We start from the raw sequence: 144,179 nt of genomic DNA, 5'->3' as shown, positions 1-144,179 counted from the left end.
TCAACTTTAAAGGTGTTAAATGCGGTTTTATTTGTTATTTTTTGGGGGGGTGGGGGTGGTACTGGGCTCCCCGTAGTTGCAGAGTATTTGTATTTTAAACAATTGTCGTAAATACCACTCACGGCCTGCACTCTCCCCCCTGGACCCTGAAAAGGTAATATTACAGGATTTTATACTAATAGTAGGCTATAAATTACCGTAAAACCATATGGATTCTCCAGGTCGGGGAAGATCGAAGTTGCAAAGCTGGCTTCCATAGACGGGTGGTGTATGGTTGCGGAAGGGTATGGAAGGTGCGCCATCCTCCCTAGTTAGTTTACCATCAAAATTACTTTGGAGCTGTTATATTTAGGCATAGGATGCCTTTAAAACAGTGTTGAGGCTGTGAGTTCCTCAGAGGAACCTGGTGTATGGAGAGCAGCCACACTTTGCCACATCAAAGTCGTTTTAGGCAAGTCCTTCCACTCGGCAGCCGTATTGCAACGCTTTTTGGGCACTCATCGGGCATCGTTTCGGCAGAAATGCACATGCGCAAGGCTTCACGACACCAATCTTGCTCTAGCGGCAAGATCACAACACATGATTGGCACGTCTTCACAACACCACATAATTGGCTCAATGTATTTACAACACACCACATGATTGGCTCAATGTATGCACATGTCAACGTTTTGCCGCAGAATGCGTAGACAACTGCCATATTGGCGTTACAAACTAACCCCATGCATTTGTATGGAGGATTTTTTGAGCGCTGTGTCTCCTCATTAGAAAGTCTCTGGCCACATGTCCTCCAACTTCCACCCGCGCTGGCAGGAGCTGCTGGAGAGCTGGAAGTCCCAGGCCCATGCCTGGACTCTGAGCCCAAACAAGCCAAAGATTAGATTTGTAGCTGCACTGCACCATTAGCAGCCGGAGCCTTTAATCCTTCCGGCAGATATTTGTTTGTCAATAGCGCCCCCTCTGGTCACCACACATCCATTTCAGTTCAAGGTTGTCGAGCACGTCCTTTCGCTGTAATCTCAGTCATACACTATGTGGAGAATTTATTGCCGTCATAACGGACTGGGGGTGGGTGCAGGGGCGCTGTGAACAAACAGTCTGACGGTCTGCTTGCCCGTGTGTTTGTGTCCTGCTGAGACTCGTGGGCATACAACTGCAGGAAATTAAACCGCCGCGCCGTCATCAACACCAGGGCCCGATGAGTAACATCAGCCGGGCCCGGAGACCAACCAAACCTTACATGGAAGAAACAAATAGCTGAGGGAGTCGTCGTCGATGTTTGGCTGAAAATGAACGATGGCAAAAGTACATTTTATCTGTTTATGATAATTACTGATTTGTTTACATAACTTATAGCTTTAGTGACGTTGTGTGTGTGTGTGTGTACATGACACATGTAGGCCTATGGCAAAATATATTCTCTCTGATGCAATATGAAAGTACTCCACTAGAGGGTGATCTTCTACCATGTCATGCAGAGCCAGCGCTGTACTCATTTGTGACCGTGTGTTGTGTATGAATACCTGCATGTGTTTGTGTGCATCTATTTTCACCTCAGCCTACTGTAAATATCAACACTAAATTCATTTCCTCTACCGCTCTGAAGCAGAAGGCAGTAATAAAGGGCAGGCGAGTCATACGAGGAGTCTTTATTAGTAAAAATGACTTGGAGTCGTCTCACAACACGCAAGAGCCCGAGCTTCATTACTGCACTCCAGGTGCTCGTACACTAGCAGTACTTCACATGGATGTCATGCATTGGTGAAAGGTGATCAGTAATCTATGAGTCTGGGGCGCCAAGAAACGCGTCTACATGGTCTTAAAGCTTCACTGCGGCCAAAAATAAATCACGCCTTAATGTCTGATAAACATATCTATCTATCTATCTGGATATATCAATATATATATGTATATATTATATGAATAAATATTGCATAGAATAAAAGCCATGCTGTACAATACACATTGATAAAAAGCAATCAGTCACATTTAGGACAGAAGTCATGGAATTATAAAATTAAGTTCTGCAGGTGCTCCACCATTTTTCTTAACACTTAAGTGCACCAAATCAGGAACATTCAAATACTATTGTTTACCTTCAGTGATCGAGTACATAAATACATACATACGATACAGTCATAAGTATAAAACAACTAGTGAGGGACATTGCAAAGCCCTTTTTAAATTAAGCCCCTAACTTAAATTAACTGAGAAAAAGTTGAATGTCTCCTTATAGAAATGGTATGCAGTGCAATGGTAAACTGTACAAAAACTGTTATACCCAAACATGGTCATGTCATATTATCCCTTACAATGCATTAAAGTTGAAGGGTCACATACAAAGTAAATATCATCATCTACATGAAACCAGCCTGACAGACACTACCCTACCCAAAGAAAACCTTGTCTGTAACAAACAGTAAGTCACTATCTCGCATGCATTACTCTTATTTAGAGAAATGGAAAACAATTGTATATAAGAAAACATATCAAATAAAAAGCAACACAATCATGCAGCAAAGGAAAAAGGGAAATCAGTGGTGTCCACCCCTCGCCTCCCTGTCCACCTCCTCTCTCCCGGGGTCATAAGGCATGCCTGTCGTCTTCCTTTTAGTGGTTGCCATCCTAACCTCCACCTCAGATATGCTTTACAATGAATAAGAACGCAGTCATGGGTTACGTTCAAAGGTCATGAAATGAATGTGTTCGTCTGCAAATAAAAAAACAGCAATATGTCAGTTGTCTTTTACTTTCAGTAAATCAGTTACTCTTTGAACTAGTATCAGTCACATGTCAGTTATCTGCCCATTCCTATAAACACTCCTTTCAACTTCTGCCACCTCTTGCGCAGTATTACATGTACTGTATAAGTTTAGCCACTGAATGGCCCTCATTTACAAAACGAACGTAATACACATAAAACAGGTGTAGGACAGGTGTACACTAATTTCTACGCAAAGCATGGCATTTATCAATTTAAACGTGAGCGGTGGCAACGCTCGAATTTCACATCAAGTCTCAACTTGTGTACATGTTTTTGAGACGGCAAAGTACGGTGCAGCAGTAAATCGGCGGAGAATTGGAAAGTTGCAACGTTGAATTCATGGAATTTCTTGGACCTAAGACTTTTCCTGCATATTTGTAGCCTACTTTCCGTAATGTAGCCTGCTATGTTGACAGATTTGATGTCTTAGGATATGTGGAGAAAATTATTTTCGCTTTGGAAACAATGTCATAAATTATTTATTTGAAGGGACAAATGGCAAGTGTCGTATGGCGAAAATATAGTCGGTTACACTTAAATCACGTTTCCCGGCTTACTTCATGACACTTTTCTGGCTGTCAAAATGAACAAGGTTCCGCTGGACTTGCAATGTCACTGTGATTAACTCAAGATCAGAAATGTTTCTCTTTGGGTGTATCATGCACCTCCATGTCGTAAATTCTAGGGGTGAGGTTGCTCTAGGGCAGTGTTTCCCAAACTTTTTTTCTGGGGACCCACTTTTTAAAAATGACAGACCATCGCGACCCATTTCACTTCAAATCTACCCTACCACCAATATTGTTTTAGGTCACAGGTTCTCCAACTTTTCTATGCCTTCCCCAACTATACATTGCTATAGGATCTAGATAGATAGATCCTGCTTTGAACACGGTTGTGTTGCATTTTGAGCACCATCAGCGTGAAAAATTGGAAATGACTACTGAAAAGATACGCGGTCGTCATTCGTCAGCATAGTAAGCTGTTCCTGTATTTCTAAAAAAAAATGTTGTAGGCTACGTTGCGTTGCAGACAAATGGGTCCAATAACACTGTGGACGTCAATTCCGATGTAAACAGCAAATAACTCAAGTCGTTATATTGCATTGTTGTATTATATTATATTGTATAGTCGTTATATCAGAACAAGAGGCTTTTGCGCAATAGCCGGAAGAATGCGCCTTTACTTTGGAGTTAGCGAGGTAGAAAACAAGAGGAATAGTGTTTAAAATGTCTATTTAAATTGTAGCCTAATGCACTGTTGTGCATTTTAAATCAGAAATAAAAATATGAGGAGGTCGATATGAGGAGGTTGCTATTAACTTTAAAGATTGCATCTACAATCGAAACTATCTACATGCAAATTGAATGGCCTTATGTCCGGTCTATGGATGTCTGCTTTAGTTGACAGCACGGTCACTAGATTTTAATCGGTAAAGTTGAGGAGCTGGTATCTGTTAATGTTCGTGCAAATAGGCGGATTCATGTCCCTTGTAGTTTGTAACTGCGAGGTACATGGCAGGCGCCCCACAGAACGGTTTCAATTTGAGAGGTAGATATCCATGCTCTAGCACCCCCTCTGCGATGCGTTCGTCCCCTAGTTTCATGCGCCAGTTTCATGAGCTTTTATGACAAAACTGTGACTGTGGTAGTTAACAAACTACATCCTAATAGAAAACTGTTAGCTTTCCTGGTATCAAATGACAAATGGTCAGTTAGGCCTATAACACAACATAAATTGTGCTGGCGACCCAAATAAAATCTCCTGCGACCCGACCCAGACTTTGGGAAACACTGCTCTAGGGTGCTTGTTTTCAGCTGCCACATTTACCAACAAACGTTCATTCTTACGCTGAAATTGGAGTAATAAATATGTTTCAGGAATCACGTGTGTCCCCCATGCGTAAGATAATTTCTGCGCTCAGATCTGCGCAGGGTTCTACGCTCAGTTGATAAATGAGGGCCAGTATGTTGCAGTTTCCAGTGTATGACAATTTGAACAATAAACATTTCTTTTTAGGCTCAGAGGAGGCTTTCAATAAGTGTCAAGTTTGTGTTTGTTTTGGTTCTGTGTATATTTGTTTGTGTTTTGGTGAGGGGAAGTGAGGAGGGGAACCTGCGTTTGTGTGTGTGTGCCGTGTGTTTGTGCTGTGTGTGTCTGTGTCTGTTCTGTTAGTTTGTGCACTGTGTGTGTGTGTGTGTGTGTGTGTGTGTGTGAGAGTGTGTGAGAGAAAGAGGAGAAGAGTCGGTGGGGGACCTGGGTGGTGGCTGCGGTCGTCTTAGTTGGTGTTTCTCTGGCGCAGGTTCTTGTCTTTGTGATTATTAGTGGAGTTGGTTTTCCTGCAAAAGACAAAGGGACAACGCAAGAACCAATCAGAGAGGAGGAAGGAGGAGCCCACTACCATAGAACAGACTGGACTAGAATAGAATACAATACAACAGAGTAGAATATAGTAGACTAGACTAGATTAGAACAAAACAGACAGGAATAGACTACACTACAATAGAGTAGACTAGAAAACAATACAATACAACAGAGAAGAAAAGACTACAATAGAGTAGACAAGACTAGACTAGACTCGATAGATCCTTTATTGATCCCCAAGGGGAAATTCAAGAGATTATAATTCAACTAGATTTGAATAGACAGGAATAGACTATACTATAATAGAGTAGAATAGACCAGACTAGATTAAAATAGAATAGACAGGAATAGACAGGAATAGACTAGACTAGAAGAGAGTGGAGTAAACTAGATTAAAATAGTATAGACAAGAATAGACTACACTACAATAGAACAGATTAGAGTAGACTAGACTAGAATAGATTAGACTAGAATATCTTAGACTAGAACAGAGTGGAGTAGACTAGACTAAAATAGAATAGGGAATAGACAGGAATAGACTACACTACAATACAGTAGACTAGAACAGTGTAGAGTTGAGTAGACTAGACTATAAGTATAAGTATATTCTTTTTTGATCCCGTGAGGGAAATTTGGTATCTGCATTTATCCCAATCCGTGAATTAGTGAAACACACTCCGCACACAGTGAACACAGTGAGGTGAAGCACACACTAATCCCGGCGCAGTGAGCTGCCTGCTACAACAGCGGCGCTCGGGGAGCAGTGAGGGGTTAGGTGCCTGGCTCAAGGGCACTTCAGCCGTTCCTACTGGTCGGGGTTCGAACTGGCAACCCTCCGGTTACAAGTCCGAAGGGCCAACCAGTAGGCCAAGGCTGCTAGAATAGACTACAATCAAATAGACTAAACTAGAAAAGACTAGAACAGAGTAGAGTCGAATAAGTGAAAAAAAATTATTATTATTGTTCCGATAACGGAATTTCGGCCAATTATTAGTCTTACTTTCCCAACTATAAGGCCCGTCTGTCTACACTGAGCTACTTGAGCTTGGTTGGCTACTGCTTCCTCAAAATAATGTCAGCAGTGTGGATGTATTTGATTATTCTAACAAGATCTGTGGATCTGCGTTTAATCTGTGTAGCCCAAAATCCTTTCGTGAATGGTCCTCATTGAATATAAGCAGTGCTTATGGAGTGCAGCCTACCTAGAGCGAATTGCCTTCTTGTGCTGATGTGTCTGCACTTTACCGTGATAGTTGGTGAGAAATAAAAACAAACTCTTTGAAGGGACAGTAGATAAATCTAACTTGTATTTTACTATTATGTTTGAATTTTATGTTTGTATTTTAGTATTATGTTTGCATTTCGTTCACTTGGGTTTGGTAATGTTACCGAGAAATACAGTATGTTAACCATTCCTGCTTTAGTTTGTAGTCATAGTGGCGGTCTTAACTTGTATGATGCCCTGGGCAACCACCCCCTTCAACTATTTCACAATCCAGAAAAATAACATAGCCTATGTGAATGAAACGTCTTTTTTGGAGGCAATTTGTAGTGTGACTGACTAAGGCACTAAATCTAGCAGTGCCTACTAATTGTGTTAGTTGTGCGTTATTCCCCACTTCACCGCTCCAGAGAGACGTGGTCCAAAGCTGAATCCCCGGACGCCCCTCCTCCTTACCCTTCTCAACTTCTGTCTGTGAGACCTTCTCAGCAGCAAGCACAAGCAACTGTAAAGTATATAGGGTGCCCACCCCCCACAGTGACATGTGATTGACTTGAGGTGCAAATGAGCGACAGAAAGCTGATTAGCGCAAATGAAAGCTAAAAAATACTCCGATTTTTTATTTATTTGTTTAATTATTTATTTGTTTAATTATTTTTTTGCGAGTGCTCATGCTGCCCTCGGCAAGATGCCGCCCTGGGCAGCTGCCCATACTGGCCATATGAAAAATTGCCCCGTGCAGTTTATATAGGTGATAAGACCTTGTGCGCGCAACAGACACATGATAGTCAGAGGAGTTGCAGCTTTATTCAATGATCAGCAAGTTTCCCTCATCACAAACTCTGATTTGATCGCCAGCTTTTCCGCTTATCTCGCTGGCCGCTGGCGCAGACACTCACTCACTGACTGACGTCATGTTCACCTTGGTTGCCACCCATAGGCTACTGCTACTTTGATGACTATTTTTGCTGCTGTTCCATTGAGAACAGGCTTGTGTGTCATTGGTGGTATGTAATGACTGCAATTAAATGCTGCTTGTTAAATTCTGTCCCTTTCACTTTTCAATTTATTTTCTTTCCAAGAGTAATATTATCGGTTATCGTATTGGTATCGGCCACAACAAACCGATAAATATTGTTAATCGTTATCGGCCCCAAAATTCCATATCGGTGCATGCCATAGGTTTTAATGTTTCATTTTCTTTTTTTTTTTAGTATATTTTTTGGGCTTTTTTATGCCTTTAATTAGATAGGATAGTGGAGATTGACAGGAAGTGAGTGGGAGAGAGAGTCGGGGTGGGATCCGGAAAGGACCACGGGGTGGTAATCGAACTCGGGTCGCCGGCGTACGGTGCAGGTGCCCCAGCCAGTCACGCCACTGCTGGGGCCATTAATGTTTAATTTTCAACATAAATTCTCATTTAGGGAGACAATAAAGAAACGATGGAGAAACAGCTGTATGGTGCATATATTAAAATAGGCATACATTTACAAAACAGAATATAAAATATATCTACAAAACAATATATATATATACTGTATATGGAGAGTTCAGATGCAAATCCCTCTAAATAACACCTCAGTCAAAAATGAGATAACGATGGTGAGTGAATGCTCTACACCAGGGATTCCCAAACTGTGGAACACGCGAGCTGCCACTAGGGGGTACGCGAGATGAAAAGGGCAATGTCGGAAAGGTGTTAAAAATGATTAATTAATTAATAATGTAATTCATTCATTTGTAAACTCTATAGTAGGCTATGTTTTCATTAATAAAATAAGCTACCCACAATGCACGTGATTTCCTGCAGGCAGCCAGAATATCTGGCGCGTTAGTTTTGTGGTAGAAGGCTACGCAAACATGGATAACTGGCTAAAAACATGTCCAAAAGACCTAATTAAAGCGATCGAAGAGGAGAAGCGAGAGAAACAGAGCAGGAGACAGTAGCGTCAACGATGGGATGGGGGGCAGAATGATGAAAGTGGAGGTGGAGCACAGGGGGATAAAAGAAAGGACGAGACAGAAAAGACTGCGGGAAGAAAACGAAAGTATGATGAGGCATATAGGCCTAGGCTTCACGTGGATTGGGAGACTGCCACAGTGGTTTGCAGTGAGGTGCTATCTAACCAGTCTAATGTTGTTCTCCACACTGTTTTTTTAGCGTGAAAGCTCATAGACCAGTTGCACATTTTGATTTTGTTATCATGTAGGGCTAGCCTGACGAGCCAGACCCACATTAAAATGTAGGGTCTGGGAACTCACCTTTCGCAGTGCTCAGTCTGAGGGGCGGGATAATCAGTTGTCTTTCAAATTCCCTCTGCACGCAATAGGACAGCGGCAGCGCTATGAGTCCCATGCGTTTCCCACCAGCAGAGCTAGTTGGCTAGTTCAAACGTTTGCCAACTTAATAAAAGCTTAACTCGTGTCACACTGTTCACCAACAGCAACATCCATCTTATTTGTTTTCAAGTAGCAGGGAATTCAAGCCAAACCGTTGCAACTCTGCCATCAATCATTATGTTAAGCCCACCTAACGACTCTATACACGATTTCATTGGCCTGATTGAGTTTCGATTTCTGGAGCTCACAAGCCAACGGAGAGTTGCTAGACTAGCCCTGGCAGCAAATGTAATTTTATCGGAGGCTGATAAAAAATGCTAATTTAAAAGAAAAGTGGTTCGAGGGTTTTGCATCTGAACTCTTCTATATTTAAGAGCCGTATCAGCTGCTGTGCTCTTCAGACAGACTACAGCTAGGAGCTAATGGATGCAACAGTTTGGTCACAGGACACAGTAGCACAAGCACAGCATGGCACCCAGAACAGTACTGGCAAGCAACACCAGGCAGCCTGACAGACAGACAGGCAGGCAGACAGACAGGCATACAGAGAGACAGACATGCAGGCAGACAGACAGAGACAGACAGACAGACAGAGAGACAGACAAACAGACAGACAGGCAGTGGCTGAACATCAGAAACAGACTTACATTGGCCCCGCTGGTTCATCATCTTCAGCGACAACGGGAGGAAAAACATGGACAAAATGTCAGTTAGTGTTTTAGAATAGATTACCACACACACACACACACACACACACACACACACACACACACACACATGGATAGGGCCATTCCTCTGTTAACGGAACATTATGAACATGGAGACTTAATGAGGCCATGCAGAGTCTGAGTCTGGAGGCAGTGTCAGAATACACGCACGCACACACACACGCACGCACACATGGACGCACGCACGCACACGTCAGAACAAACGGTCAGCCTGCAACAGACGCTGGTCACTGCAGCACGCAAGGGGGGAGGGGGTTGGTGGGGGCCAGAGACGGCCATGACATCACGCAGTCGCCTCCATCATGGCAGAGAATCAATCGCCATGACAACCAGCCAAACACACAATCAACACACAGATCCGGACAAAAACAAAACACACACATGTCGGGGGCGTGGCGTTGCACAGGGACTCTTAATGCTGGATCCTGAGGCGCTGCATAGCATAGCAAGTCTCATGCTGGATCCAGGGTTTACACACTTCCTGTCTGAACACACTAGGGGAATGTTGACGGATGCCAGGCGATTTACTGGGAGGATGACTCATACTGGCAAGCAAATGAACAAATAAACAAACAAACAAACAAATAAAGGCCGTAATGGCAGGACATCCGCTTTGGCTCATTTTGAATGACACCCATATCCAGAAGTAAACACAAGTCAAAGGTTCTGAAAGAGCATGGGTGTCATTTTGAAGCACAGGTGGACACAGGTGGACACACACACCTGTAGGGAGAAGGACACACACACCTGGAGTCTGGCAGCACAGTACATTACAGGCCATTTTCCCATTCTGTTGCAAACACTGAACAACCAGTGAGTGACGGGGGGAGGTTTGTGGACTGAATAGGGTTACGCATATAAAGCAGTACACCAGCCAGTGTTGCAGCATGGACCTGGACCATAGAGCCTGTCTGTCTGACCATCGAATTCAGTCTCAGTGTGAGGCACTAGGTGTGTGTGTGTGTGTGTGTGTGTGTGTGTGTGTGTGTGTGTGTGAGTGTTTGTGAGTGTTTGTGTGTGTGAGGTGAGACTGACGGATGCGTGTGAGGGGAGTGTGATCCTAACGTCCAGACTGACAGGCAGTGTGAGGCGCTAGACGTGTGTGTGTGTGTGTGTTTATGTTTGTTTATGTTTGTTTGTGTGTGTTTGTTTGTGTGTGTGTGTGTGTGTGAGGTGAGACTAATGTATGTGTGTGAGGAGAGAATGACCCTAATGTCCAGGGTGAGAGGCAGTTTGAGGCGCTAGACGTGTGAGTGTGTGTGTGTGTGTATGTGTGTGGTGAAACTGACGGATGCGTGTGAGGGGAGTTTGACCCTAACGTCCAGGGTGAGAGGCAGTTTGAGGCGCTAGACGTCAGCTCCTTGTCCAGCCAACAGAAAATGCCCGTGTAATGCCAGGTGATGGGACATGTTGAGGAGGGACACCTTGCTGGGGGCAAACGTGGGGGGGGGGGGGGGGGGGGGCATGCATTGCTCACGGGACATGTTCAGGAGGGAAACCTTGCTGGGGGCAAACGCGGGGGCATGCAGTGCTCACTTACCACAAGCGCAGGATGTTTGGGAGAGAGGGGGAGAAACAGTTGAATAGAGTTCATTAAAGCTTCCCTTCCCATTGGCCTAGCACTCCACAGGAGTACTCAAACAACTCCACTCAGATAACTCTACTCAAACAACTCTACTCAGATAAGTTGCATGTGTACTGAACATTACTGAACATAATTCTCCAAAGCAGATACCTTACTTATCAGATTACAGTTACACAAGCACTCAGTGGCTCTCAGTTGTTCTGTTCAATTTTACCAAGCGTACAAGTCAATAAATCTTCACGTGTTTCTAAACATATGAATGTGAACCAATGTTTCCTGATGTTCAGTGTGTTACTACTGTATCACTGAGGTGTAGAAGAGACTGAGAGAAGGGGATGGGGTTGCATGATGCACCCGTACTAGCAAGGTATCGCCTTACCCTGAAATTAAAAAAGTTATGATATCCCATTTTATTTAATAAAAGACATATTTCCTTTCATTTAAAAGTTTCATGTTCTGTCGTCTAGGCCTATTTTATGACTTCTATTACTGATGTTTAAGGTTTTTGCATGTTTAAGGTTATTAATTTCAGTATTGATACTTAGGGCATGATCTCTTATTATTAGAGTCATCAATCTGATAATGTGACAACACTAGAGGGAAAGAGAGAGAGTGAGAGAAAGAGAGAGAGAGAGAAAGAGAGAGTGATAGTGATAAAAAGAGAGAAAGAGAGGACAGAGAGAGAGAAAAAGAAAGCGACAGAGAGAGTGATGAGAGATAAAGAAAGAGAAAGAGAAAAAAAAGCGACAGAGAAAAGAGAGAGAGAGAGGAAGGGAGGGAGAGATAGAAGAGAGAAAGAGAGAGATTGAGAGAGAAAGAGAAAAAGAGAGAGAGAGGGAGAGAGAAAGAGAAAAAGAGAGAATGGTTTCTCATGGGGTCCATTCCCGCTGCCCTGGGATCATATAAGCCCTCTGAACATAAATAATGGAAGCAGCTCTTCCTTCCTGTGTGCAGAACAAAACAGGCACACCCCCCATAAATATCACCTCAGGACTGTTAATCCTGACAACATGTGTATGTGTGTGAGAGAGAGAAAGAGAGAGAGACTGTTTAGGCCTACATTATATTCATTTTGGATTCGCTTGTACTGGCATATCAACTTCCTGTTTACATTAAAACATTGGCTAATATGGCTTTTTTCTATAGTCATTGTCTTCAGGACCTCGTCTCACAGTAATGTAGACCGACTTTGTGAAAATGTTGTGTGCCACTCCCTCCAGCAAACGGGAAAAAGGGATTAAAATGTTCTTAACCTTAATCAAGCAACTGATGTTACTGAACTAGTTTTAACTTTAGCTATGTTGTTCAACTAGCAAACGCCTACTATATCAAAACTGACAGGCCAGTAATCTGTCATTTTCCGTCATAGCCTACTGTGTACAGCGTAAACAGGAAGTTGATTGCCCAGTAGGAAGCGAATCCAAAATGGAGTCAGTCGTGCATAGAGCCTATTTAGTCTGATTACTGACTAGAGTCAGGTGACAAGAGGCCTTAGCCTCTAAAATGTAAATCAAATGTAAATCAGGTTTCTCGGCCAAGTTTTCTTGCAAGGAATTTGGTCTCTGCATTTATCCCATCCGTGAATTAGTGAACACACAGAGCACACAGTGAACACACAGTGAGATGAAGCACACACTAACCCGGAGCAGTGAGCTGCCTTGCTACAGCGGCACTCAGGGAGCAGTGAGGGGTTAGGTGCCTTGCTCAAGGCGCTTCAGCCGTTCCTACTGGTCGGGGATCAAACCGGCAACCCTCCGGTCACAAGCCCGAAGCCCTAACCAGTAGGCCACGGCTGCCCCATCCGCCCTGAGGGCATCTATGAGACTGTGGGCAGGTGAGTATGAATGTGTTGTGTATGTGTGTGTGTGTGAGTATGTAAAGGTAAACACTCCGTTCTCATTCTGAGAGGAACACTGTCATTTCTGCTGAAACATACTTGTTTGTTATTTAGACACACTCGTTGTGACACATTTTAAACATACTCGTGAATCGTTTGAGATTAAAACATACATGTCTGACTTTAAAGTAAATGTTCTTTATGCAAATGTTCCTTGTTCCTCCCACACACTGGTGTTCTGCTGTGTGATTCTGTTATTAATACACTGTTGTGTGATTTTTTTTAACACACAAGTGTGTGATTTTAAGCCTCTCTACTCTCTAGACCTTCTCACCACTAAGGTCCAAGCACACAAATGCTACATGCTACCGTTCTGACCAGCAGGGCGTCACTCGGAACATTAGCAACATGTTAAAACTACTCTCAACCCCTGAGATCATTAGCAACATGTTAAAACTACTCTCAACATCATTGGATCCTTAGCAACATGTTAAAACTACTCTCAACTCCATTGGATCATTAGCAACATGTTAAAACTACTCTCAACCCCCCTGCTCTGCTGCTAGCCCTAGAGAGAGGACACCATTGGAACAACCTCCTCCAGCTGGAGACAGTCTTCCCTTGGTTAAGCGTTAAGTCTTCAAACCTGATGTTCCCATAACACTACCGAGGCCCTAGAACATCATGGCAGCTAGGAAATATTCTGCTCCATACACCAACAACACTCCTCCTCCTCCTCCTCCTCCTCCTCCTGCTTGTGAGCCTGGGGATGGAGGCTTACCGTCTTGCACGTCGTCGGGCTTCTTGCGCTTCTCGTAGATGACAATGATGAGCACGAGCACGATGATCTCGGCCAGCACTCCCAGCAGTGGCCACAGGGGGGCTAGGTAGCTGCGCACGCGTAGCACTGACGTCATGGTGGTGGTGCCGATGGAGTTGGTGGCGTTACACTGGTACTCGCCAGGGTCCAAGCTGATGTCCAGATTCAGGATGCTCAACTCTGTGTAGTTGTCCTTATTGCTGATGAAGAATCGGCCAGAGGAGTTATCAATGTCCTGCAGCGGGGGAGGAAGAGGAGGAAGAGGAGGGGGAGGAGTAAGAGGAAGAAGAATAAGACAGAGAAAGAGGAGAAAGAGGAGGGAGAGAGAGAGAGAGAGAGAGAGCAAAGAGAGTGAGAGAGCAGAGAGAGAGAGCAGAGATAGGAAAGAGAGAGAGAGAGATGAGGAGAGAAAGAGAGAGAGAGAGAGAGAGCAAAGAGAGTGAGAGAGCAGAGAGAGAGAGCAGAGAGAGAGAGCAGAGATAGGAGAGAGAGAGAGAGAGAGCAAAGAGAGTGAGAGAGCAGAGAGAGAGAGCAGAGATAGGAAAGAGAGAGAGAGGGATGAGGAGAGAAAGAGAACGAGAGAGAGAGAGGAAAGAGAGTGAGCAGAGAGAGAGAGCAGAGATAGGAGAGAGAGAGAGAGAGGAAAGAGGTACAATGGGAGATTAGAATAATCAAAGAAGTGTGTGTCAGAGTGGGAGGAGCTGAAGATGTGTGTGAATCACATATTATGTACCACAACAGAGCAGCTATTTCCATACACTGTGTATTATTCAGGAGAGGACACACACACACACACACATGCAATAGCTATTTCTGTGCAGTGTGTATTATTCAGAAAGAATGAAAGGTTAGTATGTATTAGCAAACAATTCCCTTATTTAACCTGACAGAAACATACACATACACATACACATACACAGACACATACACAGACACACACACACACCCGTACCATTGGCAGGTCGTTGTCCAGCTTGCGCCAGGTCCATATGGGGTGAGGGTAGCCCACCGACTTGCAGTACAGTACAGCCTTCTGGCCCTCGTTCTTATTCTCACTGCGCTTGTGGCCGGTGATGTCCGGAGCAGCTGAGGGACACACACACACACACACATCAGTACACATATCAGTGCACACCTCTAACACAAACACACACACATCAACACACACATCAACACAAAACACACCAGCACACACCTCTAACACAAACACACACACACACATCAGCACATACCTCTAACACACACACATCAAACACACATCTAACACACCTCTAACACACACACACACACACACATCTAACACACACACACCAACACACACACATCAGCACACACCTCTAACACACACACACATCTAACACACACTTACATCAGGGGTGCGTTCAAATTCGCAAACATAGTTGAAAGTTTGCAAACACTCGCAAACAGTCTGAGAAGGTAGCTCTCCGCGAACATAGTGGGGCTTGACGTGAGCTGGACTAAGTGTTACCGTGACAATGGCATGTTTACACCAAATCGTTTACTGTTACAATGGCATGATTACATCGAGTCTTTTTTAAACTCGGTCAACACACACACACATCAACACACACCTCTAACATACACATCAACACACACCTCTAACACATCTAACACACACACATACACACATCAACACATCTAACACAAACACACATCAACACACACCTCTAACACATCTAACACACACACACACATCAACACACACCTCTAACACATCTAACACACACACACACACACACATCAACACACACCTCTAACACATCTAACACACACACACATCAATACACACCTCTAACACATTTAACACACACACACACACATCAACACACACCTCTAACACACATACACACACACATCATCAACACACACCTCTAACACATCCAACACACACACATAATCAACACACACCTTTAACACACACACACACATTAATACACACCACTAACACATCTAACACACACACATCTAACACACACACACACATCAACACACACCTTTAACACATCTAACACATACATACACATCAACACACACCTCTAACACACACACACACACACACATCAACACACACCTCTAACACATCTAACACACACACATCAATACACACCTCTAACACATCTAACACACACACACACACACATCAACACACACCTCTAACACATCTAACACACACACACACACAATACACACCTCTAACACATCTAACACACACACACACACATCAACACACACCTCTAACACACACACACCTCTAACACACATACACACATACATCATCAAAACATACCTCTAACACATCCAACACACACACATTATCAACACACACCTTTAACACACACACACACACATTAATACACACCACTAACACATCTAACACACACACATCAACTACTACATCAACTACATCAACACACCCCATAACCACACGCTGAACACACACTCATACATACGGTACAATAATATACATTTTACTCACAAAACGAGAGATAAATAGCTAATCGCAATACAAATAAATAATACAGATAAATGGCTAATCATAATACAAATAAATAATACAGATAAATAGCTACAGTAATCACAATACAAATATAAGCGTAAAAAAGGAATAAAATCAAAATCAGGTTTTGAATTCAGATATCCTTAGTGATCAATCAACAACACCAAGATACTTCAAATTATTTTTCTTAATTACAGTGTAAATTCAGCAGGCACACACTCTCCCATGCCAGGAGAGGCATGTTACACATGTGTGGCGTGTGTTTCCACTTGCTACTTTTGATTACATCAAAATAAAAAATTCATGGCTATTTTCATGGCTATTTTCAGATGGCATAGCCTAAGGGAGCAGAGAATCTGGAGCTTGTGAGCAACGAGGAATAATTTAGACCACCTCTGAGACCAATACTCTGAAACTGAGACATGAGCACGAGATTGCTTAGAGACCAGCTCCAAGATGGCCTCTAAAACTGAGATGACTGCCTGCTTTATGGTCCTCTCTTATACAGCTGAGATTTGTGAGTAACTACCATACTTTAGAAAAGTGTTGAGTTGGTGAATAACTTTACAGTACTGGTGTTTTAGTGCTGAGATTTAGTAACTTGTAGAGTAACTTTAAGGTGTTACTGTTAATGTGTTGAGTTGGTGAGTAGCTCTATGGTGTTTTTTTTTTATTGTGTTGAGTTGGTGAGTAACTATGGTGTTTCTGTTAATGTGTTGAGTCGTTAAGTAACTCTATGGTGTCTCTGTTAATATATTGAGGTGGTATCAGTAGCTATGAGGCTAATGAGACAGATGGAGCTCCACATGGCGACGAGACCATGAGAGCCACCAGTTCCCCCCATTATCCTATAATCATTCACAAAAGCAAACGATATCAACAGCCTGTCAGGCTGCCATATCTACACACATTAGAGTGATGGTTTAAAAACACAGGGAATCCCAACCCTGGCCACTGCACCTGCCTCAGCTCCATACAGGCACTGTGTTTCTGAGAACACAATGCATACAAGGATCAAGGGATAGAGGGGGACGTAGAAAAAGAGAAGGAGGGAGAGCAAAACAGAGGGAGGAGAGGAAATATAAACAGAGACAGAGAGAGAGAAGGGGGGCGGAGAGGGAGAAAAAAGAGAGGGAAGGAGAGAGATACAGAGAGAGAGGGAGAGAGAGAGAGAGAGACCTGCAGCTCTAGAGGAGCAGATGGAGCTCAGTCTGAAGAGGAGGGATTATGACTTCTGCACTGAATCTGCCCCCAGCTCTCTCTCTCTCTCTCTATCTCTCTCTCTCTCTCTCTCTCTCTCTCAGACACACACACACACACGCGTTCGCACATGTACACACAAACTCACACATGCACTCACACCATGCAGGCACACCACATGCATGCAAGCACACATAGACACAATAAAACACACACACACACACACACACACCTACACAGTGAAAGGGAAAGGATGAGAACACACACACACTAGTGCAGATGGAGTGAGAAGGGCTCTGGCTAGTTCATCCCCTTTGGAGCTGCAGGTTTGCTAAAGGAAATTCCAGCAGGCTAACTGGGGCCAAAGCTAACAAGCAAATGGGACCACAGCTGACTGCCTAATGGGGCCCACAGCTAACAAGCAAATGGGGCCACAGCTAACCAGCTAAAGGGGGCCACAGCTAATGGACTAAACAGGGGCCACAGCTAACAAGGTGAACGGGTGGCACAGGCTTAACAGGGCCACAGCTAACAAGCTGAACACAGCAACAGCTAACAGGCTAAATGGGGGCCACATAGCTAACAAGTTAAACGGGGGCTACAGCTAACAGACTAAAATGGGGGCCACATAGCTAACAAGTTAAACGGGGGCTACAGCTAACAGACTAAATGGGGGCCACATAGCTAACAAGTTAAACGAGGGCTACAGTTAACAGACTAAATGGGGGCCACATAGCTAACAAGTTAAACAGGGGCTACAGCTAACAGACTAAATGGGGGCCACATAGCTAACAAGTTAAACGGGGGCTACAGCTAACAGACTAAATGGGGGCCATATAGCTAACAAGTTAAACAGGGGGTTACAACTAACAGGCTGAATGGAGCAGCACAAGGGGACACCCCAACACTGGATTAATATGAATGTGGAGGAATTGCAAGCACTAAAACATGCCAAAACACCAACTACACAAATACAGAAACCAAAATATTTTTTACTAATGAAAACCACTGGCCAGAGAGATGTAGGAAATAAGACATGGCTGTGGAGTGCGCTACTACACAAAACAGAAGCTGACTGTGTACACTCAGGTGCTCTGTGTGAACGCAAACTGAACTGAAACTGAAATGCCAGAACTGAAATCAGTGGCCAGCAGGTAAACCGCATGACAGCAGTAAATGCATTTAACAATGCTGTCTCTGTAGTTTCCCTCTCAGCTAATGCAGCAGAGTGGACTTATCATGCATCTTATCTAAGCATGAGATGCGAGGACATTATTTCAGCTTGTAGGATTTAATCAAGACCAGAAAGGTAGCACAACATCTAAAAAATGCAAATGTGTGTAATTGCAGTGGTGGCAATGTCCTTAGGAGGGGGCATCCGTGGCCTACTGGTTAGGGATTTGGACTTGTGACCGAAGGGTGGCAGTAAAGTGATGCAGTGAACACATTTAAAACAAAATACATACATTTCACTGCAACTAAGAGGTCAAATGACAAGACAAAAACAAAAAATACCAACACCAACAAGCAATACCAATAAAATGTCCTTTCCTAGTCAGACTCTAAGTGAGTCACATTAAAAGTCAATCAGACTGCTCACCAGAGATTTCACAGGAACAGTCAGAGTGGTGGATGTTTTCTCCCTTGCTCAAACGTTCTAACGCATAATATGAATAATCTGAATAAAATTAACAATGAAGTGTGAAGTGAAGTGTGAATTTAACACACCTTGTGTAACTTTGGAACACTCAAGTGATTGAACTTGTCAATCACTACCCAGTGGGAGGGGTGTGTTTAGACAGAGACTTTCTAATGAGGAGACTCAAAAGAATCCTCCATAGAAATGTATATAGGGTTAGTTCGTAACACCAATATTGCAGTTGTCTAAACATATCCCGCCCCCTCCTGTAATGTAAGTAAGTAACCAACCACATTTTTGTTTTTTTAGACTTATTTTAGCGATTTGGGGTGAGATATTCAGTATTCAATTCAGATCTAAAATAGAGCTTTGCCTGATGTACTTTTTGGGCCCTATTTTAATGGTCTGAAACGGAAGTGTCTTCGCGCAAAACGCAAGTGACTTTGTGGGCGGATCTTGGGCGATGATGCTATTTTACCGGCGGGATATTGACTGTTGCGCCCGACGCAAATCTAAAATGGGGTGGTCTGAAGTAGCTACATTAATCATGGGTGTGGTTTGGGCGTAACGTGCAATAAACCAATCAGAGCGTCATCTCACATTCCCTTTAACAACAGGCACGCTTGTTCCATAGCTGATTGCTATTATGGTGGCGTATTTGCCAGGCGCAGCCAGGAGCGTTCACAGCGCCATAATCACTGTTCAGTTGGGAACAGTTAGCTATTGATTTTTCATCTTGACAAAATGTAATACAGAATTGTCACAAAGACATACTTTCCGATGTTTTGGGATCATTCTCACTGAATCACGAGGTTATGAATGCATGGTGATATATTTGCAATGTACAATGTAATCTAACATTACCTCTCTATAGACAATGCATATCTGTCAGTTAATCTCTTCTCTCCCGTGCCGCCGCTGGGGCATTTGGGTTAAATGGCATCGGCATGCAGTTCAACATCACGTCTCCTTAAGTCCTCTAACATTTCCTAATTTATGTCATCAACATATCAGTGATTCGTGAAAATGTGTACGCTAGATTTATGCCTATTTTTTCACATGGACACCACACTGATTTCCCTCGAGTGGTAATATTTTTCTTTGAAATTATGTATGGTTTACAGAAATGGGAACTACATTGTATAGATGAGAGGAGCTAAGTGTGCGTTGCGCAGCACAGGCGGCCAAGCAAGGGCTTCGTTTAAGTTGACCTAACTTTCAACTCTGCACAGTATCCCATTAACTGCGTGACAGTAGACTATTTACAATATTTTCTGTAAAGCAGAGTTTGTAAACACATTATCATCAACTTAATTCACGCACAACATTTATTTGAGCAGGAGAGAGAATAACAATGAATGGATGCAGCAACTACAGAAATTGTACAGAAATTGTAACCATACTTGCTGCTTTCTTGTACTATCTGTTGCTGGTTAACAGCACATGAAAAGCTGATTTAAGCTAATTCACTAACTCAAGACTTCAAGGCCATCATGGATATAAAACGTTTTTTGAAAATAACGAAAGGATGGAGGGAACATAGCAAAGCTTGGAGTTATTTCAGATGGGCTACAACAAGGTAGGCAAAATTATGGTGCTTAAAACCTTACACAACAGTAAACTGGAACAAAACTAAAAGTAACTTTAGCCTTTATAGGGCTGTAGCCTATAAAGTTGTCCAGATTAATAGGTCGTAATTAGGCGTTGTTGTAAAGATATTGCATGTAGATGTTGTACTTTATAGGCTACTAAATATTTAGGTCACCAATGCACGAACAAAACCGGGAAATGGACAAATATTATCAAGGCTTTGAATGTTTCCGTCTGTGCACGGGGGTGTCTGTAGATTGGTGTGCAACGCATTCATTCATGCAGGCATGTGGTCATGCATGCGCCCTTAAAATAGCATCTGCATTTTCGCCACAGACTTTAGACCAGGGAGTTCCTGGTCTGTGGCGGAATTGTTTTCTGAAACTGCAAAATATCAACAGTGAACGTTTGCGCCGGAACACGCCCCGTCTTTTCGCTGAACCGCCCCCGTGGGCGCAATCGAATCCCCTAATTTACAGGCATGTACCTGTGGAGGGAAAATTCCAATATGCGCTGACTGCAAAATAGGAAAGACAAACGCGCGAGTATACAAAGTCAATTGCGCCGGGACGGAAAATAGAGCCCTTTATGTCAATATGAACCTCCCTTATGTTTGCCTTCCCATTCATTTGAATAAAAAATAGCTGCCTGAAATAACTGCTCGAAGCGTGTGAGCCACCGAGTAGGGGGACTTCCCTATAAGGACTTTGGTCTAGCTTACAATCTTCAAATTAAATCACATTAAAATACCTGCAAAACAAAAACACAGGGTCCTGAGTTCAGACTGTGCTGCTGGAGCGTCCTGCACAGAGTCCTGAGTTCAGACTGTGCTGCTGGAGCGTCCTGCACAGAGCCCTGAGTTCAGACTGTGCTGCTGCAGCGTCCTGCTGCTGCAGGATTATAGCCTTCCAGTGGCTGTGCACACAGAGACATCCTTCCAGAACCCCCATGCAGTGTGGATCAGGACGGGGGTGATGGGGACTGGACAGGACAGGCAGACGGCTGTAAGAGGAAGCCTGAGTATAAATAACTAATGACGGATTTATGCAGAAAGTGAAGAGGGATTGTGATTTTTCGTAAGCCTCCCATACGGCTGATGTTCCGTAACCTTGGCTAAAACAGCTGTTACCTTTCCTGGACAAAGGGCTCGGAGTGCAGAGACACCACTTCCTATAGTGTCCCCACCACTGATGAGTCAAAAAATGCAGGGGAGATTTGACACTTCCACAGTGGTTCAAGTCCATAAGGCCTCCCTGTGCACAAGCCTTTAGTGATACAGGTGCAGGTGAGGCAGGTAAGTATAATCCAAAAAAACCAAAATCACTGCACACTGATCACTATTAAGGTCGTTTTTATTTATTCATTCATTCATTATTTTTCTTCCATTTATTGGTTATTGATTACAGCCATCTTGAATATCAGGAAGATGGCAGGAAGACGGCTGACTCTGCTCCCACTTACCGAAAATGCGCTCATAAAGGGTTATGTTACTAGCCTGGCCACACCCACCTAGATCTCTTTACAGGGAGATACTAGTCTGGAACAGTTCACTAGCGTTTCCATTGGTCAGATTACCTGTCCAATCAGCAACGAGAGGGGATGATGCTATAGTTTCGAAATTGAAAGTGGCTGTGGTAAATGGTAGTACCAACGCCTGCAAACATAAAAAATTGCAGTCGGAAGAATGTGTACATTTATTTACAGCAAAGGTAGGCTCACATACATTGTTTCCTGACTGCCGATTCTGTTTGTGGACAGTTTTAAAAAAAATAATTTTAGGCAAAGTAGGAAGTAACGTCAAAAATCCCTGATCAATGTGATTGGTTAGGATGGACCAATGATTTCAAAGTTAACGATATGTCTATGCCCGTCACTGTGTCAGTGTTGGACACGTTTTGCAATTGTGAGTGACTAGACTCTATTCACTTTGTGAATGAGTTTGGTTTACCAGGCTATTACGTTACCCCGTGGCCACTAAGTTCCTCCAAAGAACGCCGTATGACACTGCCGCCCTTACACACACTGCAGACTATTTTGATTTGTAGTCCCCCAATGGTGGAAAGACCTACCAAGTGCTACCAGAGAAGGGGCGTCCTCTTGAAGACCCAACTCTTCCGAGAGTACCTCCTCTGTCAACACTTCTTACAACCCAAAACAAACCTAACATGCACTTCCCATGCGGATTTCTTCTCTTCTCTTCTCTACCTCCTTCTTCTACCACTTTCTCCTTTGACAACTTCTGGCTTCTCATCTTCTGGTAATAGTATTGACCTTTTCTAGAGGGGCACTCAGGGAGAGCAGACCTCTATCAGGGACAGATGCTGTATCTCGCAGTAGTAGTGAAGAAAACTCCGTCCATTACGATGCTAGGGTTGGAGACACTTCATGTCCATACAATATAATGAAAACACTAAGCAACCTACTATCTTCAGCTTCCATGAGTCGTTTGAAAAGCAGAAGATGCTACACTTCCGCAAATACACACATACACACACACACAACCACACACACACACACACACACACACAATAAGACACTTCCCCCAGCTCAGCCTACCAGTGTGAACGGTCTATTTTTCTGCCTTGGGGATTTCACATACTCATTCCACACGAATAGTTTCTTTTTGTATTATTTCTTAATTATTTGTTTATCACCGGCCAAGGGGAAATTCTGTATCTTGCAGTGAATCTAAATTCTTCATGGTAGCCTATGAAATGTAATGGGTTCATCCAGTTGTGTAACCTGGTTTGCTGTAGTGGTTATATAGTGATATTGCTTAGATAGCCTGTAGTGCTCAGGGTGATGGGTGGAAGCGCATTGGACAAGAGTGTTTTCCATATCCAGCATTCAAATGACATCTTGTTTGTGAAAAATATCTCACATCAAAATTCTATCACAAATGTATGTTGATACATATCTTTGGCTATTTTAAGTGGTTATACGGAAATGTTTTTTTGTTTTTTTTTAAGTGGGTATACTGCACAGACCTGCTTATCACATAGATGATCCAAAATATATTTGTTCACTTTTGTTGCTCATTACTCATTTCTAATCTTGACCTTCAGTATTGATCTCTGCAGTACAAAAACCAGTCCAAATAAAGAGAAAAACATGAATAAATTGGTGTGTCCACATTTTTGACTGGTCATAATTGACCACAGAGTGCAGTACTGACCACAAAGTGCAGTACCGACTACAGAGAGCAAAACCGACTACAGAGTGCAGTACTGACTACAGAGAGAAGAGCTGACTACAGAGTGCAGTACCGACTACAGAGTGCAGTACTGACTACAGAGAGCAGAGCTGACTACAGAGTGCAGTACCGACTATAGACTGCAGTACTGACTACAGAGAGCAGAACTGACTACAAAGTGCAGTACCGACTATAGAGTGCAGAGCTGACTACAGAGTGCAGTACCGACTACAGAGTGCAGTACCGACTACAGAGAGCAGAACAGACTACAGAGTGCAGTACCGAATACAGAGTGCAGTACTGACTCAGAGCGCTCTTACCTTTGATCTCGATGGTGGCGTTTGCCGGGGGCGCCGAAGTGAAGGTGAACACACACATGTACTCCCCTGCGTCTTCAGCTCTGGGCTTTTTCAGGCTGCACACAAACACACACTCAGCATCCTACAAAACCGCACATCAGTATCATACACACACACACACACTCACACACACACACACACACACCACACACACACACACACACACATACACAAACACACACACACACAAAGTACACAAACAAACACACACACACATGCATACACACACTCTTCTCCATACACTCTTCTCCACACTCTTCAGTCTCTCCTTCACAACATCCTCTTTAACATTACAAATAACCACCCCCTCCAACTTAAATTTTCACTATATTTTCACATCGTCACAGTCATGTATAATAAAGACATCATTCATTGCTGTAAGACATAGTTTGTGACGGGTAGTTCTTTCGTTCTTTTTAGGTGTGTGTCGCTGCTGCTCCTGGTTAAGGCCACCTTCCTGACCAATCTCAATTAATCCATATGGGCCCGGGGTTTCAGGGAGTCTAGCTACTTCATCCTTGCCCAGGTTTAAGGGTTTAGGCTTGTCTGCCTGTCTGAGTAGCCTGTAGGATTCAGGGGGCCTATCCAGTCTACTTCAGTTAGACCTTGCATCACCTGGTTTAAGTGTCTAACTAGGCTGTTTGAGTTAGTGTGTAAGGTTTTATTTAAGTGTGTCTAGGCAGTCTACTTCAGTTAGCTTTTAACAGTCCCTAGTTCACGCATCTGTGGTTTATGGCCTTGTGGAGACTGATCAGATTAGCGTCAAACTGCAGGATTAGCAACACACTGGAGCCATGTGACTAGCAGATCCAGGTCCCGCCAACTGGAACTGAAACCCTACTGCATTATGGGAATGGATGCCCCAGTGCACCATGGGAAATGAAGGCCCCTAATTTTAATAACTAGTGAGATACAAAAAGACAGACATTTAGACCGTTAGTCATCTAGAATTAGCTAATAACAAATCTAATTTGAACACACACTAATAATACAGGCATAACAGAAAAGTTATATACTGGTAACCACCGAAGATAAAATTTGTGTTCTGCTTTTGAGGGCCCTTGTGATGGATGACATGCGATGAACTGTTGCACTGAGATGGGCATATTTAAAGGACTACTGTAGTTCCTGCACCCCGTGTGTGTGTGTGTGTCATACGTGAACTTTGGTGAGAAATTTGAGTGTATATGATATTCTTGAACTCAGTGTTTTTGATAAGAGATGTGGGTGTATGTCGTAGCTCAACTCAGCATTTTGATGAGATGCGTGTATGTGTCTGTGTGTGTGTACGTGTCATACTTGAACTCAGCGTTTTTGTAAGAGATGTGTGTGTGTGTGTGTGTGTCTGTGTGTCGTACTTGAACTCGGTGAGTTTGGTTTCCTGATGTGTGTCCTCTAGTTCCTCGCCATTCTTCATCCAGTAGCTGTCGCGGTGTGTGCTGTGTGTGGACGTCAGGTTGCACTGCAGGGTGATGGGCGGGCTGTGCGCCTCCTTCTGCAGGGTCAGGTGATCAGACGCCTCGATGGTGGGCTCTGGAAACAGAGAGGCTCGTATCAGACAGACAGATCTCCTCGTCCTCAGGCAGGGCCGCAGCCAGGAGCGAGGACTTCTTGGACAACTTCCTGTTTGTGTTTATGTTTATTTATGTTTACTCAGCAGGCATTTCCTCTCAGCTTCTTGGAGGTGATGTGGTCCTCCAAATGGTGACACAGCATTTATTTTATATTTTTAGCACCAACCAGTAGCCACGTAAAAAGGTCTCCTAAAATCAGACACACAAAAACGTACATTTCTACTGACCTGGGTCATCCCCACTATTCCATATGGCCCACAGGTTTTTAGCCTGGACAGCAAAATAATCTACAGGGCTGATCCTACTGTAGTGTAGTGTAGTGTTGTAGTGTAGTGTAGTGCTGTAGTGTAGTGTAGTGTAGTGCTGTAGTGTAGTGTAGTAATGTAGTGTAGTGTTGTAGTGTAGTGCTGTAGTGTAGTGTAGTGTAGTGTAGTGCTGTAGTGTAGTGTAGTGTAGTGTAGTGTAATGTAGTGTAGTGCTGTAGTGTAGTGTAGTGTTGTAGTGTAGTGCTGTAGTGTAATGTAGTGCTGTAGTGTAGTGTAATGCTGTAGTGTAGTGTTGTAGTGTAGTGTAGTGCTGTATTGTAGTGTAGTGCTGTAGTGTAGTGTAGTGTTGTAGTGTAGTGTTGTACTGTAGTGTAGTGCTGTAGTGTAGTGTAGTGCTGTAGTGTAGTGTAGTGCTGTAGTGTAGTGTAGTGCTGTAGTGTAGTGTAGTGCTGTAGTGTAGTGTAGTGTTGTAGTGTACTGTAGTGCTGTAGTGTAGTGTAGTGCTGTAGTGTAGTGTAGTGTAGTGTAGTGCTGTAATGTAGTGTAGTGTAGTGTAGTGTAGTGTAGTGTAGTGTAGTGTAGTGCGTAGCACTACAGGGCTGATCCGGCTGAGAGCACTGTGAGCTGGAGTTTTATTACACGCTGGTGGTGTCCTTAGCTGCCTGCACCAGAGAGCCGACGCAGGACGTCGCTAGCTCTCAAGGCTACCAATTAAGCATACAGCCATACAAGGTCACTGGAGCTGGTACCATTCAATCTAATCTAGGACTGTCAGTCAGTCTCACAGGAGCTAACATAGATAGGGTTGGGTATGACACAGGAGCTAACATAGATAGGGTTGGGTATGACACAGGAGCTAACATACAGAGGGTTGGGTACGACACGGCTGACGTCTGGTGTAGGAAAAAGAAGGAAATAGCACTGTAGGGAACATGGAGACTAATGTGTGTATTGTGGAGAGGCAGGGAAAGACATGCAGTTTGAAGAGTTCCCAGTAAATCAGCATAGTCTTATCTATCTTAATATGGAATTGTGAAAGGGAAGTGTGCAGTGTAGTGTGCGTCTGTGTTTACAGATACGTGTTTATGCTTGTGGATGTTTCTAGAACTCTGTGAGTCTAAGTCTTGTGTGGGTATTTTTGGTTTTGCGTGGTGTCTGTGAGTGTGTGCGAGTGCTGCTGGTTGTATGTGTTTGTGTGTTTTAGATTGGGGAGTTCATCAGTGTCCATTGCTGTAGGCCAAGCAACACTACAGCTCAGAGAGGCTGACATTTCCTCACTCCTCCTCCTCACTCACTGACAGCAGCAGCCACGCATTCAGCCAGCTGGGTGGGGAGGGGTCATTAATTTGGTCTCTACCTCTGGGTAGAGCAGGAGACACATTCATGATGGAGGAGTGGGGGATGGGGAGCAGGTTCATTAAGGGGTACACAAGAAGGCATGCAGCTCGCAGACTTACACCATACAACCTTCCATTACAACTATGAACAAAAGTAGCCATTGGTGTGTGAGTGAGAGTGAGAGTGAGTGTGTGTGTGTGTGTGTGTGTGTGTGTGAATGCGTGTGTGTGTATGGGTGGTGTCATTGAACAGAATATTGGGGGTTCTACACCTACTACAAGTACTAAGTACAGCTGTAAACAGGATGCTGCGGACGATCGCCACTAGGGGGAGCTTCACCACGGAGACTCACTCTGCAGTACTGTAAAGAAAGGCTAACAGGGTGGAGGTTTAGGTAGTCTAGCTGCTGTTGTATCTGCAGGATACTAGGCGGATACTATAGGCGGATACTATACTCCACCTCTAGGCGATATGAGAGGGGGTGGGGTTTATCTGCAGGAAGGGGTGGAGCCTAATGGCTGCTCTCTCAGCTGGGTAGTATGGGGAGCGTCACCCCCAGACTCACTCTGCAGAACCGTGACGGTGGCCTGGGCTCGGATCCAGGTGGTGGACGGGTTCTGTCGCAGGTCGTTGCGGCGCGGGTCGTTACTGGCGCGACACTCGTACGTCCCCGAGTCGTCAAGGCTGACGTACGTGACGGCGAGTACGCTAACGGCGTTGGTGGCGTACGCCGTGTTGATGGATACACGGCGCTTGCGTGCACCATCCCAGAGCTGGCGGAATGAGTCTGCCCGGTTCACCTCGGCGTACCACCACTGGATCTCCGGGGTGGGGCTGCCCACTACGTCACAGTACAGCTCAAACGTGTCCCCCGTCAGCTTAGTCTCCGACAGGGGCGACTTCACAAACCCCGCTGCACCCATCGGGGGTGGAGGGGGAGGCAGGAGGTCAGCATGCAGGGGCAAGAGAGCGGGGCAAGAAGGGCCGAAAAAAGGGTTGAAGGAAAAGAAAACAATGAAGGAACAAAAGATTAACATAAAATAGACAAAATGAATAAGGACAAAACAAGGACGAAAGAACACAAGCAACAAAATAAATAAACAGAAGACACACATTGAAAGTAAACAGGCTCATGCAAGGCATTCATAAAAAAATAAATGTGACATAATGGTCCAGCTGAACAAAAATATAGATCAGTGTTTCCCATACATTGACTTATTTGTGGCGGCCCACCACAATATCAACACTGACCACCACACAATGATTTTCCAGGTTGTACTACATTGTGCTTAAATCTGGTTAGCATCATAACTACGTTGCGCTAATTTGTTAAAAAACTGTTGCATTCAAGTTAATTCTGCAAACCTACCACCACAAATAGAATTAAATTCTGTGGGAAACACTGTAGATAATTGATGAATAAAGAAAAGCTTGAAAGTCCTCAAACTGACCCATACAATAACCTTGACCAGTAAAACGGACCTGTAATTCACATTAACAGCATATTTATTCAGTTCCCATGCATACAGTACATGCATACAAGTCCATACCCTCAAAGATACAGCATGTTTTAAAACCTCCCTAAAAGGGTTTATTAATTTATTTCATGGATAAGACTCAGTATGAACAAGAGCAGGCAAGCGACTGAAAACCCTCACCGTGTTCAAGAAAGCGAAACATCCTGATACCGACCCAGGTCACCCTGTAGGAAGACCCAGATATGGTGACCCTTTACATTGTTTGAACAATTCAAGTAAATTGGACCAGTATTTGTTTGTTATGTGAGCAGACACACTCAGATGGACAGACAGACGGACCCTCAGCACCCTACTGGGATCAGGACACCATCCATAAAGACTGGACTGTAGCACATCCGAGTCACTGCACAAGAATCCCCAGGTTGCATTCATCCCCTCCTGCATGGCTTGAGTGTGATGTGTGATCTGTTGAGCTGTAATCTGTGTGAGAGTGAGAAGGTGGAACCTTATGACACGGTTCAAGTGTGGTGGAGTAGTGGGTAAAGCATTGAGTGGCATCTGCAGCTGACAGGAAGTGAGATGAGAAGGGGCGACCACCTGTCACTTCCTCTCTGAGCAACTCATCAATCAACACCATCTGAATATGTACTGGGATGTCTATGTGAGTTGGCCAAGCCACATTTCTCTCACACTCTCTCTCTCACACACACACACACACAGTCTCACTCACACACCAACACACACACACACACAGTCTCACTCACACACCAACACACATACACACTCAGAATCTCAAACACTCTCTCACACACTCAAACATGCACTATCTCTCTCTCACACACTCAGACTCTCACAGCATTTCTTATGAACAGCAGTCTGCATGTTCCCAAGGTCACTGGATGGAGAGGAAATTTCTCCATAGCAACCATTTCAGCTGTGAACTATCATCTGCTGAGAGAGGGGATGATTCCACCAGTGTGTCTGGTCATCAGCAAGTGCTTAGGTGGACAGAAAATTAGACGATCTGTCACAGAGGAGGAACGCTGCTAGCACTAGATCTCTGTCCTAGACCCACAGACATAGGAGGAACAGTGCTAATGCTAGATCTCTGGACCCTGGACCCACAGACAGAGGAGGAACAATGCTAATGCTAAATCTCTGTCCTGGACCCACAGAAGAGGAACAATGCTAATGCTAAATCTCTGTCCTGGACCCACAGAGGAGGAACAGTGCTAATGCTAGATCTCTGTCCTGGACCCACAGAGGAGGAACAGTGCTAATGCTAGATCTCTGTCCTGGACCCACAGAGGAGGAACAGTGCTAATGCTAGGTGGAACCTCACCCCCACCCCGTCACATAGGAGGAAGAGTGCTGGAGCAGTAGCTCTGTCCCCTGGCATGTGTGGGCACATAGTGAGAGACGCATTCCGTTTCCATAGCAGCACACTGAGGCAACCAAGCAGGTGCTTAAACACAGTGCTGTAAGTGAAAAAAAAATCAACTGAGCATTCTCACCCCACACAGATCTGCCTCCCACATACACACACACACACACACACACACTATCTCCATGATTCAGACACAAGCCTAGCAGTTCAGCACAGTGTATAATGTGCTTAATAATGTTTTGGGAGAGATACAAACTATCAGTGTAAGAACTCTCTAACCCTAAAGGCAATCAGCATGCTTCTCTTTAAAAAAAACACATTGGTAGTTGTCCATAAGAGAGTTGGGTGACACACTGCCATGCAAATGAGTCCTCAAGTGCGCTGCAGATGATTGATCTCGACTAGAAGCCGCAGATCGATGAAATACAACCCAAACAAAGGAACACAATGCTGTCCAATCACTATTAACAACACTCTCTCAAAATGCTAGTATTCTAATAAGCACGCTAACTGGGTAAGCAATTTATTAACAGTCACAATTAACTCTGATTTTAACATAGGCCTAACAAATACAGTAGATCAACAGCAACTAACAGATAACAGCTTTGATATTCTCACACCTTTCCTCTTTACTCGACAATACTGTTCCTCAAAGACCATCTCCTGGTTAGTATGGTGGAGCAAAAGTGGACCACGGCACGTTTAACATTTCATGAGAAACTAGAGCTTTGCCGATTGAGTGTCACTGGAAACAATACACTCTTCGGCGTGTGTGTGTGTGTATATTTTTCCTTTCTCCCTGCCATCCTGTGTCTCACTACCTCTCCCTTCATCTCTCTGAAACTCTTGAGAATGTAGAAACAGTGAGGGGGTGCAAAGCCAAGCCAGCGGGATTCAGATCGGGCACCCCCATCAGACCGATGTCCCTGCGGACCGGCAGCTGCTATGAGTGCTGATAAATGAGGCCAAATGGCACCACATCTTACAACCAGCCTGTAGACTAGACTGGCACCACATCTTACAACCAGCCTGTAGACTAGACTGGCACATCTTACATACAGCATGTAGATTAGACGGGCACCACATCTTACATACAGCATGTAGACTAGACTGGCACATCACACACACACACACACACACACACACACACACACACACACACACACACACACACACACACACACACACACACACACACACACACACACACACACACACACACACACACACACACACACACACACACACACACACACACACACACACACGTCCTCAGTTAGCCCCACCCAGACAAAGCTCCTTCAATCAGCCCCAGCATCTGCACATCAAACAGGCTGCTTTTAAAAAGCCTCACTCTGGCTGTGCTGTGTGTGGCCACAGGGCCAGTTATGGAGAAATAGCCCTGTCTAGTTGCCAAATAAACCATCTAAGCAGCAGTAGGAATGGTTCTTCCTTAACTGATTCAAGATCAATGTTAATGTGGGTGGGAGCAAATAGACACAATTTACTTGTTTTATTGGTGAAAAGACTCATCTTCTGTAGACATACATTTTTAAAATGACAAGCCACAACTTTATCATTTAAAGCAAATTAATTTGCAAACACCTTGGCTATGGGACGGCACTTTGAGAACCACAGCTGAATTACACATATATCACCATCAACACCTTTCTGAGTAATGTATCCTATAGGCAAAGCAGACCCAATATTCTGTGAGAGAGAGGGGAGAGCAGACATCCTCGCCTACTGTCCTCAGCAGTTTTTCCTCTCTACAGTAAGAGCAAAATGGAGCTGCCGGGAAGAGGTCGGGGAGGCAGATGCATGGTTGTCACACTGCCCACAGCTGACCCTGAGGACAGACGTGCAGACACCGTCGCTGTCCAGTGAACAGCGCCGTCCCACCTCCAATCGCACTCTCCTCGGGTTTAAGGCATTCCGCAACACATAACACAGCCGCGACAACGTTCTGTAATTTAGACTGAGTGAATTCATTACAAGTCTTCTGAGCGCTCAATGTCATAAAGCACTGCGGCGCTCCCCCAGTTAAGACTTTAACGGGTTCACTCACACAGAAGGACATTAACGGCAAGCAGCCCGCTGCTGCATCGGCGCTATTAATAGAAACATGCAGCAGAGAGCACTGGTGCTATTTACGGCTCTGCAGAGACTGGTATTCAGTCCAGCATCTCGATCTAGACACTATCATAATGTTTCTTAAAAGAGCTGAGAACAGATAGGATACCCCACTGTTCAGTCAGGAAATATAAATAAATAAATGGCACCACACGTAAAACAAAAAGGTGGGAAACAAGTGCATTACTGAGTCATCGGCTTTCGAGAGATAATTGTGATCTGGCAATTCAGGATATAGTCGTATAGGTTATGCAAGAACTAGTAGCTCATGTCTCAGACTAGCCTACTATAGTAACCTTCACCTGCAGAACCTAGTCAAGTCTGCCCTTGTCAACCGATGAGCGAGTCCCACATCCAACAGCACTCGGCTGTCTCATCAATCACTCTGTAACAGACCTTCCCTCGAGTGATAAACGCTTGCCTATCCATTCTGCGTGCTTCGACGACAGCAAATAATACAGTATTAGGCAATTGTACACTACACAAATTCACTGTAATATTAGGCTAGCTACGTAACGTTGCACATGGGACTGATATTTAAAGTCGACATGATTCCGCCGTCCATATGAACCTATTCGACCACGTTACCCTGTTACCCTGTTATATTAGGCATATCAGATTCCTATTATTATTATGAAATCGGCAGTTTGCTGAACTAGGCTAACGTTACGCCGACGTACTGAACGAGGGCGTCCCGTCAGTCATTTCCACCCGTCATACCAACCTGAAGGAATCCGTTTAGCTATGCCTATAGAACCTCAAACACGAAGGGAAAACGAGATTTGAATGAATGAGTATTTCATGTAGCAAAAAATAGCATAATTTTCTTACCGTTCTGAGCTGACACCAAATGAAGCATCAGGGCTCCGAAAATAATCGCCACCGGCTTTCCTTGACAGGACACCATTCTAGCGATCGGTGGCGAGCAGGTACCTGGTGATATGGGATGTTGTTTGAGAGATCAGTGGTTTATATGACAGCACAATGTAGCCACCGATACACGAAAAAATATTACAGCGCAGCTCGAAACTACGAATAGAATTAAGCACAAATTCCCTGTTAAGTGAAAGCGAAGCAGCAGATGCCACCTGGACAAATTATGAACTGTTGCCCGGTGTATCGCAGCGAAGGACTTACTTGAAGGAGCTACCTCTTTGCATTGCTCAGAAATTCCCGCGAGATTACATCCTTAACCAAGTGAAGGTCTGCGAGACTTGAGCTGCCCTCTCCTTCGTGATGGACGCACCAATCAATTAGCCTAAGGTAAAGTAAATTCGATCAGAAGGCACACACTTTTTAATTCTTATATGTAAAAGCATCCTAATTTGCGTATATAATCTCCAAGTAGGCCCAAGTAAGCGTGCATTTGAGTATCCAATATGCAAAGTGAAGTCTACGCTTTGTAAACCACAGGGGCTAGGCCTAGCCTATATCACACCGGCCTATCCTTAATTTTTGGCCGATCACAATTTAACAGGGTAATGCTTGAAACAAGAAAGGATGACAGCAAACTGGTAGTGTCATTCTTGGAAAATATGTCCTCCTGACACCGACGCATGTGTTAGAGGGACTTAGAGATCAAGCAGCTGCTGCAAGGCACCTGGCTAAGCCCTCACCATCTATGGCTCAGAGTTCCTTCCCATAATCCAATTTGACCCACTGCTCTGATCACCAGTCAGCATGACCAAACGTCAGTCTACGCAAAACTTTTACAGACAAAACAAACAGTGTTCTTGTTCTACATGTATGTTGCTCTTACAAAGACACTGAGCAGGCCAAAAAGAACAATCTTGACCAGACTATGATGAATCTTAATGGCTAAACATGAGAAAACTATGAAGGACTCATTCTAAAAATGTTTTCATTAGAACACATTTAAATGTGTAAATGCTATTAAACTGGATAAATATAACTGGACCACCAAAATTCTTTTTTGTTGGAGCACAGCACCTTGTTCACAGGGAGGGCATACAAGGCCAGGATGCTGGAGACATACCTGCGGCACAATTCTGCCACCTGCTGTCCAGACTGGTAAACTGCAGAATTGCCTAATGAGCACCCATGAACACAATTTTGCCGTGGCTTAGTTTTTCTCAATTGCTATAACACAATGTCTGAAACCTTGCTCCATTGTCTTAAAACATTAAACACAAAACCTCATCTTCAAGCACTATTTACAAAACCTCTGACTCCTCTTGCAAAATCAAAGTTTCGCCTCAAAACAGTTTTACCTGTGCTCAAAATCAAACACTGCTCTCAAATCATAAACAAAGCGATCAAAATGATATACAATATCATGCAGTCAGTAAACAATACACCAAAAATAGAAAACACATTGTTTAAAACATAGTTCTCAGGGAGAAGTATACATTTTTAATCTCAAAACATTTTTTTTGTTTTTTCCCTCATTCCGAAAACATCATAGTCATAGTAGTTCAAAACTGATCAGAAATTACTACTTTGCTGCTCTGCAATTCTTTTGTTCTTCCTCCTCCTTGTTCCCCACCTCATACGCACTCGTCCTCGTCCTCATTCTCACCTTCAACAACCTGTTTGCTCTCTGAACTGGCCTATATTGGGTCACATCATTTGAAACAAGTGAAATCAATTTTGAGTGGTTGTGTTTAATCAATGACATGTCTGTGCTCTATGTGTATTTTGTTGCCACTTGTGTTTACCAGTATGGATGACATGTGCATTAGAGTGCAGAATGTGTTTTGAGAATGAGAAATGTTTTTAGAGTTTTGCTGAAAAGTGTAAGTGAGATCTGCAAATTGTGTTGTTTTACCATGTGAAATGGTTTAAGGTATTGACAACACACTGAACAATTAGCTAAATGAGTCCAGACAACTGAGAACTTTGTTCAGCCAATGGGTTTTAGTGTTTTAGCAATTGAGAAAAACTGTAATCTCGAAACAAATTTCATATTTTTTTGTCATTGTCCTTTGATGAACGAAAACATGTTCTAGTAGCTCAAAATTGATCAGAAATTACTACTTCACTTCGCTTGCAATCTTTTTTGTTCTTTCTCCTGTACCTTCATTTTTATAGTAGGCCTAGGCCTACTGTACCCTGCATCTCACAGACTTGTCCTTGTTTCTGTGATACTGTAATTATTGTTCTTTGTTGGAACCTGCAACCAGTCAAAATCTATTGATCAATTTTGAGTGGTTGTGTTTAATCAATGACATGTAGGCTATGCTCTGTTTAAGCAATAAGCCCCGAGAGGCCGTAAGTTACACTGATTCTACAACAGCTAAGGGGCGTTGTTAGGCACGAAACCCCCCTTAGCTGTTGTAGAATCAGTGTAACCTACGGACTCGAGTGGCTTATTGCTTTTCTAAAACTGTTACTATAAATACCTGGCAACGTTTCATAAAGTAAAGGCACAGCAACTAGAAATATAACGAGTTATTCCTAAATAATCAAAACGAAGTTATCTCAGGTGTAGGATTTTGTCATATTAGATATCACATGTCAGATGGTGCCTATCTTACAGGTGGAGCTCCGCCTCTACAAGCATTTTGGATCTCAAATGTGCTTTAATAGTGTTGTGCGTGTATGCCTATATGGACGTGCATACCATAAAACATCTGATGACAATCGGTTTATTTGATGATGTTACAGGCTACCAAAAATGACCGCAGTGTAGATTACGATATCGCACATAAATGCGGAAGTAATTGTTTTTTAATATAGGCGGTCTTGCGTCTCCACGTTTGACGATTGCCCAACATCATCCCAACACCGAGAACGCGGAGATCTGAACTGAAAGCCTAGTTTGACAAATATATCACGTAACCTTGAGTATACCCCTGAGTCAAGGCTTTGTGTAGCCTGCATTATGTCTAAATAGCCTAGATATGTCTAACGTGCTTCGTAGTATTTACTCGAACGTTCCACCAGAGAATAGGCGTGTTCGTCTTGATGCAGATCTGACTTGATGTGATGCAAGCTGGGTTGAACACAATGGAGACGAAGGCGGGCTCTGGTTGGGTCTGGTTCCACCGAGACTGAGGGGTACACTTACCACTTCCGGGAGTTCTCACAACGCGATTTCTCAGTGCAATGGCGCCTCACTGCTGTGTTCCCCAATGCACTTCATCACACAGGAAAAAATCTTACAGAGGTCAAACGTTTCACCGTTTCCCCAAAGATCAGGGACTACGTCGACAATGGATAATAAACATCAGAAGGGACCCTGGTCGTAACTTTAACGTAAGTTTTATTATATGTCTGGTGCTGTGAGGCTGAGCCGTCTCCATAACTAGCTTGAGCAGAGAGCCAGGTTGTTGAAATATATACAGCTTAGTCCAAAGTTAGTAGTATGTTATCTACCACCACAGATTCACTAGTATCAGCATATTCTGAGTGACCTTGTTTGTATTTCTTGTTAGACCTTGTTTGTAGCTTCTAGTCACAAGTTAACCTAGGGAATACATCACATCCGTTTTCTAGGAGGAGGATGTATAGGAGTCACATTAAGTCTGTCTGATCAATAAAATTATACATGTAAAAATGTTTATATGATTACATTTTATTTGCTGATGCAGATAAACACATACACAAAAGTGTGCTCGGAGCATTTCCTCCCAGACTGCCTTGTGAAAAGCAGGACTGGCATCACCAAGTTGAAACCAGGAGCTGTGCCAACAGTGTTTGCATGGAGTTCTGTCAGACCAGAGGGGAGGAGTGTTGTTAGAACTGCAAGGTAGTATTTAGATGAATTAAGTTACTAGTTTGTAATGCATTTATTAACTGTGTAGTGACAGTATTTCTCTGTTGATAATTTCCAGTAATGTTTCCACGGATCTCGATGATCGACATGGTGTGAATGTGTTGAGGTACGTAAAAGGTGTAATTGGTTACATGAATTGAGCATGAGTATCCTTGTAAAAGGCCTAATGTGTACACCAATATGTTTCTCTTATACTTCCAGTGAAGAGACACCCCCTCCGCACCCAGACCATGAATATGCTGCACTGCCTCCCTCACTTCAAGATCAACTTGAGGAAGCCCGCAAGACCATCGGTGATCAAGAACTTTTAATTTTAGAGCTTCAACAAAAACAGTTTTTGATTTCAAATTTTCAAGGTGACGATAAACAGATTTCATTTTATACAGGGTTCCCAGATTATGAAACATTTAAAGCTGTGTTTATGGCCCTGCAACCTACTGCAGAAAATATGGTGGGTTGGAGTCAGGCTCAGCGACTTAAACATACAAGTGGGGAGGTACTTCGTCAAGGCTTTAGCGCCTCTAAATTGTCCACTATGGACCAGTTTTTTCTTTTTCTTTGTAGGTTGAGGCAGGGATTTCCTGAGCAGGATCTTGCAACCCGTTTCCATGTGTCACAGTCAACAGTAAGCAGGACCTGTGTGACCTGGGTCAATTTTTTGTATTTTATGTTGGGATCACTTCCAATGTGGCCTTCAAGGAAAACTGTGGATGAACTTATGCCAGATTGTTTTAAATGCACGTTCCCGGCTACTAGAGTTATATTAGATTGCACAGAAATTCATGTACAGAAACTTAGCTCCAAGGTCCTTAACTCAGCGATTCATTCACACTACAAAGGTAACACCACATTTAAGGGCCTAATAGGCATTGCCCCCTCAGGTGAAGTGACTTTTGTCAGTGAATTATATACAGGTTCAATATCTGACAAAGAAATTACCAAAAAATCAGGTATCCTTTCTGTTCTCGAAGAAGGAGATATGGTAATGGCCGATAAAGGCTTTCTCATCAAGGACCTTCTCTCTGAAAGACAGGTCTCCCTTGTAATCCCTCCTTTTTTAGGCCCAAGTGGACACTTCACTGCAGACGAAGTTCGAAAGACTCAAGCGATAGCAAGACTGCGAATTCATGTAGAGCGCGCTATTAGGCGGATTAAAGAGTACCATATTTTTGATAAAGTCTTACCCATGACACTGGTGGGCTCTGTTAACCAACTGTGGGCCGTCTGTGCCCTTTTAACTAATTTTCAAGGTCCTCTCTTTTAAAATTGTAACGTTAATGTAAATATCTACCAATGTTATGTAAATTGAAATCTTAATATCCACAAATGTATTCAAACCTTGAATAAAAAGGGTTAATCTTTACGAATCTGTACAAAACCTTAACCATCATTATTGTGGTAAAGTCATGGTAAAACTCTTGCCAGAACAAAAACCAGCCAGAAGATAACAGGAATGAGGGAGGGCAGTGGAGTTGGATGAGGTTTGTTAAATTTTAAACCGATTAAGGAAGTTTTGTTTTGTAATTGTTCAATAAAACCACTTGTTATGGATTTTTTTATGGACTTGGAGTAATTTTTACTCAAAACGAATGGCTGGGATAGATTCAGCACCCCTAAAAACCCCTAGTTAGACATCTCAAAATCTAATATTGGTAAAAAAATGTTTTTTATTATTTTCGCCCAGTTCCTCTGGGCACCCCAAACTTGATGGGCTCTCCAGGTGTTTCCCCGAGGACTTGGCCATGGATAAATTGGGAGGTGTTACTAGACACCTATAGGAACACATAGTAAAAATAGCTATTGGTAAGAATTTTTTTTGCAGATTGGGGGGGGGGGGGGCTAACTTTCCCTAACTAATTGAGAATGAGTTTTGCTGAAAAGTGTAAGTGAGATCTACACATTGTGTTTTACCATGTGAAATGGTTTAAGGCAGTGGTCCCCAAACTTTTCCTTCCGAGGGCCAGCTCACTATGCCTGGCTCTAAGAGAGGGCCAGAGACTCGGAGTATATCAGTAACCATAAATAGCTTAGTGCTGTGAACAACAACAGTCTACCTTAGTTGAATATTTCATTACATTTAATCATATGCTACTGCAATTTAATGCCATTGTTAGCTGTGTTTATATTGCCATCATGCCATGTAAAATGTAGCTCAAATGAAATGACACGAATAAAAAGACTTTAGCATTCCCAAAAGTATTAGTAGGGAGTCCCAAAAGTATATTTTATTTACAATGTGTGAACTCTGAACTCTGTGTCTTGGCATACACAGCTCAAGTTGTGAACAAGCAATATCCTTCAAATAATTTAAAGTTCTCAAACTATGACAGTCTTATGTTTTAAGTGCTGGCAAAAACATCTGAAATGACCACCATTCTAACTTTCACTACCCTGATGAGAACTTTGTGAATTGTGAATTTGGATGAACATTTTAACGAGTGAATAAAAAATAGAAATAATTATCCCAGGAAGTCCCAGAAATATGACTTTAATAGAAGTTAGTTAGTTATTATTAACAATTAAAATACTTTGAGCACTGATGCAGTCAGCATAGGCCTCTTACATTGTTTGCAGGTAGGCCTACATTTCATTCCGTTTTCGATGGTAAACGTGAAACAGTGCCAAAACAACCACCAGAAGAAGAATTGACGACTGAAGAATTAGCTAAATGAGTTCAGGCAATTGAGAACTTTGTTCAGCCAATGGATTTTATAGTCTGAGTGAATTATGGTTGAAGATGGCAGTAAATAGAGCGAAAGCATATTTGGTATCATTTGAACCGTCATTTTATGTAGATTAAGAATTTCAGGTGCCTCCAACACCAATCCTTACCGTGGGGGAAATAGAGGGCCTTCTTTTGGACCACAATACAATGGATATTGGGTCAAAATTAGAATATCACAATATTAGACAATATCTCCCAAGCCAATTAGAGCAGCGGTCCCCAACCACCATACCGGGCCGCGGGACATTCCTAACCATGCATGCAAACTAAATAAACTCAATTTAATTCGCAATAATGTCACATTCGCAATAATACCCACTGACGATGGTGAGCCAGATACCTCAAAGAAAAAGAAGGGGTCATTCAATACGAAATATGACGAGTCATATTTAAAATATGGTTTCGCAGAGACAGGTGACTCGCATGCACCAAGTCCTTTATGTGTGGTATTTGGCGATAAGTTGTCAAACGAAGCAATGAAACCATCAAAGCTAATAAGACATCTAGAGTCCAAGCATCCTACACTTAAAGACAAACCCCTTGAGTTCTTTGAGCGTAAGAACCGCGAGCAAGAAGGACAAAAAACTAGTGCGTAAAGCAACCACATCAGTGAACGTGGCTGCGCTAAAAGCCTCATAGTGGCTAGTCGGATTGCTAAATCTAAGAAGCCCATTACTATTGGGGAAGAGTTAATTCTGCCTGCTGGTAAAGGCATGTGCAATGAACTCCTTGGGGAGGCTGTCAGAGGATATTGAGGCACAGTTGTTAGAGAGAGTGAATGGGTCACCGTGGTACGCTATCCAAGTTGGTTGGTTGCAGGTCACTGGCCAGAGTGTTTGAGTTGCGAGAGCCGCTGCAGAGATTTCTTACAGAAAAAAAGTCACCGTTAGCTGCATATTTTAGTGATGAGGGCTGGGTGTCAAAACTCGCTTACCTGTGTGACATATTCGGGTTGCTTAAAGGAATTATCCGGAGCGGCGAAATGACATGCCCTGGTCACTTCCAGGCTAACGAGTTTTGACTAAAAACGGTAAAATCGAACTTTCTCAAAACACATCTGAATGACATGATTTTGATGTCAACTCAACGTATGTACTCCCAATCATCCGTAAATTGATCTAAAGTGCATTTTACTCCGGATAATTCCTTTAATGACCTCAACCTGTCACTGCAGGGGAGAATGACGACTGTCTTTAAACTGGCAGATAAAGTCGCTGCATTTAAAGCCAAGCTTGATTTGTGGGTACGACGAGTGGATCGGGGTGTATTTGATATGTTCCAAATAGTAGTGGGGGTTTTGGGAGAGACTGAGGCAGGGCCCTTTCTCTCGCAGCTGGTGCGCGATCACCTTGTTGCGCTTTCAAATGAGTTTGAGCGTTACTTCCCATCCTCCAAAGATCCACGGCAAACCAATGAGTGGGTCCGCAACCCATTTGTCAATATCCCGAATAGTCCTAACTTGTCAGCGCAGGAGGAAGAGCAGTTGATCGAAATTGCACATGACTGAGTGTGTAGGCTATGAGGAAACCTCTCTGGCGGGTTTTTGGATGAAAACCAAAGCAGAATATCCCGAGATAGCCGTAAAAGCGATGAAAACGTTGCTACCATTTCCCACCACGTATCTATGCGAGGCCAGGTTTTCGGCAATGACTGCAACTAAGACCAAATTGCGCAATCGACTGGACATTTCAAACACACTGAGGGTGTCACTCAGGGTTTCCGTTGTCCGGTAATTACCGGACATTGGCCGGAAAAAAAATGAAATGTCCGACAAAATTAAATCTCTCCGGTCAAATTGTTCGATTGAAATTGGCTAATTGCCTAATCCCGTCCCCTAACGCAATCTGAATTTGAGAATAAGCCTTAATATGTAGGCCTAAGCCTATATTATACGTCCTCTGGCAATGTTTTTTAAATGAACAGGCTCTACCGTTTGAAAGTTATTAAACAACACGCATAACCTATGCGGCATTTCAAATAGGAAGCGCACGCTTAAAACACCCATGTTAAACAACGAACAAATGAGAGGCGGTTCAAACATGGCCAGGCCCAGGCAGACTAGCCTTAAACGTTTTTTCAGAGGCCAGACGCGATGGATGATGATAAATTGGTAACGTCTGAAGCCTCAGATGTCCAGTCAACTCCACCACCACCAGATAAAAAGCAGAAGTGTCGGAATCAGTGACATTGGAAGTGGAGTTGCGGGGGGTGCGGCCGCTCCAAGACACTGTCATTCTCTGTGTACATTGGACATGCAAAGTGTTCTTTACCCAAAGCATACAGTAGGTTTATGCGTTTTCTGTCTATGATCTGCAGGGTTAGGGCCACCTCGACGAGGCGATTACTGGTCCGCGGATAATTTCTGGCACAATTAAACGGTATCATTGAACCGCGGCCGAAAGAAAAAGAAACTAAACATTTCCCAGAATAGGAAACATTTCTTAATTTATTGTTATCAAATAAAGAGGCATAGCATTAGGGGGTAGTGGTCGGAGCGCTCATTCTTGTGCACATCTGTGCAAGTTAAACAGTCACCACTGAGATAACGTGGGTAGCAGCAACAAACAACGTAGCCTTTTTAAAACAACGAACGAAGCAGACTCTTGCTGTCCATGAAAAGATACTGGCTAGATCTTGTTAGGCATGTTTAAGTTAGGCTAATTAACATGTTGCATTCTATACCGATTATGTAATTCTTTAAGCTACATAGCCTGTCTCCAGTTTTCCTCAGTTTGACTAATTAAGAAGGGATAATAGGATATTTGACCGGCATATCATCAAAATGTCCGGAAAACGAAACCTCTGCCGGTCACTTTTTTCTAGCAGGGAAACAAGCACAGGTCTCCCACTGATTATATTCGTAATGCACGTTTAGTTCCCATGTTTTGTTACCATATTTTGTTAAGCATGTTCTCACATGATAGATGTAGCTTCAAGTTGTTCAATTTTCATAGTTGATATTGTTCAATTTTCACTTCTTCAAGTTCACGTTTTTCACATTTTTAAGAGTTTGTTACCTTCACTGTTCATACATAACTGGAGCTAGTTCTTTTCAAGTAATGCATGCACAACACGGAACATGGAACCCCCGAACCCCCCCCCCCCCGCCCCCCCAACGGTCCGTGAAAAAAAAATGGAAATCAAACCGGTCCATGGTACATAAAAGGTTGGGGACCCCTGAATTAGAGGATCTTTATCAAACTTGGTATACTCATTATACATTAAGGGCTTGATGAACTGATGAAGTCAAAGGTCAAGGTCACATGAGGTCATACTTGAAATATAGTTTTGCTGTGATATCTCCCAACCATGCAGATTGAAGGATCTTCATGAAACCAATACAGTTAATACATCCTACATGCACTGACTAGGTACTAAAGGTCATGGGGTCAAAGGTAAAGTTAAAATTTTTCCAAAGTTATATCAGTCTATAGCAGGCAAAACAAATGACATACAGTATTACGTCATACCCCGCCCAGTAGGAACGGCTGAAGTGCCCTTGAGCAAGGCACCTAACCCCTCACTGCTCCCCGAGCGCCGCTGTAGCAGGCAGCTCACTGCGTCGGGATTGGTGTGTGCTTCACCTCACTGTGTGTTCACTGTGTGCTGAGTGTGTTTCACTAATTCACGGATTGGGATAAATGCAGAGACCAAATTTCCCTCACGGGATCAAAAGAGTATATATACTTATACTCAGGGTAGGAATTTCACGACGGCCATGGCCGTCGTAGCCCCTTGCATTGGCCGTGAGGCCCCTTTGAAAATCAGAGGTTTACAGGCCACGGTGGCCTTGGTGCCCCCTTCTTTCAATATTCTGCTTTGCGTCCTACTAATAGCGATTTTTATTTAGCCTGTGGCCTGTCAAAATAATCTTAGCATTCACAGCGCAAATTAATTTAGTCTTTTACGCAGTGGAGACAGTGACAGCGCAAGAAAGAAAGCGCGTCCAAATTCACCCATTCTCAGTTGAACTATTCGCGAAGTAGCCTATTCATCACACAGACATCACAAGTATCACATGAAAGAGCTTTTTATCAGCTTTTAAACAATGTTAGCCGACAATTGCTGTGTTGAACGGTTCGCGAGAAAAGTAAATAATATAATTCAATTTAATCATACATTCTACTGAAGGTTTTGCATCTCATGATCTCCCTACCCATTCATCTCGGTGGAATACTTTACGAACCCTTCTTTTAACACATGACAAACCATATATCAGAATAAACAGGAGACCTTACCGAACATAAAGGTGTAAAGCAGTCCCCTGTACAGTTAGCCGTTCCAGAGTAATCCAGTTTTGAATTTGCAGTAAAGTTCGACATACATGGATGTCTCCAAATTTGGGCTTTAAGTTTTACAATGTGTTTAGATTGTTCCACATCATTTCATAACGGGCCAAATACAAAATAAATGTTACAAACATCGCCTAGATATTGGTAAATCAGAGGACCGCTGACTAAGAGTTTGTGAAAGTAGCCTTAATGATCACAAAATGCTAAGCATGCATCTAGGCTATTTGAGTTTCTTAAAGCTGAGCTGTGCTTAAATTATTTCATAACAGGCCAAATATAAAATAAATGTTATATATAGCCTAGATATCTGTAAATATTAGATGATCAGATGATTTACAGTTCTATGTAATATGTCATGTTTCATGTTTTTGTAATGTTTCATACAGTGATGCAGGTCTACTGCAGTGAATAGGCTAAATACAACTTTGATCATTTTTATAGCCTACTACTGTATAGTTAACTTTGGCCTTGGTGCCCTGACTTGTGGCCTTTGTGCCCCTCACCAAATATGCCCAACTGAAGGCCAAGTGGCCTTGCCCCCAGAATGGTGAAATTCCAAGCCTGCTTATACTTACTTATACTTATTTGTGTCATTAGTGATTACACAACGTTTGCATTACAATAGGTTTAGTTTTTTACTCCAAGGCCCTCTTTTAAACCAGGGGAAATGAAAACAATTGTATTAGTTCATGAGCTTGAGTCCCATTTTGGGGCGATCGGTACCAACTAAAGGCACCAAACTTTATTGTTATTTTCTGATAGCTATATGTGTCTATAACACAAAAATGCATTATGAACATCTGGGACTCTAGCATAGCTGAAGCTTAGTAGAGCACTCAATATACAAGCCATACACCCGGTTTACCTATACCCAAAGATATATGGGCACCAAAGTCCTGAGGAAGGTGAGAAATGTCAAATCCCATGTTAGTTCGCATCTTGAGGATATATGCTTTCAGAAAATATATAGTTTAGGTGGTTGAATCAGTTTTCCCTAAATGGCACGGCCCAAAAGGTATTTGCCTTACACCCGATTTACCTACTGTATACCCAATGTATTATGCATGGGAAGCAAAGTCATGAGAAGGGTGGGAAATGTCAAAACCCACGTTAGTGCACATTCTGGGGGTATATGCTTTCAGACAATATGGCTTTTGTAACAAACGGAAGTTCGGGAGGAGCATGACGGAATTTGCCACGCCTCCTTCAATCAGACAGGTTACTTATTCGCAGTCTGCCTCTATCTGCCGAAGTTGCAGCATCGGCGTCACTCCGCTTGCAAGGAGAGCTACTCCGCGGACCATATCTTTGATTAGAGCAGGGTTGGATGTAGGATCGATTGCCCTCGTTTCGCAAGGAAAGCAGGCCTACGTCGCCTCCTCCAACAATCAGTTTATCTTTCCTCTCCTACTATAGCCGATCAACCGAGCACCAGCGCCGCAGCGCGGAGCTCCGTTCCTCCGGCGTCTCCCCCTCTGTTCATGCAACATGTTTTTCAACTCCGCAAGTTATGGCAGCCCGCGTGCAGCCCACTACCTTGTCTTCCGCTACTGCGGCCTCTTTCTCTATTCCTAAACAGCTTTCCCCTGCTCACTCAACTCGCAAGTTATGGCAGCCCGCGTGCAGCCCTCTACCTTGTCTTCCGCTACTGTGGCCTCTTTCTCTATTCCTGAACAGCTTTCCCCCTGCTCACCCAACTCGCAAGTTATGGCAGCCCGCGTGCAGCCCTCTACCTTGTCTTCCGCTACTGTGGCCTCTTTCTCTATTCCTAAACAGCTTTCCCCCTGCTCACCCAACTCGCAAGTTATGGCAGCCCGCGTGCAGCCCTCTACCTTGCCTTCCGCTACTACGGCCTCTTTCTCTTTCCAGCTAATCAACCCTCCCCACTTTTCTCTTTGCCTACCTAGGGTGCTGCGCAACCTCCTCCCCCTTCCCCCGTAGCGACCGCGTCGCTACTTTTTTCCCTTTCCCCATCATCTCCCGCCGGCGCGAACCGCGTTCGAGTCCGCGTTTTTCCCCAGCCAGGGACTGCGTCCCTGGTTCTCCCTTACCCCTCTTTCCCTGGATTGGTGCCACCACCCTATAGGCTACCGTATCGGCATCTCATCTGAGACCATGTCTACATTAAATAGTAATACAATTTAATCTACGTGGTCATCACAAAATGTATTTAAGGAAGCATCGCTTTAACTCAATGCCGGCGTTGGCCGTAGGCAGCTGATACACAGGAGCTGTTGCTCTGTCGCTTATTGCCAAGAGGGCAAGGAAGGAATTTTTCTCCTTTAAATGTCGGAGTTTTTTCGCCTTCCTCTGTGTTCATTGAGTCAGCATATTAAAGCCCTTCCCTATCTGACCAAGGGAGCACCTGCACCTGCGTGTAGCTCTGCCCTGTTCCTCGGAATCCTCTCTAATAACGTGTTGCTGCTCATTACTTCTCTTGCCGTTATAGCTACCGCAGTTAGCTACAGCAGCCTATTTTAATTGCTTAGGCCTTACTAGCCTACTAAACATCGGGGTGCATTAGATGTTGAACTTCACAACCGCGCGTGTTTGGGCTGTCATTTTCAACATCTACTCTCTCCTGCAGCCCATTTGGCTAATTAGTTTTCCATCGCATGGAAAGATCCCCCTCCAGACTACGGACGCTCCGTTAGTCGCTTTCAAACGCAGCTCAACGCTGTTCTAACGCAAATCGGAATCCCAGCAGGCCGTTACATATTTTATGGTGCAGCCACCAACGCGGCAAATAACGGCCTGTCCGATCAAGCGCTCAAAACTCTCGCCCGTGGTCCTCCGACGCCCATCACTCTTATATCAGATCAAGTCTCTCTGATCTGAGGGAATTAGCGCACCTCGCGCTCTCGTGTCGAATTTGTTCGCGTGGTCCTGGCTATAGGGTCCCTCATCTTTAACGCATTTTTTGGGGTGTATGGCGGAATCCTGCACGACTCCTGCCTGCGCAGTTGACTCCTGCACGATCCCGCAAATCACTTCAGGACCCTGGCCAGAGACTTCGCCAAACATGCTTTTCTATTATGCTATTATATCTGTTTGCAAATTACGGAATGTGAACTAGTGAAATGGCGTTTGTAACAAACGGAAGTTCGGGAGGAGCATGACGGAATTTGCCACGCCTCCTTTAATCAGACAGGTTACTTATTCGCAGTCTGCCTATATCTGCCGAAGTTGCAGCATCGGCGTCACTCCGCTTGCAACCCACCACCTCCCCTTACGCCTCCCGTCTTCCATAGTTCAAGAATAAGGGGGTGTATGGCGGAATCCTGCACGACTCCTGCTTGCGCAGTTGACTCCTGCACGATCCTGCAAATCACTTCAGGACCCTGGCCAGAGACTTCGCCAAACATGCTTTTCTATTATGCTATTATATCTGTTTGCAAATTACGGAATGTGAACTAGTGAAATATGGTTTAGGTGGTTTAATTAGTTTTCCCTTCATGGTACAGCCCAAAATATATCGTCATACACTTGATTTACTAATACCCAATGTGTTATGCATGGGCAGCAAATTAAAAAGGAGGGTGGGACAAGTCAAAACCCATGTTAGATCTAATCCTGAGGTTATATGCTTTCAGAATATATGGTTTGGGTGGTTGAACCAGTTTTCCCTTAATGGCACAGGGGAGGGTGAGATAGGTTTTTACATATGTTAGATCACCTCCTGAGGGTATATGTTTTCTGAAAATATATGATTTAGGTGGTTGAATTAGTTTTCCCTAAATCAGGGGTGGGCAACTAATTTCCCCAAGGGGCCACATGACAAACTGGGACTGTTGAGGAGGGCCGGACTCAAAATACCGAACTCAAGTCTGAACTCAATTCTGTTCAATTCTATTCTGTTCTTGTATAACATTAAGTAAATCATATGGTTTTGTTTACTAGTCGTAAGAACAGATGAAAATGTGAGGGAGACAAAGGAAAAACAGCAATATTTAATCTATGTCCAGTATTTAATCCTCATTCTCGAAAATGATTTTTTGACATTGACATTTTTTCAGTTTTCAAAGACTGATATAAAAAAGTACTACAATATCTATATAATTAGGCTAGGTCATGAAAATGTGAAGGAGTCAGTACCTACAACCGATAGGCCTGTGCCACCATTTCATCAACACTCAGCAATATTTCATCATTAAATCATTACCATCATTAAATTAACTCTATGCAAAATTAGACTACGAAAATGTGGAGCAGACAGTAGTAGGCTGTCATTAGTTAATCAACATGCACAAAGAAAACTATTTTAAAAATGTAGGCTATGTTTTTGCTTTAACTTTATGCACATAACTGTGATTGGTGAACTCGCTCTGTGTGTTGAGCCGGCTGCTTCAAGCAACCTGTGGTAGCAGCATCATACTAGTTCGCTAACATAAGCTTTGCAAATAATTACGGGGTTATCCGATTGTAAACTGTCTATCTGCCAGTAACGTTTTGAAATGAACACTTCGTATCGCCAACGAGCAGCAGTAGGAGTTCGTTCTAACAATCTTTGCGGTGGTGAGCGACGCAGACATAAGAGACACAAAACTTTGAAAGGTTTACGCCGACGTAAAGGCAACTGCATTGTGTCGACGCAGAAGCATAAATTCTATTCACCAGCACATAAGTGAGGGTGTTTACGTCGTATGCATCCACGCACAAATGGATGGGCGTACAAATAGCAGTCGCTTTCAAAATAAAAACAACGATATTGATTTGCATGCATTATCTCTATAGGCTCTTGACTATTGTTCTTTCAAAGACCTTACGCGGGCCGGTCAGGGAAAGCCCACGGGCCGGATGTGGCCCGCGGGCCGTATGTTGCCCATGTATGCCCTAAATGGTACAGCCCAAAAAGGTATCAGCCATATACTCTATTTACCAATACCAAATGTATTATGCATGGGCAGTAGGGTGCATCATCCGCCTCACTTTTTGAAAAAAATTTGAAAATCAATCAGTCCCTAAAATAATTTTGTTCCATTAGCCAAATCAAACATCCATGAGAAATTTTATTGAATTCTATTGATGTTTAAGTGGCCCACCGAGTCTCTGAAGTTTCCAACTAAAGACGTCCCTAGGCTGAAAATATCATTTTTTCTTAAATAACAGCAAAAAAATGGGTTTAGCCCTATAATGTCAATGGAAGTTGAATATAAATATGGACTCTCTATCTGTATTACTTCTTGAGATATGGCAGTAGTGTGTATGTTGGCGGAAGCAGCCAGACCAACGGATACCTTGTCCTAGCTGAATTACTGAAGCTAAGCAGGTGTGCGCCTGGTTTGTACTTGGATGGGAGACCTCCTTGGAAAAACTAGGTTGCTGCTGGAAGTGGTGTTGGTGGGTGGTCAGCAGGTGGTACACTCTTCCCTCTGGCCATAAAGATCAATCCCAATGCCCCAGTGCAGTGACGGGGACACTGTACTGTAGGAGATGCCGTCCTTCGGATGAGACGTTAAACCGAGGTCCTGACTCACTGTGGTCATTAAAGATCCCATGGCACTTATCGCAAAGAGTAGGGGATTCCCTGATGTCCTGTCTACATTTCCAACCTGATCTGCCCCCCTAATCATCCCCCACTGTAATTGGCTCATTCACTCCTGTTGCCAGTGTTCTGACGCTGTCGTACATCACCCAGGTGGGTGCTACACATTGGTGGTGGTTAGTGAGGTCCCCCTTTCCATGTGAAGCGCTTTGAGTGTTGAGAAAAGCGCTATATAAATGTAACGTGTTGTTGTTGTTGGAAGATGCTATAAAAATTGCCTTTGCCAGGCATTTTCAATAAACAGCATGGAAGTAAACTTATCAATAAAAGCTTGCTGTCATGGGTTTTCCCAGTACCAAGGTTGGAAGGTTGGAAAACAATATACATGATGTGGCCCACCAAGTCGATGTAAAATATGTATCATATTTGGAAGTTGCCATTTATACTATAATCCTATCAGTCATTAATCACTTCACATTCACACGATATTTGCTGATTCCCACTTTGTTCTGTTTTCTGATGAACCATCCGAAAGATACCACATGAAGCACCTGAGAACTTGACGACAGTTTGGAAGACGGGATCCAGTGATAATCGAGTCATCCTGAACAAGGCCACTGCCCAAACCAAATATCCAAGACGATTGTCTTGTAGACAGAGTACATTTTGAAGACTGTGGATTGGCATTAGGCTACTAATACACTCTTCACTAAAAGCCATGTTGCAAGAAAGTTCATGTACTGTAATCCTGTGTGATACAACTACTACTCTACACTAAACAAAATATTCCCACGCATGTAGCCTATATCTGATTTGCAATTATGGGATTTTTATAACACTATAGCAACAACAGTTAAAATAAAAGATTAATAACAAGTGCTACAATACACATTAAGGTGTTTTTCATCAAAAAACATATTATTCAAAATATAAAAAAAAAAACGCTTTTCTGAGAAAAATCATGTATGACAACATAAAGAAACCCAATGTTTATCCAGTGAGCTGTGTGCTTTATGCCCTTAATACAGTTATTATTCAAATAACTACTGGATAACAAATTGATAATAGTGAAATAATGTGAAATATTTCCCCCTAGTCCCCCATATTGCCAGGTGATTTCCTGAATTTGGCAACAATTTCGACCATTCATAAAGGTTAATGGTGGGCCACCTAAATATTATCCAATTTACTTCAAAATTTACCAGGAATGTTTTTTTGCTCATTGGAACATAATAAGCATAGGGACAGATTAATTTGCATTTGTCAAGGCGGATGATGCACCCTAATGGGCAGCATACTAATGAGGAGGGTGAGACATGTCTCATGTCATGGTAGATCATATCCTGAGGGCATACGCTTTCAGAAGTGTTCCCTTCATGGTACAGACCAAAATATATTAGGTGTACACTTTTTTCACCTAAATTCATAAAATCCCATTCTGGCTGTAGAAATGTATCTCTGTGAGTTTGGAAAGTCCATTACGCATTGTTGTCATGTGTCAGGTGTGTATTGACAAACAAATTAAAACAGGTTTGGCTTGGTGCCCTCTCGTGGTACCGACTTCTCCACTGGTTCATGGACTATTAGCCTGATGAGCCAGACCCATATCAAGATGTTGGGTCTGGGAACCATTGGCAGTGCTCAATCCAGGGATGGATTACTGCACGGGCCTACCAGGCCCAGGGGCTCAAGGGGTCAGGGGGCCCTGAAGCCCAAGCCTATGCATGGAATCATTGCCTCAATATCAACAAATCAGGATGTAGGCTATGAATCTGATTGAATTTAGTATTGGCCATCCCCAAAAGGCACCAGAATACAGGAAATCACATCAGACAAATTAAAAATGTTCTGGGGGAGGACCCTCAAACTCCCCCTCCCACATATGTGACAATTAGTGGGGGGCCCTTAATACATCTGGGCCCAGGGGCCCGAAAGTCCATAATTCGTCCATGGCTCAATCCGACGGGTGGGATAAACGGTTGTATTTTAAATTCTCTCTGCACGCAATAGGATATTCGTAATCTATATAAAAAAACTGCCAAATATGCTTTCGCTTTATTTACTTCCACCTTTGACCCTTTTTCAGGCTAATTCGGTTAGACTATTAGTGTTTTAACAACTGAGAAAAACTGTAACATGTACCTTTGCTTTCTACACAACCCCTCAGCTGTGATGTCATGTCTTCAGACCCTGGGCTGAAGCGTTTTGTTAACGATGCTCCATAAATCAATGGTATAGAACTGAATTGAATTCAGATCAAATAAGACCACTAATGCAACAACTCTTCAGATAAGCCTGACAACTTTCAGCAACATTTACAAACTGATGTCACTACAACTATCTTTTCTTACTATTCTGACTTTGACATAGAAATGGAAAGATTTCAAACCTTTCTTCGAGCGTTCTGCTCACAAAAAATAGCTAAAAGTTTTAGGATCAGATCCCCAACAATCCTCAACCAGAATGTATCAAGTAACCTTTGAATTATTATGAAGATATAAATGGCTAAGGATTTTGCAGCTCTGAGGACAGATGGCATTTAAGTGTGCGTTGTAACTTGCATACTTAACATTGAGGCTGACTATGTTCTCTTTAGTTGTGCGTTGTAACTTGCATACCTAACACTGAGGCTGACCATGTTCTTCTTAGGTGTGTGTTGTAACTATATTTTCCCTCATGAGAGGTTGTTGCCTTTCCCTCCATTTTAGTCCCATACCTCTCACCTGACTCTAGAGGGCACTTTGCTCCGCCCCACCATTCAGCGGATCAAAGCATCGCCGCAGACCCGCCCCTGTGAAACGTGAACCAATGAAACACGTGGCCACTCAGCTGCAGACCCGCCCTTGTGAAACATGAACCAATGAAACACGTGGCCATGTAGCCATGTCAGCACAGTGGCTCAAAGCAAACCATCGCCTGAGGGAGCATCGTCCACGCCTGGCTGGTCACAGAGGGGAGAGGCTCCGGCCCCCGGGTGAGTCCACACTCGCACTCACTCAGGCTCTCTCACGTCCGAGCATGGAGAAGAAGCAGCGCTGTCCGCTCAGCCTACGCTCCGGCATGGGTGGCGGCTCGCTAGCGTCCAACGTGGCCTTCGGTTTCGTGCTGGTGGGCATGGAGAAGCTGGTGGAACTGGAGTTCGAGTGCCCGTGCGACCCTGAGTGGAATCGCCTCTTCTCCTCAGCCTTCTTCGTGATCCCGGCCGTGCTGGCGTTCGTGGTCATGCTGCTGCTGCATGCTCAGCGGCGCCCCCCGGAGGGACGCTACGGCAGGACGCTTGCCATCTCCAGCCTGGTGCCCTCGGCCGTGTGGCTCGTCCTGCTCTTTCTGGACGGACAGTACTTCGCCTGCGCCAAGACCAACTGGAAAGGCCGCTTCGTCCTGGTGAACAAGGATGCCCCCCAGAAGTGGTGTGAACCTGATGGAGACGCAACGCCCTCCACCTCCGTTCCCGAGCTGCTGATGCGCTCCCAGCAACTGTTTGTTCTCTCTCAGGTGCGGAATGTTCTCTCTCAGGTGTGTCGTCTTTTCAGGTGCACTGTTCTTTCTTAGGTGCAGTATGTTCTCTCAGGTGCGGTTTTGTTCTCTCTCAGGTGTGATGTGTTCTCTCTCAAGTGGAGTGCTCTCATGCCTTCACTAATCTCAGGTTAACCCGAATATGAAATATTATGAGATATACTTTTGTGGGTGGTGTATATTGTTATATTATTATATATTGTTATACTGTATTGTTTTCTGGTTGGTAAATATTTTTTAGCAATGTCAGTGAAATTTGTGAACTTTGAACTTTTCCACGAGCACTTCCCTTTGCCCTGGGCTGTTAGTTCACAGCTGTACATCCTCTTCAGGTAATCGGCATCGCCCTCCTCAGTCTCCTGTGTGTAGGGCTCATCGTGCACCTGGTCAGGGAGAGATGCCACATCAACGAGCCGCTACAGGGAGCCAACAGTCTGGAGATGACTCACAGATGAACGCTTCCTGGAGATGATGAACAACGCTGAACAATGCTTCCTGGGGTTGACACACAGATGAACAATGCTTCATGGAGATGACACACAGATGAACAATAATGAACAACAATGATGAACAACGATGAACACTGCTTCCTGGAAATGACATAGATAAACAACGCTTCCTGGATATGAAACAGATGATTAACACTTCCTGGAGATGACACCTAGATGAACAACACTTCCTCCAAATGACACATAGATGAACATTGTCTTGTGGAGATGATGTAGATCAGGCATGCACAAAGTCCAGCCCTGGTACAGGTACACTGGATTTAATGTAAAGCTGGTCCGTCATAGCTAACGCCATTTTGAAAGTAACTTCACTAGTTTGCATAGTGCACTGGTTAAGTATACTCTTACACTATGCTTACACTACATAAAGGTACACTATGCAAGATTTTCACCTTAACGAAGCCAATTTGATGGTAAACGAACACGTAATAGGCGAATCGGTCACCTAGCATAGCTATACAGCATAGACATAGCGAGTCGAAAAAACCTGAAAAAACCAGCCATGCAACTTCAAGAACAGCGGCTTGATTAATCTCGCGAGAATCGTGAAACATTACTTTGTTAGTAGATACTGTATAGGTCTTTGGAGCTCTTTGCATTTTCATTGTGTTCAGGGGGGAAAAGTCATGACAAGTTTGCTATTTACAACAGCAGAGTAAAATATAAATATATTGCGACTCTAGAGGGAGCTCTACAATCGCCAAAAATACCTAAACCTGCATAGTGTACCTTTAGGATGAAAGAGAATGCAAAATGAAGGGCCTAGTCCTCAGGTACATCTACGAGACCTAATCTGGAACCCATCCAAAATAGTTTGGCCACTCCTGACATAGATGAACAATGCTTCCTGCAGATGGCCTAGATGATCTTTCTGGTTGCCAATATGCACATTTAAACATGGACTGCACATATGTAGCAAATGCATGTTGTACAAGACCCGACAGACTAGCACAGCACTGCATTTTATTATTCATCACACAACATGTGAGATTTCTGCTTAAAGACATAATAATAATAATACATTTTATTTAAAGCGCCTTTCGGGCTGTATTTTGGGTCACCAGCGCATGTCGTAATACTCGTTATTCACCCGCGGAAAGTTGAATTCGGTATTTTGCACGTTTATTTTTTAAGCATTGCGCCCAGGGGTGTGGCAATTAACAACCTAGGGAGGGGACTCGCGCATTGTCTAAAAATCGCTATCATACACCACCTAAACCTGGTCAGAAGTCAATGGCGAGTTGTTCATATGCTATTTTAAGAGCGCATGTCAACAGTCATATTGGCAGGTGCACGCACCATCCTTCTATCATTCATGAACGCACACCAGCGCACGTCCATGCAAAGCATTAAATTGCACGATTACAATGGGAAACATAATTAGAATAAAGATATTACGAAATACTGTACATCTCATGATGAGTAGTTATTCACCATCATTTGCAAATTGGTAATGACGGTTAAAAGTGATTAGGGGAGACACGTATGGAGCACAGCTGAAGACGCACTGTCACGAGATATAAGCAACTCCTCTGCAGGATAAATGTTGTTTTATTCAGTCATTTGAGAAACATTAGGGTAAGTGTTGCTTTTTCCAGCCTATGTTTTCGATGGTAACCCATTGTCAGTCAATAGTGAAAGTAACTGCATATAACTGTCTTGTCGTTGACTGACTCCTTGGTGAAGTTAGTTTCACTTTGCCAATGAGTTCAAATAATAGACGAGTGCAAATACGTGAAGGCTATGCTAGGTTTTAGTAAAGCATGGTTTAAGAATGACTATTCCATACGGTCTCGCAAGCAGCCTCATTCAAATGCGCCGTTGAATGCCAAAATACCGATGCATTTATTTGACATATCGCGCGTTGCGCCGTTAAAGGGAATGACAGATGTCATTCTCATTGGTTTAAAATGATGTTACGCCCCAAACACACCCATATGACTCATTAAAAGACCTAGGAACACCTTGTTACGCCATGCGCTCCACTTTTGAGAACGAAACCCCTCCCAATGTGAACTGGACATCCTACTAAATTTGAATAGACTTTTGACGAGTGACGATGCACTTTAGAATGTCATGATAGGGCCCTTCAAGTCACCCAAGGACACTGTACAATAAGAGAAAAGGATATAGACATAAGAGTAGCATAAAAACATCAAACAGAGACAGTATATAAGAAACACATACAAATACTGACTGACCACACTTAAATACTGACATGATAGTCTGATGTTTCAACATAAAGTGATATCCAACACTGAAATGATATTGTGGGTTTATGTCACTTTTAAGATAATATTTGAAAGAAACTGATATTTTATAGAAACAGCAAACTGCTTAGCAACAGTCGGTTTCATATATTTCATGAATTATAATGTAATACAGTATTACTGTGTTTTACATAGGAATGTAATAAAATATTACTGTCTTTTGCATAGTGTCAAGTGGTAGAAATTATAATGTAATAAGGTATTACTGTGTTTTACATAGTGTCAAGTGGTAGAAATTATAATGTAATAAGGTATTACTGTGTTTTAGTGTCAAGTGGTAGAAATGCTCCCTGCCATGTTTCTCTTTGTGAGACTGAGCTGCATTCTTGGCGTCCCAGAGAGTCCAGTCCACAGTTCTGCTGCAGTGGGCTCAATCACTCCCAGCTGCGCGGAGGCAAGGCCTGAGGGAGTGGGACGTGCTGAACCTGGGCTGTGCGCACGCCGCTGCTCTAGCAGCACCTCCAAACACATGGAAAACTCAATGCAGCCGCTGGACTTTTACAATAAATCTCTAAGCTTGCTTTTTATATGCATATTTTTACATCTCTGTACAATCACTACATTTTCCAGAAGCATGATGCATCATATAATCTATAATATATGCTAACTTTATGCATCACAGTAATCACATAGGATAATATATGGTAATTTCTTAATTATCAGTGGAAGAGTTAAACACACATGGACACAGGTTTTTCTGTTTATTTACAAGATCTTAAAAGATAAAGTCAACCCGCTTCAAGTAGTAAGCTGCTGTCCATCATGACTTTATGCATCATATAATCACATTATATATGCTAACATGGCTAGTTAGCTGCTGTCTTCAGTAGCTGCATATCAGCGTGGGCTGTAGTCTTCATGCTATATTCAGGCCGTATTCTCCTGTGCTGTATAGGCTAATATGGTGCAGCTTCACCACCACAGCTACACCCACAGTTCGGGAGGTGGTGTATGCAAGGGCACGATCCAGGGGGTGGTGTATGCAAGGACATGCTTGTTGCAAGTATCTGGCTTGTTCGTTTTAAACCAAAAAGCACAGGTGTTCTGACAGTAAACACCCCGTTGTCCATGGGAATGTGCTGATCAACACATCATGTGCCAACATCTACGGGGATGGAGCTATGTGGCTCAGGATGGAGCTATATGGGTGGAGCTATGTGGCCCAGTATGGAGCTATATGGGTGGAGCTATGTGGCTCAGGATGGAGATATATGGGTGGAGCTATGTGGCCCAGAATGGCGATATGTGGGTGGAGCTATGTGGCCCAAGATGGAGATATATGGGTGGAGCTATGTGGCCTAGGATGGAGATATATGGGTGGAGCTATGTGGTCAATGGTGTATAACTTTAGGTCAATAAATGCTCTATCAATACAAACTATAGCATGATGATAGTAAGCAGTAGGGTTTCAACTAACAATTATTTTCATAGTTGATTAATCTAACAATTATTTTCTCAATTAATCCATTAGTTATTTGACCAATAAGATGGTGGAAAAAATGTCAATCACTAATAAGTAGATATTGTCATATAATTACAGCATTATTATATTAAGCATTACTCACTTTTGACTTTCTTTCTGAATAAAAGTGAACAGCATTTTTTGATTGCCAGGAACATAATCAGTAGTAAGAGCAGTAGAGCCATGAGCAGGACATCCTGAAGGACTGAGTGCGCAGGTGAGGGGCGCCTCCGTTCCTCATCACAAACTCGATCCAGAAAATGGCGCGGTCCAGAGGCTTCATGGGCTGGTCATGGTGGATCCTGGAGAGCCTCTGCATGTTCTCCCTGTAGGACGGCTCATAGAGTACTTCCTTTAGCGCTTCCATGAGCACTGCTCTGTCCAGAGTGGCAATGTCCACTACCTTAGCAGTTCCCTTTGCCTCCATTCTGGACAGGTTATCTGGCTGATCAAACATCAGAGGCAGGCCAAGTATCGGGACACCATGGTAGATTGCTTCTTGGACACCATTAATGCCCCCATGGGCTACAAACACTTTAGTCTTTCGGTGACCCAGCAGGTCATTTTGGGGCATCCAGCCCACCAGTAAGGTGTTGTTGCCAAGAGTCGAGGGCTTGGCCCCTGTATATCTCCAGATGACCTTTTGGGGAAGCTGAGCAAAAGCTGCAGCAATCTCGTCAGTGATGTCACTAGGGAGCTCGGCAACCAGAGTTCCAAGGGACATGATGATGACCCCATGCTCCCCAGAGCTTTGGACAAACTCTTCCAGGTCAACAGGAAGTGGTCTAGCTGGCTTGCAATGGAACCCGCCCATGTGGACCACATTGGGCATGATTGGGTGTGGAAACTCAAAAGTCGTATCGTACAAGCCATAAATCTGCATTCCGGAGCAATGAGACAAAGTCAACATCTGGTCCAAAAAAACGATTGCAAAAATCTGTGTAATGGGCAACCATCTGTTCGAGGAGCAGCTTATTCACCATAAACATAGACCAGTTCAATATTCTTTGAGAAAAAAGACATGCGGTCAGTAAGCCCAGTGCCAGACACAGGGACATAGGAGGGAGGAGCAGGCCCAATAAGAGTGTGTAGGTCTCCATAAAGTGTCCCCCTGACATTGAACACCAGGGGGAGCTGTAGGCGGTAGGCTAGGAATACCCCACCAGCGATTACAGGGTCACTCAGAACTAAGTCGTACTTGGCTTCTTGGAGTGACTGCATCAGGGCCTCATCAGTAAACATAGCAGACAACATTGTACACATATCCCTATGTATGTCAGAAAATAGCTTCATTAACTCAATTGTAAGTTCAATATTCCTGGTGGTCTTGCCTTCTATGCGTATATTCAGAAGTGTCTTTACCAAGGAGTTGACGAACTCCTCAACAGAGTCACTGGAGGGGATAGTGATGGTTTTGTAATGGGGAGATTCCTCTTTATTGAACCAGCTGTTTGAGTCTCGCACTACAGTAATGCTGTGGCCTCGGGAGTGCAGCTCCTCAATGATGACCCTCATGTTCACCCAGTGGCTGCCATCTACTGGGAACACCAGCACTTTACCTCCTCTGGCCCCAGAGAGGCAGACAGACAGCACTGAGAGAGCCAACAGCACGGGACTGAGCATCCTGATCCAGCACTTAGGACACTAAAGGGACAAGAAGGGTTCAGAGAAACCATCAGTTTCTGCCAGATGTGATGTGATCATAATCAGGTGTAAACAAGTTTATAATTACAAATATACAATACAGGGACAAGAATGAATACTCATTTCTATCAGCAATGAAGATTGGGTTTGTACCACTAATTTAAAGTGTACAACAAATGTAATTTTAAATACCTCATAAAAAATTAAATAACATTTAAAAACATTACCAACTGTCAGTTTGACCTGTTCCCTCAATAGCAGCCGTAAAAGATCCATTAGGTGACTGGACAAACAACTTTGCTTGAAATATTATTGTTTATCAATAGGCTACACTTCTTGTTAACAATAAGCAGAAGATATTGTCTTGCAATCACTGCCAAGGGTGAGACTTAGCCACTGTAGCTTACTGTTGCCTACAGAATATTTCAGGATCTAAATGAGCTCAACACCTATTTAGAAATGAGGAGGAGGTAGGCTAATAACAGCATGGGGTTTTGGCGAAGCCTACATGACCCGCGCGACTGCGTGGCGGCGACATCCGAGTCTCAACTCTATGGCTCTGGGTCAATCATAAAAAATATTGTGAGACAAAAAGCCATGACATGAGGTAGCCTACTGTAATTAGGGGTTTGCACGGACGTCACATTCTGGCCGGTAACCATGGTAACCCAGCACGCGCGGCCATATTGGCGGTACTCTGTGAATGAAGTACAATGGAGTATTATGCACTTTGGATATCTTACGTGATTGTAGCCGTGTCTAAACAACAGAAAAGCTAATCAAAATCCGTCTAAGATGCAAAGGCATATAGGGCAGGACTTGGACCACAAGAAAAGGTGCGATATTTCGAGAAATTACGGTTTATTGGCAGCGCAGATCCATATGAGTTGGGTGAGGGAGACGAAGTACCAAGTTCAACCACAAGTGCCCCCCTTCATCCGATAACTTCTGGCATTAATCTCCTTTCTCCCTGTTTTTTTAATAACTTTTGGAAGTTGATACCTACACCAGATGTTTTTCTCAGTCGGACCTATTGGTACAACCTAAAACACGGCAATAATTAACCATTTTCCTTGACGATGTTAGGGATTTACTTCAGTGCCTAATGCTTTCTAATGAGGCGAGTATCTCCAATATGGCAACGTCCAGATCTGATGACACGCCGTGCAAACCCCTAATTACAGAAGTACGTGAACTGGAACAAAGTTAGTAGGCTCTCATTTCCATATAGTAGGCTAAGTCAGAAGTCTGAGATATTTTGTGGCCGTTATTAAACGGGCATCCCTAATTAATAGCCTAGTGGTTTAATATTTATTCACAAGTTAATATTACAGTAACAACCAGCTATGTTCCAACAACCAACATAGGCCTACTAACGTTAGCTTATAGCTCACATGCAGTAACGTTATCATTTTTAAGAGTTTGTCTCCGCGATTGACTTTGTACAGTAGCCCATAGAACAAACGCAAGAGTCTGTTCAGCGTGACTTTTGAGCAGGCACGTGCAGAGAAGGGGGGCTACAGGGGCTCTAGCACCTGCCCTTTTGCCCCTTTGATGTCCAAGTGCCCTTTTGACAAGACCCGTTTTTTACTTTTTAAAATGTGTAATAGCCTACTTCCTCTAGTTCCAACGTGAATATTCGCTAAAAAGTGTCTAATTAATAGTTTGTGAAATTAGAAATTTACAAAAATAAAAATGTTCTGTGTTAATTGAAATGCTTTGCGGCCACCAATCCGTGACGTCATACATTCAGTGAACTCTCAGAAGGTGCACGCAGGCACAGTGCTACAGGAGATGTTTGGGAGCACGGTAAGGTCACTTGGCAGTTAGCCTATCTGAACATGCAATAGTATTCAGCTTAGAGATAGAGAATAAAATGTTTAAAGTTGTTTCATGTTTAATGAAGTAGGCTATCAAACCCGTTTTAACCATGTCATGGTCCATCCATTTCAATAACCTGGCAGCTTCGAAAATCTATGAACGTTAATAACATATTCTGTTTAGGTTACTATGTTATAGTAGCTTAGGTTAGTAGACCTAGTTCATAAAACAGAGTAGGCAAACCTTTTCTAAATCGTCATAAGCCGACGACATAGGCTACTGTAGTTGTTTAACTAACCCAACTCCACGCCGTTCTCTGTTTACAGTAGGCTACATTACGCGTCATTTCACTCAGTGACCACACGCACAGCACGTGAATCTGCAAGACACCAGCTTGCTAATGGTGGTAGTTCACTGTGATAAACATTAAAATTATAGCCTGACAAGCCAGACTAGGCAATAACATATTTGCTGCCGCTAGGGTTAGGGTTACAGTTTTTTACAATTGTTTACACACGTTTTCAAAACTCTGTGTCTATTTTTCAAAACTCCACACACAAAACCCACAACTGCTCACACAAAATGCAAAATGCCGCAAATCTCCAGCAAAATGACACACAACATTCAAAATGTCAAAAACACATGTTTAAAGCAAACATTCGCCTCACATTACAAACACTTTTGTCATAATATGACATTTTGGATACATCATGTACACACTGTTGCTCAAAACCTAAAGCTCTTCTGTCTTAGGCTTTCTATATGTATTTACATACAAGAGTGAAAGTTACGGTATCAACAAAGAGAAGTTTAAAATACACAGTAAAAATGCAAGCAATATTGAAACCAAAAATAGTGATTTTTCCCAAATAATTTGCTGTTGTGAATACAGTATTTTACAGCAAAGAAGAATACAGTGACCACCAGATGTAGTTTTGAAAACACTGATTTAGTTTTTTTCTAAAGACAAGTGTGTGTGTGTGTGTGTGGGGGGGGGGGGGGGGGGTCGTGTACAGTATCAGTATGTATTCATAGGCCTATAGACCCTTTCAACTGCAGAAACAAACAATTCTAAGCGTTCCTAAGGCATTTCTGGAGGCACAGAAAAATGTATTGAGCTACAGTAATGGTACTGTAACATGGGGACAAACAAAAATAGAGTAAAAAGACAAATTTTACAGTCCGATTACTGTAATTTTCAAAGTATCTGCATTAGGGGTGTAACAGTTCATGTATTCGTATTGAACCGAAATGGTACGGGCGTCACGGTTCGGTGCATGAATTTACACGGAGAATACACGGTATAAAAATAAATAAAACTCGTGTGCGGATTAATTAATGTCATGCGCAATTACTGTTAAGCAGCGAGAGTTACGGGAGTTCTTTAGCGACACCTAACGCTAATCTTTAGCCTCGCCTTAGCTCTGAAGCTCTGATTGGCGCCTATGTTTTTTTTTGTCAGGACGTCGGTCGAGTCCATCAGTCATTAGCAGCACTAAGGTTAGACCCACAAGAGTTAGAGGATCCGCTGGTCTCTTTAAGATCGCAAGTTTGAGAACTTCAGTTACAGTAACGTTAGTACAGGCGAAAGAGTGGTGGATAAGATGAAACTGTGTGTCGGCGTTGATCAGCAGTTGTTGGGTATGTGAGTGGAAAAAATGCTACACATATTCGAAGCCATCACCCAGATGATGTAACGTTAGGCTACCAATCACTGAAACGAGGGGAAAAAACTTACCCTGCGCTTCAGCAGCCTTTGGATACACATACAAATAGGGCCAAAACCTATGGCTTAAATTAAATGATTTCGTAATGACAGAAAGCTATTTAAATCGCGTGGTAATTACCTTTATGTTGGGGTAACTTGTAACTTCTCACATGAGGAGCTGGTAGTGTTAAGTGCATAGACAGCAAAATAAAGTGACAACGCTAACCAGGCTAATAAACAAACCATGCTACGGTGAGTTAACGTCAAAGGGCAAAGTCACGTGACTTCTAGTTGTAGTCTGTTTATGAAATAAAAGGAGCAATTTAGTTTTTTTTTAAAAAGGCAAAATATTGTGATATTTTCACAGTTAGTAGGCTAGATTATTACTTTACACACAATACAAAAAAAATATTGAGGCAAATTGTAGACCCTTCCATATACAACTAAACACAGATGTTGAAGGTCTTGCTTAAGTGGATTTTTAAAAATCATTTTTCTATGTAATTTGCACTTTCAGAAATAAGAGATGCTGTAGGCCTATTTTCAGTTTTATAGCTGATTGTCTTATTTTGTTTACAAGTTACAGATGGAGTCTGGGTACTTATTGTACTGTTTAGACTACATCTTACACACTTCAGGCTGTTCAGATAGCTCAGGGAAGAGAATGTATGACACTAGGTGGTACAGCCTGAGACATGTACAAAAAAAAAATGCTTTCTGCATTTTTGTTTTGCTTTTCCCTCCATTGTACCGAACTCGTACCGAACCGTGATGTCCGAACCGAGGTATGAACCGAACCGTGACTTCTGTGTACCGTTACACCCCTAATCTGCATTGGTTCTGAATATTTCAACCGGAAATCCTCTAGGAGCAGATTGAAAGGGTCTATACCTATATAGAGAGTATATCTATTCATAGACCTATACTTAGGCAATGATTGGATGGTGTTCAGTAAAGTAAAGAGTGTTTGCACATGTGAAGAGAAAGAGTGAAGCACTGGTGATTTAGTGTGGCATTTTGATGGGTTGTGTTTGAAGAACGAAATCAAGTTACTTCCTGTTAGATTTTTGTGTGTTAGGTAGAAAATTGTGTGTGGTGTTTTGCAAAATGTGTTTTAGTCTATTGAAAACTGAGTCAAACACTGAGAATTAGTGTATGGTTTTGCAGATTTGATGTGGGGTTATGATGTTTGGAAGACATGTTTAGAAAATTGTGTGACAAGCAAAGATTTAGTGTGTAAGCAGTTGAAAAAAACTGTAAATGCCGCACCCATTTAAGTTTTAAATAAAGTTAACACATTTTCTGAAAATTTTGTTCCATGTGCCGTTTTTTTAAATTTGAGCCCCTGCCCCTTCAAAGGTCTCTGCACGCCCCTGCTTTTGAGGAAAGTTACGTTGCGGTAATGATAATGCTGACCTTTAGTGAACACCACACTGTGAATCGTCTTCTATGCAGCAACAACAGAATGCAGCAGTGGGGAGGAGCAAGTCAGTTATGTGTGTGTGAGAGAGAGAAAGAGAGAGAGTGTGTGTGTGTGTGTGAGAGAGACAGAAACCATTTTTCAATTTACATATTAGCCTTAGAGCCCGACCGATAAAGGGATTTGAAGGCCGATACCGATACAAATATTTGTTGATTTAAAAATCCAATATTCCGATTTATCGGCCGATATTTTATTTTTTTTGACCGATACAGGCTGCCGATTTTCTTGAGCCGATATTTGGAGCCGATACTGCTTTTATTTTGCTCCCTCAATTTACATCACTCACCGTTCGCAGTGCTCAGTCTGAGGGGCGGGATAATCAGTTGTCTTTCAAATTCCCTCTGCACACAATAGGACAGCGGCAGCACTATGAGTCCCATGCGTTTCCCACCAGCGGAGCTAGTTGGCTAGTTCAAACGTTTGCCAACTTACAGTTTTTTTCAACTGCTTACACACTAAATCTTTGCTTGTCACACAATTTTCTAAACATGTCCTCCAAACATCATAACCCGACACCAAATCTGCAAAACCATACACTAATTCTCAGTGTTTGACTCAGTTTTCAATTGACTAAAACACATTTTGCAAAACACCACACACAATTTTCTACCTAACACACAAAAATCTAACAGGAAGTAACTTGATTTCGTTCTTCAAACACAACCCATCAAAATGCCACACTAAATCACCAGTGCTTCACTCTTTCTCTTCACATGTGCAAACACTCTTTACTTTACTGAACACCATCCAATCATTGCCTTAGTATAGGTCTATGAATAGATATATTCTCTATAAAGGCCTAGGTATAGACCCTTTCAATCTGCTCCTAGAGGATTTCAGGTTGAAATATTCAGAACCAATGCAGATACTTTGAAAATTACAGTAATCGGACTTTAGCTTACAGTAATGTTCTACAAAAAGTTGACTTTATGTAAAATTTGTCTTTTTACTCTATTTTTGTTTGTCCCCATGTTACAGTACCATTAGCTCAATACATTTTTCTGTGCCTCCAGAAATGCCTTAGGAACGCTTACTGTAGAATTGTTTGTTTCTGCAGTTGGGGTCTATAGGCCTATGAATACATACTGTACACGACCCCCCCTCACAAACACACACACACACACACACACACACACACACTTGTCTTTAGAAAAAAACAAAATCAGTGTTTTCAAAACTCCATGTACATCTGGTGGTCACTGTATTCTTCTTTGCTTTTTTTCTTGTTTGCTGTAAAATACTGTATTCACAACAGCAAATTATTTGGGAAAAATCACTATTTTTGGTTTCAATATTGCTTGCATTTTTACTGTGTATTTCAACTTCTCTTTGTTGATACCATAACTTTCACTCTTGTATGGAAATACATATAGAAAGCCTAAGACAGAAGAGCTTTAGGTTTTGAGCAACAGTGTGTACATGATGTATCCAAAATGTCATATTATGACAAAAGTGTTTGTAATGTGAGGCAAATGTTTGCTTTAAACATGTGTTTTTGACATTTTGAATGTTGTGTGTCATTTTGCTGGAGATTTGGGGCATTTTGTGTGAGCAGTTGTGGGTTTTGTGTGTGGAGTTTTGAAAAATAGACACAGAGTTTTGAAAACGTGTGTAAACAATTGTCAAAAACTGTAATACAGTTTTTTACAATTGTTTACACACGTTTTCAAAACTCAAAACCCACAACTGCTCACACAAAATGCAAAATGCCCCAAATCTCCAGCAAAATGACACACAACATTCAAAATGTCAAAAACACATGTTTAAAGCAAACATTCGCCTCACATTACAAACACTTTTGTCATAATATCACATTTTGGATACATCATGTACACACTGTTGCTCAAAACCTAAAGCTCTTCTGTCTTAGGCTTTCTATATGTATTTCCATACAAGAGTGAAAGTTACGGTATCAACAAAGAAGTTGAAATACACAGTAAAAATGCAAGCAATATTGAAACCAAAAATAGTGATTTTTCCCAAATAATTTGCTGTTGTGAATACAGTATTTTACAGCAAACAAGAAAAAAAGCAAAGAAGAATACAGTGACCACCAGATGTACATGGAGTTTTGAAAACACTGATTTTGTTTTTTTCTAAAGACAAGTGTGTGTGTGTGTGTGTGGGGGCGGGGGGGGGGGGGGTCGTGTACAGTATGTATTCATAGGCCTATAGACCCTTTCAACTGCAGAAACAAACAATTCTACAGTAAGCGTTCCTAAGGCATTTCTGGAGGCACAGAAAAATGTATTGAGCTAATGGTACTGTAACATGGGGACAAACAAAAATAGGGTAAAAAGTCCAATTTTACCAAAAGTCAACTTTTTGTAGAACATTATTGTAAGCTAAAGTCCGATTACTGTATTTTCTCTATTTTCAAAGTATCTGCATTGGTTCTGAATATTTCAACCGGAAATCCTCTAGGAGCAGATTGAAAGGGTCTATACCTATATATATCTATTCATAGGCCTATACTAAGGCAATGATTGGATGGTGTAAAAGAGTGTTTGCACATGTGAAGAGAAAGAGTGAAGCACTGGTGATTTAGTGTGGCATTTTGATGGGTTGTGTTTGAAGAACGAAATCAAGTTACTTCCTGTAAGATTTTTGTGTGTATAGGTAGAAAATTGTGTGTGGTGTTTTGCAAAATGTGTTTTAGTCAATTGAAAACTGAGTCAAACACTGAGAATTAGTGTATGGTTTTGCAGATTTGGTGTCGGGTTATGATGTTTGGAGGACATGTTTAGAAAATTGTGTGACAAGCAAAGATTTAGTGTGTAAGCAGTTGAAAAAAACTGTAAAAGCTTAACTCGTGTCACACTGTTCGCCAACAGCAACATCCATCTTATTTGTTTTCAAGTAGCAGGGAATTTAAGCCAAACCGTTGCTTTCTCTGCCATCAATCATTATGTTAAGCCCACCTAACGACTCTATACACGATTTCATTGGCCTGATTGAGTTTCGATTTCTGGAGCTCACAAGCCAACGGAGAGTTGCTAGACTAGCCCTGGCAGCAAATGTAATTTCTAGGCTATGTGAATAGTTTATTTCCCAGTGTTGTGTCTTGTGCACTTGTGTGTAAAGTTTTGAAACAATGAGCCGAAGTTGTGCAAAAAGTGTTCAAGCAATGGGCAAAAACTGTAAAAGATTACAAATACAAAGATAATGGCAAACTATTCTGGCAACGTCTCATTTCATAACTTGATTGCATTTTTTTCCGCTTTTAATCACATTATTATGACCATTAAATGTACAGTATGCTATTTTGCACACTAAAATCTGATTCATCACAAGTAAATACAATAAAGAATGGTAACGTAAGTTGATTACAGTTTTTTACAATTGTTTACACACGTTTTCAAAACTCTGTGTCTATTTTTCAAAACTCCACACACAAAACCCACAACTGCTCACACAAAATGCCCCAAATCTCCAGCAAAATGACACACAACATTCAAAATGTCAAAAACACATGTTTAAAGCAAACATTTGCCTCACATTACAAACACTTTTGTCATAATATGACATTTTGGATACATCATGTACACACTGTTGCTCAAAACCTAAAGCTCTTCTGTCTTAGGCTTTCTATATGTATTTCCATACAAGAGTGAAAGTTATGGTATCAACAAAGAGAAGTTGAAATACACAGTAAAAATGCAAGCAATATTGAAACCAAAAATAGTGATTTTTCCCAAATAATTTGTTGTTGTGAATACAGTATTTTACAGCAAACAAGAAAAAAAGCAAAGAAGAATACAGTGACCACCAGATGTACATGGAGTTTTGAAAACACTGATTTTGTTTTTTTCTAAAGACAAGTGTGTGTGTGGGGGGGGTCGTGTACAAGATGTATTCATAGGCCTATAGACCCTTTCAACTGCAGAAACAAACAATTCTAGCATTCCTAAGGCATTTCTGGAGGCACTTTATTGAGCTAATGGTACTGTAACATGGGGACAAACAAAAATAGAGTAAAAAGACACATTTTACATAATTACACATTTACATACAAGTCAACTTTTTGTAGAACATTACTGTAAGCTAAAGTCCGATTACTGTATTTTCTCTATTTTCAAAGTATCTGCATTGGTTCTGAATATTTCAACCGGAAATCCTCTAGGAGCAGATTGAAAGGGTCTATACCTATATAGAAAGTATATCCAGGGTGCGATTTGTAGGGGGGGATGGTGAGGATTTCCCCCCCTCTGGTTTTCCTATCCCTACCTCTGCTAAAAAAAAATTATCGTCGGGGGGGACAACATTTATCCCCCTCTGCCCCTCATATTGATTAATGCTACTTCATATAAGTAAAGCGCTGCAACGTGAGAACAGTCTAGTAGGCTAGCCTACATAATAATCTGACATCAGAAACGCACCGTCACCGTCAGCACTCATGCTGCTGACACAGTGGCTGCGTGATAACTTAATTTGGCCTTGATCGTGCAGGACATTTCAGAATGCCGAGTGTGTAATCCATCATAAATGGCTAGTTTCAATGGAAAAGTTAGCTGGACAAATGAAAGAAAACGAGAAGGATTCAGTGAAGCATAATAATGTTTTAGAACCTTCAAAATTAGAAAACTGATGCAACTGAGATGGAGGACAACTGCACATAGAGTAGAACGTAGGCCTATTGTATGAATGAACTTACATTAAATGAGGAGATATTTGCTGAATGTCACAAAAAGTGTTACAGAAATTGCTTGGCATCGCTTATTCAATGGCTCTCTACCGAAACACCTGTAGTTTGCGGAGGACGAACAAGAAAGCACTCGTTTGATAAATCAGCCAGAAGTAGACAAATAACTTTTAGAAATAATCTGTACTGCAAAAACGAATGTTGGTGGCTATTTAAACTATCTAGCGGGTGTTTTAACAGCTGCAAGAAATAGAAGCTTCATGGTCTTTATGTTCTGGTTCGTAAATTATTTTCATAAAACTTCAAGTTGCCCTATAACTTTACTCTCCAAACTCTTCACTGCACTGTAGCCAATTAACTGACAGTATGATAGTAGGCTATTTATTTTCTGTAGGCTACAATAAACACATTTATTTTTTCAACTTTTGCAATATTACGCACTTGGCTACTGAACGCAAATCAGCAGGAGAGAGAATGCACGTAGCCTACACAGCGTGTAGCGCAATGTGTGTGTGTGGGGGGGGGGGGGTTTACAAACATTCAAAATCATCCCCCCCTCTGGTTTTTACACAAATCGCACCCTGAGTATATCTATTCATAGACCTATACTAAGGCAATGATTGGATGGTGTTCAGTAAAGTAAAGAGTGTTTGCACATGTGAAGAGAAAGAGTGAAGCACTGGTGATTTAGTGTGGCATTTTGATGAGTGGTGTTTAGAGATGTCCGATAATATCGGCCAACCGATATTATCAGCCCGATATTAGCATACAAATGTAATATCTGTAATATCTGTTAATATCGTTATCGGATTTTTTTTGCCTTAAAACCGATAAAATAATGCTTGCGTTACACCCAAATAGTGCCTATGCGCTCCTGAAGCGTTTACCGGCGCACAGATGATGACCTCATCAATCTGCGTCTTGAAGCATACAAACAAGCATGGATGGCTGCAGTAACAAACTTGCTCGTGGCCGTAGTAGCCCCTTGCGTTGGCCGTGATGCCCCTTTGAAAATCAGAAGTTTACAGGCCACGGTGGCCTTGGTGCCCCCTTCTTTAAATATTCTGCTTTGCGTCCTACTAATAGCGATATATATTTAGCCTATGGCCTATGGCCAAATTACGCAGTGGAGAAAGTGACAGCGCAAGAAAGAAAGTGCGTCCAAATTAACCCATCCTACTCATCACAAGTATCACATGAAAGAGCTTTTTCTCAGCTTTTAAACTATGTTAGCCGCTAATTGCTGTGGTGAACGGTTCGCGAGAAAAGTAAATAATATCAGTCAATTTAATCATAAATTGTACCTAAGGTTATGCGTCCATCTCCCTACCCATTCATCTCGGTGGAATACTTCAGAACCCTTCGTTTAACATATGACAAACCATATATCAGAATAAACAGCAGACCTTACCGAACAGAAAGGTGTAAAGCAGTCCCCTGTACAGTTAGCCGTTCCAGACTAATCCCGTTTTGAATTTGCAGTAAATTTCAACATACATGGATGTCTCCAAATTTGGGATTTAAGTTTTACACTGTGTTTAAATTGTTCAACATTATTTCATAACGGGCCAAATACAAAACAAATATTACAAATGTCGCCTAGATATCGGTAAATCAGAGGACAGCTGACGATAAGAGTTTGTGAAAGTAGCCTTCATGATCACAAAATGCTAAGCATGCATCTATTGAGTTTCTTAAAGCTGAGCTGTGCTTAAATTGTTCAATACATGATTTCATAACAGGCCAAATATAAAATAAATGTTAAGTATAGCCTAGATATCTGAAAATATTAGATGATCAGATGATTTACAGTTATATGTAATATGTCATGTTTTATGTTTTTGTAATGTTTCATACAGTGATGCAGGTCTACTGCAGTGAATACAACTTTGATCATGTTTATAGCCTACTACTGTATAGTTAACTTTGGCCTTGGTGCCCTGACATGTGGCCTTTGTGCCCCCCACCAAATATGCCCAACTGAAGGCCAAGTGGCCTTGCCCCTAAAATGGTGAAATTCTAAGCCTGATTGTGGGTATGGCCCGTTATGAAGGCCAGTCAGTCTTTTAGCCCCGTTCATTGGACTAATACTAAAGGAGGACTGTGGTTTAGTAGTTTACTACTCTGGAAGGTCTGGACTGAAACTTTGTGCCTTCCTTGTTGTTATTGCACACTACCTTCATGTTGGCTGCTTAGATTTGTACACCTTAAATGTTTCATTTTTTGTACTTCACCTCAAGCCTGAAGTATTTTTTGTAGCTCAAACAAATGTTTTCAAAATTGTGCAGTAAAGTTGCCACATTGTAATTGACTCATATTTGTGCATTCATTCAATTAAGGTGATTGAGTTTTAGTTAAAGAAACAGTTCATGAAGCATCCTACAAATGCAGGCTCATTTAACACAGAAAAAGGGTAGCCTGTCAAACACTATGCCTGTTATTTTAGTTGGCTTTACATTCTGCTATGTTGCACATAGTTGTTCAGGTACAATGTTTTATCATTTGTGAAGAAGTCAAATTTGCCCTATTTGTTGTGGGCATTGTCAAGATTATCTCAGGGTGAGTGTAATCCAAACTGTTGTTTGAGACAATTAAAAAAAAAAAATAAACATGGCACTTTTTCCCTAAATTAAGTTGAAGTATTTTTCTTACTTTGCACAGACAATGTTAACATTTGGAAAGCCTTGTTGCATTCAAGAATGCATCCAGTGGGGCATCACAATAACATTAAGCATGTTGTGTTAATTCCACAACAGGAGATATGTGATGTTACCTAGATTAGTTTTGAGGAAAAATAACCCACATATCGACATCGGTATCGGCTGATATCGGAATCGAAATTTGAGAGTTGGACAATATCGGCATATCGGATATCGGCAAAAAAGCAATATCGGACATCCCTAGTTGTGTTTGAAGAACGAAATCAAGTTACTTCCTGTTAGATTTTTGTGTGTTAGGTAGAAAATTGTGTGTGGTGTTTTGCAAAATGTGTTTTAGTCAATTGAAAACTGAGTCAAACACTGAGAATTAGTGTATGGTTTTGCAGATTTGGTGTCGGGTTATGATGTTTGGAGGACATGTTTAGAAAATTGTGTGACAAGCAAAGATTTAGTGTGTAAGCAGTTGAAAAAAACTGTAATGTATTCTAAGTTGTAATTCCCCTGTATGTCCTGTTGGTGACCTCAGTGAGAAGTACCTGTTAAGACGCTCTTAGTCGGTAACGAGAACTCTGGACCACTCGTAAATCTACGAGTGTTTTCACAACGCTCTTAAGCTATGATGGTTTTGGGAAACAGTCGGCAAATCTTAAGACGTTCGTTAGAGGGACTTTATGATGCTCTTAGGCTTACGATGCTTTTGGGAAACCGGGCCCAGATCTGAAAAAAGAAGGCAGGACCACCCCCCACCCCCCCTAGCTGATTACTGCAGAAATTCTACTTTTGTGTTGCTTGCTGTTGATTTGAAAGAGTAATTCAAACGTTCATGTGTGTATGGTTTTGTTGACATAATTACATTTTTAGAAAGGATTGTTGAGTTTTGATTGCCGGGTTTCATTTAGGTATAGATGTGAGTTGTTTATCTCCAAGTGCTATGTCTTATTTGGCTGTGTGTAGAATTTTGACATAATGAGCCAAATTCTACAAAAAGTGTAAGCAATATGCACAAACTGTAACTCAAAGACTGGTTGCAGTTCTGGGGCCGTATTCACAAAGAATCTTTAGCCCCTTACTTTGGTTGTTGTTGGCGTTATTGCATCCCTTATTTACAATGCACAATTATTCCCTCGTGGTCGAGAGCTCCTGTAGCCACATGTGCATTTCAAAACATTGCGATGTGAAATGCCACAAAAAGCGGCTTAGGATTGTTTGTGAATTACATTAATACACAGGATTAGATGTTAAAATCCCTTGTGCCAAAATCCAAGGTAAAAACACATTCAGAAGCCCCTGCTCAAGTTTAACTTTAAAAAGCACACTACCCACAAATCCGCCAACAAATGGTCACAAGCACAATGCAAATGGCCTATCCAACAGCAGTAGCCTATATAGTATGCGGCATGTCATTGGGGTTATCAAGTGGGCACCCTCATTCACCGATGTTTCGTTAAGTTAGGCCCACGACACCTCATGAAGGCTTAACAGTGAAACCAGCGTCCTGGAGACACTCCCCTCCATGCTACCACCATATTACCACATTGAAATATCCAATACTCAAAATACTCTTAACCAGCCCAGGCATGGTCTAAGTTGGCTAGGTCGGTCCGTCCCGTTGATGTGGACTGAACCATAAACCATAAAGAACCTTAGCCAAGTACCATCACCCTAGGCACAGCCCATCACAAACACAAAACAAATTAGCCAGTTAGCTTAGCCCATTATCTTAGGCCCCATCCCAAACACAAAACAAATTAGCCAGCAGTTAGCAGTTAGCTTACGCCCCATGCTGCCCCATATTACCACAACAAGCATCCAAATACCCTTAACCAACCTAGGCATGGTTTAAGTTGGCTAGGTCGGTCCGTCCCGTTGATGTGGACTGAACCATAAACCATAAAGAACCTTAGCCAAGTACCATCAACCTAGGCACAGTCCATCACAAACACAAAACAAATGAGCCAGTTAGCTTACCTTAGCTTGCGCCCCAGGCCCCATAGCTTGCGCCCCAGGAAGGGTAACTTCTCCTTACCCACCACCAAAACAAATGAGCCAGTTAGCTTACCTTAGCTTGCGCCCCAGGAAGGGTAACTTCTCCTTACCCACGACCAAAACAAATGAGCCAGTTAGCTTACCTTAGCTTGCGCCCCAGGAAGGGTAACTTCTCCTTACCCACAACCATTCGCTTGCCCGTTCTGCTGCTAAGGACATGTTACTAACCACCTGCCTTAGACTTCGACCACAAATGCCCAATTCAGACAGCAAGCCAATAGCAGATCTGGCCACAAACCCACGTGCACCGATTTCAATAGGCCTTAATCGTGCACTCCAACCTCGCTTAGCTGCCTCCTCTGCTATTTCAGTATATTTAGCTCTCTTCAGCTCATTGGCCACTTCCACTCTGTCTTCCCAAGGAACAGTGAGTTCAATGAAGTAAACTATCTTCTCTGAATCCGACCATAGAATTACGTCAGGACGTAGCTTAGTACTCACTATATGTGGAGGTACCGCCATCTGCTGGCCAAGATCAACCTTCATTTCCCAGCCCGCCCCATTTTTCAACTGGCCGGTTTTGCACCTGGCCTTCGCGGAACAAGGTTTATCCCCCTGACGTACAAAGTTAATTTGCCTTACCCCTTTACTAGCTGCTAATGAATTGACTTCTCTTCTTTTATCCTCTATTGCCGCTGCCACACATTTCAATACCTGGTTATGACGCCACGTATACCGCCCCTGGGTGAGACTTACCTTGCATCCTGATAGGATATGGTGGAGACTGCCCACACACGAGCAAAGTATGCATTTATCATCCTCACCAAACCATTGACTTAAATTCTTGGGAGATGGGAGCACATCATATGTAGCACCTAACATAAATCTGATCTTACTAGCTTCCATGCCCCATAGATCTTTCCATTTAATCTGTCTTTTTTCCACCCCTTCCCAGTTCACCCACTGCCCTTGTTTTGCCTGCGACACTGCCTTAGTACATCTTACAGCCTCCTCCTGTCTATGCATTTCCTCCACTACCATTTTCCTCTTTTCTCCTGCAGAAGCCTTACTCCACAAGGGTTTACTTGCACCCACCCCTAGACCCCCCCGCCCGTGCTGCACATGGCCCATTATATCTCTATGCTTCAATGCTGATTGAGCTTGCTTAACTGCCTGCTCTAGGTTCCACTTCCTCCCTGCATTAACTGAGGGTGCAACTTTCCTCACCACTGGGTCCTTGGACTGAGTAAGAGTCAATTCCAATCTAGCCTTAGCACACTTAAATTCCTCTGTCAGACTAGATATTGGCAACTCTACAATACCCTTCCCATACAAGGCTACACTGCTTAAGCAGCGTGGGACTCCGAGCCATTTTCTGACAAAGGAGTTGATCATTTTTTCCAACCTCTCTACCTTTGACAGAGGAACTTCATAAACTGTCAATGGCCACATTAGCCGAGGCAACAAACCAAACTGCAAACACCACAGCTTGAGCTTACCTGGCAGCCCCGACTTGTCAATTTTTGCAATACCTTGCCTAGTGACCTGTCTCAAGTCTTCAACCTGTGATTTATCACTAAGGCTTGCATCATACCACCTTCCCAGGCTCTTCACTGGTTTCTCCAGAACTGTGGGAATCACCTCCTTATTTATAGCAAACTTCTTATCTGTTACCTTCCCTTTAATAATTGAGAGACTCCTAGACTTACTTGGTTTCACCTTCATTCTGGCCCATTGCTGATTACTATTTAATAGTCTAGGTCAGCCATCACCAAATGGCGGACCGCGGTCCGAGTCCGGACCGTGACGTGATCCTATCCGGACCCAGACCATAATAGCCTAATTTAGATTTTCACGTAAGATTTCAAAGCTGCGCTAAATGTTTTGTTGGTTAGGATAACAGCATTTACTCCAGGAGCTTCAGGAACCATCATTTCGCTTGCTGCTACTCAGCCAGTAAAATCGGTGAATTCTGATAAAGTCGAGTCAGTGAGTAAAGTAGCCTATATGGAGAAGAGACATAGCCTGAAACGAGCGAGGAGAGGGGACGGGACGAGAAACAATTAGATGGATATCTAAGTTAACGATAAGTAAGTTGTTTTCAAATCATCGATTGCTCAAAGAGGAGAAAGCTAGACAGCGAGAACAGAGCTTTATTAAACAATACGGGGGCAATACCACGCAAAACTGTCACGTCCGTAACGCCAACTAAATATGGATGTGACAGTTTTGCGCGGAATTGCCCTGGACCTCTTCTATATATTCTGAGACAGGCGATTTTAAGCGCCAATTTGAAGCACCTCTACTAGACAAAGCATATATTTTCAGCAAGCATAGGGTAGGCTAGGCCCATTCAACAGTGAACTGAGACCACAGAATATTTTACGATTTAAGAAGGCAATATGATTGATCCACCACTATCTAGTTAAGCCTACATGCATTCTGCCCAACAACGTGATATTCCTGGGTTTCCAGGATTTCGGGTCAACATAAAAAAAACTAAAACAATTCAATTAAACTTGCTGATTAATGGGTTCAAGAAACCAGCTGTTGAATATCCATCCTTGTCTCAGCTCAAATTTTATTTTAAGTGCACGTTAAGATCTTAAAAATAGCCAAGGCTACTCAGTTTTTCTCCCCAACTCTTACTCTTATCTTGCCTTATTTCTCCTCATTTCGAATGTTGCCTTTTAGGCTACTTATTTTATTTCACATTAAACATTAGGCTTAGGCCTACATTCTTCTATTTCTTGAATTTCCCCTTGGGGATCAATAAAGTATCTATCTACAACTAGGCTCCATCCATCCATCCTAATATTATACATACATACATATACATAGCCTAAACACACGTTAAACATTATGATGCTCCGGACCTTTGCTTAAGGAAATTTTCTGTAACTGGACCTCGCTGAAGATTAATTGAATACCCCTGGTCTAGGTCTTAGTAAGTTAGGACTCCTCTCGACTTTTTCTAAGCTCCCAGACTTAGGTGCTACTTTTAGGGCTACAATGCTTCTTGAATTACTCTTAGTAAAAAAAAATATTTATTATAAAATATACATTTTTAGGAGTTTCTTAGCTTTAGCTTTAGCTTAGAGTTTCTTAGCTTCTTAACCCATTTCACCCCATCGGTCACAATTGTGACCGAAAAAAAAAGTACTTATAAGCCTCTAAAACTGTAACTGGGGAATATCCCAATACTCTTTCAGTAAATATTGAAACAATAGAGTGTTTCAATGAAATGTGTTCAGTGTCAAATGTTTTGAGTAAATTGTCACATGACCAGAGCTGTTTACTTCCTGGTTGCACCTTGAGAAGAGAATGACGGCCTCACAGCTCCCAAATAAAAGGTTTTTAAAATAAGTATGTGAAAATAAACATAGGACAAATATTTTTTGTACAAATGGTCTTTAAGGTGTCTAGTTATGATATATACATTTATAATTATTCAAATGTCTTTGGTGTGTTTGCAGAATGAGTAAACATGTTAACGGTCACAATAGTGACCGGTGGGATAGAATGTTGTATCTAGATGCACACATACTTCTACACCTACAAACACACACACATACACATACTCATACATACACACATACAGAGACATACACACACACATACACACTCACACACAGATACACACACACATACATACTCACACACACATACACACAGATATACACATTCACACACACACACAGACATACACTCACACACATACACACAGATATACACACACACACAAACAGACATACACTCACACACATACACATATTCACATACACACACACACATATTCTCTCTCACACACACACACATGCACACACACATACACATATTCACACACACACACAAATATACACACTCACACACACAGATACACACACACACATACACACAGAAATACACACTCACACATACATACACACACAAATACACACATACACACACACACACAGATATACACTCACATACACAGATATAAACACTCAGACATACACACATACACACACAAATACACACACACACACAGATATACACTCACATACACAGATATAAACACTCAGACATACACACTCACACACACACAGACACAAACACAGACATACACACTCACACACAGATATACACTCACACACACAGATACACACTCACACACACTCCAGCAAACTATTAAAAATTAAAAAAAAAATAAATAAAAATAATGTTTCCCAGGAAACATTGTACCATTGTGGAATGTATAATCAATATTTTACAGATATAAATGTTTGTGTCTGTGTGTTGTTTATTTACCAGAAGCTTCGGCTCGTTAAAATAGAACCCTGAATGTGTATGTCTGTGCGTGCGTGTGTGTCTGCATGTAATTGTGAGAGTTAGTGTATATGGTCTGTGTGTGTATCTGCATGGGGTGTGAGAGTTAGTGTGCATATATCTGCATGGTGTGTGAGAGTTAGTGTGCATATTGTGTGTGTGTGTGTGTATATATATATACGCGCACACACACACACACACACACACACAATATGCACACTAACTCTCACACCCCATGCAGATACACACATGCATGGGATGTGAGAGTTAGTGTGCATATTGTGTGTGTGTGCGTATATATATATATATAGAATGTCTAATAAGGAGAGAACCTTCACTCTCGGAACTCTTCCGGTGTGGTACTGCATCTAGGGGCGCTGACGGGCGAGTCCAGAATGAATGGAGGTCTATGGAGCTGTACCCCTCAAAATCCACTTTTCTCGGGATATAATTTTTTTTCAAGTAATTTGAATATTGTATTCGAAAGGGAAGGCAAAGACAATACACTTGGTTGAGTATTATATTTTTTAAAGTCACTTAATTGTTCTAAAAAGCCTTTCAAACGTGCCAATGACGTCATTCATTAGCATGATCATAGCATAGCATAGCATCAATGCTAGCGTGTTATGGGCAACAACGACCCAACCTGTAAGAAAACGAAAGGACATGACTCCTGGATTATTTCACTTTTGATTGAAAATCCATATCCATTTTGCGAAAAATAAAATAAAATCTGAGGGTTTCAGTTGTTAAATAGGTGAAAACAACAAATGTAGCCATGTAGCTCCATAGGACCCCATGTATTTTGGACTCGCCCGCGATCGCCATCTAGGTGAACTCTGGTGAACTGCAGCCAAATTCGGTTTGTATGGGATTAATAGAGTGGGGAGGCTCTCCTTAGAAGGGCTCTGGTGGGACGTTTCACTCTCACACCCCATGCAGATACACACATAGACCATATACACTAACTCTCACAACTACATGCAGACACACATGCACGCACAGACATACACATTCAGGGATTTTAAAGAGCCGAAGCTCCTGGTAAATAAACAATGTTTACATATTTTTTATATTTATTATTGCCATTGGTCTCAGTGTTCATATCAGTTTGAAAAGTCCTGTCAGAATACCTTTATTTAAAAAAAAAAAAGCAATTTGAGCAACCTTTAATTGAGTATACGCATATTACGCAAAGGTTCTCTGAAATAAAACTCACTTTTTCATCTACTTTTTCATCTACTTTTCTACATTTCTTTAAAAAAATAATTATTGATTACTTCAAAGGGTTGCTAATAACACATGATTTGCATATTTGCATGTCTGGGAAAAATTTGGGCTTAAATTAGTTAAACCTGACATTACTTATTACAACATTGCTCATTAGTTCTGTATTGCAATTAAATATCTTTCAATAGATGACAACGGCTTTTATTGTAGCAGGGAATGGCACTCAATGCTACAATAATAATTCATCAAAATGAGTCAGTGGATGACTTAATACTTTGGACTGGAGCCTTCTGGAAATTATCCTAAATCCACTTGTCAATTATGATTATGATGAATTATTCTAAATAATAACAAATAACAATTACATTTTACAATTACCATAGCTACGTTCTAATATAATTGCAACATGTCATATTACTCACTTTTGACTTTCTTTCTGAATAAAAGTGAACAGCATTTTTTGATTGCCAGGAACATAATCAGTAGTAAGAGCAGCAGAGCCATGAGCAGAGTCAGAATGACGTCTATAGAATGATACGCGATCCAGGACATCCGGAAGGACTGAGTGCGCAGGTGAGGGGCGCCTCCGTTCCTCATCACAAACTCGATCCAGAAAATGGCGCGGTCCAGAGGCTTCATGGGCTGGTCATGGTGGATCCTGGAGAGCCTCTGCATGTTCTCCCTGTAGGACGGCTCATAGAGCACTTCCTTTAGCGCCTCCACAAACACTGCTCTGTCTAGAGTGGCAATGTCCACTACCTTAGACGTTCCTCTTGCTACCATTCTGGACAGGTTGTCAGGCTGATCAAACACTAGGGGCAGGCCAAGTATTGGGACACCATGGTAGATTGCTTCTTGGATACCATTGGTACCCCCATGGGCTACAAAAGCTTTAGTCTTTGGGTGACCCAACAAGTCATTTTGGGACATCCAGTCCACTAGTAAAGTGTTATTGCCAAGAGTCGAGGGCTTAGCCCCTGTATATCTCCAGATGACCTTTTGGGGAAGCTGAGCAAAAGCTGCAGCAATCTCTTCGGTGATGACACTAGGGAGCTCGGCAAACAAAGTACCAAGGGACATAATGATGACCCCATGCTCCCCAGAGCTTTGGACAAACTCTTCCAGGTCAACAGGAAGTGGTCTAGCTGGCTTGCATTGGAACCCGCCCATGTAGACCACATTGGGCATGGTTGGGCGTGGGAACTCAAAGGTGAAGTCATTCCTCATGAGCCAGATATCAGCATCCTGGAACAAGGAGAAGTAGTCAACATCAGGGCCAAAGAACCGTTTGCAGAGAGCTGTATAGTGAGCATCAGTCATTTTTTTGTACATGGACTGACTGATAGTGAATGCAATGATATTCGAAACCCTCTTAGAGAAGGTCATCTTGTCTGTCAGCTCAGCTCCTGGAAAAGGAACGTAGGAGAGCGGGGAGGGAGCGATGGCGAAATGGGCCTCTCCATGGACTGTCCACCTCACGTTAAACACCATCGGCAGCTGGAGACGGCGTGCTAAGAACACCCCGCCTCCAAAAGCAGGATCTGTGAGAACCAAGTCATATTTAGCGTCCCGCAGTGACCGCATCAGATTCTCATCTTCAAATATTGTAGCCACCATTGTACAGATGTCCCGATGCATTTCAGAGAACCTTTCTACTACTGAGTTTCCCAGGGTCATGTCCTTAAAAAAGGACCTGCCTTCCATCCGCAACTGCAGAAGTGTAGATGCCAGTTCATCCACAACATCGTCTTGGTACGGACCCATTTCAATGGTGTGTGAAGTATAGTAGGGTGAGTCCTTCTTAATATGCCAGCTGTTTGAGGCTCGCACTACAGTAATGCTGTGGCCTCGGGAGTGCAGCTCCTCAATGATGACCCTCATGTTCACCCAGTGGCTGCCATCTACTGGGAACACCAGCACTTTACCTCCTCTGGCCCCAGAGAGGCAGACAGACAGCACTGAGAGAGCCAACAGCACGGGACTGAGCATCCTGATCCAGCACTTAGGACACTAAAGGGACAAGAAGGGTTCAGAGAAACTGTCAGTTTCTGCCAGATGTGATGTGATCATAATCTGGTGTAAACAAGATTTTAATTGCAAATATATCTACCCCTCTATGGTACGCATTATGATATCCTTGTGGGAAAAAATATTGCCATTGTTTTTTATTGCCATTGTAGGCTACACTTTAACAATAATAATAATAATTTGTATAATTTTTTTAAAATTGTATATATTTTTAAGATTGTTGCCTAAAGGCAACATTGTACCACAACAGTTAATATTAAAATAATTCATATTTTTAAGAATTAAAGCTAACTTATTCATTTAAAACACCTATCTTTATAACTTTACACTAGAACAAAAATATGTATCTAGTTTTCAATGCATTACAAGTCTCATACTTAACAAAAATCTAATTTTAAATTCTGTTGTTGCTCCCAGGAAACATTGTACCATTGTGGAATGTATAATCAATATTTTACAGATATAAAGTTATAATGATTAAAACATACAAATTATCATATGAAATCATCAAAATCACTGTTACTAGTTAAAAGCTCCATAAATCAAACTAATCAAATTAATCAAATATCAATTTATCAACAAATCAAATTAATCAAACATTAATTTCTCATGTATACTTACACACACAAGCAACACACACATCCATGAGTTTGTGCACGTACACCCATGTATACCCATCAGAGCCGGACAGTAACGGAGTACATTGACTTGAGTACAGTACTTGAGTACAATTTTGAGGGATCTGTACTTTACTCGAGTATCATTTTTGGGGAGTACTCATGACTTTACTCAAGTACATTTGAGAGGCAAATTGTACTCTTTACTCCACTACATTTCTATCCATAACCGTACCAGTTACTTCTTCTAAAAAAAAAAGGAAAAAAGAAAAATCTCGGAAACCCTCAATTTGTTGTTTCCCTCTCAAACGTGATTGGATTGTGCAGGCGCCACTGATTGGGACAGCCTATCAGCAATCACCTTCAGCTTTCCGCCAAAGTCAACTCCATGGTCAGATTTAGATAAGAGACGAAACCATGGACGAAACAATGGATGAAGACGCAGCAGGTCCATCCCGGGAATGTGCCAACCTGTGGCCCCACCTCGCCAGACTTTTTCAATTTTCTGAACAAGTTAATGATAGTTTTCGCTTCAAGTGTTTCAATTACAAAATAGTATTTTGTATTTGAAATACGTATTTTAAATACATGTATTAGAAATACTGCCCATTCCTGGCAACATGGTAAAAAGATGAAAATGACTTGATTTTACTTTCAATTCTTTTGCATTCTCCAAGGTATTAACATTAAAAATTTTCATAACTCCATGTAGGACGTTTCTGTACATAAATGTAAGCACTGTGGCAGTAGTAATGCAATATTTAGAAAATGTAGGCTACTCTTGTACTCTTGATACTCAAGTACTTTTAAAAACAAGTACTTCAGTACTTTTACTTAAGTAGACATTTGACTGTTGTACTTTTACTTGTACTTGAGTAAAATTGAGCAAAGGGTATCTGTACTTTTACTCAAGTAATAAAGCTGTGTACTCTGTCCGCCTCTAATACCCATGTATGTGTACTGATGCACACACCGATACAACAACATCCACTTCCCTCTGAGACCTACATCTGACATTTTGAAAGTCTAGTAAGCAATTTCCCCCTATTTTATAAATGGTCAGGCTGTGACGAATTATAAATATCTTGGGACTGTGATTGACAACAAATAAACATTTGAGCATCAGGTCGACAATTTGTGTAAAGCTCACCAACGCATGTACCGTAAACTCAGACATTTTAATGTGGACAGCACTTTTATGAAGATGTTTTACTGTTGTTTTGATGTTTGTATTGATTCTGTTCTTACTTTTTCTTTTATTTGCTGGTATGGGTCTTTAACTCTGAAGAACAAAAAACATCTCTAAGGTAGTTAATGAATGTAGAAAGATTGCTGGGGCTACCTTAGTTAACATCCCTGCATAAGAACAGAGCACTCAAAAACCCACCCAAAACCATATTTCAACCCTCAGGGCAACATGCAGTTTTTTTGTAATTTCCTATGACACCTACATTGACATGTTATGTTGTTGATAATGCATCTTTACTTATCAATAAAGCTTGCTCAAAAGGGAAAATGTGGCGTTGCAAGACACCCGCACAGTCCCTGAATGAGGAAGCAAAATGACTGCCTGTGAGTCATCTCACTTCTTTCTTGCAGTTGCATTGAATAGGACTGAAGTTCCCACCCCTGCTGAAGAATTATCCAATCAAATAGTTGTTTCATTTTGTTTAAACAAACCAAATTAGGCTATGTTGCCTGGAGGCAATACCGTATAATAGATACTAATAATCAGTAATAATCAGTCTTCCACTTGATATTTCTGATGCTTTACTGTCAATACTGTATATAGTCATTGTTAATTCACTGTTAATGCTGTTAAGAATCTTTTTTATCTGTCACTGAAATAAGACCACCATGCTAATACATTACAGCAGAACTCAGTTATGCTGAGAAAACGGACAATCCAAGAAATACAGAGCAATAATGAAATAACAAGGCAAACAATGATGTAAACATACCTGCTCAGAGGGTCAAGGGAGAGCAGAGAGCGGTGTAGTAGCTCTGGGCCTTTTGAGCTCTAGTAATCAGGGTAAACATGTCCAAAGGTCAAGTCCAGTTGAAGTACACACGCGTTCATTATAGATTATTATAGCAGAGCATTTCAAGGAGATTATTTTAACATATAGCCCTTTGGTATGCGCTCATTGCACTTCTGCTTTGATGTATTCAGATATTAATAGGATTAAATTTACTGTGTTGATGAATACAACATGTCTGAAATACCCACCAGAGGTCTTTAGTGCAGTTTCATCTGGTGAGTAACACCATGTAATAATGTCAACTGTTAGACGTGGGTGTGATATGCCCTCTCACCTACAAAACTCCCATCAACATTACCTCATATACAGATATGTCATCTTTACAGGACAGTTATTGCTATGATGTGCAAAACTGTGTGTGATTTAAACACAGGTTACCATATGTTGTACTTGTGGATGAACAACATTTGATGTGCATATTTATTTAATAAAGGAATAAATGAATATGAACATGTCAACAAATTATCTGATATTGAGGTGTAGCAATGGGGTGGCAGTAGGGAAGTAAGCGAGAGGGTTACACACACACACAGGCCAGGTGAGGGGAACAGGTGGATGCTGCAGAGACACAAGGAAATGTGCTGGAAATCACAGTGCATTACTAGCCATGGCCGGATCTAGAATAGTGCTGGGAGGGGCAATGCCCCCCCAAATATTTCTTCTGTCCCACCTAATTGGTCAATTTTAATTGACAGCTATTGAATCTGCCAATCACACTTTTCTAATTTGTCCCATCTGAATTTCGAGGGTGCTGATTTGCTGGTTGGATAGTATAAACATCGGAGCAGCAGCGTTCCCCTACCATTCTACACTGTGTACATCACTTGCTGTTTCATACTTTAGTAGAGAGGGCTTAGCTATATTTCCATAAAGGTTATAGGCTACTAGATTTAATATAGATTATTGTTGCTGGTTTAAATAAAAACCTTTAACTGTAGTGTTAGTGTTTGTATTATTCTCGTTTTGTATATGGCTTGCTTTTTAGCTAATATGCACGTTAGCTTTCTAAGGTGATCTAGCCAGTTAGTTTGTTAACATCATTCCTTAACTGTGTTATAAGCAGGGTGGGAATTTTACGGCGGCCACGTCGTTGGCGATTGCGTTGGCGATTTTTATTTAGCCTATGGCCTGTCAAATTAAGCTTAGCATTCACAACGCAAATTAATTTAGCCTATACGCAGTGGAGAATGTGACAGTGCACGGCAAGAAAGAAAGTGCGTCCAAATCCACCCTTTGCTGAACTAGCCTACTCCCGATAGCCTACTCTTCACACAGATATTACATGGATCACACGAAAGAGCTTTTTCTCAGCTTTTAAACAATGTTAGCCGCAAGTTGTTGTGGTAAACGGTTCGCAAGAAAAGTAACTTTAATTTATTCATGTTACATTCTGCGCCCATCTCCTATGGCTATCCAGCGGTCGGTCTCGGTAGAATACTTTTTACACTAATTTTTCCCGAACACATGACAAACCATATATCAGAAGAAACAGCAGACCTTACCGAATACAAAGGTGTAAAGCATTCCCCTGTAAAGTTAGCCATTCCAGAGTAATCCGGTTTTACATTTGCAGCAATGTCTAAATGCATGTCTCCAACTTTGGGCTTCAGGTTTCACAGTGTTTAAATTGTTCAATACATGATTTCATAACAGGCCAAATACAAAATAAATGTTACAAATATCGCCTAGATATCTGTAAATATTAAAATCAGCTGACTAAGAGTTTGTCAAAGTAGCCTTAATGATCACAAAATGCTAAGCATGCATGTAGACTATTTGAGTTTCTTAAAGCTGAAATGTGCTTAAATTGTACATGATTTCATAACAGGCCACATAGAAAAGAAATGTTAAATATAGCCTATATCTGTAAATATTAAAATCAGTTATATGATTAACAGTTATGTAATATGTCATGTTTGCTATTAAATAAGGGTTTTAAGGTAAAAGGTAAGACATTTGTAGAAACTGAGCGGTTTTGTTGCGTAGTGTAAATGTTGTGTGTGTGGGGGGGGGGGGGCGGGGGTTGGCAGGTATTCATTGTGCCCACCCCAAATTTCTATTTGCCCCCCCAATCTGAGCAGCCTAGATCCGGGCCTGTTACTAGCCTGGAAAATCCAGACCCTGGTAATCTATAAAGATTAAGGGTCTGGCCACGAACAATGTAATGGCCCAACTCGAGGGGTGGCAACAAGCATGCATTTAAAAATCTCACTGCACGCAATTGGATAACACTAGACCATGTTTACTCTGAATGATTTCGGACTTTGACGCAATCGGATAACACTACGACCAATGTGTACTGTCCTCCAACGTTGCAGTGCTGTCTTCATCAGTTTAGCTGGTTCCCCGGAATGCAAGGGGAAAAAGTAAAGTGCATCATTGCTCATTGCCAGAGTGTCTCAAAGAGACAATTCCATTGTGCTATCGCGAGAACTCTTGATTTCCAGGGTAGCACATAACATCAATCGATCATTTCTTGTGAAGTTGGACTTTAACATGTAGCTTTCAAGAAAGATCCCAGGCAGAAGGACTGACATCAGGGACGTCACTACAGGCGCGCGGGAACATATTTTTGACTAGGGGTGCTGATTAACAAAATAATGGATGTCCGACGATTTCTCCCCTAGCATGATATGATTCAAATTTAGACAGCTAAATACGCCATTTCTGCGGCGTGTATGAGTAGACCCTCTGGTAGACCTAAGAGCGAGAACAGCCACATTCCACTGCAACTATGCGCAGCACTTGCCACTCCGACTCATCAATAAAAACTGCGCGCACACACACCAGACCCATATAAGCGCACTTGACTTTACATCATTAAACTATTTCAGTTGCTTTACTGATTGTCAAAACCACACCAGAGATGTTTGGCTCGAAAATATAATTAGGCTGCAATGACCTACAATGGCAAACAATGTCTGAGTAGCCTAACCTATGGCGTCTCCACTCCACAGCAAAAGTGTCCTAACCACCAATCACAGCGGTTTCTATCTGAGCGACTCCAATAGTGAAAGGATTTCAGTGTCATATTTCGGTGGCACTAGCTAAGCTGTCGTTGAAGTCGAGATGACATGTCTACTGATAGGCAACAGGTCTCACCAACACAAAATTCGTGGATTTGGGCTAGATCAGCCACATTACCTGACACTAACAGAAATTGAGCCGTACGTGAGGTCGTGGGCTTGCCAAAGACTAATTGCAAAAGATGCATTCTACCTCATCTGTTGTCTTTTGGTATTCAAAATTGGGCTTTTCACAATCCAACGATATATATCCAAAGTGCGAACTAGTTGGTGATGGTATATGGAAACTGCATGCTACACAGAGTTCTAACAGGTGCATGGCCTAATAAGCAGGCAAGATATAACCCACGATCGCCATGGTTTCGTTCTCAATTCGTGTTTGTAGTAATAATGACAGCAACAATAAAACCATCTTGATCTTCATCATTTTTGACAGATCAGCAGCCTCTGGATGGTCATATGCATAGTTAGCCTACCTTTATTTTGCATTTACATTTTAAACACTGAATCTACTGTCTTTACTGCCGGGAGAGAAAAAAATCCTGTATTATTTTTTGTAGCCTAATATTCTTTTCTCGAAGTCAACTAGCCTGCTTGCAACGTCTCTCCTCAGCAACTCACGTCGCTTTCACTTCTATAGCTAGACTATAACGTTTAATCTTGACTATGGATAGCTATATTCAAAGCTATCCATAACCTTTTTTGCTATTTGCCTATTTGACAACAAATATAATGACAAACTGCGAATTTGTAGGCCTATTGACAAAAAGCAAGGGGTGCTGCAGCACCCTCAGCACCCACCTTCCCGCGCCCTTGCGTCACTAGGATTGAAAGCCGGAGGGGCTTAGCCCCCAGGGTTGTAGGTAATGTGCATATAGAGCGCACCAAGACATTTTCATCATACCTTAAAAGGGCTTTAATGAATGGACAGGGACACTATACCATTAGTTTTCCCTCTTGCAATATCTCTAACTATATTGCTAATTGTAACAACATTCTGCGGGTTACAGCAAGGCCGTAGTCATGATGTCAACATTGGGGGGACCAAATCTGTGGTGGGGTCTGTGGGACCACCAAACAGAATTTCAATACATTTCCTACCATGCAAAAAGTATTATTAAAAATCACAAACAAGTCGTTAGTTAAGTCAGTCAGTTAGAGTATTCCAAACTTTTGACGGATATAGGCATGGCATGGATGGATTATGAACCCCTGGGCACAGATGCCCCCCACCCCTCCTCCAGATAGAGGGGTCCTGAGGCATTCTCCCTCGGAAGATTTTTTTTTTTTTTAAATGACCCTTTAAATTATGACTTCTGGTGCAACTTCACACAGAGGCTTGGGCTTCAGGAGCTCCTGAGCTCTTGGGCCCAGTAAGCCCATTCAGTAGTCCATCCCTGGACCTGTGGTATGACTCCATTTGTCTTCAAAATGTATACTTAAAAAGAAATGACAAACTAGAGTATCTTTGTTAACCTCTATATTATTACACAGAATGTGGTTCTTTGACTTATTACTTACACCTGAAGATTTTTTTTAACTAAGGCTTAGACTCATAGGTTTAGGCTCATAAGATTTTGTCTTTTAATTTAGATTTTATTATGCTGGCGGCTAATCACACAATTTTTACGTTGAAAGGGACAGGATTCAGGAATAGGCTACTAACACAGGCCCCTCTTCTGTCTGACTCACCTCATGTTACCCCCTGCATTATAGACTGGCTTCTGACAGAAATTACGTTTTGTGCCAACATGTAGAAACACTAGGCCTACTACAGCCTTTAATTGGTGAATGGAGGTGCAAATTCCTTTCTTTGGTTATTGTCCGTGATTCACATTAACTGTAGGCTTTCACCGCCAGTGCATTGTAAACTTTTTTTCTAACTTGTGTGCCATCGCCACATTTAATTCCTACGTTTTGCCTGCATGGATGCGCGATTGAGTGCGCATCTAAATAATATGCAAGATGCAACAACCATTTCTAAGAGCCCTATAAACGGCAATTTCTGGCAGTACTACTAGCATATGAATGCATTATTTATGTTGAAAGACATGTGAAAGAAATGAATGACACAGGCTTTCACAAATGCATAATTTAAAATAAAACGTTTCACTTTCGCTATCATTGCCAGAATAGGCTACAATGGAAAATGTTTCAAAGTTCCCTTTGAGTTTGATCGGCTCCAAAAATGTATGGGATTTCCTTAGCCTGTGCTACACCTTTCCAACAAGTTTTGTGAAAATTGTACCGGTATAGCTTTTGCGAAATTGTTGACAACCCTACCTCACGCAGTGAGGTGCAGTAAATGGAAGCTTTCAATAGCGCACGCCACTAACGAAAAAACGGAAAACCACCAGGACAAACCACTCAGGGGTGTAGGCTACTCTGGAACCATCACTAGGTCACTAATTTGTTACGTTTGATTACATTTCAGATGGTGGTGCGTGTTGGTTTCCTGTAGGCCTAGTATATCGCTTTTTTCTTTCTTTATTTTTCTATGTCCGTATATTGGGGGGGACATTTTAGTCATATTTGAATATTGGGGGGGACACGTCCCCCTCAATGTCTATGGTGACTACGGCCCTGGGTTACAGGGTTGGCCAGATGATGTTATCACCGCCATGTCATGAACTGTTATGAAGTTATATTAGGTATTTCCATTAATAATACCGCATTGTAAAATATCACATATGTTAGTCCTTTGAGGCCTAGGCTATTTTCAGTGTAATTTTATTAAGCTCTTTGGTCATTTGGTACATATTGGTGCAATACTAAGCAGTAGTGTGTCTGACAGTTTTAAAGAAACAGCCTGAAACAACAGTGGTACTTTGGAAATTTCTCAGCACCAAATACCTGAAACACTGTCTATATTGGAGGGAACTATTCCCACCTCAACAAGACATCTGCTAAATAGATGTACTACCATGTCTACAGATTGTAATACAGATAGAAGCACCTACAGGGCACATCAGAAAAACAGCTGAGCATGCAAAACTTACAGGAATTGTAAAGTAAAATCAGAGAAAGGACTCTCAACAAGCTTGTCTTCAGAGGCATAAATAGTTTTTTGAATATGCGTTCATAATCCACTCCCAGAGCGCTGCAGGGAAGTGAAGTCCCTGTTGTCCAGGAGAAATCGACGCCATCCCCTCCACTGCAAATATGAAGCTGAAATTGGACCCTTGTTGTGATTTGTCTGAACTTGCCCATAAAGAACAGGTTTGGACACCCACTGGCTGTGGGTGTGCCTTTGGTAACAAGTCAAGTCTAATCCAGAGCATGCTGTACCTACTTTCGATTATGTAAGTGCAGTGTTTCCCACAGAATTGAATTCTATTTGTGGTGGTAGGTTTGCAGAATGCAACAGTTTTTAACACAATTTAGCCAGTCGACTTTTATGCCAACAATCGCAGGATTGTTAATGTTTTCTTTAAACATGCAGGTAGGTTTGTTGAGAGACAGAGAGACAAGGAGAGGCTGTGCAAAGGTGCACATAGCTCTACAATGAATGAATTCCATCCAATTTAAATAGTACAACATGGACAATCATTGTGTGGTGGTCAGTGTTGATATTGTGGTGGGCCGCCACAAATAATGCCACAAAATGTATGGGAAACACTGAAGTGGATGTTCATGTCACTGAGGACAAGCATGGGACAGTCATTCTCAGAGATGGAGGAGAGCAGGGTGTCCAGCTCATCCAGAAAAACGCCCAACTGTCCCGGTGGAGGGTAAATGACAATCACTTAGATTTTGACCGGAGCTGTTACAATGATGGCATGGTATTCAAAGGAGTCATATTTGTTTGACATTAACAGTGTAGTATTGTAATGACTCGAGCAAGGCTTGATTCCAAAACATAGCTTTATTGCCAGGAGCGGGTAACACAGACACAGAACATATCACAAGTCAAGAACACAAAGGGTCACACAAGAGGTAGAACTAAAAAGGGATTCACGCTACACTATGCCGACGCTACACTATATTTCCATTTTTTGGAACAAAGGAAAGAGACACAGGTTTGGTGGGTTCACACACACATGCAACTAACTAGCCAGGTTAACAAACACAACAAACAGTACTAGCCAGGGACCTTATGCTGGCCCTGGCACTAGACATCAACAGCTGTAAAAGGCCTCCACTAGTGATGGGTCATGAACACAAGACAAACTGTAGCTCCATGCAGTAACTCCATAAACCAATATTCTCAAAGCGGAGTTGCAGACACTGATGATCAGCAGCATGGGCCTCCATCATTGGTACAGTGAAATTAAATGTAAAGAAAAGAATACAAATGGGCTGAACGCTGTATCAGCAGCGCTACACAACATGTTAAAGACAGGTTTTTTTAGCTTAATATGCAAGTTTTTTAGCTTAATTTACCTTCATTTAACAGCTTCAGAGTCATTGGAATGGTTATAGGACTTTTTTCGGATTGAATGGTGGCCGTCTCGCTTCCCCCTAGCGCCTGTGAGCGGAAAAACCACCCTTGCAACTGTGGGCCAGCGGGCCGACGGCCTCAGTGTAAGGAAGTATAACGAGTGTAACAAATTGCTTTACTGCATTCAAATACACATACACGCCAGGCACCGGCTAGAAAAAGAGTTTCTCAGACATTCGTCATGACAGAGCCAGCGAAAAAGAAGCAAAAACCGAGAAAACAGTAAGGAAATTGCCAATACTGCATAGTTTACCTTTAAACAGCTGGGAAAGGCTGTCTCAAATCCCTCGAACAGGTGGTCAATCAGAGATTTCAAACGAATGAGGGAACATGTCACAATGCAACAGGGCTATTTTCCCTTGATGAAAGTTTTCTCACATCTCAACTTTGGCCAAAATTTTCTGAAATAATCGTTTTCAGTAATAAAACCTCATTAAATAATATGCATTTTCCATATGGGGTCTTAAAAGCCATGTCTCCTTCTAGCCACAGCGTTTTTGTTTCAAACATAAGCCTATGCTCAGATGACGTGATAGACCAGGCGCTGTTGCTCACATGTCCATCATCGTAAAGCCTGATTTGATTGGTCCGCCCGATCTAGGGCGAGCATACTTGCTCCACAATGGAGCAATGCCAGACCGAACTTCCAGACCTCAAATGTTGTGGGCGGGACTAAGTTCGGACTAGCACCCAGGCTAGTGTTTTGTAGGTTCTTATGGTTAAATCGCATGCCATCGAAACATATACTCCTTGGCTACAAGAATATCCGGGTCTCATCTTCTAGGCTTGCTGTAGGCTCGAATTACTGTCAATCAAAACTGGGGTGCCTGATTGACAGCTTGTTTTCCCAATTTCCTGCGATAAATCATACCTTGAGAACAATATGTCGCTCAGACACATGGGTGGGCCATCAAAAAGAAGTTTAAACAGGGCCCTCATTCTGAAGTTGGTCCAGGGCCATCATACAGAAGTTAGTACAGGGCCATCATACAGATGTTGGACCAGGGCCATCATACAGAATTTGGTCCAGGGCCATCATACGGAAGTAGTTCACAAATCTACAGTTTGATCCATGCAATAATAAACAATGACACAGTGAGGAGAAAGGAAATGATGTTTTGTTTTTAACTCTGCAGTAACGGGTTTTACGTTAAAAGCAGACAAAGCCTTGCACATCACAATAGCACATTTGCCATTGATAAGCTTGCTAGCATGATACTTGGCGACTCATATAGCAATACAGTTGGCAGCTTTCCTTTCAGTGCTGCAGGATGGTCTGTTCAGGGCACAGAAGACATACTGCTTGGGTGGCAAATGCTATCAAAATTAAATTGAAGATATAAACACATCTTACAGTAGCAAGTCGCTGCACGTTGTTGCTTTAATTAACAAACAAGTTTACAGTAAGTAATGTGAGAGGAGAGAATGGTGAATTCTCTCATATTTCATATCATCTTACAGTATAATTTTAACAATGTGTCATCTTAGTAGGCTAGACATTACTCCAACATAGAAAAACACATTTTTATCAACATCACATTTGGCATCATAACATAAAGGCTAAAGGTCAAAGGCATACAATGCATCTCATATCAATAACATCAAGTCAAACTCTGTGATAAGATCATTGGTGCGAGACAGCCCAGTTCATGAATCCATTCAGCTTCCCTTTGTTACAGAATTCTCTCTAGATCCATTACCACAGGTGTATGAAATCAAGCACATAGTCACACAGTTTGCATTCACAAACCTTTGTGAAAATCAGAATGGGTTGTTCTGAAGAGCTCAGTGAGTTTAAGTGTGGTGTAGTGTATGTTCAGTTAATACCCCATGTTGAGAATTACAGTGAATATAGTGATATAGTCATTTCACTGCTGCCATTTTCACTGACTATATAACTATACAAAACAAGATAACATGTACTTTATGCTCGTATGTCAAATGTGGTGGAGTAAAAGTCACAAGTATTTAAGTACAGCATATTTAAGTACAAGTAAAATATTTAAGTATAGCATTCAAGTATATCATCAATCAATCAAAATATATGTAGACGACACAATATTCAGTGTTACCAATTGTGGGGTTAAGACAAGAAATATTTACTGCATACATGATATTGTGTCATGCAGGTGATTTTTAATGACACGGTTTTGTAATACCTGCCAATAATTTTCCATTAGCTTGCCAAACTTATACAGTTACTTACAGTAATTTTGTGTTTCCCAAGTATAAAGTGTCATTGCTAGTCTAGAGGAATACGCCTGGATTCAAGGGAAAATAGGGCGGAGGGAATGTCTCTGATTTCGAACAAAGCTTTTTTCAATAGCCAATCGCGGAAAGGTGAGTATGCACATGTACTGGGGGTTTCATGAAAATACCACCGACAGCGAACTAACCAAAACGATGGCGGTTAGTTTGCCTTTGTAAGCATCTCTGGTTAGCCTTTGCTTAGGCAAATGAGACATAACTTCTGCAGAGGTTTAAAGCAACTGTTGTTACGAATTTCAATTTCTTCAAAAATCGACTCTAAACATGCTTCAATTACGTTTCTATCGGCAGCCATTTTTGCCCATGAACACAAAGGAAGTGAGATCAGTGGGCGTCTCTGAAAGTATATGTTTTCCGGTTGTGAAGGTTTTGGCCCAGAAGTTCGTTCAGCATGATGCAAACTTCTGGGTACTCAGATTATGTCATTGCCAGAATAGAAAGTGTTACTCACTTTTGACTTTCTTTCTGAATAAAAGTGAACAGCATTTTTTGATTGCCAGGAACATAATCAGTAGTAAGAGCAGCAGAGCCATGAGCAGAGTCAGAATGACGTCTATAGAATGATACGCGATCCAGGACATCCTGAAGGACTGAGTGCGCAGGTGAGGGGCGCCTCCGTTCCTCATCACGAACTCGATCCAGAAAATGGCGCGGTCCAGAGGCTTCATGGGCTGGTCATGGTGGATCCTGGAGAGCCTCTGCATGTTCTCGCTGTAGGACGGCTCATAGAGTACTTCCTTTAGCGCTTCCATGAGCACTGCTCTGTCCAGAGTGGCAATGTCCACTACCTTAGCAGTTCCCTTTGCCTCCATTCTGGACAGGTTATCTGGCTGATCAAACATCAGAGGCAGGCCAAGTATCGGGACACCATGGTAGATTGCTTCTTGGACACCATTAATGCCCCCATGGGCTACAAACACTTTAGTCTTTTGGTGACCCAGCAGGTCATTTTGGGGCATCCAGTCCACCAGTAAGGTGTTGTTGCCAAGAGTCGAGGGCTTGGCCCCTGTATATCTCCAGATGACCTTTTGGGGAAGCTGAGCAAAAGCTGCAGCAATCTCATCAGTGATGTCACTAGGGAGCTCGGCAACCAGAGTTCCAAGGGACATGATGATGACCCCATGCTCCCCAGAGCTTTGGACAAACTCTTCCAGGTCAACAGGAAGTGGTCTAGCTGGCTTGCAATGGAACCCGCCCATGTGGACCACATTGGGCATGATTGGGTGTGGAAACTCAAAAGTGAAGTCGTATCGTACAAGCCATAAATCTGCATTCTGGAGCAATGACACAAAGTCAACATCTGGTCCAAAAAAACGATTGCAAAAATCTGTGTAATGGGCAACCATCTGTTCGAGGAGCAGCTTATTCACCATAAACATAGACCAGTTTAATATTCTTTGAGAGAAAGACATGCGGTCAGTAAGCCCAGTGCCAGACACAGGGACATAGGAGGGAGGAGCAGGCCCAATAAGAGTGTGTAGGTCTCCATAAAGTGTCCCCCTGACATTGAACACCAGGGGGAGCTGTAGGCGGTAGGCTAGGAATACCCCACCAGCGATTACAGGGTCACTCAGAACTAAGTCGTACTTGGCTTCTTGGAGTGACTGCATCAGGGCCTCATCAGTAAACATAGCTGACAACATTGTACACATATCCCTATGTATGTCAGAAAATAGCTTCATTAACTCAATTGTAAGTTCAATATTCCTGGTGGTCTTGCCTTCTATGCGTATATTCAGAAGTGTCTTTACCAAGGAGTTGATGAACTCCTCAACAGAGTCACTGGAGGGGATAGTGATGGTTTTGTAATGGGGAGATTCCTCTTTAATGAACCAGCTGTTTGAGTCTCGCACTACAGTAATGCTGTGGCCTCGGGAGTGCAGCTCCTCAATGATGACCCTCATGTTCACCCAGTGGCTGCCATCTACTGGGAACACCAGCACTTTACCTCCTCTGGCCCCAGAGAGGCAGACAGACAGCACTGAGAGAGCCAACAGCACGGGACTGAGCATCCTGATCCAGCACTTAGGACACTAAAGGGACAAGAAGGGTTCAGAGAAACCGTCAGTTTCTGCCAGATGTGATGTGATCATAATCTGGTGTAAACAAGATTTTAATTGCAAATATATCTACCCCTCTATGGTTCGCATTATGATATCCTTGTGGGAAAAAATATTGCCATTGTTTTTTATTGCCATTGTAGGCTACACTTTAACAATAATAATAATAATTTTTATAATTTTTTTTAAAATTATATATATATTTATAAGATTGTTGCCTAAAGGCAACATTGTACCACAACAGTTAATATTAAAATAATTCATATTTTTAAGAATTAAAGCTAACTTATTCATTTAAAACACCTATCTTTATAACTTTACACTAGAACAAAAATATGTATCTAGTTTTCAATGCATTACAAGTCTCATACTTAACAAAAATCTAATTTTAAATTCTGTTGTTGCTCCCAGGAAACATTGTACCATTGTGGAATGTATAATCAATATTTTACAGATATAAAGTTATAATGATTAAAACATACAAATTATCATATGAAATCATCAAAATCACTGTTACTAGTTAAAAGCTCCATAAATCAAACTAATCAAATTAATCAAATATTAATTTATCAACTAATCAAATTAATCAAACATTAATTTCTCATGTATACTTACACACACAAGCAACACACACATCCATGAGTTTGTGCACGTACACCCATGTATACCCATCAGAGCCGGACAGTAACGGAGTACATTGACTTGAGTACAGTACTTGAGTACAATTTTGAGGGATCTGTACTTTACTCGAGTATCATTTTTGGGGAGTACTCATGACTTTACTCAAGTACATTTGAGAGGCAAATTGTACTCTTTACTCCACTACATTTCTATCCATAACCGTACCAGTTACTTCTTCTAAAAAAAAAAGGAAAAAAGAAAAATCTCGGAAACCCTCAATTTGTTGTTTCCCTCTCAAACGTGATTGGATTGTGCAGGCGCCACTGATTGGGACAGCCTATCAGCAATCACCTTCAGCTTTCCGCCAAAGTCAACTCCATGGTCAGATTTAGATAAGAGACGAAACCATGGACGAAACAATGGATGAAGGCGCAGCAGGTCCATCCCGGGAATGTGCCAACCTGTGGCCCCACCTCGCCAGACTTTTTCAATTTTCTGAACAAGTTAATGATAGTTTTCGCTTCAAGTGTTTCAATTACAAAATAGTATTTTGTATTTGAAATACGTATTTTAAATACATGTATTAGAAATACTGCCCATTCCTGGCAACATGGTAAAAAGATGAAAATGACTTAATTTTACTTTCAATTCTTTTACATTCTCCAAGGTATTAACATTAACATTTTTCATAACTCCATGTAGGACGTTTCTGTACATAAATGTAAGCACTGTGGCAGTAGTAATGCAATATTTAGAAAATGTAGGCTACTCTTGTACTCTTGATACTCAAGTACTTTTAAAAACAAGTACTTCAGTACTTTTACTTAAGTAGACATTTGACTGTTGTACTTTTACTTGTACTTGAGTAAAATTGAGCAAAGGGTATCTGTATTTTTACTCAAGTAATAAAGCTGTGTACTCTGTCCGCCTCTAATACCCATGTATGCGTACTGATGCACACACCGATACAACAACATCCACTTCCCTCTGAGACCTACATCTGACATTTTGAAAGTCTAGTAAGCAATTTCCCCCTATTTTATAAATGGTCTGGCTGTGACGAATTATAAATATCTTGGGACTGTAATTGACAACAAATAAACATTTGAGCATCAGGTCGACAATTTGTGTAAAGCTCACCAACGCATGTACCGTAAACTCAGACATTTTAATGTGGACAGCACTTTTATGAAGATGTTTTACTGTTGTTTTGATGTTTGTATTGATTCTGTTCTTACTTTTTCTTTTATTTGCTGGTATGGGTCTTTAACTCTGAAGAACAAAAAACATCTCTAAGGTAGTTAATGAATGTTGAAAGATTGCTGGGGCTACCTTAGTTAACATCCCTGCATAAGAACAGAGCACTCAAAAACCCACCCAAAACCATATTTCAACCCTCAGGGCAACATGCAGTTTTTTGTAATTTCCTATGACACCTACATTGACATGTTATGTTGTTGATAATGCATCTTTACTTATCAATAAAGCTTGCTCAAAAGGGAAAATGTGGCGTTGCAAGACACCCGCACAGTCCCTGAATGAGGAAGCAAAATGACTGCCTGTGAGTCATCTGACTTCTTTCTTGCAGTTGCATTGAATAGGACTGAAGTTCCCACCCTGCTGAAGAATTATCCAATCAAATGGTTGTTTCATTTTGTTTAAACAAACCAAATTAGGCTATGTTGCCTGGAGGCAATACCGTATAATAGATACTAATAATCAGTAATAATCAGTCTTCCACTTCTGATGCTTTACTGTCAATACTGTATATAGTCATTGTATTGTTAATTCACTGTTAATGCTGTTAATAATCTTTTTTATCTGTCACTGAAATAAGACCACCATGCTAATACATTACAGCAGGACTCAGTTATGCTGAGAAAACAGACAATCCAAGAAATACAGAGCAATAATGAAATAACAAGGCAAACAATGATGTAAACATACCTGCTCAGAGGGTCAAGGGAGAGCAGAGAGCGGTGTATAGCTCTGGGCCTTTTGAGCTCTAGTAATCAGGGTAAACATGTCCAAAGGTCAAGTCCAGTTGAAGTACACACGCGTTCATTATAGATTATTATAGCAGAGCATTTCAAGGAGATTATTTTAACATATAGCCCTTTGGTATGCGCTCATTGCACTTCTGCTGTGATGTATTCAGATATTAATAGAATTAAATTTACTGTGTTGATGAATACAACACCAGAGGTCTTTAGTGCAGTTTCATCTGGTGAGTAACACCATGTAATAATGTCAACTGTTAGACGTGGGTGTGATATGCCCTCTCACCTACAAAACTCCCATCAACATTACCTCATATACAGATATGTCATCTTTACAGGACAGTTATTGCTATGATGTGCAAAACTGTGTGTGATTTAAACACAGGTTACCATGTTGTACTTGTGGATGAACAACATTTGATGTGCATATTTATTGAATAAAGGAATAAATTAATATGAACATGTCAACAAATTATCTGATATTGAGGTGTAGCAATGGGGTGGCAGTAGGGAAGTAAGCGAGAGGGTTACACACACACACACACACACAGGCCAGGTGAGGGGAACAGGTGGATGCTGCAGAGACACAAGGAAATGTGCTGGAAATCACAGTGCATTACTAGCCATGGCCGGATCTAGAATAGGGCTGGGAGGGGCAATGCCCCCCCAAATATTTCTTCTGCCCCACCTAATTGGTCAATTTTAATTGACAGCTATTGAATCTGCCAATCACACTTTTCTAATTCGTCCCATCTGAATTTCGAGGGTGCTGATTTGCTGGTTGGATAGTATAAACATCGGAGCAGCAGCGTTCCCCTACCATTCCACACTGTGTACATCACTTGCTGTTTCATACTTTAGTAGAGAGGGCTTAGCTATATTTCCATAAAGGTTATAGGCTACTAGATTTAATATAGATTATTGTTGCTGGTTTAAATAAAAACCTTTAACTGTAGTGTTAGTGTTTGTATTATTCTCGTTTTGTATATGGCTTGCTTTTTAGCTAATATGCACGTTAGCTTTCTAAGGTGATCTAGCCAGTTAGTTTGTTAACATCATTCCTTAACTGTGTTATAAGCAGGGTGGGAATTTTACGGCGGCCACGTCGTTGCCCCTTGCGTTGGCCGCGTCCCTTTGAAAATCGGAGGTTCACAGGCCACTGTGGCCTTGGTGCCCCTTTCTTTCTATATTCTGCCTTGCATCCAACTAGCGATTTTTATTTAGCCTATGGCCTGTCAAATTAAGCTTAGCATTCACAATGCAAATTAATTTAGCCTATACGCAGTGGAGAATGTGACAGTGCACGGCAAGAAAGAAAGTGCGTCCAAATCCACCCTTTGCTGAACTAGCCTACTCCCGATAGCCTACTCTTCACACAGATATTACATGGATCACACGAAAGAGCTTTTTCTCAGCTTTTAAACAATGTTAGCCGCAAGTTGTTGTGGTAAACGGTTCGCAAGAAAAGTAACTTTAATGTATTCATGTTACATTCTGCGCCCATCTCCTATGGCTATCCAGCGGTCGGTCTCGGTAGAATACTTTTTACACTAATTTTTCCCGAACACATGACAAACCATATATCAGAAGAAACAGCAGACCTTACCGAATACAAAGGTGTAAAGTATTCCCCTGTAAAGTTAGCCATTCCAGAGTAATCCGGTTTTACATTTGCAGCAATGTCTAAATGCATGTCTCCAACTTTGGGCTTCAGGTTTCACAGTGTGTTTAAATTGTTCAATACATGATTTCATAACAGGCCAAATACAAAATAAATGTTACAAATATCGCCTAGATATCTGTAAATATTAAAATCAGCTGACTAAGAGTTTGTCAAAGTAGCCTTAATGATCACAAAATGCTAAGCATGCATGTAGACTATTTGAGTTTCTTCAAGCTGAAATGTGCTTAAATTGTACATGATTTGATAACAGGCCACATAGAAAATAAATGTTAAATATAGCCTATATCTGTAAATATTAAAATCAGTTATATGATTAACAGTTATGTAATATGTCATGTTTGCTATTAAATAAGGGTTTTAAGGTAAAAAGTAAGACATTTGTAGAAACTGAGCGGTTTTGTTGCGTAGTGTAAATGTTGTGTGTGTGTGTGTGTGTGTGTGTGGGGTGGGGGGTGGGGGGCGGGGGTTGGCAGGTATTCATTGTGCCCACCCCAAATTTCTATTTGCCCCCCCAATCTGAGCAGCCTAGATCCGGGCCTGTTACTAGCCTGGAAAATCCAGACCCTGGTAATCTATAAAGATTAAGGGTCTGGCCACGAACAATGTAATGGCCCAACTCGAGGGGTGGCAACAAGCATGCATTTAAAAATCTCACTGCACGCAATTGGATAACACTAGACCATGTTTACTGTCCTCCAACGTTGCAGTGCTGTCTTCATCGGTTTAGCTGGTTCCCCGGAATGCAAGGGGGAAAAGTTAAGTGCATCATTGCTCATTGCCAGAGTGTCTCGCAGAGACAATTCCATTGTGCTATCGCGAGAACTCTTGATTTCCAGGGTAGCACATAACATCAATCGATCATTTCTTGTGAATTTGGACTTTAACATGTAGCTTTCAAAAAAGACCCCAGGCAGAAGGACTGACATCAGGGACGTCACTACAGGCGCGCGGGAACATATTTTTGACCAGGGGTGCTGATTAACAAAATAATGGATGTCCGACGATTTCTCCCCTAGCATGATATGATTCAAATTTAGACAGCTAAATACGCCATTTCAGCGGCGTGTATGAGTAGACCCTCTGGTAGACCTAAGAGCGAGAACAGCCACATTCCACTGCAACTATGCGCAGCACTTGCCACTCCGACTCATCAATAAAAACTGCGCGCACACACACCAGACCCATATAAGCGCACTTGACTTTACATCATTAAACTATTTCAGTATATTGCTTTACTGATTGTCAAAACCACACCAGAGATGTTTGGCTCGAAAATATAATTAGGCTGCAATGACCTACAATGGCAAACAATTTCTGAGTAGCCTAACTTATGGCGTCTCCACTCCACAGCAAAAGTGTCCTAACCACCAATTACAGCGGTTTCTATCTGAGCGACTCCAATAGTGAAAGGATTTCAGTGTCATATTTCGGCGGCACTAGCTAAGCTGTCGTGGAACTCGAGATGGCATGTCTACTGATAGACAACAGGTCTCACCAACACAAAATTCGTGGATTTGGGCTAGATCAGCCACATTACCTGACACTAACAGAAATTGAGCCGTACGTGAGGTCGTGGGCTTGCCAAAGACTAATTGCTAAAGATGCATCCTACCTCATCTGTTGTCTTTTGGTATTCAAAATTGGGCTTTTCACAATCCAACGATATATATCCAAAGTGCGAAATAGTTGGTGTTGGTATATGTAAACTGCATGCTACACAGAGTTCTAACAGATGCATGGCCTAATAAGCAGGCAAGATATAACCCACGATCGCCATGGTTTCGTTCTCAATTCGTGTTTGTGGTAATAATGACAGCAACCAGTGGCGTAACAAACCAATGGTAGGACCAGGTGCGACAGCGCTACGCGGGCCCCATACCGACGGACTTTGGCCCAGGATGAATTAGCTCTGATACATCCAATACACATTAAGGGTGAGTTCAATTCTTTATGAAAAGGGCCTGAGGCACCGAAGTTGTTTAGTAGTTACAGATTACAATTTCAAATAAAAAACACACGACTACATATCCATTACATGTGAAAACATTGAAAAATAATTTTATTAACAGCATGCAGGCCAGGGTAATCTAATATTACTGCATTAACATCAACTCGCATAGAATTATGGGAACACTCAATGCGCCTCTTCAACCCTCTGCTGAAACTGCAAGCGTAGATTGCTTGCTTATAAACTCGCACTGCGCAGAAACAAAACTTAATGTAGCCTAACTTATTTAACCGTCCAGAAACCAAATAAAATCATTCATATGCATACAATCCCCAATATGCGTGAATTAGGCCATTAGAAGAAGGCCATCTTACGAGCCTTTCGTTGTGCAAAATCGTCAACGATGTTCCCAATATTTAATGCCCTTGCTCTCGTATTTTCAATGGACAGGATAGCTAACCCACGGAGCCTCTCCTGCCCCATGCTGCTCCTTAGGTAGGTCTTAGGTAAGTTTGAGTTTGGAAAAATATCGCTTAGCTGTTGCCACAGTCACAGCAATGGCAGAAACAACATGAGTAGGCTACACACTTCCCCGAATGTGGATGTTACACTGTCATAATCTACCACCAGCATTTTGGCAAGTTGAAAAATAGATGACTTCTGTGAAATCTCTGCTTTAAAGCAAGACCTGAATGAGAGGAGTTGTGTTGGGAATGTCGGTGCAATGTCCCTGCTATAATGGTCTGACAAACGTCTTGCCTTTTCAAGCAGTTCATCATCACCTGCGAGTTCAAGGGTCATAGGACGTAAAGACTCAAACACATGACAAGTTTCCCGCATACTTGCAAATCTTTGGGAGAGCTGACTGATTATGATGTCCAGAGTTGCATTAAATACCTGCACTTTGAAGTATCTCTCTGCATCCGTTAAGCGATCATCTTCCGATAGAAGTGACGCTTCACTCTCCGTGCTCTAACATTCTAAAGTTCTAAAAAAAAAAGGAGGCAGGGCGGGGGTAGCGACGGGCCCCGGGAGGTCACGGGCCCTGGTGCGACTGCACTTGCTGCACCTACTATAGTTACGCCACTGACAGCAACAATAAAACCATCTTGATCTTCATCATTTTTGACAGATCAGCAGCCTCTCGATGGTCATATGCATAGTTAGCCTACCTTTAGTTTGCATTTACATTTTAAACACTGAATCTACTGTCTTTACTGCCGGGAGAGAAAAAAATCCTGTATTCTTTTCTGTAGCCTAATATTCTTTTCTCAAAGTCAACTAGCCTGCTTGCAACGTCTCTCCTCAGCGAGTCACGTCGCTTTCACTTCTATAGCTAGACTATAACGTTTAATCTTGACTATGGATAGCTATATTCAAAGCTATCTATAACCTTTTTTGCTATTTGCCTATTTGACAACAAATATAATGACAAACTGCGAATTTGTAGGCCTATTGACAAAAAGCAAGGGGTCCTGCAGCACCCTCAGCACCCACCTTCCCGCGCCCTTGCGTCACTAGGATTGAAAGCCGGAGGGGCTTAGCCCCCAGGGTTGTAGGTAATGTGCATATAGAGCGCACCAAGACATTTTCATCATACCTTAAAAGGGCTTTAATGAATGGACAGGGACACTATACCATTAGTTTTCCCTCTTATCTCTAACTATATTGCTAATTGTAACAACAGTCTGCGGGTTACAGGGTTACCCAGATGATGTTATCACCGCCATGTCATGAACTGTTATGAAGTTATATTAGGTATTTCAATTAATAATACCGCATTGTAAAATATCACATGTTAGTCCTTTGAGGCCTAGGCTATTTTCAGTGTAATTTTATGAAGCTCTTTGGTCATTTGGTACATATTGGTGCAATACTAAGAGCAGTAGTGTGTCAGTTTTAAAGAAACAGCCTGAAACAACAGTGGTACTTTGGAAAATTCTCAGCACCAAATACCTGAAACACTGTCTATATTGGAGGGAACTATTCCCACCTCAACAAGACATCTGCTAAATAGATGTACTACCATGTCTACAGATTGTAATACAGATAGAAGCCACCTCTACATAACCTGACTCTTGCCAGATGAATTTCGTTCCGCCTAGCTCCACTCATCCATCTGGGACCAATCCATTGGAGTGTTGCTTCAGAAGGCTGGGCCTAATCAAAAAATGCTTGCATATGATTGAATAAGCCACTTGTCCGTCATCTATTGACGTGCTATTTCAAACACTCACATCGAAGCCAACCCGAGACGCTGATAACAGTCTCACAGTCGCTTCTACGCTATGTCACATCTATGAAACTCCTGCCCTGGGTGCAGAAATCACTCTCAATGGAAGAGGTCCCAGATGGATGTGAGTGAAGCTAGGCGGAGCTAAGTGGAACGAAATTCATCTGGCGAGAGTCAGGTTAACCTCTACAGGGCACATCAGAAAAACAGCTGAGCATGCAAAACTTACAGGAATTGTAAAGTAAAATCAGAGAAAGGACCATCTCTCAACAAGCTTGTCTTCAGAGGCATAAATAGTTTTTTGAATATGCGTTCATAATCCACTCCCAGAGCGCTGCAGGGAAGTGAAGTCCCTGTTGTGCAGGAGAAATCGACGCCGTCCCCTCCACTGCAAATATGAAGCTGAAATTGGACCCTTGTTGTGATTTGTCTGAACTTGCCCATAAAGAACAGGTTTGGACACCCACTGGCTGTGGGTGTGCCTTTGGTAACAAGTCAAGTCTAATCCAGAGCATGCTGTACCTACTTTCGATTATGTAAGTGCAGTGTTTCCCACAGAATTGAATTCTATTTGTGGTGGTAGGTTTGCAGAATGCAACAGTTTTTAACAAATTAGCACCGCGTGGTTATGATGCAGATTTAGGCACAATTTAGCCAGTCGACTTTTATGCCAACAATCGCAGGATTGTTAATGTTTTCTTTAAACATGCAGGTAGGTTTGTTGAGAGACAGAGAGACAAGGAGAGGCTGTGCAAAGGTGCACATAGCTCTACAATGAATGAATTCCATCCAATTTAAATAGTACAACATGGACAATCATTGTGTGGTGGTCAGTGTTGATATTGTGGTGGGCCGCCACAAATAATGCCACAAAATGTATGGGAAACACTGAAGTGGATGTTCATGTCACTGAGGACAAGCATGGGACAGTCATTCTCAGAGATGGAGGAGGGCAGGGTGTCCAGCTCATCCAGAAAAACGCCCAACTGTCCCGGTGGAGGGTAAATGACAATCACTTAGATTTTGACCGGAGCTGTTACAATGATGGCATGGTATTCAAAGGAGTCATATTTGTTTGACATTAACAGTGTAGTATTGTAATGACTCGAGCAAGGCTTGATTCCAAAACATAGCTTTATTGCTAGGAGTGGGTAACACAGACACAGAACATATCACACGCTAGGGAAGTCAAGAACACAAAGGGTCACACAAGAGGTAGAACTAAAAAGGGATTCACGCTACACTAAAACACGTACATAAATAAAGGCACAAACACACACAATAACAACCCCAAAGTTCTCCCAGAATCCCCAGCGCAAAACATTGTGGGAGCCGTAGCCCGCAGCCTCCTATGCCGACGCTACACTATATTTCCATTTTTTGGAACAAAGGAAAGAGACACAGGTTTGGTGGGTTCACACACACATGCAACTAACTAGCCAGGTTAACAAACACAACAAACAGTACTAGCCAGGGACCTTATGCTGGCCCTGGCACTAGACATCAACAGCTGTAAAAGGCCTCCACTAGTGATGGGTCATGAACATAAGACAAACTGTAGCTCCATGCAGTAACTCCATAAACCAATATTCTCAAAGCGGAGTTGCAGACACTGATGATCAGCAGCATGGGCCTCCATCATTGGTACAGTGAAATTGAATGTAAAGAAAAGAATACAAATGGGCTGAACGCTGTATCAGCAGCGCTACACAAATGGCCTTCTACCAGTGGCAAACATAAAGGGAAACAGACAGACAAATTCATAAACAACAAAAACAAACTCAGTTGCATCAGTTAGGTTACTCAGACACTTAATACATACATAAGACAATCGCGACACATCGCGATACATTCAGTCATTCATTCAGTCAGTATTGAAAGGAGCTCTAGCAATCAGGGTAAACATGTCCAAAGGCAAAATCCAGCTGTAGTTGAAGTACACACACATTAAGATTATTATAGCAGAGCATTTCAAGGAGATTATTTTAAACAAATAGCCCTTTGGTATGCGCTCATTGCACTTCTGCTGTGATGTATTCAGATATGAATATAATTAAATTCACTGTGTTGATAAATACAACATGTCTGAAATACCCACCTTGTAATAATGGCAACTGTTAAAGAAGTGGGTGTGATATGCCCTCTCACCTACAAAAGTCTAAGGCAGGGACATGCACAGGGCAGGGCTAAAGTTGCCCGGGCAACTGCTCATCTGCCCTCTTTGATTGAGGGGTCATTCTACAGAAACGCAGACTTTTTGCACGGTTTACCTTATTACTTAAGCATTTTGCTGCAAGAATACACATAAGGGACAGCTTAATAATTTAAAAAATATATACATTTATTTGAAGTTTTACATTTGGCGTTACTTTACGTCTTTGTCAGTGATAAGTTGTCACTACACTGTTTGCACATCATAGCAATAACTGGCCTGTAAAGATGACTTATCTGTATATGGTGTAATGTTGAAGGGCGTTTTTTAGGTGAAGGGGCATATCACACAGAGGGGCCAAATTCCAGAAAAATATTCTAACTGCTTGTCCTATCGGGTCTTGACATTATTACATGTGTTACTCACAGATTCACCTGATGTACTCTCCATTAATTTGAACAGTATTTTACCCTGTTCTCTGATATGGACATAGAAGGTACATGCAACATTGGTCAGTCAAAACACTATTTTACAAGCCCATATACTGTACATCCCTATAAGTAGACAAGACAGACAAAAGACAGAAACTCAAAAACGGTCCTGGTGTAAATTCCCAGTTAATCCAACAGAACATTTGTGAGCTGAGAAAGAAGGTTCATCAAAGAGACCCATAAACCTGTCAGCTGTTCAAGTTCTGCAGGAGGAATGAGTTAAAACAGTTGGTTATCATCCCTTTAATGGCACAATATTTTGTGTCCATATCTGTGTCTTTGTTTGGACTGTAGTTGTATTCAATACATTATTGCATGTTTGACTGTACACATGACTCTGTCTTTCTTTTTCTTTTAGTATAACAAACCTGTGTGACCTGCTGGGTTAAGTGAGTGGGTGGTCCCTGGGTCCCTTAAATTCCCTGGGTAGTGTAGTCAACCGGTTTCCCTGCTTAGCCAGCCTGAGGAAGAGAAAGAGTGCAAATAGAACTATGACATATTCTAAATGGTTCTTGTTGTGTTAACCCAGCTGCTGGGCTCTATGACACAACATTTCTGCAGCGTCATCCACTGGAGTTGGTCAGAGGGGATTACACAGTCATTACACTACAGATGTTGAAATAGTTAATCCTTACCCCCATTTAAAAACAAATTGCCTGACATTGCACATTATCTACATAGAAGGGTACTGTTCCCACATATTTAGGCTCATCATCAAATGCTTGACCTCTTTTGTAAGCTGAGACCCTGTAGTGTTCTCTGAAACAGTCAGAGTGACTGTGTGATGTACTGGCAAAGAGTTACAGAGGTTTGAATGTTGTTTTTTCTTTAAGCCAGTAACATACAGTACAGGACCTTTTTTTCCAACCTGGAGCATGGCGGAAAACGGGTGTATTCTTATTTTGCACGTCTCTTTTTTTGAGCAAGACGCCAAGGGGTGTGCCAATTAACGAAGAAAGTAGGGGATCTGGCGCATTGTTTAAAAATTGCTATCGTACACTACCTAAAATGCATTACGCCACTGACCAAGAGAAACCTGGTCAGAAGTCCATGGCGAGTTGTTTATGTGTTACTTTAAGAGTGCATTATCAACAGTGATATGGGCGGGTGCACAACGCACCATGCTTCTCTCATCCACAAACGCACACCGGCACACATCCATGCAAAACATTACAAATTGCACGATTACAATGGGAAACATAATTCGAATAAAGATATTACGAAAATTGCAATTGGTAATGACGGAGAGGCACGCTGAAGACGCACTGTCACGAGATGTAAGCAACTCCTCTGCAGGATAAACGTTTTTTATTCTGTCATTCGAACATTATTGGGGTAAGTGTTGCTTTTTGCAGGCTATGTTTTCGATGGTAATCCTTTGTCAGTCTGTAGTGAAAGTAACTAACTTTTCCACCTGGAGACGCTAGGGGGAGTGGGGAGTGGGGAGTCACCATTTTCACCGGAACAGGTCATTTAACCATCCAAATGATTTCTAAACAGGGTTATTAAGTTGAAAAAGTTCTCCTTTAAAGAAAATGACAGATGCCATTCTCATTGGTTTAAATGATGTTACGCCCAAAACACACCCATGACTGATTAAAAAACATAAGGCCCACCTTCTTGTGCCATGCGCCGGACGTTTTAACGTTTCATAACTAAACCACACCCAATATGGACTGGACAAACCCCGAAATTTGTTTAAACTATTTGCCAGTGACCATGCGTTTTAGACTGTCATGATAGGGCCCTACATCTCTGGAACGGCCCACATTTGGGCCCTCTAGGTCACAGGTACCCTTGAAACACAATTGAGGCCTGAAACCAGCTTGTGAAGCTGCAACTCAAAGTAGATCACTATAGAGTAAAATATTTGTGTGGGAATACCCATGCGTCTTGCTCAATGTCCTTTTTAGAAAACTTTTAGGCACAGTAACAGATTCACGCAAAATATTGCTTCCTTGTCACTGACATACAATCTAGATACAAAAAAGACTCGCCAGAGAGTTAGTTTTCATTTGACACCAACATTATGCTGCTACTCAAATGGGTTCTTGTGTAGTGAGAGTTTTTGTTGATATGCATTTTGGGTCAAAAGGTTCTTTTGAGGTCTTTTTTTTTGTTTTTTAGTGTTTTGTTAGCCTGACGTAGTCATACTCAATTCTAGTCAGAATATGAGTCTGATACTGCTCCATTGGGACGTAATTATGGGGCGTGTTTCAACCTCTGCACTCAATTGGATAGACCTAACCAATCAGAGTAACGAAATAGCTTACCGTGAGGTGTAGGAAGAAAACACACAAACCACCCTTCTTCTCAACAAATGCCTTAACATTATTTTATGTTTTTTTGTAAAAGTTAGTGCCGTCAATAACTCCTAGCCTACAACACTCATTAGCGAAATCTAAGAGATACATATAGGGTAGGCTATTAGGGAAAAACTGACAGCCTATATCCCCTCCGTTTTTAAAACTAATTCTGTTGAACACTGATATGCTACAAACATGTTAAAGGCAGGTTTTTTAGCTTAATATGCAAGTTTTTTAGCTTAATTTACCTTCATTTAACAGCTTCAGAGTCATTGGAATGGTTATAGGACTTTTTTCGGGTTGAATGGTGGCCGTCTCGCTTCCCCCTAGCGCCTGTGAGCGGAAAAACCATCCTTGCAACTGTGGGGCGGCGGGCCGACGGCCTCAGTGTCAGGAAGTATAACGAGTGTAACGAATTGCTTTACTGCATTCAAATACACATACACGCCAGGCACCGGCTAGAAAAAGGTAGCGATGGAGTTTCTCAGACATTCTTCATGACAGAGCCAGCGAAAAAGAAGCAAAAACTGAGAAAACAGTAAGGAAATTGCCAATACTGCATAGTTTACCTTTAAACAGCTGGGAAAGGCTGTCTCAAATCCCTCGAACAGGTGGTCAATCAGAGATTTCAAACGAATGAGGGAACATGTCACAATGCAACAGGGCTATTTTCCCTTGATGAAAGTTTTCTCACATCTCAACTTTGGACAACATTTTCTGAAATAATCGTTTTCAGTAATAAAACCTCATTAAATAATATGCATTTTCCATATGGGGTCTTAAAAGCCATGTCTCCTTCTAGCCACAGCGTTTTTGTTTCAAACATAAGCCTAGTGCTCAGATGACGTGATAGACCAGGCGCTGTTGCTCACATGTCCATCATCGTAAAGCCTGATTTGATTGGTCCGCCCGATCTAGGGCGAGCATACTTGCTCCACAATGGAGCAATGCCAGACCGAACTTCCAGACCTCAAATGTTGTGGGCGGGACTAAGTTCGGACTAGCACCCAGGCTAGTGTTTTGTAGGTTCTTATGGTTAAATCGCATGCCATCGAAACATATACTCCTTGGCTACAAGAATATCCGGGTCTCATCTTCTAGGCTTGCTGTAGGCTCGAATTACTGTCAATCAAAGCTGGGGTGCCTGATTGACAGCTTGTTTTCCCAATTTCCTGCGATAAATCATACCTTGAGAACAATATGTCGCTCAGACACATGGGTGGGCCATCATAAAGAAGTTTAAACAGGGCCCTCATTCTGAAGTTGGTCCAGGGCCATCATACAGAATTTGGTCCAGGGCCATCATACGGAAGTTGGTCCAGGGCCATCATCGAGAATTTGGTCCAGGACCATTTTACAAATGTTGGTCCAGGCCAGGGCCAGAATTTTAAAACCATGTTAGGATATATTTATTGTCATTCACAGTTCTCTTTCTCAGTTGCAACAGACACGTAATATAACATGTGCATTGTGTCTAGCAATGATTACTATTAGATGCTGCAGTGCATGATATCCAGTACTGATTTGACTGGTGCAACCCAGGAGGCCTCAGTAGTTCACAAATCTACAGTTTGATCCATGCAATAATAAACAATGACACAGTGAGGAGAAAGGAAATTATGTTTTGTTTTTAAGTCTGCAGTAACGGGTTTTACGTTAAAAGCAGACAAAGCCTTGCACATCACAATAGCACATTTGCCATTGATAAGCTTGCTAGCATGATACTTGGCGACTCATATAGCAATACAGTTGGCAGCTTTCCTTTCAGTGCTGCAGGATGGTCTGTTCAGGGCACAGAAGACATACTGCTTGAGTGGCAAATGCTTTCAAAATTAAATTGAAGATAAAAAACACATCTTACAGTAGCAAGTCGCTGCACGTTGTTGCTTTAATTAACAAACAAGTTTACAGTAAGTAATGTGAGAGGAGAGAAAGGTGAATTCTCTCATATTTCATATAATCTTACAGTATAAGTTTAACAATGTGTCATCTTAGTAGGCTAGACATTACTCCAACATAGAAAAACACATTTTTATCAATATCACATTTGGCATCATAGCATAAAGGCTAGAAGTCAAAGGCATACAATGCATCTCATATCAATAACATCAAGTCAAACTCTGTGATAAGATCATTGGTGCGAGATAGCCCAGTTCATGAATCCATTCAGCTTCCCTTTGTTACAGAATTCTCTCTAGATCCATTACCACAGGTGTATGAAATCAAGCACATAGTCACACAGTTTGCATTCACAAACCTTTGTGAAAATCAGAATGGAATGTTCTGAAGAGCTCAGTGAGTTTAAGTGTGGTGTAGTGTATGTTCAGTTAATACCCCATGTTTAGAATTACAGTGAATATAGTGATATAGTCATTTCACTGCTGCCATTTTCACTGACTATATAACTATACAAAACAAGATAACATGTACTTTATGCTCGTATGTCAAATGTGGTGGAGTAAAAGTCATAAGTATTTAAGTAGAGCATATTTAAGTACAAGTAACATATTTAAGTACAGCATTCAAGTATACCATCAATCAATCAAAATATATGTAGACGACACAATATTCAGTGTTACCAATTGTGGGGTTAAGACAAGAAATATTTACTGCATACATGATATTGTGTCATGCAGGTGATTTTTAATGACACGGTTTTGTAATACCTGCCAATAATTTTTCATTAGCTTGCCAAACTTATACAGTTACTTACAGTAATTTTGTGTTTCCCAAGTATAAAGTGTCATTGCTAGTCTACAGGAATACGCCTGGATTCAGGGGAAAATAGGGCGGAGGGAATGTCTCTGATTTCGAACAAAGCTTTTTTCAATAGCCAATCGCGGAAAGGTGAGTATGCACATGTACTGGGGGTTTCATGAAAATACAGCCGACAGCGAACTAACCAAAACGATGGCGTTTAGTTTGCCTTTGTAAGCATCTCTGGTTAGCCTTTGCTTAGGCAAATGAGACATAACTTCTGCAGAGGTTTAAAGCAACTGTTGTTACGAATTTCAATTTCTTCAAAAATCGACTCTAAACATGCTTCAATTACGTTTGTATCGGCAGCCATTTCGCACTTCTGGGTACTCAGATTATGTCATTGCCAGAATAGAAAGTGTTACTCACTTTTGACTTTCTTTCTGAATAAAAGTGAACAGCATTTTTTGATTGCCAGGAACATAATCAGTAGTAAGAGCAGTAGAGCCATGAGCAGAGTCAGAATGACGTCTATAGAATGATACGCGATCCAGGACATCCGGAAGGACTGAGTGCGCAGGTGAGGGGCGCCTCCGTTCCTCATCACGAACTCGATCCAGAAAATGGCGCGGTCCAGAGGCTTCATGGGCTGGTCATGGTGGATCCTGGAGAGCCTCTGCATGTTCTCCCTGTAGGACGGCTCATAGAGCACTTCCTTTAGCGCCTCCACAAACACTGCTCTGTCCAGAGTGGCAATGTCCACTACCTTAGCAGTTCCTTTTGCTACCATTCTGGACAGGTTGTCAGGCTGATCAAACACTAGGGGCAGGCCAAGTATTGGGACACCATGGTAGATTGCTTCTTGGACACCGTTGGTACCCCCATGGGCTACAAACACTTTAGTCTTTGCGTGTCCCAGCAGGTCATTTTGGGGCAGCCAGTCCACTAGTAAGGTGTTGTTGCCAAGAGTCGAGGGCTTGGCCCCTGTATATCTCCAGATGACCTTTTGGGGAAGCTGAGCAAAAGCTGCCGCAATCTCCTCCGCAATATCACTGGGGAGCTCAGCTAAAAGCGTACCCAGGGACATAATAATGACCCCATGCTCCCCAGAGCTATTGACAAACTCTTCCAGGTCAACAGGAAGTGGTCTAGCTGGCTTGCATTGGAACCCACTCATGTAGATCACATTGGGCATGGTTGGGCGTGGGAACTCAAAGGTGAAGTCATTTCTCATGAGCCAGATATCAGCATCCTGGAACAAGGAGAAGTAGTCGACGTCAGGCCCAAAGAACCGTTTGCAAAAAGTGTTGTAGTGAGGAGCAACAATTGTTGAAATTTGATATAAATTAAAGGCGTATGTCAGCATGTTCTGAAGTCTCTGAGAGAAAGTCATCTTGTCTGTCAACTCAGCTCCTGGTATAGGGACATACGAAAGAGGGGTGGGAGCGATGGCAAAGTGTCCCTCTCCATGCACTGTCCACCTCACATTAAACACCAATGGAAGACCAAGACGTCGAGCCAAAAACGCTCCGCCTCCTACGCCTGGATCAGCCAGGACAACATCAAACTTGGAATCAGTGAGTGATTTCATGAGAGCCTCGTCTTGAAACATCATCGCCATCATCTCACACATTTGCCGGTGCAGCTCGGTGAACTTCTCCGCTACTTCCAACTCGAGCATCAAGCGAGTCCAGAAGAACTTTCCTTCTTTCCGTATGTTCAGCTGTCTCATCACAAAGGAACCAAAGAAGTTCTCATCAAAGCCTCCAGGGGTGGGAATGGTGATGGCCTTGTAATGGGGAGACTCTTCTTTAATGTACCAGCTGTCAGAGGCACGCACTACAGTAATGCTGTGGCCTCGGGAGTGCAGCTCCTCAACGATGACCTTCATGTTCACCCAGTGGCTGCCATCTAACGGGAACACCAGCACTTTACCTCCAGAGCTCACAGACAGAGTGACTGACAGCACCAAGACTGTCCAGGTGAAGTGATGCATCTTGACCAATCTGAAAGAAAAGAGGACAGACCAGTTACTGTGTGATACAGGCATGCTATGCTAACCCTAAATCGGGACTGTCCAGGATAGACTTCAACCCTCCAACAGAGAAATATTATGGGTTACAGATTTTTTTAATGTTTTAATTTTTTAGCAATGTTTTAAACAGTGTAATGGAACGGCATCAGGAGCATCAGGCAACACCGACCATCTCCACCACCGACCTCATTCACTAACATCGTGCATTGTCAAAGTGAATTGTGGGTCTGTTGTGTTGCTTGCGCTGCTTGTGGCAAAAGTTGAGAAAAAATCAACTTTTCAAGCAACAACGCATACGTCAGCCATGCATCAGCCAATCACATCGCTTGTGTGCAAATGTCCTGACAGAACTCTTGACTAGGAAAAACAGAGTAGTGACACTCCTGTGGAAAATGCCATTTGCATTTCTCTCTGCTAAGACACTAAAAGTGGGTCATGATTAGATCACTCAGCAGGTCATAGAATCAAAACACATGTCTAGATCAAAACATAAATGGTTTACTGAACACTAAATCAAGTCAATTATCAATCAATCAATTAAGTAACCAATTAAGTAAATGGAGTATGATTTTCAGAATATAAAATAAAAAAAAATAATAATTTAATAAGAAATTGCAATCATATACTTTTATTTGACAGAGTGAACCATCAGTGAGAACCCATGTATTGAAGGTGAGGGTACTGTAAACACTTACAAATGAAATAACCCATAAACAAGATATTACTTTTCTTGAAATAAAAACAAAAGTTTGTTTTCTGTTAAAAGCACTTAATTCCAACACATCTCAGTTTGTGTTCACTGTAATCCAACAGATCCTCTTAGAGGTGTATGTAAATGCATCTTAGATATCACAATGGTATGTCAAAACTAAGCATACGCACACACACATTATATGTACGTACTCTAAATACATGTTAGAGCTCAGTGGTGTGCCAAAATAAGCTCTGAAGACTGTGTGTGCAAACTGCACCTGTACAAATTGCATTTCAGTGTTACACTCACCCAGCGCAGGTACAAGGTTAACTGGAGAAAATCCCGGCACTGTGAGGATTCAGCCAGAAGAGAGGGCAGGAGTTATTCAGGATGAACGTGTAAACTACACAGTAAAGTCTCTGGACCACGGGACATAAAACACTCCCACTCCCAAGGTAATCCCTTCCTGGGGGAATTCGCCTTATTCACCCGGCGACCAGAACAAGGTTAAAGGGAAACTTGGCAGGATTTCCCCCTCTGCTGGAGAAATTGTGCATTATGCTATTTCAAACTGTGGAAAAAGGTAATGATAAAGCACATGGATTTGTTTACAAGCTAGCAAAACAGTTAACATAAGTTTGGCAGACAATGTGGATGTTACAAGGTAAGAAACACGATTTAAAACTAGTTTCTTGTTTCTCACTTTCTCATCTTTCCAGGACGGTAGTCTCAATGTTGCAAGGTTGGTTTTCCGCCTGGGGACGCTAGGGCAGCGGGAAAAGTCACCATTTTCACCGGAACAGGTCATTTAACCATCCAAATGATTTCTAAACAGGTTTATTACGTTGAAATAGTTGCCAAGTTCCCCTTTAAAGGGTACACTTGCCATTATACCGAAGTCCAGCAGATGGTGGTGGTAATGCACTCAGTTTGCAAACTGCTAAAAAAACTCACTGTTTCTCAATGAAGGGTTGATGCTGCAGGTCTGGTTGCTGGTCAGCTGAAGGGGATGATGCTGCACATCCGGTCGCTGGTCAGCTGAAGGGGGTTAATGCTGTTGGTCTGGTTGCTGGCCTGGTCTCTGGTTAGCTGGCCCACTGCAGGGTTCTGTTCTGGTTCTCCACGCTGTTCTCCCAACAGCCATGAGGACCTCTGCACGTCGTCATGTTTAAACCATATACTGTATAAAATAGGTTTAAACTCATATAAGCAAAGTCCACCACAAAAACACTGTCATTCTACTCACTTGCTCCCTCAACCTAACAAAATCATGCAAGTTCAAGTTACTTTATTGTCCCCCCCTTTTATTGTCTATGATTCTTTATAGAATTAAGAAGTGGAATGGCTGCAGGTACAAAAGAGTGTTTACAGCGGGGAGAATAAATATTTGAACCCATGCTAAAGTTCACTAAAAAGAGGAATATAAAATCATCTGCTAGAAATTGATCTTAATACCTTATTTTTTTTAATTTACGATACATTCACTAAGAAAATTGGTGTCCTTAAAGGTTGGATTTTAATGAGTAAAAATCCAACCTTTAAGGACACCAATTTTCTTAGTGAATGTATCGTAAATAAATAAATGTTCTTCCTTAAATTACAGGGGCATTAAGTATTTGACGCCTATGTTAAATTCCCATAGAGGAACAGGGGCAGGTTGAAACACTGTTAATATCCAGGCTACTAGAGGGAGCTGCAACAAAATTCCAACACTAAACTGACGGCCTTATTGAGTAGCGTAAACTCACGTATGTAACTGGTCTCCAGGTCATTAACCCTTTAGGTGAGAACAACTTTTTAATTTTGTAATGTCAAAACTTAGAATATGCACATCCCACTAAATACATCCTAGAAGGGTAATAGTTAGGGATATAAAAAAAATATTGATTATAATTGATTGCTAGGGGACTCATCTATAATTTAAAATGAAGTTTGAAAACCTGAGGTGACTGATATTAGCAGGCTAACAGCATTTGTGCAAAAAGGTTTGACCTAATGTGGGCGGGGCAGGTTGGCACACTGATTTTGGGGTTGGTTGGCACATACATTCCCTATGGCTATTTTGTGACAAATCTATAAACTATTTTATGCATAAAAACATCATCAATCTTTATTTTAACATTGTTATTGTAATTACTGAACATAGTTTTACATTTGGAAGCATTTCAGACATTTTAAGTTAAAAAAAATCGGTAGGGACCAAATTGGTCTTGACGGTGGGCCCTACTGAAGAAAAACACACAGGAAAGACATCAGCAAAGCCCTACAGGCAGTGATATAGATGAGCACTTCAAACAAAACCAAAAGGAGTACTGCAAAGGACTATGTAACATATGTGTTCCAACCAACCCCGACTACGTGTGCCAACCAACCCCGTGCATGGGGCAGGTTGGCACACGTGCACAACACCACTTTAATCATATATCTCAAACTCAAAACAAGGGATCATTTGTTTATATTGAAAATATACATTTTGTAGCTGAGATCCCAAGCTTTCAGTTAATCACAATTTGACCATTTCAACGCATTGTAAGACGGAGAAATATAACCGAGAGTGAAAAGTGTTCCAACCAGCCCCGGTCTCCCCTATTTCATGGGTCCAGGATATGCATCCTGATAAAGTTCCCTTGGCCTTTGGAATTAAAATTGCCCCACATCATCACACACCCTTTACCATACCTAGAGATTGGCATGGTGTGTCTTTCAGTTAGCCTATTAGCTGGTTTGATGCTCATTGAGTTCAATGCAAATCAATGTAAATTGCTCAACAGCTTGTACCACCACCTTGAGAGCCCCATGTCCCATGCTAGACTTCTTTTCATGGATTTTTCCTCTGCTTTTAATACTATACAGCCTCATCTCCTTGCTGAGAAACTTCTTCATGAATTTAAACTTGATCTCAACATTATTGGCTGGATTTTAAATGTTATGACAAACAGGTCACAGTGTGTTAGGGCTGAGCTACACCAGGCGCGTAACTGAAGCGTTCCGTTCGCGTTGCGTCTGCTGCAACAATTAGCTTCCATTATAATCAATGGAAGTAGCTACACCAGACGTGACAGTGGGGTGTACATTCGGAAAAAATAGACCATTCATCTAAAATGGATTTTACGCGTCGCGAACGGAGCGCTTCAGTTACGCGCCTGGTGTAGCTCATACCTTAGAGTCAATGGTGTTCTCTCTGATAAGCCCATTTCTTCCACTGGTTCTCCTCAGGGTGTGTGCTTTCTCCTCTCTTGTTCATCCTATATTAGAGGGAGAGCAGATAACAAACGTTCAGAAAAAGTCCTGTTGGCAAATTTGAGGAAAAGTCAGTAAATGGGCTATTTCACACAATTTGAGGGTGCTGAATTTAAATATTTTGTTTACCAACCTCAATTTTGAGTTTTAAGCTTGCTAATTAGCATAATTAGCATAATTCACATACTTTTTTGTTTTGCCATCAGATATTATAGGAACTGCAAAAAATAAGGCATTAATATACTCTTTATGTTACAGATATGTTGTAGGACAGGACAGGAATTACCCCAGTGACCCTCAAGTAGCAAATTAATATAAGATAAAATTAAAATATAAATTGAAATAATAGCTAAAATTCAGTATGACGTTTAGAAACAAAATAGATTCCTTGATAATAAATTGATAGAATAGTAGGTGACAGCTCATTTTTCTGTAGAAAGTATTTTGTCACTAACTATATGAACAGTTGTCAGTCTTTACAGAGGATTTACACTGTATTTTTGACTGTGCTTGCCTAGTTAAAACATCTCACTGGTGCTCTTTCCTATCATTCAAATTCCAGCCATGCAGAAAAATGGAAGAGTGTGCATGTTTGAGGAGTGCTGAAGAGTGCTATGAAGATTGCATTATTTGCAAAACATTTAGACAAGATATCCTTTATAGTGCAACAAAAAGAAACATTCTCCAGCGCATCATTACTGCATATGATGCTGAAAGGGAAGTGGACCTAGTACAAATCCTCAGCTATGAACTGATTATTGTCCCTGTACTGTAGCTATTGCAGATAGCAATGGTTATTTGTGAAGTGGAAATAAGTCATCCTCACTCAAGTGCTGTCTAGCAATGTGGAATGTCCAGTAGTGATCACTGCAAAAACTGCCCATTCAACACTGGAAGATGCTCAAGATCTAGTTATGTCTTTAGGACACCCATCTGACTGCAGCACATTTAAGAAGTATGCAGGAAAGTTTGTAAGAAACTTTTGTATTGTTTTTGGTATTTGTTATGTGGTAGCAAATAATGTTAACTATCAAAGAAATAGACCTAATGTAGGAATGCACACTGATATAGATAGATAGATAGATAGATAGATAGATAGATACTTTATTGATCCCCAGGGGAAATTCAAGGTCTCAGCAGCAGACATACAACACAAACACATTCTCTAACACATATTGCAACAGATAATGGTGTAGGCCTATCTGATTAAGACCTGAGTGGTTGAAACGTACTTATTAAATTACACTGAGAGCAAATAAGACTATCTTCACTTTTTTCCCTTTGCAACTGTCAAAGAAATCCCATAAACACGGGAAGGCCTAGGGTAGCCTACATCAGATGGCCTAAAGATTAGGCTCTTCTGCATAGCATTAAGTGATTTGCATGCAGTAATTTGAACACTGACCTTGATCTAGCCTACTTTGGCTATTTAAAGGTAATTTATTGCCAAAACACCACACAATATAAATGAGCTATAACAAACAATAAAGGACTTAATCACACACAAACTACTATTTTACTGACTACAAAAATAATAATTATGTAGGAAGTTTAGAAGTTTAAAACCCAGAATTGACCAAAAGTGCACCAAATTCAACACAAATGACTCAATACACTTGGAGGAGGCCTGCGTCCTTTCTTTTCCAGATATTTTAGGATTTGGATATTTTCACTATTTCACTATCGAGTATCAAGATATTTATGGCAGGTATTGTATCGAAGTCATAATTTTGGTATCGTGACAACACTATGCCAGAGCCACTCTGTTTTCTAGATGTCAAGGATCGGAGGCTCAATGGCACATTATCAAGCTCTAGTATGGAGGCAAGCACACATACCAAATCCAGTGTTACCAGAATTAAAATGTTTTTTACTTGTCGGTTGTTGCTGACGGTAGATGCAGTTCTGCATTAGGCTTATTCCCGCTATCTAAGTTCATATTATATTCTGAGTTGAAGGTTATCTGTGCAACTTGTTATTGTAATGAAATGCATTAAACACCATGAGTGACTCACTATATGTTAGCAATAAAAATATGGTTGTGTTTTGATTAGAATTTTCGAGTTTACCACATGTTAACTGTAATCATGTTCCCATTAAATATATTAATAAACTATAGTATGGCTTCTTTAATGCTTAAACATGTATTTAGAGAACACTTTTATTTGATTTTAGTGATTACTTTTGAAATCAACCGAATTTAGGGAAAAATAGGCAAAAAAATCACTATTTTATGTTAAAATGCTGATTATGCGGCTTAGAACTCAGAATTGAGCTTGGTAAACAAAATATTCAGAATCAGCACCCTCAAATTAGGTAAGAGGGGTGGTTTACCAACTTTTCCTCAAATTTGCCGTCAGAAGTTCTCTTCTGTGAAGCTGCTCAGACCCTGCTCTCCCTCTATATACTAACAGCTGCAGAAGTCAGTTTCAAAATAGACAAATCATCAAGTTTGCCAATGACTCTATCATAATTAGTCTGCTTAAGGGAGGGGAACTAGAGCATGGACCAGTGGTGAATGACTTTGTCTCTTGGTGTGTGGAGTCCTATCTTGAACTGAACGTGTCCAAAACCAAGGACATGGTGATTGATTTTAGGAAGTCTGCACCTACTCCCAAGCCTATTGAGATAAGGGGTCTGGAGGTGGAGCTAGTTGACAGCTACAAATATCTCAGAACGGTGCTGGATAATAAATTGAGTTTCCAGACTAATTCAGAAGCCATCTATAAGAAGGTCCAACAGCATCTCTACTTTCTAAGAAAAATGAATTAATTTAGTGTGATGACATTATTTGACAACACCCGACCTTAACTGACCACCATCTAATTACTTTTACAATGGCATTACAACATGCAGTACCTAATTTAGCTGAATACTACAGCCGCGGCTTATCTGAAAAAACGAATGCAGACTTTCTAGAAAAAATTTCGCTTACGCCTGCCCTATTCCGGACCCATGTGGTAGGCCTATCAGAAGGCCCTTTCCTTAATCCAGCCGAGGTCGACTTGTTAACTGATAATGTGATGAACTCATTACGCTCAACCCTTGACTCAGTAGCACCACTGAAAAAGAGAATAAGAAAACAAGTAAGGCGTGCTCCATGGTATACCACACAGACAAAAACCCTCAAACAAACAGCGCGTAAACTTGAACAAAAATGGCGTACCACTAAATTGGAAGTTTTTCGCCAAGCATGGAAAGATAGCCTTATCACCTACAAAAAAGCACTCAACGAAGCTAAGTCTACCTACTATTCCTCGCTGATCGAAGAAAACAAAAACAATACAAAATTTCTCTTTACCACAATCTCCCGCCTGACGAAGAGCCACACCGAAGAAACCGAATCTATCCCTATTTGCCTAAACAGTAATGACTTCATGAACTTCTTCAATGACAAAATTGAAACAATTAGAGATAAGATTAATAACCAATCAGTCTCACCAAATATTCATACTCCATTGCTGAACGGTAGCGAAAATATTATTGAATCACAGATGAGACGAACAACGTTGAATTCATTTACACCTATCGTCATATTAGACCTCACTTCCACAATCTCTTCATCAAAATCTACAACTAGTTTACTAGATCCTATTCCTACCCATCTTCTGAAGACTGCTCTCCCTTTCTTGGACAATGCTTTGCTCCAGATTATAAATAACTCACTGCTATCCAGAGATGGCAAAAGTACTCACTTACCGTACTCAAGTAGAAGTACAAATACTTGTGTTAAAAAATACTCTGGTAAAAGTAGTGATTTAACTTCTTTACTCAAGTAAAAGTAACAAAGTACAGGCTTGGAAATTTACTTAAAGTATAAAAGTAAAAGTAGTCTTATGAATGACAACCATTTTTTATGCAATGGTACCTGGACCACACAAATGTTACTAGAGTGCAAGTGTGGCAGTCTCTCTTTTTAAATCTTCCCATAACCTGTTGGGCCATTTCTAGGCTCCCCCCACCATCATTGCACTGCCTACTTCAGAGGGCAGTGTGTTCTTTTGGCCTACCATCAAATGCTGGGCATCTTTAGAAAGCTAAGATCCTGTAGTTTCTTAGGAAGCACTGGCACAGAGTTACAGAGCCTGCGGGATAACAAGCATCTCTGAACTGACCACATTTCAGCCCTCTAGGTCACTTGATATGATTTTTGAAACACAACTGAGCCCTAAAACCAGGTCTTGAGAAGCTGTGTGCAAAAGTAGATCAATATAGAATGAAAAATTAGTACTTTAGACCATTGTTTGCCAAGGTATGCCCTATGGTAACTCCACATAGGACGTTTGGTTACCCAAAATGCATACTGACAATAAAAGTATAATCAGATTTTTAGAAAAGGCATTTAGAACATGTTTGATGATGGTGGAGTTATTGTACAATGCTTATAACAATACAAGTGGCATTAAGTGGTTCATAGAGTGTTGATGTGTACATATTGTTATTGTGGATAATACAGTGTGATTTTTAAATGTTAACAGTTGTTATTGGTGAATAAACTCTTTTGAGAGGTGGATAGGAGGTGGATAAACTATTTCTGAAATTTCAGAGGTGGGTAAACTGCGTTTACTGCGTAAATTATAAACGTTTATTGCGTTTAGCCTCCACTACATCTCTGTTCAAGACCCAATGCTGCATATTGCTAAGGGTATAGGCTACACTGCAGCTAGAAGTTAGGGAAGCACCAAAGGCGAGGAGAGGAGGAGGGCATTTTTTAATTTAATTGAGACATACTACTACGTGCTAACGTTAATGTTACTGCCATCAAGCTGCAATGATTTGCCGCGGATGACTGCCGCCCAAATCTGTCGAGTCATCTTGTAGTGGTGCGTCAAGTGCAACGTATATTCCCATTCACTTTTGATGACGCAAAAAATAATAACGGTAACTCCACTGAAATTATTTAAAACTAAAGTAACAAGTCAGTTTTGTAAAATGTAAGGAGTAGAAAGTACCGATATTCGTGTTAAAATGTAAGGAGTAAAAGTAAAAAGTCGCCTTAAAAATAAATAGTAAAGTAAAGTAAAAATATCTGAAAAATCTACTTGAGTACAGTAACGAAGTATTTGTACTTTGTTACTTCCCATCTCTGCTGCTATCAGGCCACGTACCGCAGTCGTTTAAGTTATCTGTTATTAAGCCATCCCTCAAAAACCCTACCCTTGACCCTAACAACCTGACCAACTATAGGCCTATATCTAATCTCCCTTTTTTGTCAAAAATACTAGAAAAAATAGTGTCGAAACAAATTGGTACCTTCTTGCATATGAATAAAATCCAAGAATTATATCAGTCTGGTTTCAGAGCTCACCACAGTACTGAATCAGCCTTAGTCAAAGTTTTTAATGACCTCCTCATCGCTGCCGATAATGGACATATATCAATATTGGTCCTCCTGGACCTCAGTGCTGCCTTTGACACCATAGACCACAATATACTACTCCACAGGCTTGAACATTCGATAGGCATTAAAGACTCAGCACTCGCTTGGTTTAGATCATACCTTTCTAACCGCAGACAATTTGTACAGGTTCACAATAAACCGTCTACCCAGACTATGGTAAAATATGGGGTGCCTCAAGGCTCGGTACTAGGGCCCCTGTTATTTTCTCTCTATATGCTTCCTCTAGGCTCAGAAATTAGGAAACATGGCATTAAATTTAATTCTTATGCAGACGATACACAACTATACCTTTCCATAAAACCTGACGAATTAACTCCGTTAGCCAAACTTGACACATGTATAAGAGACATAAAGACATGGATGACAAATAATTTCCTGCTTTTGAACTCCGATAAAACAGAAGTCATGGTTTTAGGTCCTAAAAAGATGAGGCATATCCTATCCTCATCACAGGCTACAATTACTGATCTTCGACTATCCTCATCCACAAGTGTTAAAAATCTACAGTAGGAGTTACAATTGACCAAGACCTATCACTAAGTAATCACATAAAACAGATTACCAAAACTTAATTTTATCATTTAAGGAACATTTCAAAGATAAGGAAGTCTTTATCCTTACCAGACGCTGAGAAATTAATCCATGCTTTTGTCACCTCAAGGATTGATTATTGCAATGCTCTATACGCTGGCTGTAACAACACCTGTCTAAAGAGCCTACAGCTTATACAAAATGCAGCTGCTCGCACACTCACTAGAACTAAAAAATATGAACATATTTCCCCTATCCTGGCATCTCTACACTGGCTGCCTGTTAAAAGTCGCATTGACTTCAAAATATTGCTTCTAACATATAAAGCCATTAATGGCCAGGCACCAGAATATATTAAAGATCTCCTAGTCCCATATAACCCACCTAGACCGCTACGATCACAGAATACTGGCCTTCTTGTAATTCCAAGAATCTCAAAAACTACACTAGGAGGCAGAGCTTTCAGCTATCGCGCACCCCTCCTATGGAATAATCTTCCTTCCTCAATTCGACTAGCAGACACCCTCCCTATTTTTAAGTCTAGACTTTAAAACATACCTCTTTACTGCCTCCCATAGTTAGGTATGGTGCGGTGTGGAACTTCACCCACCTCAGGGATTTTTGGAATGGACCACCCTGCTGACTCCTCGTGTGACGAATCTTTTTTTAAAAGCCCCGAATCTTTTTTTAGTGTTTTAAATTCCCGGCAACTCTTATTTCCAATATAACTTCCCCTCGGTTTCTCTATAAATGTTACAAAATGCTCTATTACTGAGGAAATATATCCCTTATTTTCAAAGCCCAATATTGAAAAATAATTTGACTTGCTACACGATCTATGCCAGGTCTCTGGGCTATCCGCTATGGTGATTTCAATGGTTAGATTGATTTGTTTAGATCCAGTGAAAATGCTGCCTTGACAACTCTACGTCATGGCTTCGGTGTTCCAAAAAGCCTCTGTCAGAAGTCTGTCACTTTTACAGTCTGTGAGAAAACACTTTGTGTATGTTGTTGAAACGTTATGGATATAAGAAAGTTTTTCAAAAGACCACCCAGCTCCGTTCAAGCAACAGCATCGCCCAGTGAACTAACGGATGGTGTTGTTTCAGGTTGTTGATTTCACGTTAAGAGCTTTCAGTCAGTTAGGCAGGCTAACGTTAGGCTACTTGGCTAGCTCCCTAAATGCTTAACGTTAACGTTAAATGTCCTCGTTCGTCGGCGGAAAAGGCAAATTCAGTACTCTCATAGGCTAGCTAAGCTAAGCTTACTGCAGAATAAGAAATTCCAGCTCCCAAAACAAAGTGATCCTCGTCTTGTAATAAATTAGGCTACACTGTTTGAAATGTCAGAAAAACCCATTAACAGTTATCTGCCCATGTCAATTTTTCAGTGTCATAATGTTGCACAAAAGAATGTTAACTGTTAGCCTACCTTAAAACCTTGTTGATATCCTATCCACCACCACAGATCTTATAATCCAAGAGTCCACATAAATATAAAAGTCATGTTATGTTGTTTTGGCTGCCAACTAATTATTAACTAAAAAAAACATTACAATGATATATTGAAAGGAAAGGGCCCTTTCCATAAGTGTGTTAATCAAGCACCATGCAGTCTGCATTCATAATGTAGGTGCTTAATTTTATGCACCTGTGTAAAGGGACCTGATGAAACCTATGAATAATCTTGCTAAATTACAAAATTAATATAATTTAGAAACGCCTATGTCAAGATGATAATGCATTCCTTCTAAAATACCCTTGTATCATGATGACTGGCCATACTGTAAAATATATCATAATATTATGTATATTATAGTATAAGATATTCTATATATTTGTCACACAGATGAGATCAGGGAAGAGGAAGAAGGAGAATAGCAATAATAAACAACATTATCAAACAATAGCCTAATGAAAATAAACAAATACTATATTATACAAACCATAAGAAACGCTTAATTAACTAAGTACATGCTAAACAGATATGAACAGATATTGCCTCTTGAAAGACCCAAAACTATAATTTTACACAGTGTAGTGCCAGTCAGATACCTTGAATCTGTTGAATGTTAGTTTCACATTTTTTGAGTCTCAATGTGTCCATTAGTTTACACAAAATTCACTAGAAGTCATTATTTAAGGGGTTATTTAAAAAAAAAAAAATGGGCTAAGCCCCGAATGTTTACAATGTCTGGCTCCGCCCCTGGTGGTCACTGACCATACCTGCGCTGGTGCCGACTACCCCTCACCATGCCTTAGTTATGCTGCTATAGCATAGTGCTGTCATGGACTTTTCATGTGTCACGCCGTACAACCCCCCCCTCTCCTCTCTCCCCTTCTCTCTCTCTCAACTCTCGCTCTCTTGCCTATTCTCATTATGATATACTGTAACAATATATAGTACCACTAATTACTTATTGACATTAACCATTTTGATTTTCAGTAATACTAACCCACTCTACATCCCTCTTTCTTTCCCCTTACTGTACCTCACTTGTGAGGTATATCATCACCAGTCATCAACCATCCATGTGTTGGCCCTCCTCTCACCCATCTCACCTGAAGTCCCATCCTCGACTGCCCTATTGTCCACCTATCTGGATTCCTGGCCCGTATGTCTAGCGACCCACCACCTGCCTATGACAATTCTGCCCGGATTCCTGGCTAGTCTGCCGACCCACCACATGCTTGGTTTGTTTGGTTATCTTTTATTATGCAGTAAGCAGTTTGTTCATGTAGGGATTAGAAAACTAAACTGGTATTTTAAGCTGTGAACGTTGGGTGGATACAACAAAAATATTGTAATACAATTTAGCTTAAACTTAGTAACCACAGTAAAGTAGGCTAGAGAATGTTGGGAACAGAGGTTTGAAATGTGTGTAGACAAATGATCAGGCTTCTCTAATTACTCTATTAACATCTAGGCCTACAGATTCATGTCTATGGAGGCCCGATATTATTATTTATGGTTTTTGTTTGGGGGGGGGGGTTGAGGAACATGGGGCCCCTTCAGGACTGACAGGGGCCAAGGATATTGTGATACGCCCCTGCCCACACTGAACGCGTAAGAACGTGTATTTGTGGCATATTTGTGCCTTGAAATTAATGTTTGAAATAAAAGACTAACAAAAACGTTGTGTGGCTATCTTGTTTATAAGTTAGTGAAAACGAGCTGATGGCTAGTTGAGTGTGTAAATATCAATAACCATAACCGCTAATGTCGGGATGAGCAGGAGACGACCAAATCCTGAAATGTTTGGCCAGGATTCTATTTATGGCCGGGCATCGGATAATAGCTCAGTCGCTTGCCACCTTGACAGAGGCTGAAGCATCTATACATTGCCACAACTCGAGGCAGCCTACGAATTTAATAAAGAAGTAAATCCTTCATAATTTAAAAATAACTCATTTAGGCTACTTGGCTACGCAATAAGGTTTCCATTACAGCACAGCGCGTTTGAGTTCAGCATTGTTCAGGAATAGGTGATAATGACTGCACCGAGCGAGAGTAGATAGGCTATTATTATTATGATAACGCATTAGGCCTAGCCTATATCCGATTATGCTTTCTACATGTGGGAATTCGCCTTTCCTTTTATAATTATCCCATAGGCCTATATGTTCTTTACACTGTAATCCCACATTTTGTTTGAACCTATAAAAAGTTGTACATTGCACACAAATCTCAGAATATCCCACATATTACACGCCAATTTTGAGTGAGGAGAATGGTTTTCATGAATTTGTAGAATCAACTAGGATCTTTCAGTTGTATCAACATTCTGAGCAACAGGTGGCCCAGGAAAGAAGATTTGATTGGATTCCGCCAAAATGCACTTTTTTCCACTCCCAAACCTGGGGATTTCCCGCAGACGACAGAGATAGAAGTCACGGACGGTTCACGACAGCAAGACACAGACTGCTTAAAATTGGAGCAAGACAGTAAAATGCCAAGGTATTTCCCACTCTTTGTTTCTTATCTTGTTATCCGATTACCAACATAAGTTTGCCATTAGATAGCCTCCCTACTATCGCTGTTCCATATCAATGCTTATGGATGGTAATTATAACCAGTAGGACGACAGTTGAGCCTGGAGGCAGTCTTCGCAACAAAGGAATCAACTGTAAACAAGCTAACTGTCCATGCTATCAACGAAAGTTGTACAACAAGCTGAATTAACCTACTAACTAACCTTTTTAAACGGAGACGTGTGTTTCCTTTGCTTGCTATAAAGGCATGGCTTTACAGTGGCAACCGGGGGATACGCGGGATAACGGCCTTCTAGGTGTGTCCAGTTATAAGGTATTAATGGACTCGGGTGGAGGCAACTCCGTTGCGCGTCGGGGAGTTCTTTGCCCCTTGCCCGCATAAGGACACCTTGGTGGCCGTTATCCCTTACATAACGTTCCGTCTTTCTGACAACATGCTACTGTAAATTATGCAGCAACATTAAAATAAAGAAAGGAACATAAATTAGAAATGCAAGTATCGCGCATTTAATTGCGAGAAGAGAGGACAAATATTAAAGCATTAAGACTGAAGCTGTGAAGCATGGTAGCTGTACTAGAAGCGAACCGTTACGCTGTCCTTACAATAAGTGTTTGTGCACTTTAAGTTGGCACGCTTAGGACTCACATGTCCCGGTTTCATTTGCCAGGTTGGTCACAGCAATCTGCCCTTCACGTTGTCTTTTAGAAGAAAGGAGGTTGTGATGGACAAGCCTCCTGTGAGCCAGATGATACAGCGTTGGCCAGCACTCTTTGTTGAAAATCAGGTAAGGTTTGATTGTCTCTGTTAATGTCTGTAAAAGTCTAATATAATGCAGCCATGTGAAGTTAACATAATGTTACTGTAGCCTTTGATGTCACCCACCCACACACACCCACCCTCACATACACACAGGTATGCCCTCCGCCCCCCCTCACACACAGGTAGGCTACACCCCCCCCCATCATTTCATCACCCCAATTCCTTTTATGAGTACATGACCATAAACAAAAAACAGAGTAGATGGGACAGCCCTGTAATATGAAGTGTCAAGCGAACTACATAAATGATTGTTCACAGTGTCTTGATAAACATGATTTATTTCTGTCTCTGTTTCAGGTCTCCCAGGAAATTCAGCAGAGTGGCAGGGAAAAACCTGAAACAGGAATTATATGAGTCTCTGGATCGTCTTTGCCCTAAACTTGTTGAAATCATCAGGTCAAAGAGAGGTCCAAAGGGACAACTTCTGGATGGTCTGTTGCGCCAAACAAAGATTTGTAAGATGAAGTGATACTACTGATTTTGGTGTATGGATGTCTTGAATGATAGCTGTCTGTAATGTCACTGTCTCTTATGTTACTGTGTTAATGTCTCTAATGTCTCTGCTTTCCAGACATCGGACACTGCTGACATCAGATGCCTTGTCCTGAGAGGGCTTCCAATACTCTTTGATGACAACTCAGCTGATTTCTTCAAGACTTGCTTTGTAAGTAGTATCACTGAAGTATAATTCTTCAGTTGTTAGATATATAACTAAGGCCAATAATGCCATGAAGAGTGAGTTAATTTGCTGTAAGACATTTGTGGTTCATCCTAATGGGACACGAAATTACAATTTATATTATAATATAAAATGTGAAATCAGCATGCCATTCCTTATGTAATCCAGGTTTCATTTCACTTTATAATCTTAAGTCAGTACTCAAATATGTTACTGTGTGCTCTGATTTTCCTTAGTACCTACAAGCCCAACATGACCACGAGGGTGGCTGGTAACAATTTTCAATCTGGACCTTTTTGTATTTCCAGTCTGAATATGTATTTGGTAATGTCAATGTACAATGCCCAATTATGATGTAATTTGTACTTGGTTAGGTTTTAAAAGTAAGAACAATGTGCTGTATTTCTAATTAAATATATATGTGTGTGTGTGTGTGTTATGTTTAGGTCACTAATGACGAGGGCGTATACAGACACATTGGAACAGGAATACTCTGCTTTACTGAGGAAGATATTGCACCGCATCCTCTGACTCCATCTTCTGTAGGAATCGTCTTGCAGGGGACTCCAAGAGTGTTTGAGAGTGAGCGTGAGTTTGGGAGACGGGGATAGAGCAATTGTATTGTGTACCTAGCTGTTTGCAGGCTGGTATTGTGGGGATGCTAAAAAGGAAAGTTGTAATGCTGAAAAATCAGCTGTAAAGTGTGAATGTGAGTGAGTTTGTCTGAGTGAATGTGAGTGAGTGTGTCTGAGTGTTTGCAGGGTTGGATATTGTGGTGGATAATGTTTATAATAATACCTCAGTGTTTGTGTGTGTGTGCACGTATCCAGTGTTTGAGAGTGGTACTTTTTGACTGCCTTGTCAATGCCCATGTTCATTTTTTGCATAAAGGTGCATTTTGATTATCTATTACTTATCATAGTATGCTCTGAGCTGTAATATAATTCCTTTGTGGATGTGTGTGGGGTCTGGCCCATTTTGCCTTTTACCACTTTGGGTATCAGCTGACACATATAGATATAGTGTGTTCTTGAAATTGTATTAATGGTGTATTCTACATCTGTGTGTGTATGTAGAGTTTCTATAGAGCTTGTATTTCTATTCTCTGTGACGTGTATTTTGAAATTGTTGAGTTGAGTAACAATTGAATAAACACTCAAGTGTTCTGAATAACGACTGTTTCTTTTACTTTCATAGCTTAAGCCCCATAAAACACATTTAACTATAAGAAATGTCTAATGAACTTTTAATTCAATTAAAAATACATTTTATGCTCACTTAATTAAAAGTTTAAGTTAAAATAGTAAATATTTATAAGTTACATAAACATACATTGAAGGTATTCTTTCATCGCAAGTTTACGTTGTTGTAACATGCAAAACTAGTTTATTGTACTAAAATTCATCATGCATTACTATTTGGCACATGTCGTACACTTGACGTAAATTTGTTCGTTTATTGAACAATACATAACATAAAATATTTAGGGCAACGTGTTACCTCGAACATTTTATGTTTATTGAACGAATTAGGGTTTACAGTGTATGAACAGGCACCTAGCTTATGTGTTCTCTCACTTCACGCACACTCATGACAACAGATGTGAAATATAAACACGCTTTTAATAAATGATGCAATTATAAAAATGCTTTGTATAAAAATAAAGGCCTATAAAGTCCAAGGATGACTAGGCTACTGTTCTTCTGGCTCCTGGCACTCCTCGAACCACTTTTGGACCAACAGCATCACCGCTACCTTGCACTGTCCCCTTTTCACCAGCGGCATCCGCGTCAGCGTCTTGCCAATGTCGTCTGTAAATGACTTCTCCTCATTCAAGTTGGCATCGATCTTCTCGAGATGTTTGGTTAAAGCCGCTTGCACTGCCGACATCGGTGGTTCCCGCTTTCTTTTCTTTCGGTGGATAGTTGTGACTGCGGCTGCGAGCTGAAATAGGGATGAAGACGCAGGAGCTGGCGAATCTGTGTCAGTGGACAGTGGCTCCACATCGGTCGCCAGGAGGGAGCTTGCAGCCGAGGGATCAGGGTCGAGCGTGGTGTCCAACGTGGTGTCGTTCTAAATATAAAATACAAAAAATGCATGAGATGTTGTATTCCAACATAATCAGACAGAACCATGTAAACAAAGAAACAAACAACCACATTTTTGAGAATTCACTTAAACCTACCACATAATTGTGGAACGCTTCTTCCCTGTCTCTTCCTTCGTTCAGTGGTCGCACATCCCACCTTCTTCTCTTCTTCAGGCGTTGCTCTTCTTCCAACAACAGCCACAGGCAACACAGCTCCTCTTCTTCATAGGTCGACATGCTGACAGTACCACTGAGTAGCTACTACACACCTGCTAAAATTTGGGCTGCTGTCTTCCTGCTTTTAACTAGCCTGCCAGCCGAACTTAGTCCCGCCCACAACATTTGAACAAAATTCTGCTCAGGGCCCCCAAAAGGCTCGGGCCGGCACTGCGCTCAACTCACCAGGGTTGACCCGGGTCTCGCATAAAAATAAATATACTATCATGTCAACATCAGCTATGTCAGATTTAGTAGAAGCAGATCTTAACATTGTGAAGCAAATTGCCCTCAGTTTCAGAAACTGTCACACCAGGGAGTGGAGTAACAGACCCCTCATCCTCTCCTCTTTGGATTTGAGACAATGTGAGCTTATCATAATTAAAGCTAACCATATTTAGCCATTTCCCGGCCTGCCTTACAAATAATGTTCTTTCAAGTAAAAACAATTTAAGTAAAGTGACTGTAGACCAGAGTATGTTAAGAAAGTTTGAAATGATGACTTAAGCACATATGGCATTAATATTAGGCCTTCAGTGGCATTTACTGGAGGGAAAACTCCAATGTCATGTAGCTAGCCTATAGCCTATCTGTTCCTTTTGTCTTGTTCATTCTGCAAATAAAATATGAAGTAAGGAGTCGAGTCTTGTTTGGTTATCTTTTATTATGCAGTAAGCAGTTTGTTCATGTAGGGATTAGAAAACTAAACTGGTATTTTAAGCTGTTTTATAGCCAACGTTGGGTGAATACAACAAAAATATTGTAATACAATTTAGCTTAAACTTAGTAACCACAGTAAAGTAGGCTAGAGAATGTTGGGAAAAGATGTTTGAAATGTGTGTAGACAAATGATCAGGCTTCTCTAATTACCCTATTAACATCTAGGCCTATATAGATTCATGTGTAAGGCCTGATATTATTATTTATGGTATTTGTTTCGGGGGGGGGGGGGGGTTGAGGAACATGGGGCCCCATCAGGACTGACAGGGGCCAAGGATCTTGTGCTATGCCCCTGCCCACACTGAACGCGTAAGAACGCTAGTAGGCCAATATCACTCGTGTAGGCCTACTCTCTGGGACTTATGCACCAAGGTAACTGAAGTAGCCTAAATATATTTGTGCCTTGAAATTAATGTTTGAAATAAAATACTAGAACAAAAAAGTTGTGTGGCTATCTTGTATTTTATAAGTTAGTGACGAGCTGATGGCAGGCTACTTGAGTTTGTAAATATCAATAACCATAACAGCTAATGTCGGGATGAGCAGTAGACGACCATAAATCCTCAAATTTATGGCCAGGATTTTATTTATGGCCGGGCATCGGATAATAGCCAGGGCCGTGGTCGATTCGAACAAATAAAGACCGGTCCCCAAATAGCTACAAGAAATAGCCTACCAGTAGGGCTATCAGTCCACGAGCACTAGAAGACATTGTTTCGATTTAACTCAATGAAATAAGACCTCTTCTTAATATTTTATATTGTAGGGTTAATACTACGAATTTAATACAAAAGTAAATCATTCATAATTTAAAAATAACTCAATTTAGGCTACTTGGCTACGCAATAAGGTTCCATTACAGCACAGCGCGCACGTTCAGTGACCCCCCCCCCCCCCTCACAGATTTCAGTGCCCATCATCCAACAAAACCCTGTAAATATGGCGTGTCAATAAAAGTGTAGAAGTTTGTGTTTAGAACATTTTCATTATGCCAGAATGTTTTCATTATCAATCATGATAATAGCCAGGGATGGATTACTGCACGGGCCTACCGGGCCCAGGCCCAGGGGCCCAAGGGGTCAGGGGGCCCTGAAGCCCAAGCCTTTGCATGGAATCATTGCCTCAATATCAACAAATCAGGATGCAGGCTATGAATCTGATTGAATTTAGTATTGGCCATCCCCAAAATGCACCAGAATACAGGAAATCACATCAAACAAATTAAAACATTTCTGGGGGAGGACCCCCAAAACCCCCTCCCACATATATGACAATTAGTGGGGGGCCCTTAATACATCTGGGCCCAGGGGACCGAAAGTTTATAATCCGCCCATGATAATAGCCTACCATCTGCGCGATTGTTCAGGAATATAGTAGGTGATAATGACTGCACCTGGAGCCAGAGGTAGTCTGGGCGATACTCCTTTTGTTATTATTATGATAAGCATTATATCCGGGACAGGCGAGAATGCACCTCGATCAAGAAGTGTTACTTGGGAGTTTCGAGATTTTAGTTCAACATTGTTCAGGAATATGTGATAATGACTGCACCTGGAGCGAGAGGTAGTAGGCTACATTCCTTTTATTATTATTATGATAACGCATTAGGCTTAGCCTATATCCGATGATGCTTTCTGGAACAGGTGGGATTTCGCCTTTCCTTTTATAATTATCCTAGCCTATATGTTCTTTATGAACAGACGCCATAGAATGTGTCCTCTCACTTCACACAGACTCATGACAACAGATGTGAAATATAAACGCTTTTAATAAATGATATGCAATGATAAAATGCTTTGTATAAAATATATAGGCCTACAAAGTCCAAGGATGACTAGGCTTCTTTTCTTCTGGCTCCTGGCACTCCTCGAACCACTTTTGGACCAACAGCATCCGCTACCTTACTGTCCTCTTTTCACCAGCGGCATCCACGTCAGCGTCTTGTCAATGTCGTCTGTAAATTACTTCTCCTCATTCAACAAGTTGGCATAGATCCTCTCGAGACGTTTGGTTAAAGCCGCTTGCACTGCCGACATCGGTGGTTCAGGGTCGGTTCTCCCTATACGCACTACGCAAGTTGCGTTGGCCCCGCAAGTAAATGAAGGCCCCCTTCCCCCGTCTCCCCTTCAGTCAAGCTAGTGACAGACAGGTAGCCTATAGCCTACAGTTAGCCTATAGCGACAGGTCTTATAGCAGGCTACATTAAGAAGATGAACAAGAAACCGAATTACCATTCAGGGCATGAGAAACGGAAGAAGACACTTCACGAGAATAAGCAGCGGGAACAACAGTCGGTAAATTGTGTTCATTCCGAGGTTTGATACAGTAGCCTCTCTCCAGTGCGTGTTGCTTTCCTAGCGTAGGCCTACCTAACAGGGCAGTGAATCCCCTGATCTGGGGCTTGCTTGCCAGCCTTCACCAGTCACAGTAGCCTACATGGCAAAGTTGTGAAATATAACCGCATATTGCGTTTTTTAAATGCGGGCGACCGGCTACATATACCGGTATATATAACGGCATCTTTAAATGCGTTTATAATAACGTGCAGCTCGGGATAAACCACCAGTTCTTTTAGCAGAAGTATAGGCCTACAGGACCCGTTGAACCTAATTGGTGATTTCACTCTTCCCATACAAGAAGTAAATGGTTTTTCAATGTTTCAGTCAAGCTTTAGTTGGTTTAGATCAGTGTTTCCCAAACTTTTTTTCTGGCGACCCACTTTTTAAAAATGACAGACCATCGCGACCCATTTCACTTCAAATCTACCCTGCAACCACCAATATTGTTTTAGGCCACAGGTTCTCCAACTTTTCTATGCCTCCCCAACCATACATTGCTATAGGATCCCTGCTTTGAACACGGTTGTGTTGCATTTTGAGCACCATCAGCGTGAAAAGTTGGAAATGACTACTGAAAAGATACGTTTTAATGCGCATCCGAGAGTAGGGGAAATTCTCGCATGTTGCGCAGTCGTCATTCGTCAGCATAAGCTGTTCCTGTATTTCTAAAATAAAATGTTGTAGGCTACGTTGCGTTGCAGACAAATGGGTCCATAACACTGTGGACGTCAATTCCAATGTAAACAGCAAATAACTCAAGTCGTTATATTGTATTGTTGTATTATATTATAGGCTATTGTATAGTCGTTATATCAGAACAAGAGGCGTTTGCGCAATAGCCGGAAGAATGCGCCTTTACTTTGAAGTTAGCGAGGTAGAAAACGAGAGGAATAGTGTTTAAAATGCCCATTTAAATTGTAGACTATAATGCACTGTTGTGCATTTTAAATCAGAAATAAGAATGTGAGGAGGTTGCTATTAACTTTAAAGATTGCATCTGCAATCGAAACTGTATGCAAATTGAATGGCCTTATGTCCGGTCTATGGATGTCTTCTTTAGTTGACAGCACGGTCACTAGATTTTAATCGGTAAAGTTGAGGAGCTGGTATCTATTAATGTTCGTGCAAATAGGCGGATACATGGCAGGCGCCCCACAGAACGGTTTCATTTTGAGAGGTAGATATCCATGCTGGCACCCCCTCTGGGATGCGTTCGTCCCCCAGTTTCATGCGCCAGTTTCATGAGCTTTTATGACAAAACCGTGACTGGTAGTTAACAATCTACATCCTAATAGAAAACTGTTAGCTTTCCTGGTATCAAATGACAAATGGTATAGGCCTATAACACAACATAAATTGTGCTGGCGACCCAAATAAAATCTCCTGCGACCCATCCGTGGGTCGCGACCCAGACTTTGGGAAACACTGGTTTAGATAGCCTACAACTGAACGCATGCAAAATGGAAAGTAGGCTAGCCTAATTTATTAACTTTGCTGTGCTGCATACTGGACAATAGAGGCACAACGTAAATTAGGCCTATAAGAAGTATTAAAATGATTGTTTAAAATAGTATGTTTGAATTTTTTTTTGAAGGGAATCAGGGGGAGCCAGTTCAGTAGGCCTAGCCTACTGTATGCCTTTGGCAAGTATACTACAGACACAGGTGAAGAACAGTCAGCCTCAGCCAGGCTATAAGCACCATAGACATAATATACTCAGTGTTGGGGAGTAACGGAATACATGTACTCAGAATACAAATTATGAGTAACTGTATTCCGATACAGTTACAAGTTAAATAGTTGGTATTTAGAATACAGTTACATTGTTGAAATCAATGGATTACATGACGATACTTATCTGTTTCATAAGTTTGTTCACTCTCTAAATAAATTAAGGCAACTCCATTTCCCAGAAGCTCCTGAAAGCTCCTGAAAGCTATGATGAAATTGTTTACATGTTTAAATCAAAGCCCTGCCGTCTTGCACTAGCCTCAAAACGCAGCCAGCGCACATTATGGAAGCGTCATCGGAGACCCTGAAATTACTGTTTGCACAGCAAATTGAAGTAAGTGGAGGTAACTCCTGTTCCTCACTGATCGTGGTTCCTGATGTCTGTTCAAAGGATATTTTCCCAAGTATTAATAGCTCAGCTACTTCGGCCAATCGGTTACACAGTTTGCTAAGCAATAAGCAAAGCCTAGTTCACGTGTTGATTTAGAGGCTACAATAAAACCAATCTCTAAAATAGGCACTGCATTCTAGGTTTTTTATTCTAACTTAAAATAGCTTTATAGATTATTATTTTTCTAGATCTACATTTACGTTTTAAAATGAATTATATGGTACAGCCTCTGAAGAATTATTCTTGCGAGTAGGCCTAGCATATTTTAACGTGCGGTTTTTGATTGTCATTACGCGATCACGTTCATTTTGAAAGCACTGATATACAGTAGCCTAGCCCATAGTGTTTACATTTACAGGTAATTTGCATTCCACCTGTCATATGCGCCCCTCACTTGTAGCCTACTGGGTTGATGCCACCGAAAAATCTCACAGGCACACCTTAATTAGGGTAGACTGAGTACAGTTGAGACATGTGTACAGTTGAGACACCTTTAATATCTTGCTTGCACAGCAAGCCCAAGTTGTGATTTTTGCTATGCGTATTAGTGCCCCCTTTGATCATGGAAAATTTGAACGACACAAGTATCTCCCATCCAAGGATATCGGCAAATGTTTTTTTTTTCCAAAGTAAGAATTTCACTTCACCATGCACCTTCGACAATGAATAGCTCATTACACTTATGTTACTGTTAAACGTAACTGGTATCATTACAAACATTATTCTGTGTCCTAAAAACTGGCATATTTTATTGCATTGTGTCATGTAAGGTCGTTGCAAAATCTAGAGAAATGTGTGATGTGGTCAGCGGGGGACAATTGAGACACACATTGGATCGATAATTTCTGGCTACGCCTTTAAAGTAGCCTATTTATTTGTTTATTTTAATTAGCCTAGTCGCCTGCTGTAGTTTTAATGGTCAACTTGCTATTTTAAAGTTGTATCAGGTAGCTTAGTTGACTTTACATTCTCCTATGTGGGCCTAACACTTAAGCCATTTGGAACAGAAGAACACACCAGAATAGGCCTGTTTAGTAGTAGGCCTAAGCAGGATTTGATGGCCGCATTCCTACATTTATAAAATGCAATTCAATGCGGAAGTAATCTAAGTATTCAGAATACATTACTCAGATTGAGTAACGTAACGGAATATGTTACAGATTACATTTTTGGGCATGTATTCTGTATTCTGTAATGGAATACGTTTTGAAAGTAACCCTCCCAACACTGAATATACTATAGACGCTGCATCGACCGTTACTCCCTACTAGCGCTGAAGAGACGTGGAGCCGCCATCTTGGACCGGTCATCCACTCCACTCAGTGTAATCTGTTTGGCCGGTGCAATGAGCTTTCAGCGCACTTAATTAATCATATCTCACTGAACAGATTTTTTTTTGCTGCAAAGGTCATAGATGTAGCTATGATACAGGCCACATTGTTCGAAAATACAAAATACAACCAATAGTACGGTAATGTTAAATCTTACTTGTGAAAAGTAAATCCCCCGAGTATGGTCCGCCGATTTGAGCAGGAACATGCTGCACAGTGCTGTCATCTTGTGTTTTCTGCTGCAACGCAACAAGGAGTATGACCGGTCCAAGATGGCGCCCGCATTTCTTGTTTCCAGCAGCCAATGCGGTGTCTATGTATATTATGTCTATGATAAGCACAACCAGACCCTTACAACAAAATAACTGCATTACTTCAAGTGTCAAACTGCAGATTTCTGAGTATCAAAACCACAGTTTTGGAGGAAATATGTGCAGTTCTTATGCAGGAAATGCAGTATTTTTGACACAACAAAACAGCATTGTACTACTGTACTTTACTGCAGAAATGCAGTATTTTCAACATGAAAATATTAGGCTACTGCACTATAGCTACTGTAGTATAACTGAACTGAACTGCAGCATTTTGTAATGGGATACGTACAGCAAGCATCAAAAGCAAGCAGCCCAGCCCTGGGCATTTATAGCTGTGAAGGTGATTCACGCACAATTATTTTTCTTTCTCCTAGTCCCTTATGGGGAAAAACACTATATTTGGTCATTTCCGTAGACATCCAAAATGGGGCGGGATGATTGTATTGGGAGCACTGAGGTGTCAGATGCGACTGTTAAAAAAATGGTTACAATTTGGCCCTCAGAGTTCAGGTTGGAGGGCCCTTTAGGAAGATTTTGCTTAGGGCCCCATGGAGGTCTGAACTGGCACTGGTGGTTCCCATTTTCTTTTCTTTCGGTGGATAGTTGTGTGAAATGGGGATTAAGACGCAGGAGCTGGCGAATCTGTGTCAGTGGACAGTGGCTCTACGGTCGCCAGAAGGGAGCTTGCAGCCGAGGGATCGGGGTTGAGCGTGGTGTCGTTCTAAATATAAAATACAAAAAATCCATGGGATAAAATATCTTAATAACGATTTTTTGTATTCCAACATAATCAGACAGAACCATGTAAACAAAGAAACAAACAACCACATTTTTTGAGAATTCACTTACCAAAGGTGGCACGTTTGACTTGGTGTCGCGGTGCTTCACGCAGTTCGGTAGCCAGCCAAACTGTGCGAGGACAGGGGCTTTGCTGACACTGTCGCCAGCAGCACCGCTCCTTCCCTTTGCCTTCTTCTTTGCTTTAAACTTGTCGCGCTTGTGGTGATTCTCCTCTTCTAGCATCTTTTGCACATAATTGTGGAATTGTGGAGCTCCTTGCCTGGCTCTTCCTTCGTTCAGTGGTCGCACATCCCACCTTCTTCTCTTCTTCAGGCGTTGCTCTTCTTCCAACAACAGCCACACAGCTCCTCTTCTTCATAGGTCGACATGCTGACAGTACCACTGAGTACTACACACCTGCTAAAATTTGGGCTGTCTTCCTGCTTTTAACTAGCCTAGGTGCCAGCCGAACTTAGTCCAGCGCCCACAACATTTGTGGTCGGGAAGGTCGGTCAATGTAGCCTAGTGTATGTTCAGTTAATATTAACCCATGTAGTGTATGTTCAGTTAATAATAACCCATGTAGTGTCTGTTCAGTTAAGTAGCCTAAGGGATAACGGCCGCCGAGGTGTCCTGTTATACGGAATTAATGGACGAGGGCGAGGGGCAAAGAACTCCCCGACGCGCTTATCACCCAGTTGCCACTGTAAAGCAAAGAAAACACGCGGTTCCGTTTAAAAAGAAGCTCACTAGTTCAGCTTGTTCTACAACTTTCGTTGGCCCTATAACAGCGATAGCAGGACAGTTAGCTTGTTTACAGTTGATTCCATTGTTGCAAAGCCTGCAACCGTCGTCCTACTATGGTTGTTATAGTGACCATTCATATGGAACGGTGTCCTGTTATTCAGATTTAATAGCCACCCACCAGCCAATCAGAAAAGAGTATTTCTTCTCTCCAGGTGATAAGTAAGGGATAACGGCCGCCAAGGTGTCCTGTTATACGGAATTAATGGACGAGGGCGAGGGGCAAAAAACTCCCCGAGTCCATTAATTCCGTATAACTGGACACACCTCGAAGGCCGTTATCCCGCTTATCACCCGGTTGCCACTGTAAAGCAAAGGAAACACGCGGTTCCGTTTAAAAAGAAGCTCACTGTTGTACAACTTTCGTTGGCCCTATAACAGCGATAGCATGGACAGTTAGCTTGTTTACAGTTGATTCTATTGTTGCAAAGCCTGCAACCAAAGATTCTAGAGTGCTGCAACCGTCGTCCTACTATGGTTGTTATAGTTACCATTCATAAGCATTGATATGTAACGGTGTCCTGTTATGTAAGGGATAATGTATAGAACGCCGGTCATTATGGGGAAAATAAGTCCCGACAGGGCGAACCGGACCCCGACGCGCCAGCGGAGGGGTCTTGTTTCGCCCTGAAGGGCCTTATTTTCCCATAATGACCGGCGTTCTATGCATTATCCCGCTTATTATACGGCTACTTGCCAAAACGAAAAAATAAACTCCATGATATGTCTCTTTACACTTATTTGTTACCGTTTCGTCGTGGCTTTTGCTGAGAAACAAATAGTTCGCAACACACGCTGAACTTGAATCAAACATTCTTTAGAACACAGCTGATCAACCGTCTGCTTTCACTTTTGAATAAAGTTCCAAGCGCAAACTCCGTTGCCATTGACAGCGGTCATTCTTGTTTTCAGAGGTCCTTTCCCAAGAAATAATGACCGCTAGAACTTTCGGAAATCCCATTCAAGTCAATGGAGCATTCTACTTGCATTGTGAAGAGCCGTATAATAATCAGAATTAATAGCCACCCCACCAGCCAATCAGAAAAGAGTATTTCTTCTCTCCGGGTGATAAGTAAGGGATAATGTATAGAACGCCGGTCATTATGGAGAAAATAAGTTCCGACAGGGCGAACCGGACCCCGACGCGCCAGCGGAGGGGTCTTGTTCGCCCTGAAGGGCCTTATTTTCCCATAATGACCGGCGTTCTATACATTATCCCGCTTATTATACGGCTACTTGCCAAAACGAAAAAATAAACTCCATGATATGTCTCTTTACACTTATTTGTTACCGTTTCGTCATGGCTTTTGCTGAGAAACAAATAGTTCGCAACACACGCTGAACTTGAATCAAACATTCTTTAGAACACAGCTGATCAACCGTCTGCTTTCACTTTTGAATGAAGTTCCAAGCGCAAACTCCGTTGCCATTGACAGCGGTCATTCTTGTTTTCAGAGGTCCTTTCCCAAGAAATAATGACCGCTAGAACTTTCGGAAATCCCATTCAAGTCAATGGAGCATTCTACTTGCATTGTGAAGAGCTGTATAATAAGGGATAATAACCCATGTAGTGTATGTTCAGTTAAAACCCTTGCAGTGTATGTTCAGTTAATAACCCATGTTTAGAATTACAGTGAATATAGTGAGGGAAATGACTGCTGCCGAATACAAATCAAGATTCAGTAATGAGTACTTCATAGTGCTGGGCGGTATGACCAAAAATGTATATCACGGTATTTTTCAAAATTCTTACGGTTTCACGGTATATGACGGTATTTTTTTTTCATGCATAATCAGATGTTCACAGCATTTTCTACAGGTTGAGAGAGGAATTGCTGCAGTACATTGACTAAGGATGGTCTATTTTACTGTCATGATGTAGAATAACTCCACACTAGTGGTAATTAGGGGTGTAAATCGGAGTCTTCATGACGATTCGATACAATATCGATTTCTTAAGCCAATGATTCGATTATTTTCGATACTTCAGAATTCCCCACGATACGATTCGATACGATTCAATACTCAATATTTTTACATGATATCTATGAAGTTTCAAATAAATCAACAAAAGTTCGGAATGTAGGAGCAGTTATCTAAAGCCTTCGTTATACAGCCTCATGTTTTTGCATAAACCACCCGCAGCTTAGGAGTAGGTAGTGCGCTTACATCGGAGCCATAGACAGAAAAAGAAAGGTCGGAGCTGATGCTGAAAATAGATAGGCAAACAAACAGGCGGCAAAATAAACACATTAATCGATACTCTTGCGGACGAATCGATGCATTGAATCGCCGGCTGCATAATCGATACGAATCGATTAATATTTACACCCCTAGTGGTAATGCAGTTTTGCATGGCCCCAGAAAATGATGCTGTTTACAAAGAGCCACTCATGATTCTAATGAAGAATCTAATCAGAATGCAAAGACAATTGCATTCAAAATACAGAACTTTTACTGTGCAAAATTCACAAACATCTTAAAACCAATACAAAAAGTAGTGCAACTTGCAATAATTATACTTTTTTGAAAATTTTACAATTTAAAATAAAACTTCTCTGCTGATATGCTTACTCTGTCAAATAGGCCTATCAGAAACATGCCTTATTGTTATTGTGTGGTTTACATGACGTTAGTGGTAGGCTAACGTTAACTTCATGTGGCCTGCCATGAGCTTTGGTTCGGTTCGCTAGGCAAAACATTAACAAAAAAGTTAGTTTTGGTGCACTGATGACAGTCAGGATCATTTCTAACTAGCCAGCTAGTATTGCTCAGTTCCTGTCTATAACAAGCTTTACTTGCTACCTGGATAATTTCAGCGAATATTCTTAAAGTGAGATGAATGAGCTGATGAACTAGCCAGCTAATCTCAATTGAATTTTCGTGTAAATCCCTTTCAATGCAGTATCCCTTAACGTTTTTCCTTAACTAAAGAAACAATTTAAGGTATCCTGTGCAACACCCTTAAATAAACCCCTTACCTAAGGAGAAATTAAGCCTTAAAGGTCATACTTAAGGGGAAAAACTTAAGGTGTTTTGTGGTTACCCTATAACTATGCCTCACAGTCGCACCATGCGTGCGTATGAAAAAAGTCCCGTCTGAAACACTGTCGCGCGGCGCAGCGTTCCAAACGTTGTGTAATCAAATACACCAGTATGGCGGTATATTAAAAATTTATATCATAACGAAAATACTGTACACAGTGAACCGGTATACCGCCCAGCACTAGTACTTCATGTCCGTATGTCAAATGTAGTGGAGTCAAATGTAGTGGAGTCAAAAGTACAGTATATGTCTTTCAAATGTGGTGGAGTAAAAGTCAGAAGTTTTCAAAAATACAGACACTCTAATAATATATTTAAGTATTCAGGTTGATTTATTTAGTCCCTGCTTTATCAAATAGATCCTTTTCAGTACATTTCTACTGTCACATGTGGAGCACACGGTATTCACTGTTACCAATTTTTGGAGATAAGTAAAGAAATTAACTGCATAATTGAGTTTGTGTAATGGTAATGATTTTAATGACCATTTTTTGTAATACCTGGCAATAATCTTACATTAACTTGCCATTTACAATTTACAGTAATTTTACATTTACAGTTACTCACAGTAATGTTGTGTTTCCCAAGTAGAAAATTATGAGGAAATGCAGAAATAATAAAAGCTAATACAAAGGTATTACGAAGGTGCTTGGAAAGATATCACCAAGGGCTCTGTAACTATATAATTGCCAAAATAAAAAGCGTTACTCACTTTTGACTTTCTTTCTGAATAAAAGTGAACAGCATTTTTTGATTGCCAGGAACATAATCAATAGTAAGAGCAGTAGAGCCATGAGCAGAGTCAGAATGACGTCTATAGAATGATACGCGATCCAGGACATCCTGAAGGACTGAGTGCGCAGGTGAGGGGCGCCTCCGTTCCTCATCACAAACTCGATCCAGAAAATGGCGCGGTCCAGAGGCTTCATGGGCTGGTCATGGTGGATCCTGGAGAGCCTCTGCATGTTCTTCCTGTAGGACGGCTCATAGAGCACTTCCTTTAGCGCCGCCACAAACACTGCTCTGTCCAGAGTGGCAATATCCACTACCTTAGCAGTTCCTTTTGCCACCATTCTGGACAGATTATCTGACTGATCAAAAACTAGGGGCAGGCCAAGTATCGGGACACCATGGTAGATTGCTTCTTGGACGCCATTGGTGCCCCCATGGGCTACAAACACTTTAGTCTTTGGGTGTCCCAGCAGGTCATTTTGGGGCAGCCAGTCCACTAGTAAGGTGTTGTTGCCAAGAGTCGAGGGCTTGACCCCTTTATATCTCCAGATGACCTTTTGGGGAAGCTGAGCAAAAGCTGCCGCAATCTCCTCCGCAGTATTACTGGGGAGCTCAGCTAAAAGAGTACCCAGGGTCATAATAATGACCCCATGCTCCCCAGAGCTATTGACAAACTTTTCCAGGTCTTCAGGAAGTGGTCTAGCAGGCTTGCATTGGAACCCGCCCATGTAGACCACATTGGGCATGGTTGGGCGTGGGAACTCAAAGGTAAAGTCATTCCTCATGAGCCAGATATCAGCATCCTGGAACAAGGAGAAGTAGTCAACGTCAGGGCCAAAGAACCGTTTGCAAAAAGCGTTGTTATGA

At 41.6% G+C, this 144,179-nt stretch overlaps 2 protein-coding genes, 2 long non-coding RNA genes and 4 pseudogenes across 9 annotated transcripts; 2 read left to right on the top strand and 6 right to left on the bottom strand.

The window, feature by feature from the left end:
• Positions 1-1,634: 1,634 nt before the first annotated feature.
• nptna (neuroplastin a) lies at positions 1,635-33,441 on the bottom strand. 2 transcript variants are annotated; one of them, XM_076301310.1, is made up of 9 exons: positions 33,164-33,441; positions 27,900-28,247; positions 25,515-25,689; positions 24,118-24,212; positions 14,610-14,743; positions 13,619-13,892; positions 9,335-9,356; positions 5,018-5,100; positions 1,635-2,710 (listed from the first exon to the last, which is right to left on the bottom strand). In XM_076301310.1, exons 1-8 carry the CDS (start codon positions 33,237-33,239, stop codon positions 5,040-5,042), a joined length of 1,185 nt encoding a protein of 394 aa, XP_076157425.1. In that variant the 5' UTR covers positions 33,240-33,441; the 3' UTR covers positions 1,635-2,710; positions 5,018-5,039. The 2 variants fall into 2 exon arrangements, with proteins under 2 accessions (XP_076157425.1, XP_076157435.1); XM_076301320.1 differs by lacking the exon at positions 27,900-28,247.
• A 2,454-nt stretch (positions 33,442-35,895) lies between these two features.
• Positions 35,896-38,572, top strand: LOC143140418 (uncharacterized). Its single transcript, XR_012990655.1, has 4 exons — positions 35,896-36,550; positions 36,886-37,043; positions 37,129-37,176; positions 37,272-38,572. It is a non-coding gene; the product is annotated as an uncharacterized LOC143140418 (long non-coding RNA).
• A 17,979-nt stretch (positions 38,573-56,551) lies between these two features.
• On the bottom strand, positions 56,552-61,417 carry LOC143104678 (UDP-glucuronosyltransferase 2B13 pseudogene; annotated as a pseudogene).
• A 17,582-nt stretch (positions 61,418-78,999) lies between these two features.
• LOC143104663 (UDP-glucuronosyltransferase 2A1 pseudogene) lies at positions 79,000-80,803 on the bottom strand (annotated as a pseudogene).
• On the bottom strand, positions 80,737-104,159 carry LOC143104668 (UDP-glucuronosyltransferase 2B13-like). Of its 2 annotated transcripts, XM_076268840.1 has the most exons (4): positions 104,012-104,159; positions 97,865-97,922; positions 93,688-95,269; positions 80,737-80,824 (listed from the first exon to the last, which is right to left on the bottom strand). In XM_076268840.1, the coding sequence occupies exons 3-4, from the start codon at positions 95,246-95,248 to the stop codon at positions 80,817-80,819; spliced, it is 1,569 nt and encodes a 522-aa protein (XP_076124955.1). In that variant the 5' UTR covers positions 95,249-95,269; positions 97,865-97,922; positions 104,012-104,159; the 3' UTR covers positions 80,737-80,816. The 2 variants fall into 2 exon arrangements, with proteins under 2 accessions (XP_076124955.1, XP_076124962.1); XM_076268847.1 differs by lacking the exons at positions 80,737-80,824; positions 97,865-97,922 and having other exon boundaries at positions 92,319-95,269.
• Positions 104,160-110,601: 6,442 nt separating this feature from the next.
• LOC143104653 (UDP-glucuronosyltransferase 2A1 pseudogene) lies at positions 110,602-114,594 on the bottom strand (annotated as a pseudogene).
• A 12,536-nt stretch (positions 114,595-127,130) lies between these two features.
• Positions 127,131-129,649, top strand: LOC143140408 (uncharacterized). 4 transcript variants are annotated; one of them, XR_012990654.1, is made up of 6 exons: positions 127,131-127,286; positions 127,990-128,106; positions 128,439-128,596; positions 128,713-128,805; positions 129,057-129,091; positions 129,267-129,649. It is a non-coding gene; the product is annotated as an uncharacterized LOC143140408 (long non-coding RNA). The 4 variants fall into 4 exon arrangements; XR_012990653.1 differs by having other exon boundaries at positions 129,057-129,144; XR_012990651.1 differs by lacking the exon at positions 129,057-129,091.
• Positions 129,650-142,927: 13,278 nt separating this feature from the next.
• Positions 142,928-144,179, bottom strand: part of LOC143104649 (UDP-glucuronosyltransferase 2A2 pseudogene) — a 7,328-nt pseudogene continuing 6,076 nt past the window's right edge.

Source organism: Alosa pseudoharengus, unplaced genomic scaffold, assembly GCF_046254945.1.
Source record: "Alosa pseudoharengus isolate Yale_2024_CS ecotype anadromous, Long Island Sound unplaced genomic scaffold, YU_APseudo_1.1 YU_APseudo_1.1_scf_10, whole genome shotgun sequence".
In the NCBI taxonomy this organism is placed as follows: Eukaryota; Metazoa; Chordata; class Actinopteri; order Clupeiformes; family Clupeidae; genus Alosa; species Alosa pseudoharengus.
This window is presented reverse-complemented; position numbering and strand designations above follow the sequence as displayed.

Bases quoted from the DNA above. Each gene is read 5' to 3' on its own strand.
- LOC143104668 (XM_076268840.1), bottom strand. From the start codon at position 95,248: ATGCTCAGTCCCGTGCTGTTGGCTCTCTCAGTGCTGTCTGTCTGCCTC.
- nptna (XM_076301310.1), bottom strand. From the start codon at position 33,239: ATGGTGTCCTGTCAAGGAAAGCCGGTGGCGATTATTTTCGGAGCCCTG. The intron at 13,893-14,609 runs GTACGGGTGTGT...CCCCCGCTGCAG, and splicing joins TGGACAACGACCTGCCAATG to GACATTGATAACTCCTCTGG. The intron at 9,357-13,618 runs GTAAGCCTCCAT...TTGTCGCTGAAG, and splicing joins GCCCGACGACGTGCAAGACG to ATGATGAACCAGCGGGGCCA.